Source organism: Schistocerca americana, chromosome 2 (genome assembly GCF_021461395.2).
Source record: "Schistocerca americana isolate TAMUIC-IGC-003095 chromosome 2, iqSchAmer2.1, whole genome shotgun sequence".
Lineage (NCBI taxonomy): Eukaryota > Metazoa > Arthropoda > Insecta > Orthoptera > Acrididae > Schistocerca > Schistocerca americana.
The window spans coordinates 430,080,641-430,224,819 of NC_060120.1; the positions used below are offsets into that span (position 1 = coordinate 430,080,641).

A 144,179-nucleotide genomic window follows, 5' to 3' on the forward strand; every position below is an offset into this window, starting at 1 on the left:
AGAAGAAACTTCTTTCAGAAAAATTGTCTTACAACACTATGAATCCAAATGCATGAGGAGAAGCTGAAGGAAAGGGTGGATGACATTTGGGATCAAAAGATTTTGTGCGAGGGAGACAGATCTTCATTCAATACAAAGTACTAATTCTAACTAAACTTAGAAATACATTAGAAGCAATTTTGCAATACTTTTCACTGTGTCATCATTAAGGCAAAAACAATGTGCTGTGCCCAAAAATTCAAAAATATATGTGCACAAGAAATTGTGATCCAGCTGATCCTGCTCAGCTCTCATTACTCATAATGAACACTGTCCGAATCAACTTATCCACGATGATCAGCAGATTACAATTAAAGAATTGAGTGCAGAGCTGAATGTCAAGGTTTGCAATGCCCTACACATGATGTTATAGAACTTTGCTAAGTCTTCCCTGACCCAGGGTTCTCGGCAACTTTCCTGAACTCTCCCCATTTCATACACCTCCCCAGTCCTTTTCCTTCACCCCTCTTCCTTCCCCTTCAACCGTTCAGTCAGTATACACCTATGAATAAATTTCCTTGTGAATATTAGAAAGAAGTACATCACTTCAAGAGCTATCCTTAAAATAAATACATATGACTCTTGCTGTAGGAACTGACAATGTCAATTTTAGGCCATTGAACAAACAACTGAAATTTTCACAGAAGTAGAAAACACACTTTCTGCCTGTAACATTATTGCATGCAATGTCCATTATGGCTTAAGCTCAAAGAGTGCAAAAATTATAGCATATGAATCTGCTAGCTGGAATAGAAAATCTGTACTAATGAGCTGGGAAAGAAGGAACATGGCAGGACTTGAATTGCTCATGGTGCTGATGAAAGAAAACTGACTTCCAACGAAAATACAAATTTGGATGGCAAAACACACACAAACAGGATGAAGCAGCAGCAACCACTGTGTGCAAGTGTCCACAAGTATTGGCTCAGACTGGGTGCAGAGCAATTGGGCAGGATACATCTTCTGAAACGGATGCACTTATGACAATGGTTGCAATAATTAGTGCTTCAGGAATAGCTGTGCCAACACTACTTGGGTTTCTTAGATTGTGCTTTAAGGATAGCATGTTATACAATGCTCTACCGCTTTAGGGGTGGACAAACAGTTTTACCAGTGCTGCAACATTTGTCATACATAAAAGGCTCATGATACTGGTCACACATTACAGCCACACAAACATAGCTGCCATATCATATATAAAAAAAATTATGTTAATTTGCTTACTCTGCCACCTCACCGTCTTGTTGATTTGGCTTTTTTTTTTGTTTTTTTTTCCAAAAAATTAAGTAATACAGTATGTTGTGAACTTGTGGCAAGTACAAAAAGATCAATCACAATCTATGATGTTGCTGGAATCATTGAAATACCATTCTCCCATCACCTACACCAACCAACTTATGAAGGGGTATTAGTTTATTTATTTATTTATTTATTTTATTTTGATACAACATCAACTGGTTACAAAAAAAGGTTTTTTGTTCCAGTCTTCTGGATACGTCAGAGCCTTACTTACTAGGGTTACATATTATTGGCTGGCACTTTTATTTACACAACTTTTTCTAAATTTAGTTGAGAGAACAGAGTTACATATATGGACTATACAGAAAAAAAAATTGTTATTGCCATTCTTAGATTAAGGAATCTACAGTTTGTAACACAGTATTCATATCTGACATTCAAATATTTACAGTTTGTGACACAGTCTAAGATCTGAGATTACATATATTTTTAGATAGATGGTCTTCCATCATTCAAGTGTACTAAATTTAGAAACTCATCTATTGAATATACAGGATTGGTTAGGAGCCATAATTTTAATTTCATTTTTAGTTTTGTAATGGGCAATTTGGAGACATTAGGATGGAAGCAATTCAGTAGCTTTATGCCTGCATGGTGAGGGCTTTTCTCATAAAGTGTTGTTCTATGAGAGATGATGTGGGGTCTCTCTCTACCTCTAGTGTTGTGATCGTGTATTTCTTTATTAAGTGTTTTGTTACTGTTTACTGCCATAATGATTATCTTCAGCACATACAGGTTATGAACAGTTAGTATTTTAAATTCTTTAAACAAATTTCTGCAAGACTCCCTGGCACATTTATTTCCCATAATTCTAAGTGCCTTCTTTTGTAAGGTAAGTACACTTTTCATATTACCTTTACTGCTGGATCCCCATACCTCTATCCCATAACTTAGATGGGATTCAAATAGTGCAAAACATATTTGCCTCAGAGTGGTGATGTTACAAAAAGGTGTCAGTTTTCTTAGGACATATATGGTAGTACATAGCTTTTTGCAAATATCATTCACATGATCAGACCAGTTTAACTCTGCATCTAGTGTCAGGCCAAGAAATTTGGTCGAGTATTGTTTTTTAATGTATTCGTCACCCATTAAGATTTGGTTTTCATGAGTTTTTTGCCTCCCAAGATCAAATTCAATATAGACAGATTTATTTGTGTTTAATTTTAGTTTGTTTTCATTAAAATACTGCAGAATTAAGCCTGCTGCAGTATTGGATTCCACTTTGAGCTGTGAATAGCTTGGATTGCTGCATATTAACGTGGTATCATCTCATGCCACCAGCTCATCTGAAGGATTTTTTAGCATCAGGTCTAAAGGGAAAGGTGCCACCAAGATAAGTGAAAACAAATGCCTAACAGTGTTTCACCAAAACATTCAAGCCATAAAGAACAAAGCACAACAGCTAGAAGTAAAATTGGAAAAATTTGATAGCCAAATTTTGTGTATCACTGAACACTGGTGCAAAGGGAAGCAAATTGAACACATTTGACCTTGCATGTTACTATAGCAGAATCTCAATGAATGGTAGAGGTTCATGTATCTATGTAAAAAAAGGTATGTCATTTAAAGTAAGATATGATCTTTTAGAGCTAGGTGAGGACAAACATTTCGAACTTTCCGCTGTTGAAATAATAGGACCTGGCATAGCAAAAAAATTAGTCATATTTTGTGTGTACCGCTCTCCTAGTGGAGACATTGATATATTCTTCTCAAAACTGAATCAAAGCTTAGACAAGGTTTCTGGACCAAAAGCAAATGTAATTATCTGTGGTGACTTAAACATTAATATGATGAAGCCTGATAAGGCTAGCAACATATATGTGAATATTCTAAGCTGTTACGGAATATCCTCCCTTGTTAATTGTCCAACTAGAATAACGAAAGAATCCTCCTCATCTATAGATCATGTAGCTACAGATATTGATAGTAAAAAATGTCATATTGTTGTCCAAAACCTGGGCCTAGCAGACCACCTCTGCCAGATCTTAAAAACTAACATTCATGTAGAAACTCCTCCTAAACTTTGTACATACAAAAGAATGTTTTCCAAATCAGCCCTGCATCAGTTTAAATCCCAGCTAGAATATGAAGATTGGGGGGAAGTCTATGCAGAAACCAATGCAAATCAGAAATATATCAAGTTCATGTCAGTTTTTAAACTCAGATTTGAAGAGATGTTTCCCAAAACTCTTTATCAAATTAAAACTACAAAGAGAAATCAGTGGGTGACTACAGGTATCAAAAAATCCTCAGAAACTCTTAGATATCTCATCTCCATAAAAAATAATCAATCTAACCCAGAAGTTCTGCAATCCTACAAAAAGTACAGGAAAATATACAGAAAGGTGTTGCTAGCCGCAAAAAAACTTTCAAACAACAAAATATTACTTGAAGCTGAAAGCAAGAGCAAAGCAGCCTGGAACATCGTCAAACAGGAAACATCTAACTCTGCTAAAAAGGACCCTAATTCACATATTAAAAACAAAGATGTATCAGTAGGTAACCCTAAAAAATTAGCTGATTTTGTAAACTCATATTTCAGTAGTATTGCAAAAAAATTACAGCAGAAATTTCCAGATACGTATGATTTACCTACTCAGAACCAGCCAACAAACTCAATGGTGCTCTTGCCAACTACAGAAAGGGAAGTGGCACTAGTAGTACACCAACTAAAAAATAAAACTTCAGTAGGACTTGATGAAATCCCAGTCTGCATAATTAAAGATTGTATAGACTCCATAAAGGGCCCATTAACAGACATAATTAATGAATCTTTCGAGTCTGGATACTTTACGGAGTACCTAAAACAAGCAAAAGTTATACATATCCTTAAAAACGGAGATGTGGAAAACGTAGAGAACTACAGGCCGATCTCTATGCTGTCTATCATTTCTAAAATAATAGAAATACTAGTCAAAAAGAGACTGCTAAATTACCTGAATAAATATAATCTTCTTTCCAATGACCAATTTGGTTTTAGGCCCGGAAAAGGCACACAATATGCTACAGCACAGTTCACTAAAGTAATTTTAGAAGCACTGGACAAAGGTGAAAATGTAAGTGGTATCTTTTTAGACTTGTCCAAGGCCTTTGATACAGTTGACCACAAAATCTTACTTCATAAATTAGGGCAAATAGGAATAAGAGGTGTGACAAAGAAGTGGTTCAAATCATACTTGGAAAACAGAGTTCAACGAGTTGAGATATCACAAGTTTCAAACAATTCCCTTATAAAACACCTGTCTGACCCAGAAAATGTGAATATAGGCGTCCCACAGGGAAGTGTATTAGGCCCAATATTGTTTCTTATATACATTAACGACTTCCCACAAAGTATCAGACATGGCGAAAAAATACTTTTTGCTGATGATAGCAACATAGTAATAACAGGTGAAAATCCAACACAACTGTCAGAAAGAGCAAACAAGGCTCTCAATGATGTCCACAACTGGTCATTAAAAAATAAAGTAACCCTAAATGTAAAGAAAACTAACTATATTAACTTCCAATTGAACAAAAAACACAATGCCACTAGAATAAAAGTTAATAATAATGAATTAGAATGTGTAACAAGTACCAAATTCTTAGGGATGAATGTAGACAGCCAACTGAAATGGACAAACCATGTCAACATTTTGGCAAAGAAATTATCCACAGCATGCTATGCTCTTAGAATCCTTGCACCGGTATGCAATAATACCTGTCTTAAAATAACATATTACGGATATCTACACTCAGTCCTCAGCTATGGGATCATGTTTTGGGGAACAAGTGCCAGTAACATACAAACTGTGCAAAGTACAAAAAAGAGCCATAAGGATAATAACAAATAGCAACAACAGGGCCCACTGTCTAGAATTATTTAGAAAGCTAGGAATTCTAACTGTTTCTTGTGAGTATATCTTTCAGAACATAATGTTCATTAAGAAAAATCTTAACATGTACAACACAAACAGCCTAATACATGACCATGAAACAAGAGCTTGTCACCACATCCATCTAGATAGAAAGAACAAGGCAAAGACGCAAAAAAGTATATTTTACAATGGGATAAAACTGTACGACAAATTACCACAAGAAATTAAAGAAATAAATGAGCCCCTCACTTTCAGACAAAAGCTTAAAACCTTTTTAGTAAGTAAAAGTTGTTATACTGTAAAATAATATTTAACATAGATGTAGATTATTAGCAACATATGACATTATCACCAAGATATTATGTAATTATAAATATGTGTATGACTAGTTATAAAAACTACACAAAATATGAGAAACCTGTTTAATTGTAAATGTAAATGTGTGCTCATGTATTGTAATCTGACGACATCCATACAATATTTATTGTTCCACAGATGAATAAATAAATAAATAAATAAATAAAATATAAGATAGCTGTTGCATGGTTTGTTATGGACTGAATATGGTTTACATAGATAATAAAAAGAAGTGGTTCTAATATTGACCCCTGTGGAATACCAAAATTTATGCCAGTGGTGTTTGATTTGTTTGTTCCCTCTGTAGTGCTACTAGACACAAACTGCTTCCTATTTGTCAAGTAGGACCTCATCAGATTATGGGCTGTGCCTTGAATGCCATAGTTCCACAGTTTGTCCAGCAATATGGTCATGTCAACACAGTCAAACGCTTTTTGTAAGTCTAGAAAGATGCCACGTACATGTTCCTTATTATCTATTGCCTGAGTGACACCTTCATTTAAGTTGGATGCTGCTGTAATGGTGGATGACGCCTTGACAAACCCATACTGCCCCTTAGAAATCACTTTTTTGCATACCAGGAAGTTCCAGATTCTTATGTATACTACTTTCTCAAAGATTTTGGATATTATTGGAAGAACAGAAATGGGTCGAAAGTTTTCTACTAAATTCCTGTTTCCTTTTTTGAAAATAGGCACAACTCGGGCACGGCAATTTTCAACTCATCTGGAAATAGACCGTCTCCCATATGAGAATTGATAATGTTGATAAAGGTGATGCAATTTTATGTATACATTTCTTAAGTGTGTCCAGACTAAGACCATCATATCCTGCTGCATGGGAATTCTTTAAGCTACTCACTATTTTAATTATTTCTTCTTTACTTGTTGGCATCAAAAATATACTTCCTGACACTGGTGTTCCTCCGAATTTGTATTTATGATTTTTAAGCTGATTGTTTATGCTGGAGCCATCAGAAGCAAAGTAATTGTTAAATAGATCTGCCATCTTATTCTGATCAGTTTCTATTGTGCCGTTTATCAGCAAGTGATTTTCAGTTGTATGGTTCCCAGATTTACCTATTTCTCTATTTACTAGTGACCATGATGTTTTAGAGATATTATTTGAGTTCTGAATGACACTTTCAAAATGTTTCTGTTTTTCTGAAATTAGGAGGTCTACATAGTATTTCTGATATTTTTTGAACTCTTCTTTTAATTTTTTATTGCTCAAGTCATTTAACATAGCATACTCATACCATCTTAGTTTTTCTCTAGCCTCAGTGACTGAACTTGATATCGTTTTGGGTTACAGCATGTGACTGAATTCTCTTTTTTATTAATGGGCAGGCTTGGTTAAGAATGTAGAATAGTTCACTTGAGAATTTGCCATAACTACGAAGTGTCGTTAGAACACTGTTCCAACCCACATTCCTTAGCATATTATTCAACTGAGTTATATTTTGGTCTGTATTCATCCTAATATATCTATAGCAACTGCATGTAGGAACCTTTTTTATGTGCACACTTAGTTCTACTGCATGGTGGTCTGACAAAGCACTTATAATAACAGAAGATGTAAGATCGTAAAGATGAATACCAGTGATTATGTTATCTATTGCAGACTGGCATGTTTCAGTCTCCCTGGTCGCAGTGTTTATCAGGTATCTTACATTATATTCAAGCAGAGTACTCTTGAATATACCGAGCGAGGTGGCGCAGTGGCTAGTACACTGGACTCGCATTCGGGAGGACGACGGTTCAATCCCGCGTCCAGCCATCCTGATTTAGGTTTTCCGTGATTTCCCTGAATCGCTCTAGGCAAATGTTCCTCTGAAAGGGCACGGCCGACTTCCTTCCCCGTCCTTCCCTAATCCAATGAGACCGATGACCTCGCTGTTTGGTCTCTTTCCCCAAACAACCAACCAACCAAACTCTTGAATAGTCTAGTGTGTAACTTATCTGCTAATACATTTATGCTGAAATCTCCTACAATTACTAATTTGTTCAGGTGTGATATAAAAACATTCTCTATCATGTCACAAAACCTTGTTAAGAAAACTTCGAAGTTTTCACCTGGCGGTCTATATAAACATATGACATAAATTTCATCATTTGATATCTTTATACGTGCTGCACATAATTCAATTGTTCCTTCTAATGAATATTTACTTACATTTACAGAATTAAAATCAAATGTGCTCTTTACATACATTGGTGTTGAAGTACTGAACTAATGAACAGAGGCAAATGAAGACTATCTGCCAGATAATCTGAGTGATTGACATTTGTCAACTGAATCAAAGAAAAGATTTTCCATCTACTTTCCTTAGCCCAACGAAGGATCCAAAGGATTAGTTATTCATCTTCAGCAGTACATATTTCTTCACATGATGACTGTATGCTGTATTCTACAATGAAGAAAATTCTAAAACATTACATTGCTAATGTTTTTATAGTCCTAAAAGATGGTGCTCATGTGTCATTTTATGGGAACTTAAATGGAGCAATGAAGTTTATACCAACAGATGAATGAAGCTTTGCACCAAGGACTGATGCTATGTTATAATGACCAAAATCAGTTAAATTAAGATTAGTTTGACAAGAAAATACATTGTCTTTTACACTGTGTTCTGAGTTACTTCGGATTGTATTAGCTATTTATTAGCTTCTTGTACATAGTTTTGATGCTGTTGTTTGTATGTCTGTATAATGTATTGTATCGAGGGCAGCAAAGGCTTCTTTGACACATAGGCTATTAAGTTTCTAAATTAACGAGTCAGTTAATCCCCATTCCTTGGCTCCAATCCGCTGACCTGCTACAAGGGGTTATGTGAACCAATTGAAACTATGTTATATTTTGTTCTCTGCTTTTGTTAAAAATTAGATTATGCTTTTCATAGTTTTTCGAACATTGATTACTTAATACTCGGTAAAATGAGGTGTTCCTTTGCCTTTCACGAAATATATAAATACAAAAACTAAAAGAGGGCTCAGTTAACAAAACTTTATCCTACCCAATACACAAAGTAAGTGTGTAATGTTCGAAATGAAACAATAAATCATTACGATTAGTTCCCTAGCAACTACTTTAAAAAGTCGTAATTTTCATTGATTGAGATCCGTTGAGAATGGCCAAGGCTGTCAAATAAAAGCTAACAGTTTCAAATCGCACAGTCCTTGTAGCAGAATTACGCAAGCACCCAACCTTGGAAAGAACCTTAAATATAGCGAATCTGGTTGCGAAGTTTGTGACCTACAGACAACACCTTCATTTCTACATAGGGAACTGATACGTATGTCGCATTTTGCATGCGCATTTTCCTGTAAAAGATGTTTGCAGTAAAGAGCCAAGAGGTGTAAAATGTATTGATTTTATCAGCAAAACGTTCTGGACACCACATGCATACGAAATGATACTTCTTAAACAGATCTTGTAAGTTTAAGTCATAGAAAGAAACACATTTTCGTAACGCTCAGTGCTGCCAGCTCTCTAGGCAAGCATAAGGTAGTCTGAGCATAGGTACTAAGAAATTACATAAATATAGCTTATTTATTTTAATATTGAAACGTATAGAATAAGATAGTCATGGACAGGAAGATTTTGGTTACGAATTTGCGTCATGTACACAAATAAATAATCAAACTTCGTGTGACGTCATGCTTTGGGCTTTTGACAGTCCGTTTAAAATTTGGCGGTAAAAGACCTGGGAGACGTAAATTAATGTCAACATAAGTGCTAATATCGTGTTGAACTTTTGGAGTGGCGTTTGCAATGTTTCGGTATAAGTTACCTTGAAAAGGAGTCGAAAGCAGTGAGCTGTCAGACTCAGTGCCACCTGACTGCGTTGACAGTGTATCCCAGTTCGGTAATTGCCGTGACCGAAACGATAACACATGTCATTTAGCATTAGATTACTAGTGTGCCAAATATCGTATTTATTAACATAATCATACATGTTACAGGAGAACGTATGTAGCAATAAGTGAAACCAGCCTTTCACTTTTTTCGCGTCGCTGCTTTTTGGCTCTTACAACAAACAAGAAGGTAAGCGCTTAACAATTCTGAACAATGCTAGTACAGAATCGTCTTTCAATATAATCTATATTATCTTCCCATCATGTTTGCTGCGCGTTGTCACCAAAAGATTTACATTTACTAGTTCGATGCCCTTCTCCACGCTAGTCTATCCTGGGTAAGCTTATTCATCTCTGAACATAATATGATAAAATATACATAATCCTCTTGTCATTAGAAATGCGAAATTATATAGAAGAGTACGGTACAGTACGATCTACCACACAGTTATTAAAAATTGCAAAAAGAAGACGTGACCCATGTGGAAAATCTTTAGGCTAGAAACATGAACAAAAGTGTTGGCAAAAAGTATTAACCTAAAACTCGAAAGTTGGTAAGTGTCTGATACCACATCCTATAATTTTAATGAATACTTAATAAAACTAGCAAATGATATTATCCAATATAACTTTCAAAGTCATATTATGCATACACTGAAAACTGCAAAACCTCTAGAGGGTCTGCATTTCTCAAACAGATCATACAAGACGAGATCATATTGGCAACGAGCTTGTTGAAGAAATATTCATGTGGTTTTGATAATGTTGCAGACAGTATTAGAAATCAGACAGGACATTACATTGTAGCATTTCTGAAGCATATTATTAATTACTCCTTTTTTTAATTTTATCTTACAAGTAGATTTTCAAGTTATCTAGAGGTTGTGAAGGTCATCTCTCTCCCCCCATCCCTTTCACTAAATGGGATCCATGGGCAATCTTAACAATTGTGGGCCTGTAGCTCAGCTTAGTAAAGATCTTTTTCAAGCTGCTTTACAATTGGCTACTGGTAGTATAGTTTATAATAAACAAAAACTCATTGCTGTCACCAACATCAGCATGAGTTAGGCAATCACAATCCACAACACAGCAGTCCATGAATACATGCATGCTGTTTTAAAAGCTATAAACGAAAAGGTAATGGCTACTGGAATATTCTTTTGACCTTTCCAAGTGTTTGACTTTGTTCTACTAAGTAAGTTGACAGTAAGGGGAATTAGAGGTATTTCATTAGATCACTTCTTACTAAATGGTAACAAAAAGTTGTTCTTAAACAACATATAACTACCTGAAACATTTCAAGAAAAACAACACTCCTCCTCAAAAAAATTTAATCAAATATAGTGTGCCACAAAGGTAGATATCAGCTCCAGTCCTGTTTCTGTTGTTTATAGACTATTTGAGTAATGTTGTTAATTGCAAATAGAAAACTTTATTTGCAGGTGACACCAGCAATTTGGTTACAGGATTAAACTGCAAAAACCTTCAGTTGCAGTAGACACATCATTGTTGGAGCTAACACACTGGTTTCAAAAAATAAATTAATTAAAATAAACTTATTATAATCATTGAAAAAATAGTATCCATGATTTTTAATATATTCCAAACAACAAAATGACCACACATTGAAAACAAATAACAAAAGTTTAAAATCAGTTGATGTGAAATTCCTAAGATTATATCTGCAGAGCAATCTAAAATCAAGCACACCTCTTCAACTTCTTACAGCAAAACTCTCATTAATCTGTTACATTCCATGGATACTGAATGCAAGCTGTAAACGAGAAGTGGTAGTACAGACGTACTGTGCACACTTCCAGTTGGTAATCAGACTTGAAGTCATGTTCTGTGAGAATACATCCTGTAGTCTAACTGTAATCAAAACCCATAAAAGTACAAGTGGAAATATATCCAACATAAAGAGACAAGATTCATTCCTCTTCTTTTCCGTTCACTTTCCATCGTTTATACAGGGTGTTACAAAAAGGTACGGCCAAACTTTCAGGAAACATTCCTCACACACAAAGAAAGAATATATGTTATGTGGACATGTGTCTGGAAACGCTTACTTTGCATGTTAGAGCTCATTTTATTACTTCTCTTCAAATCACATTAATCATGGAATGGAAACACACAGCAACAGAACGTACCAGCATGACTTCAAACACTTTGTTACAGGAAATGTTCAAAATGTCCTCTGTTAGCGAGGATACATATATCCACCCTCCGTCGTATGGAATCCCTGATGCAGCCCTGTAGAATGGCGTATTGTATCACAGCCGTCCACAATACGAACACGAAGAGTCTCTACATTTGGTACCCGGGTTGCATAGACAAGAGCTTTCAAATGTCCCCATAAATGAAAGTCAAGAGGGTTGAGGTCAAGAGTGTGTGGAGGCCATGGAATTGGTCTGCCTCTACCAATCCATCGGTCACCGAATCTGTTGTTGAGAACGTATGAACATTTCGACTGAAATGTGCAGGAGCTCCATCGTGCATGAACCACATGTTGTGTTGTACTTGTAAAGGTACATGTTCTAGCAGCACAGGTAGAGTATCCTGTATGAAATCGTAACAACGTGCTCCATTGAGCGTAGGTGGAAGAACATGGGGCCCAATCAAGACATCACCAACAATGCCTGCCCAAAAGTTCACAGAAAATCTGTGTTGATGACGTGATTGCACAATTGCGTGCGGATTCTCGTCAGCCCACACATGCTGATTGTGAAAATTTACAATTTGATCACGTTGGAATGAAGCCTCATCCGTAAAGAGAACATTTGCATTGAAATGAGGATTGACACATTGTTGGATGAACCATTCGCAGAAGTGTACCCGTGGAGGCCAATCAGTTCCTGATAGTGCCTGCACAAGCTGTACATGGTGCGGAAACAACTGGTTCTCCCGTAGCACTCTCCATACCGTGACATGGTCAACGTTTCCTTGTACAGAAGCAACTTCTCTGACGCTGACATTAGGGTTATCGTCAACTGCACGAAGAATTGCCACGTCCATTGCAGGTGTCCTCGTCGTTCTAGGTCTTCCCCAGTTGCGAATCATAGGCTGGAATGTTCCGTGCTCCCTAAGACACCGATCAATTGCTTCGAACGTCTTCCTGTCGGGACACTTTCATTCTGGAAATCTGCCTTGATACAAACGTACCGCGCCACGGCTATTGCCCCGTGCTAATCCATACATCAAATGGGCGTCTGCCAACTCCGCATTTGTAAACATTGCACTGACTGCAAAACCACGTTCGTGATAAACACTAACCTGTTGATACTACGTACTGATGTGCTTGATGCTAGTACTGTAGAGCAATGAGTCGCATGTCAACACAAGCACCGAAGTCAACATTACCTTCGTTCAATTGGGCCAACTGGTGGCGAATCGAGGAAGTACAGTGCATACTGACGAAACTAAAATGAGTTCTAACATGGAAATTAAGCGTTTCCGGACGCATGTCCACATAACATCTTTTCTTTATTTGTGTGTGAGGAATGTTTCCTGAAAGTTTGGCCATACCTTTTTGTAACACCCTGTATACTGTGGAGGAAAAAAATTCACAATACCAAAAAATAATTAATGTAGAATAATGAATTTTGGGAGTATATTTATCTAGGTAAAATGTTTAAGTGACTAACTGCAAGATCACAGGTTAATGTAAGCGAAAGATAAGCCATTTCTGATGTGATATGCTGTTACATTAATAACTAGTGTAACAGCTAGAACATTGCATGCAAGTTTGCAAATGTGCATGCCTTATGTTGTACAGGTGTTGGATGTCAGTTTGTGGGATGAAGCTCCACGCCTGTTGCGCTTGGTTGATCGATACAGGGACTCTTTATGCTGTTTGTGGAAGATACTGGATTTGTTGTCCAGTGATGTTTCATGTGTGCTCGACTGAAGACAGATCTTGCAGTCAAGCAGGTCAAGACAATATGTTAACACTCAGTAGAGCATGTTCAGTTACAACAGCGGTATGTGGGTGAATGTTATCCTGTTGGGAAACGCCCCTGGAATGCTCTTCATGAGTGGGATCACAACAGGTTGAATTACCAGAAGGACATGCAATTTTACAGTCAGGGTGTGTGGGATAACCGTGAGAGTGCTCCTGCTGCCATATGAAATAGCACCCCAAACCATAATTCCAGCTGTAGGCCCAGTGTGTTTAGCATGCAGACAGATTGGTTGCATGTCCTTAATGGGCCTCCTCTTAACCAACAATCATCCATCGCTGGCACTGAGGTAGAACCAGCTTTCATCAGAAAACTCAACAGCCTCATACCCTGCCCTCCAATGAGTACTCACTTGACACCACCGAATTCACAAATGGCAATAGTTTGGGGTCAGTGGACTGCATGCCACAGGGTGTCTGGTTCGGAGTTGTCCTTAAAGTAACTGATTTGTAAAAGTTTGTTGTGTCATTGCGGTGCCAACTGCTGCTCAAATTGCTGCTGCAGATGCAGTATGATGCGTCAGAGCGATATATTGAACTCGGTGGTTTTCCGTCTCGGTAGTGCCTAGTCTTCTTGCGCACAAACGTTCTAGTGACCACTGCTGACAGCAATCATGTACATTGGCTACATTCCTGCCAAGTCTTTCTTCAGTATCAAAGAAGGAATATCCAGATTCTCGTAGCTCTATTACATGACCTTGTTCAGGCTCAGTGCGGTGTTGATAATGAGTTTTAGTCATGTTCAAGGGATTCTTGACTAACATCAACTCACCATATCTAACCTTAAACATAACTAACACTCACAACATTTACAGAATGTATTTAAAGCAAACCTGATTTGCATTCTCATAGTGGCTCTACTAGCATTACGCCTATGCAACTGCATCGTGAAATTTTAGTAGACGTAATCTTTCACATGTAACTTTTGTTTGTTGCATAACTCCTCCTTGGTGTTGATAATTTTTTTTCCATCATTGTACAAGAAGCAGTAGTCCTCATAAGAGAATACCTACCAGCCTTCAATGTACATCAGTAAAATTTTAAAATTAAGAACTGCAATAATATTCTCATCTCCCATGTCAGAATGTCAGTCTATCAGAAAAATGTCCTTCACAGTAGAAAGACAATTTAAAAAAAGTGAAGCCATTTTAGGTGAGCTACAGTTCCCATGTTGTAAATGAATTCATCACCAAATGAAGTGGAATTTTATAATGTAAAATTACCAGACATATTATAGCAGGTGTGTGTGTGTGTGTGTGTGTGTGTGTGTGTGTGTGATGAACTGTATTAATTTTATGTATAATAAAGTGAGTTAACATAGTTATTTATACTTATGGTGAACGTTGTCCACAGCAGTCACTAGTGGTAAACTATATTAATGTTGAAGCTTCCTTACAGATTAAAACTGTGTGCCTCATCAAGACTCAAACTCGGGATCTTTGCCTTGCATGGGCAAGTGCTCTCCTGACTGAGCTCCACAAGCATGACTCGTGACCCATCCTTGCAGCGAAGGTCCTGGGTTCATGTCTCAGTCAGGCGCACAGTTTTAATTTGCCAGGAAGTTTCATATTAGTGCACACTCCACTGTAGATTGAAAATCTCATTCTGTATTAATGTTGTTATACATATACGAAATGTTTATTCCCCTGTTTTTTCTGTTGACTTATACTATTTCTGTACAAGCTGTCACAGGACCAAAACAAAATAAATAACTACTGCAAACTACTTTAGAACCTACTTGCTGCATACTCTGTATTCTTGTCTATGTCAACTGCCCCCCCTCCCACACACACACACACACACACACACACACACACACTTATACTCACTCTCGTCCCTCCATCAGGAAATTGTCTATTCCTTGATGTGTCTGGATGTGTGCTGTCAGCTGATCCCTTCTTTTAGTTAAGTTATGCCTTAAATTTCTTTTGCCCTCGAATTTGATTCAGTATCTCCTCATTAGTTATTTGATCTATCCCTATAGTCATCAACAAGCTTATGTAACACTGCATTGCAAAAGCTACCATTTGATCTATCCCTATAGTCATCAACAAGCTTATGTAACACTGCATTGCAAAAGCTACCATTCTCCTTCTGTCTGACATGCTTATCATCCATTTTTCACTTCCATACAAGGGCACACTCCAGACAAATACCTCCAGAAAAGACTTCCTAACATTTAAATTTATGTTCAGTGTTAAGAAATTTCTCTTTATATTTTAGATAAATGAAAGCACTGTGTGGCCATCTTCAGTACTAAAAATACATAATTACCATCAGACATGAAGATCTTCACACAAAGTGGTCCCATTTATAACCACCATAAAAAAGTACAAAACAGAAAATATATACAAAAATACAGACTCTCATACATGTCAAATTATTGGAACATTGTAGGCCTATATCATAACACAACATTTTTCTATGAGGTGTAACATATACTGTGATGATTACTTCCAACAGATATCTTCACTTTTACTGCAAACAGTAATTTTAAATTTACGGAAGAGCCTACCTTGTAACCTTAGCAGTTGCTGATCCATTGTACAGTGAGCTTGTAGCTTACATAGCCAACTAGCTAAGCTCAGTATTGCAAAAACAAGCATCGTAGTGCCCTCTATATTCAAAAGTGTACAACATTCAGATACCTACAACATTCAAACATCAAATACAACAAATACCATCAATAGAAAAAAATAAAGCTTACATAAAAAGTAACCTTTAAAATCACATGACAATTTTTAGCACCAGAAGTCATAAAAAAAACTTTAAAAACACAATACAGGCATAATAAAAGAAATACAATTAAGTTACACCCTCTGACATGAAGTAAAAGATAATTTTTTTATTGGACTATACCTAATGTAAAATCACGCAGTAATTTCTTAAAAACATACAGAAAAGTTAACATTAGAAACAGCCTTTTTACATTTCCAAAAACATAGATTAAATGTACAAATATTAATGCTTTACGGTGGGACATTATACCCTCCCTTATCATACTCGAAAACTTGACATATGTAATGAGTAATGTTATCAGCATAAATTATTACAGGTATTTACAAAATTAAAATATCTTTTTATCACTTTTTATGAAGGTTGTTAAAGTTTTGTTATGATTTCTGATGGTAAAAATTGTCACATGATTCTAGAGGTTTTTTTGTGTAAGCTTTGTTTTTTCTATTGATGATATTTTTTGTATTTGATGTCTGGGTGTTGTATGCTTTGGAATATAGAGGGCACTATGATACTTGTTTCTGCAATACTGAGCTTGGATAGTTGGCTGTGTAAGCTACAAGCTCACTGCATGTTGGATTGGCAACTACTAAGATTACAAGATAGGCTCTTATGTAAATTTAAAATTTTTGTATACAGTAAAAGTGAAGGTATCTGTCAGAAGCAATCACTACAGCACATGTTATACCTCACAGAAAATGCTGTGCTATTATTACATGGGCGTAAAAGGTTCAAAAAATTTGATATGTATGAGAAGATGTATATTATAGAGGGAAACATTCCACGTGGGGAAAATATATCTAAAAACAAAGATGATGAGACTTACCAAACAAAAGCGCTGGCAGGTCAATAGACACACAAACACACACACAAAATTCAAGCTTTTGCAACCAACGGTTGCTTCGTCAGGAAAGAGGGAAGGAGAGGAAAAGACGAAAGGATGTGGGTTTTAAGGGAGAGGGTAAGGAGTCATTCCAATCCCGGGAGCAGAAAGACTCACCTTAGGGGGAAAAAAGGATGGGTATACACTCGCGCGCACACACACACATATCCATCCACACATATACAGACACAAGCTTGTGTCTGTACATGTGTGGATGGATGTGCGCGAGTGCACACCCGTCCTTCCCCCCCCCCCCCCCTCCCCCCCCTCCCCCCCCTCCCCAGGCGAGTCCCCCCGCCCCCGGTACCGGAACGACTCCCTACCCCCCCCCCCCCACCCCCCCCCCCCCCCCCCGACGAAGCAACCGTTGGTTGCGATAGCCTGAACCCCGTGTGTATGCTTGCGCTCGTTTGTGCGTCCATCGACCTGCCAGCGCCTTCTCCCGGTAAGTCACATCATCTTTTTTTTAAGCGCTGGCAGGCTGGGGGGGAGGGTGGGGAGTCGTCCCGGTCCCGGGGGCGGGGGGACTTGCCTTGGGGGGGGGGGGGGGGGGGGAATGACGGGTGTGTACTCGCGCACACCAACCCATCCGAACTCCGGAGATGGGAACTTGCTCTTCAATATATCCTCTCTTCCCGTTATCCACCAGGCCTCAATCTCCGCTAATTTCAAGTTGCCGCCAGTCATACCTCACCTGTCATTCAACATCATCTTTGCCTCTGCACTTCCGCCTCGACTGACATCTCTGCCCAAACTCTTTGTCTTTAAATATGTCTGCTTGTGTCTGTATATGTGTGGATGGATATGTGTGTGTGTGCGCGAGTGTATACCCGTCCTTTTTCCCCCCTAAGGTGAGTCTTTCTGCTCCCGGGATTGGAATGACTCCTTACCCTCGCCCTTAAAACCCACATCCTTTCGTCTTTCCCTCTCCTTCCCTCTTTCCTGACGAAGCAACCATTGGTTGCGAAAGCTTGAATTTTGTGTGTGTGTTTGTGTTTGTTTGTGTGTCTATCAACCTGCCAGCGCTTTTGTTTGGTAAGTCTCATCATCTTTGTTTTTATAATATGTATATTTGTCTATATATTTTTCTGTTTCTGTATTTTTGATGGTGATTATAAGTAGGGCTACATTTGTGTGAAGATCCTCATGTCTGATGGTTCTTTCACATTTTTAGCACTGAAGATGGTCACACAGTGACCAAAATTGATCTGTGAAATAAAGAATTTCAGTATTTACAACCAATGCTGCCATTTATCCAAAACATATTGACAACAAGGCTACAACCCTGTCTCAGTCACTTCTCAACTCCTGTTTCCTTTTGATGTCCTTCAGCTCACACACACACACACACACACACACACACACACACACACACACACACACACGCACATATTTCTTTTGTGATTAGTAATTGTTTTCTAAATTAGTACTGGTATTTGTTTAGCAACTTTTTTTTTTTTTTAATGAGTATATGTTTATACAAAAATGCTCTATTACTTTTGACATAGCTGAGCCGATTGATCTGGGCCTGTGGTTAACTGGTATGTCTCTATCAGTCATTTTATGTACTGGAAGTGTAACTGTTGTTGTAAGGTGTGCCATGAAAATGTTATCCTCAGGAATTATTGTTGCAAGGTAGACTGGGGACATTTTAGTTTCTTGGCTTTTATATTTCAGAGTGTAATTAGTAGTCCTTTGTTCTGGCATTACTCAGCTTATTTATAGCTTTCATAATGTATTAATATGTAAAGTGGACTTGTTGTCATTTCCAGGTGGTCAAGATAATTGATTTGTCTTCACTGAGCACTGTCTTATGTAACCCCCTCCCTCATGATTTCAAGCTTGGGTGCACAGTAACTGTTGGTGGCCCCATGGACTGGGTGGAGGGGCAAGTGTGCGTATGAGACATGAGTTGTAGCCTTCCTTTTTATTGACGCTATTGGGGGGCTTTGGATGCCACTGTCACAGAGGAGGCATGTCTACGTGGTGTGATTAAAGCTCTCCAGTTGGTATGATATGAATAGATCTTCCCAAGTGCTATCATTGTGCTTTGAGAATGGTGAAGGGTAGGTCCCAAGCCTACAAACTGCTGTCTTTCTTTATTAGCTCATCATTTAGTCAGGTCTTGACAAAGTCTTTTAAAACATAATCTCAGAATGTGTTGGTCTCCTTACAATTTGATGCTGTCATTCTAAGTCCATTGGAGATGCAGTGTTCTGTGTCAGCTGACTTAGTAGACCACTCACCAAATAGCGGAAACATTGAGTTGTCAACAGACACATGCAAAAGAGAAATGCTTGATAGCTTTTGGAATCAATCAGCCAGTGTACACATGTGTGTACTTAGACAGGCAGCAGTTAGGCAGCTGTACTGGGTGGGTTGGGGGTTGTGTGAAGTAGTGGTTAGAGGGAGAGAGTGAAGTTTGAGGTGGGAAGAGGGTTTTGAGGTGGGTGGCTGGAGGCTCCACCACCAGCTTTTCTGAACTACACAGATGGGAGTTATCCTTGCAGCACATTCTTTGTTCCCATGATTCTCCTGGCATCAGTGTCCCCATATCCTCCATTCAATAGTTTCCCCCTCCTCTGTCCTATCGCCCCTCCCAGTTCACATCTCCACATCACATTCATTGTGTGCCACTCATCACTGGCTCCTGGCACCAATGCATCACAAGCATAGCTTATACACCAGCCGCCCCTCCCTACTGTATTCGTAACCAGAAAACTAGCTGCTTCTCTCCAAGCCTCTAGTTACCCACACAAATCTCCTCTTTCTGCCTTCAGCTCTGACTGGTAGCAGCTCACATGGTGTGCTTTCATGAAGTGGATAATCGCAGCCTCCTCAAATGGGGTTGTATGACATCAGGAAGACATATGTCTGAAGCATTGGTATTTAAAGCGCTAGACAGTGGGTGGGAAATCTGGCTCCATGTCACAGCAGCAAACCAAGATATTGAGCTTCTCTGAAAGCGAATCCCACTTCAAAGTGAGGATGACTGCTGCAATGTCATCTTTGTTGTCTGGTGGGCCTTGACATATACAACATACCATGTGGATCTCTTGCTTTTAGATCATTTCTAGAGTGCTTGAAAAATGCACAACTTAGTTAATAAAACCAATAGCATATTTAATTAGAAGTTCAGCCAGGCAGAGGACTTTTCTTGACCTTTCAGAATCACTGAGATACAGCCATTGTATAAAAAGGGAGCAACCTCTAACAAAGAATTACAGAGCAGTTTCATTGAGTTCAACACTTGGCAAGTTACTTGAAAAAGGAATTCTAGACCAAATGGAATCTTCATTTCGTAGATACAAACACAGCACAAATTCCAAAACGGGAGATCCACTATGACAGTCTGCATCTACATCTAAATGATTACTCTCCATTTCACTATTAAGTGCCTGGCACAGGGTTCATGGAACCACCATCAAGCTGTTTCTCTAACATTCCATGCTTGAACAGCTCATGGGGAAAAACAAACACTTAAATATTTCTTTGTGAGCTCAGATTTCCCTTACCTTATTATGATGATCATTTCTCCCTATGCAGATGGGCACTGCATCCTCTGCCAGAGTGGGAAAATTTATTTAGGTCAGGCTGTGTCATCTTCATCGTCATCATTCATTCCCATTACGGTCGGAGGAAGGCAGTGGCAAACCACCTCCACTAGGACCTTGCCTAGTTGGCGGCGCAGGTCTCCCGCATCATCCCCTACGCTCCTCGGAGTATGGGACCGCATCATCATCATCATCATCATCATCATCATCATCATTATCATCTGCACAATAAAGGAAAGATGCACACAGCACAAATGTCAGACAGATAGGGAACAGTGAACTAAACATAATAGGAAAGCTCTGGTAGAACATATATTTAAGAGTATAGAAGACCATTCACCAAACAGCATAATCATTCATTTAGTCATCAAAAAGCTACCTTATTAATGCTGACCGGAAGCCCAATGTCATGATTGCAGTTCAGCAGGTGGACAGGGTGGAATAGTGTTTGTGTCAGGGGGATGGGGGGTGGGGGGGAGGATAAAGAAATAATGATTTGGGGGAGGGGGGGGGGGGTTAGGTAGGTGAGTACATTGATGGCAGTACCTCAAATGCTTACTCCCTCAATTTTGACCTCTAGTAGTTTGTAAGTAAAATTGACCATTGGGGGAGACAGGTCCTCTGCTCTTGTAAAAACCTGCAGCATCACCTTCTTGGACCTTGGCTCTCCACACCTGGCCAGAGGAACAGCATCCTCCTCCAGCATCTATCGGCTACAGTGTTCTCTTTTGGGATATTTCTCTTCAGAAATCTATCGACCAGTAACTGAAGGAGACACAGGCTGTTGGTCCCAGCACTGCCTGCTCCTCTTCTGTTCACATGCCCACAGCAGATAAGCCATCATGAGATTCCTGCCTGTCTAAAGTAGATAAAGAGAAAGGGAAGAAATATCAGGAGAAGATTATTCCAGTTACCCCAGAGGTGCTAAATTCCTCCACACCATCGGACTGATGTTGATGTTGTTCCACCAGACAGTGATCCTGGGGTGTGACCTGTTCTTCTGTCCCCTTCACACCTAACTAGTATATCCATAATGTGATGATTCAGTGGACCTGCAGTGGATATTACCATCACTTGCAGGGTAAGGAGTCAGTCCCTTTCTCTCCTTTAGTCACCTTTTTAAGTTTTTATCACCATTTTCAACCTTTTTTGTTCTTTCAGGAAGAAAATAAGTTATTTACTTTTGTTTCCAAATTTCTATATTCATGTTCATCCCTTTACTTTGTAGAATACTCCAGTGATGGTAAATAAAATCTAACCTGAAATTTGAGATAGATTTTTCCTTTTTGATTATTTGAGTATTTTTTTATATGTATTTTGCACAGCTGTTATTATTATCAGACAACAATGAACACTCCGGCATGGATAATAGGTAAAGTAAAGGAAAGATAACCACTCATCTATAGCTGACTGATGCGTGACGAATAGAAATATGCAGCAGAAAACAGTACTTATACTAACTTTTGAGCTCTTGCTCTTTCTCTAATAGACGTACACACATTCCCACACACAACTACAAAGAGACACTTTAGCTGTAGCCACAAGTATTTGGATGTCTGTGTGGTTGTGGATGTGACTCTGTACTTATACTTGAGAAAGAACAAGAACCTGAAAGCTAGTACACAGTTTAATGTTGCATGTTTCTATGCGCCACACATCAGTCAGCTATAGGCGAGTGGCTGCCTTTCCTTTATTTTATGTGTTGTCACGTCAAATATTCCTCTATTATAGTAGCTTCTTTTTTTGTTCCAGAATCTAATTTTGCTGCAGTAACAGCACTACTGTGTGATACTCTGTTCAGTTCTGAAAATAATCTTTTTGAATGAAAATACCAACACCATAGTGACTGCCTTAAAAACAGTTTGTGAAGTAAAGTTTCTCCATGGGTGAAGGCGGATAGTGGTGTTGGTAAAAGTGAACTATTTTGTTCTGTTAATTTTGAGCCCAAAGGTTTTCAGGCAGTTTTTAACCACTGACTTTCAACAAAACGTAAGAATAACTTGGAAACTAAATACAGACCACACCTGTTACATTTAGAATATCCAGATCATACACAAATTTAAAGTGCGGTACATGCACTAGTAATAGGAATTCTGAGTACCAAGTGTAGTTCCACCACCACAGAATTGATTTCGACAACGAAATCAGTGATTCCCAATTACTCTGTGCGTTTGTAAAATAGTTTTTTTTTAAAAAAAAAAAGATGATGTACGTTGATAGTGTTCTTGACCATTTTTCACTTTTGTCTAAGAAAAGTAGATATCTAACACCTGATACACTGGCACCATATTTCTGGGAACACATGTTAGAAGAAGCATGTTCATCATATGACCAGTGTTGAAGATAAAAAAAGAATTACAAACAAGTGTTATAGTTTGATCAGAGAATGTGTGTTGCATAACAACACGTCACATAAGAACTTTCTTTTTCAGCAAAGCAGATGGTGAAACATTACATCATAAATTATGTGAAGCTCTTTCTGAAACCAACTTGTTCCTAAATAAAAGTCTTATGGTGGGATCAGACTCGTGTAATGTCAGTTAAACAAGTGTTTAGGATATTAGATGGTGATGTCCAAGAGACCAGAGGCAGATAACTTGTAAACATTGGAACTTGCAACATTCATACAGTGCAATATGACTTTGCAAAGGCTTTGGGGTGTTAGGTGGAAAAGCATCAGAATTTATGGGCAATATTTATCATTATTTTGATTATTGGCCCATTCGTTGGGAAGAATTTGAAGGAATTCAGTCTGACATTTCACATCACAGGTTTTTGAGGCATAAAACTGCAATGTGGTTTACTTGAGGCCCTTCAACCAACAAAATGTTGCAACAGTGGGATGATATCCAGTATTACTTTATTAAGAATATATGAGGTCTGTTCAAAACATTTTGGAACTTTGTCCACAAAATTTTTCTACGCTTGTCCTTTACTTACTGTGTGGTCTCCTTTGAAATACTCTCCTCCACAATTGATACACCACTCCCAATGCTGTTTCCACTTCCAGAAGCAGTCTTGGTATGTTTCTTACTGGATTGCGCAAACGCTGTCTGTGAATTTTCTTGTACCTCGTCTATTGTTGCAAATCTTCGTCCTTTCAACATCTCAACCTCATAACCATAGACCCATATCTCATCGCCAGTTATGATTCTCTTAAGGAACATCATGTTCTCATTTGCACAATCCTGAAGCTCTTCACAGATTGGTCTTTCTGGGCTTGGTTCATGAGCCATGGGACGAACTTAGCGGCAACATTATGCATTCCAAGATGCTGTGTCAGGATTTCATGACATAATACAACTGAAATGTTACATTCTTCTGCAATCTTTCAGGCATTCAGTCTTTGATTGGCACACACAATTTTCTGATGATCTTAACATGAGTGTTGTCTGTGGATGTCAAAGGGTGTCCTGAGCAATGGTCATATTTAACTTCTGTCTGGCCATTTTTAAACCTTGTGAACCATTCGTAACACTGAGTACAGCTTAAGCACTTCTCACAGTAGGCTTTCTACATCATTTGGTGTGTCTCTGTAAAGGTATTCTTGAGTTTCACACAAAATTTAATGCAGACACGTTGCTCTTCTAACTCTGTCATCTCAAAATTTGCAAACTGTGTGACACAACATTCTACCCAGTACAGCAGTGAATAGTAACTGACATACAACAATGAAACTTCATGCATTCACACATTCAACAGAGGTGTGTGCAGGGATGCCAACGTATTTTGTTCCAACGTGTCATTGGCGCGAAATTTCAAATGTTCCAGAATTTTTTGAACATATCTCGTACCCCTAAAAATGAATATTGCTACTGTTCAGTCCAAATCCAGCAATGCAATTGTGAAATCTCGAAGCAAACCTACAATGAAAGTAGAACTTCATTTCTAATTTCCTCTGCAGAACTATTTAGTCGGTTCACACAATGTTTTTAAAGCCAGTCAGCTTTGATTCGCAAATTGCATACACAAAGAGAAAACATACTTCAAACCATTTAGTCTCCTGTTTTCCAGAGTTCTTCTTTCAGGAAAATTGAGAGTATTTATGAAATTCTTCATAATGAGCTCTTTACATTGAATTATCTGCTTCCTCTTGTTAGCGGGCAAGAAACCAAAGAGCCTAGAAAAGTGGAAGAACATGACAAATTTTGGTCCCTAAAAATCCCCCCTCCCCCTCCTGCCTCCCATGAACCATGGACCTTGCCGTTGGTGGGGAGACTTGCGTGCCTCAGTGATACAGATGGCCGTACCGTAGGTACAACCACAACATAGGGGTATCTGTTGAGAGGCCAGACAAACGTGTGGTTCCTGAAGGGGGCAGCAGCCTTTTCAGTAGTTCCAGGGTCAACAGTCTGGATGGTTGACTGATCTGGCCTTGTAACACTAGAGGACAAATGCAATGATGTAGAGGCTTATCTCACTAGGGGTAAGATAGATACTGCCTACAGGAAAATTAAAGAGACCTTTGGAGAAAAGAGAGCCAGTTGTATGAATATCAAGAGCTCAGATGGAAACCCAGTTCTAAGCAAAGAAGGGAAAGCAGAAAAGTGGAAGGAGTATATAGAGGGTCTATACAAGGGTGATGTACTTGAGGACAATATTATGGAAATGGAAGAGGATGTAGATGAAGTTGAAATGGGAGATATGATACTGCATGAAGAGTTTGACAGAACACTGACAGACCTGAGTCGAAACAAGACCCCCGGATGTAGACAACATTCCATTGGAACTACTGACGGCCTTGGGAGAGCCAGTCCTGACAAAACTCTACCGTCTGGTGAGCAAGATGTATGAGACAGGCGAAATACCCTCAGACTTCAGAATTCCAATCCCAAAGAAAGCATGTGTTGACAGATGGTAAAATTACCGAACTGTCAGTTTAATAAGTCACAGCTGCAAAATACTAATGCGAATTCTTTACAGACGAATGGAAAAACTGGTAGAAGCCGACCTCGGGGAAGATCAGTTTGGATTCCGTAGAAATGTTGGAACACGTGAGGCAATACCAACCCTACGACTTACCTTAGAAGATAGATTAAGGAAAGACAAACCTACGTTTCTAGCATTTGTAGACTTAGAGAAAGCTTTTGACAATGTTGACTGGAATATTCTCTTTCAAATTCTGGTAGTGACAGGGGTAAAATACAGGGAGCAAAAGGCTATTTACAATTTGTACAGAAACCAGATGGCAGTTATAAGAGTCGAGGGGCATCAAAGGGAAGCAGCGGTTGGGAAGGGAGTGAGACAGGGTTGTAGCCTCTCCCCAATGTTGTTCAATTTGTATATTGAGGAAGCAGTAAAGGAAACAAAAGAAAAATTCAGAATAGGAATTAAAATCCACGGAGAAGAAATAAAATTGGAGGTTCGCCGATGACATTGTAATTCTGTCAGAGACAGCAAAGGACTTGGAAGAGCAGTTGAACGGAATGGACAGTGTCTTGAAAGGAGGATATAAGATGAACATCAACAAAAGCTAAACAAGGATAATGGAATGTAGTCGAATTAAGTTGGGTGATGCTGATGGAATTAGATTAGGAAATGAGACACTTAAAGTAGTAAATGAGTTTTGCTATTTGGGGAGCAAAATAACTGATGTAGACTGGTAATGGCAAGGAAAGCATTTCTGAAGAAGAGAAATTTGTTAACATCGAGTATATATTTAAGTGTCTGGAAGTCGTTTCTGAAAGTATTTGTATGGAGTGTAGCCATGTATGGAAGTGAAACATGGACGATAAATAGTTTGGACAAGAAGAGAATACAAGCTTTCGAAATGTAGTGCTACAGAAGAATGCTGAAGATTAGATGGGTAGTTCACATAACTAATGATGAGGTATTGAATAGAATTGGGGAGAAGAGGAGTTTGTGGCACAACTTGACAAGATGAAGGGACCGGTTGGTAGGACATGTTCTGAGGCATCAAGGGATCACAAATCTAGCATTGGAGGGTAAAAATCGTAGAGGGAGACCAAGAGATGAATACACTAAGCAGATTCAGAAGGATGTAGGTTGCATTAGGTACTGGGAGATGAAGCTTGCACAGGATAGAGTAGCATGGAGAGCTGCATCAAACCAGTCTCATGACTGAAGACCACAAAAGGTATCAGTTGTTACTGACAGCAGTACATCTCAAAAAGAAATTAATCATCCATAGATTTAATGTTTCCAAATGCTTCAAAACTTGTTAAGGCTTCTCTTACAGTGTCCCGTGGAAATAGGAGGAGATATTCCATTTAAAGGCACGCATTAGGAGATGACAAGAGAGCGATGACCAAAAGATTTGTAATCATTGTTTTGACTGCTTAGTATGTTTACCTTCCATGCCCATTGACACTCAGCTCATTAGGTATGGACGGCGAGCACATCCAAATTATATTGCTTACGCAGAAGAATGACAAAGGAAAAGATAACTTGAATTAGAAGAGAAGCAAAAAGAAGAGCAGAACTAAAAGCATCTTGAAGAGGAGATTAAAAAGATTAATAATGTGAAAAAATCAATTGACTATGAGACAGCTGCTCTGAAAAGAAAAAGAAAAGAAGAACATCAGCTATCTAAGAAGACTTAAGAACTTCTCTCTTAAGCTGCAGCTAAACTGAAGAAAGCACTTGAAAAATTGATTTAAAGGCAGCAAAACTGGCTCAGGGCGTGGTTGCACAAATCACTGAACTAGAAGAGATGGAAAGAAAGGGAGGTGGAAACCATTTGGAAAAATCTTGAGAAGAGAAAGTGTAGTATAACTACTTTTTTTTTGCTGAAGTTCCTTAGAAACAGGAATCCAAAAATATTTTGTCGAAATTTTTCTGATATTGAAGTGATGTGATGTAGATTTTGTTTGTGAATTACAATTATCAATGTCAAATTACCAATACTGAATTATGAAAGTACCTTAAATATTAATAAAGTTGTATGAAGGGAAAAAAAATGATCATACTCTGTCCAGGAACTTAAAAGAGAAATTTATTAAGGTCTTAAATGGCATGATTGGTAAAGGATTATAAAAAATGAAAACAATTAATTTGTGCTGTATCTGTTTATTGAAATAATTTGCCACCTTTTAGTCAGCTTTCTAAAATATTCTATCACCTTTTAATCTCACCCTTTTCAAGTACTTTGTCACCTTTGTTACCTTTTTCAAGTGCCACATGGCTCTTCCCCGTGCACCTACCAGAACTACAACAACCCATTCCCCCTTCCTCTTCGATCTGTTTTGCTCTTCAAGAAATGCATTTCACTGATGATCATTCTCCAACTCATCAAGATTACAGTGCATTCGTCAGAACTTGAATGGCTGTGAGAGAGCATCTGGAGGGGCCTGTACATTGGTTTGCATAGATGTCATCAGTGAGCGGATTCCCCTCCATACCACATCAAAGCAGTAGCAGTGCAAATGTGAATGACACCAGTGATCACCTTTTGTAACATTTATTTACTTCCAGGCAGTGCACTTAGTTACTTTGAGGAGACAAGCTAAATCCAATAACTCCCCCACCCCCTCCCCTCCCCCTCCTTTTCCTGTACTTGGAAATTTCAATGCACAATGCTGCCCTGTGGGAAAGTACCATGTAGTTTGGCAGTGGAGTTTCGACTGGCAAGCATCTTTCTGGTATCGATCTGTCTCCGCAGTGACTACTCTTACCCACATTAATTCCACCCATGGTACTTTTTCAGTTGTCGACCTTACAGTCTGTTCTGCCAGTCTCATGGCTTTGCTACAATGGTAGCTACATGATGCTCCTTGTGACAGTGACCACCTTCCAGTGATCATGTCATTTCCATCACCACCCAACAGATCAGTTATGATGTTGGACCCTTCAGATAGCTAAAGTGTTTGTGTTACTCTGCTGTCACCTTCATTCACTCTCTGTCAGACTGCATTGATGAATTTGCAGGAGACTTCTACGACGTGATTACCCATGCCACTAGAACCGCTATCTCCCTTTCTACGGGCTCCAGTCAGTGATTAGTGTTGTGGTGGATCAAAAAAATTGCAGCAATTATTAATGATCATTGAAAGACCTTGCAGTGTCTCAAGCAACATTCTTCATAGATTACTCTCATCACCATTAAGCAGCTCCATGCAAAAGTTCACTATCTAATTGCAGTAATGCTGGGAGAACAGCGTCATATGGGAATAAATTCTTTTTCATCCCAGATGTGGGACAAGCTCCATAATTTAATGGGCTGCCAGAACAACAACTGTTGTAGATCTCCTCCAATATTGCAAAATTGGTACTAATGCATTGCTTGTTACTAAACACCTCGTGACCCACTTTGTGACAATGTCGGCATCCTATTCTAATGCAACTATCTTTTGAAAACATAAAAGTCAAGTAGAAAATATCCCCTATCCTTTACCCCCATCACAATGAATGATTTAATGAACCTTATACGAACTGGGAACCAGTTCAGGGTCTTGAGTTATCACACATTACAGCCCAGGCCTCATTTGATCCATAATCATATGATTCAACAGCTGAGTATCAAAGAGTCTATCTAGACAGGGTCTTTTATGATATTTAGCTGTTGTTCCACTTCACAGTGATGAGATAGTATCACTGTCCCAATTATTAAACAAAGGGAAAACCAAAAGTCTACAACAGCTACCAACCGATTAGCCTTACCAAAGTGCTGTGCAAACTGCTTGAAATGGTTGTAGCCCAATGATTGTGCAGCATTTTCAAATTTCGGGCCCTCTTGTCACGTTATCAATGTGGTTTCTGGGAGAGACAATCCATAACCGACCATCTGGTTAGGTTGGAAACAGCAATCCAACTGGCTTTTTCCAAACGCCAGCAATTCATCATAGTCTTATTTGACCTGCAAGAGACATATGACACCGCTTGGCGGCATCACATTTTCCTTACACTTCATGACTGGGACTTTCAAGATCCCTACCAATTTTTATTCATCAGTTTTTATCACACAAGTTGTTTCAGATTAGAGTGGGTACATTGCTCAGCTTGCGATGGGACCAAGAGACTGGCATCCTGCAAGAATCTGTACAGAGTGTTACACTCCTATTCATTGCCATCAGTTGGCTAGTGCCCTATGTTGAACCTGTAGTCACCCCCACACTGTATGTCACTGACCTTTGTATTTGACATAGCTCCCAATCTGTAGCCTTGGCTGATCGTTATCTGCAAGGAGCACTCCAAAAACCATTTGCTTGGACCCTTTCCCATGGCTTCCAAATCTTGTCTGCAAAATTGCGAGATGGGCATCGTTGTTGTCATACTATGGCCCGTCTTGAGCTAGAACTCTACTTGACTACCTAATGCCTGGACATTACTGCACAGCCCTAATTTTGGGACTGCTCTTTGCTAACAAGCAGATATAGCTGCCTTGTATTAACCAACTAAAGACTGATTGCATGCAAAAACTTAACATTCGATCTGTTTCCTCACTCGCACTCGCACCTCTTGAGGTGCAGATTGTGCTACTGTACTCTGTATTTACTAAGTCATGCTCTCATCGTGACTGAACTATGGGTGCCATGTTTATGGCTCAGTAGCTCCTTTACCTTTAAAATTATTGAACCCCAGTCCATCATCATTGAATAAAACTGGCCAATGACACCTCATGGACTAGTTCTGTACGTCATTTGTTTGTCAAAGCAGGTGTCTTTCCTCTCCACTTCCAATGGTACCAACTCTTGCTCACTTAAGCATTCACCATCCAACAATTTCCTAATCATCCAATATGTCAAATACTTTTTGCATGCAAGGGACATCAACCCCTGTACACGTGTCTTCAGGAGACATTAACAGTTGGAATGCACCTCAGGACTCTCTGCTAGATCTCCACCTAGCTCCTTACAATACAAATAGTTCGTCACCCCATGACCTTTCAATATCTGTTTCTACCAGTTCTTCAGTAGAATCAGGATACTACTGTCATACACTCATAGCTCGAAAACCATGGATAGAACGAGATCTGCTTTTACATCTCCTGCATGTCTGGAACATGTGTGTGGGAATGTGTACTATTTGTTGTCGGCTACTGTGGGAGCCAGCATCGACACAAACAAAGGAGGAGAGAAGTTGCTATGGCAAGTGGCAGGAATCCAAAAGGATTTGCACATATCACATTCAAATTAATAAGACACTTTATTTTTAACAAGAAAAGAAACATTACTTAACTTGCTTCCTGTGCCTCCCAAATGCAATTCCTACTACACTCTTGCTATTCACAGTATGCAGACTAAGTTTCGTCTTCCTATTACTCAGTGCTGAGGCTCTCGAACTCTGCGACCGTACTGTGCCCAACCAGTGATGGGTGGCTGGTTAAGTCAGCATTGACAGGGGGCACTGTTTTCCTGGAGGTATGGTGCTGCCCATTCTTTCCATTGGCGCATGGGTCAACACCTTCTTGATGCTGTTTCGTGGTGCTGCGCTGGTCAGTGTGCACTCAATTTTTTAGGACAGCACACAATTTTTACAGTGGAGCTGATAGCTATTGATGGTGCCTGATGTTTTATTAAACTGATTCCTCTCAATGAGGAGACTCTAAGCTACTGAAGATATTGCTCTTGGCAGCTTGTGATATCTGCTACTCACTAGCTTCTCTCTGACCTGTAATTGGGACCGATGACCAAGCAGTTTGGTCCATTCCCCCCCCCCCCCCCCCCCCCCCTCCCCCCTCTTTTAAACGAACGAACGAACGAACCAACCTGTCATTCTAACTTGTCAGTTGTCTTTCTTTGTGTGTCAAGTTATTTTGTATTCCGGAGATGATCTGACAATCATTTGAGCAAAATAAGATCTCTCCTCAGTTGCAGATGGAGTAAAACCCATTCTGCTGCTGCTACCTCTAGTAAACTCTCTACTATCAGGAATACTGCTGCTGCATGCTGCTGTTCCATTCCTCACAGAAGGGATCAAGCATAATATGTTGCCTCTGCATTGGTCACACCAGACTAATCCATTGTTTTCTCTTTTTTATGAACCACTCCCATTGTGGTTGTGGGGCCTTGCAGGCCTCGTGGTGAAATGCCCCTTCCTTCTGGCTCTCCGTGCTAAACATTGTGTGCCACTCATAATGGTGGACAATGTATGGACATTGTCTTTCAGGAGTGCTAGCCCTGCAAGTTATTCATGGGAACTTCTGCGAAGTTTGGAAGGTAGGGGATGAGATACTGATGGAAGTAGAGCTGTGAGGACAGATCTAGGGTTGTGCTTGGGGAGCTCAGTCAGTATAGAGCACTTGCCTGTAAAAGACCAAGTCTCAACCAAGCACTCAGTTGTAATCCACTAGGAAGTTTCAGTGTACGGACATTTGTGCTGATTCTTAATTTTCTCTGAGAAATCAGTTTTTATTCTGAGATATTTCATTTTAAATTACTTTTCAGCCGGGGCAGAGGGATTGAGGATGGGGCTTCTACTGCCATAGGTTGAGACCCTTGACACCACCTACTCTGCCAGCTGCCTTGGCTATTCCTCTCTTTCTCTGTTTTAATTGGTTTTGGGTGCAGTTAGCCCATTTTCTGCCACATGCTCTTTTATGTATTAGGGATACCACTCCAATGAAGGCAAGACCTTAGGGATTCCTTATCCTTTACGCTAGCTAATGGGAAAAGAACAGTTGAATAGCTTTTTATGCTTTCTCCAAGACAGTGGGTCCTGTTCCCAGCATCAACATTTTGACTCTAATGAACCAGGGGAGGGACAGTTGTGGGAGGGATGCTCCCTGTTGCTTGCGGAGCTCCAGTGGCCACTTGCCTGCCCCAACCTACGTACTAACCTGATTATTTCTCACGCCTTATTTTGAAGTTGACTGTCCAATTGAAGTTCATTACATGTTTAGCCTCTTCATTTCTACTATTACAAATGTCTTGGCTAGAAGGAATTCTTTACTCCATAACTGTCTGAGCTCTTAATCGAATTGATGGGGGGTCAGGTGGGGGTGGGAGTTCTCTCACCACATTTAACTCCTGGGATTACCCTTGTCTGCTGTCTGACTTGTATACCAGCTTGACCCAGTTTTCACCACCTTGATTTACACCACTCCTACGTACTTCAATAATTTAGTAAAAGTTGTATCTGGCATCTCTACCTCAGATGACATATCTCTCGACTGAAAGACCCATGACGTTGCTGTTTAATCCCATAACCCACCAACCAACCAAGTAATGAAACTGACCTCTTTAATGTACCACACTTGCCTAAAACGTAATAATAATAATAATAATAATAATAAGCATAAAAGTTTTGATATAATAGCTACTTGCTTATATTAATGTTTAGGACATCACTTCAGCATAACTAACAGAGAATAATAATTTACATGATATAAAATCAAAGAAACTCTGTTTCTTTCAGTTACTTCCACTGGCAGTCAGGGAAGTTGTGACGTTCACTTGCTTTATTTCTTCATTTGTTTTCCTCGGTGTCAACATACTGTGTTGCTACACTGGCTGAAAAATGGGGGTTGGAAGATCAATACTTACTACTTTAAATGGTATAGCCGACAGGTGCACATTTGCGTTTCACAGTTCTTTACTTTCTCTGTTCACAACCTCCCAATAATACACAGTTATATGGCCAGTGCACTATTGGTTAACTTTTGACAAGCCTCATTAATAGCTTGCAGGCAAACATCCACATACTGCTACAATAGTATACTGTTGAAAATCTATGAGCAGTAAAAGCCAAACCACACAGTTCACAGAATAAAAAGCTATGTGTGGAACAGGCACTGTCATTGTTTTAAGACACAGTCTAATTGTGTTACACTTATTTCACAGTTAAGTTGGTGCACTGTTGTTGACCTAACCAATACAGATTCCTCGTCTGAAACTCGATCGTGGACTGACTGTCTTGGGACCAAAATTCGGGCCCTTTATATCCTCACAATAAGAGTTATGGAAACTACACAAAGTTTGATGTTTAATTTACAGAAATTACAATTGAGACTTAACTCATTCAAGTAACTGCATATATCGAAAAATTGGTTCTTTTAAACAGTTTCTTCTACCACAAGAGTTAGGCCAAATTATTTGTTTAAATGATGAAATTACCAGATTTAGTTACACAAGCAATACTTTTGACAAAACTGTTAATCACTTTGGAATTAATAATGGGCTAGTATTTGTATGGAGTGTAGCCATGTATGGAAGTGAAACATGGACGATAACCAGTTTGGACAAGAAGAGAATAGAAGCTTTCGAAATGTGGTGCTACAGAAGAATGCTGAAGATAAGGTGGGTAGATCACGTAACTAATGAGGAGGTATTGAATAGGATTGGGGAGAAGAGAAGTTTGTGGCACAACTTGACTAGAAGAAGGGATCGGTTGGTAGGACATGTTTTGAGGCATCAAGGGGTCACAAATTTAGCATTGGAGGGCAGTGTGGAGGGTAAAAATCGTAGAGGGAGACCAAGAGATGAATACACTAAGCAGATTCAGAAGGATGTAGGTTGCAGTAGGTACTGGGAGATGAAGAAGCTTGCACAGGATAGAGTAGCGTGGAGAGCTGCATCAAACCAGTCTCAGGACTGAAGACCACAACAACAACAAATGGGCTAGCTTTGCTAACATGTTTTCAAATAGAGCCAAATAGATCCTTTAAGAATAGTATTAGTTAAGAATACTATTAGTTGTTCCTTCAAATGTTTATAATTAGTACAGAATTTAAGTTATGAAACAATTACTGATTTCTCCTAGGTACAGTCAAAATAAATTAGAAAATCAATTACATACCTAAAACTAAGAGCAAAATTAGATCTTTTGTTATATCCTTTAAAACTGAGGGCCAACCTCTTTTATGAAAATACAGAATATACTCACGTATGTTAATGGTAATTAGTTAAAAGTGAAAAAATGAATTTTATGGAAGCAGATGGCAAAACAAGAGGTAAGTAAAAATATCCCAGCTTGCTATGTCACAAAGTCAGTAATAACACTCACCTGCCTCCGTAGTGGAGGGTCAGGCCGATGTGGCCAAGCTGTTCTAGGCACTTCAGTCTGGAACCACGTGACCGCTACGGTCGCAGGTTCAAATCCTGCCTTGGGCATGGATGTATGTGATGTCCTTAGGTTAGTTAGGTTTAAGTAGTTCTATGTTTGAGGGGGACTGATGACCTCAGATGTTAAGTCCCATAGTGCTCAGAGCCATTTGAACCATTTCGTAGTGGAGGACCTTCCATTTCTGTTGTGCCATAATTGACTTCTTGTCATTTTCCACTTGTACCTTTGGAGTCAGGAACCATGTTGGATTTGTTTTTAACAGGAGGTATGGCCTGCCTGTGAATGGGCTCCTTCGCCTTACCACAATGCTATCTATTATAGATCTGCCCACAAGCCATTCTGAATGAGCTAGCTCGCAAGAAAACAACGTAACATTGTCCTATGTTAAACATAGCTTGTAATTGTCTAGAATAATTTGCTATTTTTGACCTGTTTTCACGCTGCTCTATTTTTCAGAATCGTCTGAGAAAGTTGGTAATTGATACATGTAAAAATGTAGGATAAACAGTTTTAGTAAAATATTCTTTGTGTGTGTGTGTGTGTGTGTGTGTGTGTGTGCGCGTGTGTGCGTGCGTGCGTGCGTGCGTGCGTGTGTGTGTGTGAGAGAGAGAGAGAGAGAGAGAGAGAGAGAGAAGGGGAGGGACTCTGCACCTGGTACCTGGGATATTCTATAGTTTCACATCCATTGTTTACTATATTCCAGGCTGTTTCACTTAAGTTACTGGATTTGCTTACCTGTTCAGCATAATAATACGCTTTTAGAGTCTTCGTGGATTCTCTATATGTTTTTCTGTAGCATTTGTACTCTGCTAAGAAGTACTGCAATTTAATGTCCCTGAGTAGCATGCAGAGGTTTTTCATATTTTCCTTCAGTTTTGAGTTTTTGGAAGAATTTTGGGACCCAATTACACCTGTGGTTAAGTGTTCCATGGAAATGGCTCCACTTTCCTCTAGTATCATCTAATTTATATACATGTTGCTAGCCCGTGTGTGCAAGCTCCTCTAGTGTATTATGGTCAGTTTTCTTTTATAAGTCAGGAAGTCATTGTACACATTACTGTGTTATCTTTGTTGATATCTATGATATGAGAGTGAGTTTTCAATAATTTTCACGACTAATTCTTCCCTAGTTAAATGCATAATAACTTGGTCAGTGTAAGTCTGTAAGTGTAGTGTTATTCTTGTTGGGGATGAATTCATGTGAATAGAGTAATATCACTAACAATTCAGAATACATCTACATCCATGTTCCCTAAGATACTTGGTGGTGTGTGATAGAGGGTACCTCTGGTACCACTGTTCCATCTTCCCTCTTCCATTCACTGATAGTGCATGGGAAGAATGATCATTGGTAAACCTCCTTATTAGCTCGTATTTGTCAGATTTTTTTGTTGTGGTAATTTTGTGAGACAGAGAGGAGGATCTAATATGTTGCCCGACTCTCCTGGAACATGCTCTTTTGGAATTTCATAATAAACCTGCCTTTGAGGTGCAACACCTTCCATGCAGCATCTGCCACTGGAATGTTGACCATTTCCATAATACTCTTGCATCAGCTGAATGATCTTGTGACGGAACAAACTGCTCTTTGTTGGGCTCCATTGCTGCTATTAATCCAACCTGGTAAGGTACCCAGACTGATGAGCAATACTCAAAAATTGGTTGAACAAGTGTTTTACAAACCATTTCCTTCATGGGTGAATTATATTTCCTTAACATTTTTCCACCTAATTTACCTGCAATTTATTTTATGTGGCTATTGCACCTTAAGTCATTTCTAGGCATTTTACAGTAGTTACTGTTTTTATTGATTTGCCGCCGATAGTGTAATCTTTGCTATTTACGTACACTTTGCTATGTTTATTTAAATTAAGTCAACAGCCAGTCCCTCCTGCACTAATCTTTAATCCTCTGCAAATCTGGTGACAATTTGCTAAAGTCTCCTGGCTTTGCTATCTTTTTATAGACAGTGGCATCATCTATGTACATCCACATGGAACATCTAATGTTATCAACTAGATAATTAGTATTTTTTTTTAACAGTAATGCTCCTATCACACTTTCTTGGGATACACCTGAAATTACCTGGACAGCAGTCAGTTTTGTTTTGTTAAGAGCAATGTGTTGAGTTCTATCTGCAAGGATGTCCTGAATCCAGTCACAAATCTGGTTTGATACTCAGTAAGCTCGTATTTTGTTCACTAAATGATAGTGGAGAACTGTATGAAATGCCTTCCTGAAATCCAGGAACATGGCATCAATCTGAGGGCTGATGTCTACAACACTCTGAATCTTGTGGACGAACAGAGTGAGCAGAGTTTTGCAAGATCTCTCTGTGCAGAATCAATGTCGATTTTTATAGACAGTATTTTTGTTCTCTAATAATATCACAAGATATGAGTGTAAAACATGTTCCATCATTCTTGCACAGACTGACATTGGTAGCACAGGGCTATAATTGTCTAGTTATGACCCTTCTAGAAAATGGCAATAACCTGCACTTTTTCCGGACACTAGGGATGCTTTGTTGCTCCAGCAACCTACGATAAACCACTGCCAGAATGGGAGCATACCCAAGATAATTTGCATTATAGCTTAAAAAGTCTATTTTCACATCTCCTAGCATTATAACCTGTTCCTAGTTTGTTGAGAATTTATCCAGAAGCTTGAAATGACAGAGGAATTCACTACATCACTGTTTGGTGATCTCTACAAGTCAGCTGTTATTAAGTTGTCTTTGCGTATCTATGTTCTCTGCTGGTGATTCAAAGGCCACCTCAGCAGGGAGTTCATCAACCAAATCAATTTTTCACAATGAATTTTATTTCTGTCTTAAGTGATAGCACAACCATCATTGTGTTAACTGCTCTAGAATATAGACTCAAAATTTCATAAAAACTAAGAGTCTCTTATGTCTTGCATCCAAGTTCATTTAAAATATGTGTGTGCCATATTCTCTCCTGTGAATGTCATTTTATTACTGCTGTACTGTACAGTCTGGAACACCATTTTGCTTTTTTAGCTTCTCTGATGCTGTTGAGCGGGTGTCTTTTCTTCATGTGTATACATTGGGTGCAAAATTTACGGGCAAGAAAAACTGTTGTCATAGTTATAAGTCTTTTCAATTCCTCTTTCCTTTAATTTTTTGCATAATCAGATTGGAGCAGGTTGTTAACATCAGGTACAAATGAAGATTCTTTTACATCATCGAAGCGTAAGAAGTTCCATTGACAAAATGAAAGAATATTCATTTCACTCATCTTGGATGTAGTTGAACATCGTGACAGTGTATGCAGTTTAACGTATTATTTTAAAAATGCTGCAGCTACTAAATCTATTTTGGACTTACTTATTTAATGTCTTCATTTTCTTTAGTGTCCATGGTGTGCATTAGTAGATTGCAGTGTATGTTAGCTTTGTCATGTCCTGGTAGTACTGTGAATAAAAGAAACAGAACGTGGGTGCTGCCCTTCATAATGAGGAATAACAATGTTGACAGGAGCTGTAAGTGGTCTCTATGATGGAGTTGGCTTGCTCACTATCTCATTTTAATATAAAATATACATACCTAGCCAATAATTAGTATGGTACAAATATGAATATCACTAATATTCTATAGTACTTCAACACCACAGTTGTACCTGCATGTTCTGGACCTTTTGAGTTACGCAAATTCATTCAAGAGCATTTAGTATTAAGAAAAAATTATGAACCATACAGATGTTAACAAAAATATAATGCAAAATAATTGAAGGCATATTTTCTACTACTGTATCTTTGTTAATTATAGTACTAGTATGAAAAGGATAGTTGCTATTGACCATATAGTGGAGATGCTGAGTCGCAGATAGGCCCAACAAGAAAGACTGTACCTGCGACTCAGCATCTTCACCATGTGGTGAGTAGCAACTATCATTTTCATGTTGTCATTATTCCATCCTAGATTTTCCGTTGTTTAGTTATGATTCTATTGCAGGTACTAAGGCTGTATAGTACAAGAATGGCTGGTGTGGAAACAGTGACAGTCAAAGTTGCCCAAGGCATTTTGAAAGGAAAAGTAGTTGAAGCAAAGTATGGAGGGAAATATTGCAGCTTTCAGGGTATTCGTTATGCAAAGCCACCGGTTGGCCCTCTTAGATTTCAGGTAAGAACTCTAACTTTTTTTTCCCTGTCTGTTCAACATCCCACAGCCAGTTTACTTCTACATCGTTTTCCAATTCAATTTTTTGTTTTGTTTGTAATGGCTTCTGTGACAACAGGGCATTAAACTTAACTTTTTCTTTGTTACTTCTCTTCCCCCAGAAGATACTCACCATTTTTGTTACTTGAGAAAGAAGTGCAACATTACTGTTGTTCACATATCCTTTCAAGATATAGAATTTGTTCAGTTAAAAATGTGGAAAAAATGTTGGCTTCATTTTAAGGAATCAAATCTTACTACTTAGGTATCACAAAAATTTAAAGTTTAACATAGCCTGTACATTTACTAATTATAACTAAAACATTAAGAGCATATCAGATACACACATCTTAATGATAAGTATAGAAGCTGAGTAGATAGGAAGGCAGCAGCTCAATAGAGGGGAAGAAAATGAAAATTTCTTCTCTCCATGCTTTCCACTGCATGTTCAGTGTTGTATGTGAAAGAGTGAAAATGACAACCTGCTCAAATGTAGCGAAGATTTACCTAGAATCCAAAATATAAGCTATATTGTGTTTTCATAATAGGGTCAAGTATCTACCAAGTGACACGATTATCATACAATCAGTAGGAAAATCAAAATCGTTAGTTAATGGCCAATGATTTTCACGTAACAGGATCCGCATTCTGAACAAGGGGAACATGGTCAAAACAATGTAAAAACTTTGAAGGCAGATAATAACCTGTTATTTAGAATTTCATAAAATCTCAAGTCAGGTATTTGAAGGTTCTGAAAATTAATTTTATTTTATTTGCAGTGAACTGAACTGCCTTCAAACCAGAGTGTTAAAAATGTAACAAATGCAACACATAAAAAGTATATAAATTTTCAGGTGAAATATTTTCATTGGTATGAATGATATGAAAGACATAATTATGGTTTAACAAAATGAAAAGTGATTGTGGAGAATATGTAAGTATACAAATGAATATGGGTACATAAAAGAGTGGTAAATGGTCCAAGGAAGTTTTCTGTTGGAATCTAAGTGATAAGAAAAATAATAATAATAATAATAATACTTTTGTGTCGCAGACATCTTTGTAAGTAGAGAGACATCCCGTTTGCACTATGTAATTGCATTTGACTTACAGTACTCTTTGTCGTGTCCACTTCCTCTTGTTGCTGTATTTTAGCCATTAATGATTATATACTTTTTAATGTACAGGACAGGATCAACTGCAATTTTTTAAAGTATAAGACAAATCCAGCTATATTAGATAAGATAGTAACTTTGGCCGAAACATAATTAGATATTTTCTATAGTGAGGCTTCTTTCCATAGTATAATAACAGTATTTGTTACGTAGAGAAGAAGAAGAAGAAGAAGAAGAAGAACAAGAACAAGAAGGGGGGGGGGGGGGGGAGGGAATCTAATTCTGTCATCAGTTTCGAATGATGTGGTAGGTCATTAACATTTGAAGAGCGGAGCAGATGTTTGTACTTTATGGTAAACCCTGTGTAATTTCTCCCCATACAAGTAATGCAGCTTCGCTCCTTGAATTACGAGGGGCATTTGAAAAGTCCATGCAAAGTCCGAGAGGTGGCACCACTGGCACGTATCAAGGTCATGTTTATTTAGTAGCATCTTTGGAAAGAACGCACACCAAGTTTCAGCCATATTGGTCTTTTTCTTTGTGTTTGACATGTGAATCAAGGAAGTCGAGTGATTGTCAAAAAATAGACGAAAAAGAATTTCGTGTGGTGATTAAACATTACTTTATGAAAGGCAAAACGCCTCAGGAGAGTAAAGAAAAGCTTGATAAACAATACGGTGACTCTGCACCTTTCGATTAGAACAGTTTATAAGTGGTTTCAAAATTTTCAGTGTGGCCTTATAGGCAAAAGTGATGCTGAGCGTTCTGGATGCCCTGTGGAGGTTAAGACTCCAGAAATTATTGATAAAATCCATGATATGATGATGACGGAAGTGTTAAGGTGCGTGTGATTGCTAGTGCTGTGGGCATCTTGAATCAACAGGTACATAATATTTGCATAAACATTTGGACATGAGAAAGCTATCCGCAAGATGGGTTCCACGATTGCTCACGCTTGTCCAAAAACGGAATCGTGTGAAGTGTTGCAAGGATTGTTTGCAGCTGTTCAGGAAGAATCTGCAGGACTTTAGGCGTCGTTTCATCACTGTGGATGAAACATGGATACATTACTATACTCCTGAGACCAAACAACAATCTAAACAGTGGGTTACCAAGGGAGAATCTGCACCAAAAAAGATGAAGAGTATTCCTTCGGCCGGAAAGGTTATGGCGGCTGTCTTTCGGGATTCGCAAGGGATAATCCTCATCGACTATCTGGAAAAGGGTAAAACTATTACAGGTGCATATTATTAATCGCTACTGGACCGTTTGAGAACTGAACTGCAAGAAAAACACCGGCAATTCGACATCAAAAAAGTCCTTTTCCATCATGACAGTGCACCGGCACACACCTCAGCAGTTTTGGTCACAAAATTAATGGAAATAGGATTCCAACTCATTTCACATCCCCCCTATTCTCCAGATTTGGCTCCCTCAGACTACTATTTGTTCCCCAATTTGAAGAAATGGCTGGTGGGACAAAGATTTTATTCAAATGAGGAGGTGATTCCAGCAACTAATAGCTGTTTTGCAGACTTGGACAATTCCTATTTTTCGAAAGGGATCAACAAATTAGAACAGCGTTGGATGAAGTGTGTAAGTCTAAAAGGAGATTATGTCGAAAAATAATAAAGGTTTACCCCAAACATGTAAGTAGTTTTTATTTTTGCATGGACTTTTCAAATGTCCCTCGTACTTACACCACATAGCGCAAATACTTACATCACTTGTGCTTAAATAGGAAGTGAATCAAGCAAAAATATTGAGTGTTTATTACCCTAAATAGACAATTTCCATAGCAGGGTAGCATAAGCACACAATTGATTGTCTTAAACAAATCGTGAAAAGTGTTATCTTTATGCAGTTAGTGACCCTGTAAGTAGTTGTCATACTAGAATGGCAGTTAAACAACAGAAAGTCCCGGTTGGAATATAAACAATATTATGAAAAAGATAGAGCATTACTCACCGTAACAATGACACATTGAGTTGCAGATGGACAAGACGAAAAGACTGCTTCATATAATCATAAAAGCTTTTGGCCAATGCCTTCTTCAGGGGGGAAGAGCACACGTTCACACAAACAAGCACATCTCACACACAACTGTAATCTCCAGCCCATCTTGCCAGACTGCAATAGAAATGTGTTGAACATGAGCAACAGTCCAAACATGGTAGTGGAGGCAGAGGCATAGCAGGATACAGTTGGGGGAATTGGAATCGGCACTGCCTGGCGCAGAATTTAAAGTGAGTAGATGGTGGTGGTCCAGGGCTGCCAGGTGCAGTGTCTGGCGGCTGGGGGCTGGGAGGGGTGAGGAACACTGAGTGGAAACGTGAGAAGAAAAAGGGCGAAAAGTGGTGGGTGCACCTGCAGAAAGCAGTGCACAGTGAGGGTTAGGAGAGCAAACCGTGAGGAGCTGAGAGGTGGGGAGGACTGTAGGTTACTATAGGTTGAGGCTGGGATGATTTAGGAGTGGAGAATGTGTTGATGTGGGGGGGCTAGATTTTTGTTAACATCAGCTGCAATGGGACATCTAGGGTTATTGGGTTTGTGGCTTTTGGGAACTTAACAGAAGTGTGTGTGTGTGTGTGTGTGTGTGTGTGTGTGTGTGTGTGTGTGTGTGTAGGTTATTATTTGCTTCTGGAATGGGATTACAGTGGCACAGTTTATAGTTAGAGGTGTCAGACAATTGGTGGAGGCCTTCCACCAGGTAGTCACTGTGGTTCATAACGACAGGGGTGGAACCTTTGTCTGCAGGTAGGATGATAAGGTCAGGATTTGTTTTCAGACTATGTATGGCTGTCCTTGTTTCTGCTACTATGTTGATGTTCTGGGGCCAGGGGAAGGATGGTGAGGCAAAATTTGAAGTAAGGGATGCCTGGAAAGTGACCAGGTGGTAGATAAGTGGGATGAGGGGACGATCACAGTTTGATGGTGATGTGAAATGGTAGAGAAGGGTTAAGTGTTGGGATTAGTTTGGCTTTGGTTGGAAGGATTGGTGGCAAACAAGTGTTTCCATTGCAGGGATCAGGAGAATGAGAGTAGGTCTCTGACAAGTCATACATGGTTAAATTTGGGTGTAGGGCTGAAGGTGAGGCCTGTGGAGAGTACTGACACTTCTGTGGGTTGAAGATTTTGGTGGAAAGGTTAACAACAGTGTTGTGAAATTGTTTCGCCCTTGGATTTAGTGAAGTGTTGGGGGAATGAAGCAAGCTGAAAAGGTCAGCTAGGCATGGTCTGGGTGCTATGAGGGGTTGACAGGGAGGAACAATATGAGTAGGATAGCAGTTGGATATTGGTGCTCCAAGGTGTCAGTTAGCAGGCTGCATAACTTAATGGAGGGGGTGCCTGGAATGCTCTTCTAAGAGCTGGAGTGCAAAGGATTCAGTTTTTGAGATGTGATGTACACTGAGGTGACAAAAGTCATGGGATACGTCCTAATATTGTGTCGGATCTCTTTTTGACCTGCGTATTGCAGGAACTCAACATGGAATGGACTCAACAAGTCATTGGAAGTCCCCTGCAGAAATATTGAACATGCTGTCTCTATAGCTGCCCATAATTGTGAAGGGGTTGCTGGAGCAGGACTTTATGCATGAACTTATCTCCCAATTATGTCCCGTAAATGTTCAATGGGATTCATTTTGGGCAATCTGGGTGGCAAGAATCTTCAATCAGTTGTCCAGAATGTTCTTCAAACTAATTGCAAATGGTTGTGGCAACGTGAAGTGGTACATTGTCATTCATAACAATTCCAATGTTGTTTGGAAACATGAAGTCCATAAATGACTGCAAATGGTCTCCAAGCAGCTGAACATAACCTTTTCTGGTCAATGATCAGTTCAGTTGGACCAGAGGACACAGTTCATTCCACATAAACAGAGCCCACACCATTATGATCCCACTGCCAGCTTGCACAGTGCCTTGTTGTCAACTTTGGCCCATGGCTTCCTGGGATCTGCACCCTACCATCAACTCTTACCAACTGACATTGGTACTTATATGGCCAGGCCACAGTTTTTCAGTCATCTAGGGTCCAACTGATATTATCATGAATCCAGAGAGCCGTTGCAGGTGATGTCACATGAATCAGTTGAATACAGATAACATCTCTGCCAATGCACTGCCCTTTTATACCTTGTGTGCATGATAATACCACTGTCTGTATAAGTGCATGTCCCTATTCAATAACTTTTGTCACCTTAGTATATGGAGTAGGGAGTGCATAGTAGCAGAGTATTGCAGAGGGAACAGAAGTGGTTCTGGGATGCCTGTGACATGGAGATGTGTTGTTGCAGTATGAAGTTTGTGAGGGACAGGGGCTGGTGGAATATGAAAAGGTGAAGGTTGTTGTGAAAGGAGAGGTGGCATCCGGAGAAGGGAATTATTACGATTAGGCCTTTGGGGTAGGGGGGAGGGGTGGGGGGCGGCATGGTTTAGGTAGCATTTCAGGAACAGGAGATAAGACAGGGTTTTAGACTGGGAAAGGGATACTTTTCTGAACTGGTACAGAAAGATGGAGCAGGAATCCATTGTGATAGGGATGGCATTTTGGAAACATGAAGTTACACAGGAAAAGGCAAATGGAGGTGTTAGGTCATTGTGAGGGGAGCTGGATAACAAAAAAGGACGCATAAATTATGTATAATATGCAAAAAATATGCACAAAAATGTGAAAAACGTGGGAGAAAGGACAGATGAGTTATGGGAGAAACAACATGGGATCACGAAAAGAGGGAGTGTGATTGGTTAGGTTCACAAGTTTATGTGGCACAGGCAGGTGCAGAAAATAAAACACAAGAGGATATGAGAGGATGAGGAGGAAATGTGATCAGTAGAATAATTATACCCGTAATTATGAGCAGGAAGAATTTGGGGCATGGTACACGACTGTGCATTGTGAGTGGGCAAGACTGTTGGTACAGTGTGGCTCTGAGGGTCTGCGGTTTGTAAGGCAATGAGAAAACACAGGAAAGAAGAGAAAGAGTGGACACTGAGTAGAGTAGTGTTTTAAAGAAAACTAACAAAGGAAAACATCAATGGGTTGTGGGTCGGAAGATAAGCTGTTACGCAAAATCAAACAGTGGAAAGTCCAGGTTGGAATATAAATAATACAGCATGTTTATAAATGAATATCGGGGTTTTAACGCTTTATAATATTTATTATATTAAACTTACAGTTATAAATGATATGTCAAATGAAAGAACAACTCAAACAGTTTAACAAGAACCTTATAAATGTTCAATGTGAGCACCATTTGTCACACGGCACACATCAAGTCTGTACCGAAGTGCTGGATAGGGCACAAGGGGACCAATGACAGGGCTTGCTTTGCATGGCCTCCACGTTCAACTAATGCCATGCGATTTTTTTCCTTTGGGGCTTCATCAAGGATTGTGTGTACATGCCTCCGCTACCAGCAGACCTCCCTGAATTAAGAAACCGGATTGAAGCAGCTGTTGCTACAATCACTGAAGATACACTGATCAATGTTTGGGAAGAACTTGGCTATAGACTTGATGTGTGCCGCCTGACAAATGGTGCTCACATTGAACTTTTATAAGGTTTTGGTAAAACTGTTTGAGTTGTTCTTTCATTTGACATATCATTTATAACTGTAAGTTTAATATAATAAATATTATAAAGTGTTAAAATGCAGATTATTCATTTATAAACACCCTGTATCATGAAAACAATAGATGGCTATTTACTGTAAAGGTGATATGTTGAGTTGCAGACAGGCATGACAAAAAGATTCTTGCATATAAGCCTTTGGCCAAAGCCTTCTCCAGAATAGAAACATACACACATTCTCACAAGCAAGCACACGTCACTTACACATGAATGCTCTCTCTGGCCAGACTGCAACAGAAATGTGTCAAACAGGAGCAACAGTCTGGAACATGGCCCTTGAGCTTGGGGGGAGGGTGGTAAGGTATAGCAGGGTACAGGTGGGAGAAGAGGAATCGGTGTTGCGTGGCGGAGCGTACAGGGACTGGGTGTGGCAGGACAGGGCTGCCAGGTGCAGTGTAAGGGGGCTGAGGGGGGAGGCAGGGGAGGGGGGAGATGGAGAGTGGAAAGAAGAGGAGGAGATAAGGGGAAAAGACTGCTGAATTCACTAGCAGATAGTGGCACACAATCATGGTGAGAGGAGGCAAATTGTGAGTAGGTGACAGGACTGAAAGTGTGGAAACAGTTGGCTGGACCGTGGTAGAATGATTTTGGGAGCAGAGAATGTGTTGTAAGGATAACTCCCATCTGGTGCTGGTGGAGGGAAGCATCCAGATGGCCCAGGTCATGAAGCAACCATTGAAATGAAGCATGTTATGTACTATAGCATGTTCTGCCACAGTGTGGTCCTCTTCTGACCACAGTTTGGTGGTAGCCATTCATCCTGGTGGTTAGTAATCACACCAATATAAAAAGCTGAGAAATGATTGCAGCAGAGCTGATATGTGGCATGGCTGCTTTTACAGGTGGCCTGGCCTCTAATGGGGTAGGATAAGCCCATGACAGGACTGGAATAGCAAATGCTTGATGGATGGATTATATATATAAACACTCATTTCATCGTACCTGTCTGCAACTCAACGTGTCATCTTTACGGTGAGTAGCAATCTATCCTTTAAATGACATTGTTCATATCCCAAACTGGACTTGCCATTATTTGAGTTTACCTAACAGCTTTTCTTCCATCCCACAACCCATTGATGTTTTCCTTTGTTACTTTTTCCTCTAAAACACTATTCTACTTAGTGTCCTTTCTCTCTCTTCTTCTATGTCTGTTTTCATTGCTTAAAAAGTGTGCACTGTTCCAGTTGTGCTGTATTAATTGTCTCATCCACATAGAGTACATGGCTCCGTAACCATGTGGACTGCTAGTGCAGCATCTCATGCCCCAAATTCTTTCCGCTCATAATTACAAGTATAATCATTCCTATCAATAACATTTCACCCTCATCTGTCATATTTTTGCGTGTTATTTTCCACACGTACCTGTGCCACACGAACCTGTGAATCTAACTGATTCCTCCGCCATCCCCCTCCTTCCTGATCCCAGCATGTGCATTCTCCCATATCTCATCCATTGTTCTTTTTTCCTGGATTTTTGACATATTTTATGTACTTGCGCACACTGTATGTATTTGTATGTATTTTTGCATATCTAGATATATTTTTGTGTGCCTTTCCCTACTATCCAGCGCCCCTCACAACCACTCACTGCCTTCATTTGCCCATTTCCTATGTCATTTTCCACTACCTCAATGCCATTCCTGCCACAGTGGACTCCTTCTCCAACTTTTGAATGCTGGCTAAACCATGGAATGTCCCCTTCCCTCCTCCCCTCCTCTCTCCCCCCCCCCCCCCCCCCCCCCCCCCCCAATGGTGAAATGACAAGGATGCTTCTCTCTGGAGCCCACCCCTCCTTCCCGATCCCTCACAAACCTGGTACTGGAAAAACACATCATCATGGCACAGGCATCAAAGGCCAACTCTGCCACCTCTGCGACATGCTTCTACCGTGCAGGCCCTCCTACGTAGATCACATATCGGAAACTGAATCCCTTGCACTCCAGCATCTAGAAGAGCATTCCAGGTACAAACTGTGTAAGTTATCCAACCTACCGATATCTTACTACTGCCTTGGGGCATCACTATCCAACCACTGTCTTACCCTCAGTATTCCTCCTCATCAACCGCTCATAGCACCCAGACCCTGCCTAGCTGACATTTTCTGCTTGCCACGTTCCACAATACTCCCTTCCAACACTCCACTAAATCCTGAGCCAAAACAATCCCAGAACACTTTGTTCAACCTTTCCACTAAAATCCTCACAGAAGTTTCAGTCCTATTCAGATGCCTCATCTTGAGCCCTACATCCAAATTTAAACATATTGGACTTGTCAAAGACCTACTCTCCATCTCTCAATCCCTGCAATGGAAACACTTGTTTGCCACCAATCCTTCCAGTCAAAGCCAACTTAATCCTAATATTGAACCCTGCCTCTGCCAGTTCACATCATCATCCAACTGTGATTCCCTCTCACCTAAACCAACCCCTGGTCATTTTCCAGGAATTCCTCACCTCCCAACTTACTTGGCCTCACCATTCTTGTCCAGGTCACAGAAAACCAGACTTTTGGCAGAAGAAAGGACAGCCACACACAGCCTTGAAACAGATCCTGACCTTATCATCCTACCTGCAGACGAAGGTTCTACAACTGTTGTTATGAACTGCAGTGACTTCCAGACAGAAGGCCCCTGCCAGTTCTCTCACACCACTAACTATAAACTCTCCACAGTCACCCTATCCCAGAAGTGCAACACGACTTCACATTCTTGGTTAGACTTATGCCATTCCCAGACCCTCTTCCCTGAATCTATTTCTCTCCTCATTCCTATGGCTCCCTGCACATCCACCTTCTATGTGCTCACCAAAATCCACAAACCCAATAACCCTGGTTGCCCAATTTTAGCTGGTTATTTTGGTCCTATTGAAAGAATTTCTGCTCTCATTGACCAACACTTCTAACCTATTGCCCAAAATCTAATCTCCCACAGCAAGTATAAAAACTACTTCCTTAACCAACTCTCCACCATTCCCACTCCTTTACTTCTTGAATCCCTACTCGTCACTGTTGATGCCATTTCCCTGTACACCAGCCTCCGTCATGCCCATGGTCTTGCCACTATTGAACACTACGTCTCCCAGTGTCCTTCAGACTCAAAATACACTACCTCATTCCTCATACACCTTACTAACCACATCCTAACATCCAACTACTTTTCTTTTGAAGGGAAGGTATACAAACAAACCCACGACACAGCCATGGGCACCTTCATTGCATTGTCCTATGCCAATCAATCTGTTTATGGGCTGCCTAGAGGAAATCTTAGCTTCCCAAAACCCTTCTCTGATAGCTCCATCCCCCACCTCTGCCCACATTAAACTCACCAACCACCAACACTACGTACATTTAGACAGTTGACATCCCTTCCACACCAAAAAATCCCTCCCATACAGCTTGGCCACCTGGAGAGTGTATCTGCAGTGATGGAAGCTTCCTTGCTCACATATGTTGACAGTCTCATAAAAACTTCCACATACAGGGACTATCTCCCAGAACTATGCCACAAACTGATTTCCTGTGCCATATACCCATGCTCCCCAATATTCCAACCATCTCCAAGAACCAGCTACAAAGGAGCATCCCTTTCATCACCCAATATCATCCCAGACTGGAACGACTGAACCACATCCTTCATCAGGGCTTTGATTATCTATCATCATACCCTCCAATTAGGGACATTTTACCCATATCCTTCCCACTGGGACTGATGACACTGTAGTTTGGTCCCTTTATTCCCACACCAACCAACGAATCCTTCCCACCCCTCATAAAGTGGTACTCCGTTGCCCACCCAACCTCCACAATATCCTCGTCCATCCCTATGCCACTCCCCATCCCAACCCCTCCCCACAGAGATCATACATCTGTGGAAAACCCAGGTGCAAGACCTGCCCCATCCACCCACCTAGCACTTCCTGTTCCAGTCCTGTCATGTGCTTAGCCCATCCCATCTGATGCTGGCCACCTGTGAAAGCAGCCATGCCATATATCAGCTCTATTGGAATCAAGGTATGACAGCCAACCATCTATCCACCAGGACAAATGTCCACTGCCAAACTGTGGACAAGAGCAAAGTGGATCACCCTGTGGCACATGTTGCTGTACGTAACAAGCTTCATTTCAATGGCTGCTTTGTGGCCCAGGTGATCTGAATCATTTCCTCCAGCACCAGCTTTTCAACACATTCTCCTCTCGAAAAATTATCTTGGCCTCAATCTGTGGTAACCTACTCTCCCCACACTCCCCACTCAACTGTTTCTGCTCCCTCTGTCCTGTCACCTCCTCACAATTCGCTTCCCCTTACTCTCACTGTGTGCTGCTCTCTGCTGGCACACCCATCATCTTTTTTCCTCTTCTCTACTCCTCTACTTTCCACTCTCATTCAACACGTTTCTGTTGCAGTCTTGCCAGAGTGACCAGGTATAGTAGTCATGTGTTTGTGAGGTGGGCTTACTTGTTTGAATGTGTGTGCGTTTTTCTTTGCTGTGGAAGTTTAGCAAAAAGCTTGTATGTAACAGTCTTTTTGTCATGCCTGTCTGCAATTCAGTGTCATCTTTGTGGCAAATAGCAGTCTGTCCTTTTCATAATGTTGTCTCGTAATTAGAATTTGTGAGTTGCTAGGTAACCCATAATTACACAGGCAAGGAAATAACTCCTTGGTACATCAGTTTCCTAGATTGTTTCAAATTATGGTGTGAGATCACACTTATTCTATACTATTTGGGCTATAGCACATTTTAATCTGAATACGAAACCACAAATTTTTTAAAGTTTATGAAGACTGAACAATATGCATACATTGCATAAAATATCTGCTATACATATATACTTTTCGTTTTAATATTCTGATTACCCACACTAGTAAACTTGGCACTTACCCCTCCTCCTCTCCCCCCCCCCCCCCCTCCTCCTCTCTCTCTCTCTCTCTCTCTCTCTCTCTCTCTCTCTCTTTTCTGACAATGTTCCATATTGAATTAATGTGGTGTAATCTATCATATCAGACATGGCAAGTATAATACAACATTTTTATTTAAAAAAAAAAGACAGTATTATGAAAAGGAGAGTTAAAAAAGACCTGTGGGTGCATGGGTAGAAGTGAAAGTGTTTTAGTACTGGGATGGGAGCAGGGAAGGGATCCGGGACTCCGTGTGTGTGCGTGCGTGCGTGCGCGCACGTGTGTGCTCTCTCTCTCTCTCTCTCTCTCTCTCTCTCTCACTCACTCACTGCCCTTAGCCCTGACCCCCATCCCTCGCCTCCCTCATGCTGTAGAAACTCTGGAACAATAAACATTATAATAAGTGAAGTTTCCTCACATTTGTACCATCTACAAGAACTTGAAAGGAGGTGAAAGTCTCCGAATGGAGCCTCCCAATCAACAGTGCCGTATGATCATTTCATTTCATTCCAGTCACGTAAAAAATTTAATAAAATGCTGTTGTATTTACAGCTTTCTGAGCTTCCTTTACCTGGTCTCCTGGCCCAGTGAATTTGACAGCCAACTGGTGGGACCTCAATGACAGTCACCAGATGGCATTACTATGATCTGTGAGCACTGCTATTGCCACTGCAACACTGGCTGTGGAGACACGTTCATCCTGCTGGCCTGTCAGTGCCTGTAGCTGCTTTTTAAAGCCGGCAGCGCAGCTGTTCAATCCATCAGTTATGATTTCACTGTGTTGTTGTATTGATCTCACTGCAAGTTGGGATTCACCACATCTTAGGGTTTTCAATTTTGGTTTAATCATTGCACTTATTATTCCACAGTGCCATCACCATTGTCTGTCTTTCTCTCACTGTTGTCCACTTGTTTACTCTGTGGACACTTGCTGTTGATACCCTCGACCAGTTGGCCAATCTCTGCAGGTTCTTGAGCTGTTCCCAGTCTAACTCAATTCTGGTCACAATACTTGGCTGTGAGGTAAAAGATTAGCAGTGTCCCATGGACACAAAGCTTGTGCAACTTTTGAAACAGCAACAGCAACAGCTGTACCTGCAGCAGCAGTTACATCAGTGATTCCAATAGCAGTTTCAACAACAGCAGCAGCAAACTGACTTGCTCCATCGGGAAATACAGCTTTTATGGATTGCCTTCAGATTGAGGATTCCCAACACAAATAGTCTGTGGGCAGTTTCCAGGCAAAGAACAGCCCACTCATTTACTACCCATGGTTTAACATTGCTAAAGAGGATTGGGACACAGCACTTGGCCACTTTGTGGATTTCAAATGATGCACTCCAATGGTCATTCTTCCTTTCTTGGTCTTCCCCAGAGACATTTTTCTTATTAAAGAAGGTGGTTCTACTCTCAAATCCTGTCACACTTACGTTCAAGGAGATGTGTCTGTTACTATCAAATTATTATTCACAAAGATTCCATGTGGTCGCAGTGTGCCTTGAGTTTTAGCGATACAACAAGCAACCTTGTCAGCCATTCCACTGATGGGTGATGGATTTGCAAGGACTGAATCAACATTGCGACTCCACTTGCAAAAATCCTGCTTGCAAAATTTTGTATGCAAATTCTTTGATTTGAGATGTAGTGGTTCAGTTGGCTTGAGACCCAGAAGTACACACTGCATCTCTTAAACTAGACTACCCTTCCTTGGACAATATTTTGAAAATAGCACATTATTTTGAGATTAAACAAGCAGCAAATGAAAGCCTTGTGGCTGGACCCCAAGTAGCTGCAGTCCAGAGCCACCATCTTGGGGCAGAATTCTCATACGTCTTCTTCCCGACTTCAGTGTTGAGATTCATCGATTTTGGACGTTTTGGTGGCCTTTAAACAGCCCGTCACTCCCAGTCGGCATCAGCTGTGGCGTCTCCCATCATGTCCTGTCTGCTTCTCAGTACACCCACTTGCAGACTGTCTAGATCATTCACCACATGCATCAAGGGACAGTGTGTGAACTGCAGACATTTGTTTTTCTGGGTGATTCTTCCACCACTTAGTTGTTATGAACCTCAGAATTGCAAATCAGGATGTTTGTTTCCAGGTGGACACAGGATCTACTGTCATCTTTGTTCTCCTAATTTTGCCCCATTCTCCTATATATTGGTAGTATATTATGGCACTTTAATTGCTAGCTATTGTTCAATAAGATTATCACTCGATCAGATTCTTCTTCATTGCTCCACAGTTTGTCAAAACACAAGTTTTAATAGTTGTTATTTTGGTTTCTTGCTTACAAGAGTGTCAGCAATAAACTCTCTACAAGTAAAACTATTTGTTACTTCAGTATAAATAAGTTGTTACAAATAATACAAAGGTTCAATCACTGTACAACGGACCTACTTCCTCCTTATACCGCAAAGACAGTAATATATACCACTATTTCGTAGTTTGTAGCAGTGATCATTTAGCCAGATTTTCCTCTTCTCCTTGCTGTCATTGTTCAAGGATGCAAACTGACACAATAATCTCTTCTTTTCAATCATTACTCGCCTTTATCTTCCGATTGTAAAGTTGTAATTTAATGTTTTTGTCCTGTTAATTATGTACTCACTTAAACTTTGGCAACTATGCTGAAAATAATTATTTTACTGAAGTGCTCTTTCTAATATTTGATATAATTATGATATGCACACAATTTCACTCTCTTTGTTCATAACTATTCTGTTTGCATAACATGAAGCCACCACAGCCACCGGAGTTTTGGACAGGCATAAGAGATGCTCTAGAAGAAGGCGCAGTTGCCCCGCATGCAGACTGGGTGCGGCAGAAGTACAGGGGTGAAGAGGATTGTCTTTTCCTTAATGTCTACACTCCAAAGGTCATATACACCTGTATTATGCATAGAATATTGCTATTGTTTTAGTACAGCTAGATCATAGGTTTTAAATAATCTTTGATGCTGGACATACAAACAGTAGCTTCATAAGGTGATCATTCTACTAGCTGAAAATGTGAAGTACTAAGTTCCAATACTCAACTAAGCCATCACATGTAGTGTTCACAGTTCATTACTTTCTGGTAATTAATTTCATGTAAATCATCGCTGTGGGAATATTATATAAACTCAAAATTTGGGATCCCAAGATAGCATATAGTGTGTTTAAAATTAGTTGTGACTTTTGGCAGTTCAGTAAGGAACAAGTGAAGGGAAGTGTAGTTGCCAGTGTGTGCTGAGCATGTTAGAACATGATAATAATGCCAGGCTTACTTCACTTAGAATCTGGCAGGCTCGCTTGACTGCCTGAACAGAAAGTCATGCAAGCCAGCTGATCTTCTGTCTCTCAAATGATTGCAAAGAAACTATTCAGTAATAAGCTCTGATTCTCACATAACTTAATTCAGCAGCTTCATGATGAGCTGCCTACCATTCATTAATGTCATAGTCATTGTCATATTTCAATATTAGTTAAACTACTGTGAGAGATTCTTACAGTTTACAGTGAAAAATAGGGGACACTATAAGTTTTGTGTTTTGTACTTGTTAAGTCATATGTTGCTGCATATTAAATGTAGATAATATACCATATTGAATTAGTCTTTAAACTTGGAGGAATATTGTATGTCTCCACTCTCAAGAAACAATATAAGTAAAAAGTCACACATTTATTCTTGTTCTGAGAATGGACTGGTTCATAAACTATTGATCTGCTTGCTCTCAAGTGCTAGTTCAATAATACACTGTTTCAGAATTCTGTTGCAAATTCAATGGCATTAGAATGTTAGTGAAATGAATATTTGTAAGCTCTGCTGTGTTTCGACAAAAAAAGCAGATTTTAACATGGCAACAAGAGAAGTTATGTATTACTCTAAACGTGTCACAGTCCTTCAAACACCAATGTATCCTCAACTGCTTTCTTGGTATGGCTGACAACTTGAGATCAGTCTTGTGGTGTAACATTTGCAAAAATGGTTCAAATGGCTCTGAGCACTATGGGACTTAACTTCTGAGGTCATCAGTCCCCTAGAACTTAGAACTACTTAAACCTAACTAACCTAAGGACATCACACACATCAATGCCCGAGGCAGGATTTGAACCTGCGACCGTAGCGGTCGCGCGGTTCCAGACTGTAGCACCTAGAACAACTCGGTCACTCCAGCAGGCTAACATTTGCAATTTATACTATTGGCAACATTTCAAACTCACTGAGCGTAAACTTCATGTTGTTTTTTGTCACATTACTTCTCACCTTAGTCTTTATATTCTCTTAGATTTAAATAATTCTGATAGAGAGGAAGCCTCATTAAACTGTGTCCTTTAGCTTCAGCCAGTCTGTCTAAGAGTAAGTTCAGCACTACAAGTTCCGTTTACTCCACCTTGTATGTATGCATGTTCAACTCTACCCTATGGAACATTTCTCTGCACCCAGAGCAAAATATCCGCTTTCCTCTACTGCACTGCTGGAGCTTTATCCATCACAACAGAGTGGTATGGCACATTGTCCATTACTTTATCGAATTCGGACGAAAATTTGTAGCAGATGAGTTCTTGGATGACTTCTTTAATTGCAAATCTTGTGTTTAGATGTGCTGCACTGTTATTACTAATGCTGTACCAACCCAGAACAGTTGTTCACAATACCTGATGACTGCAGAACACTTAAACGGCAGAAAATACCAAGAAAGATGATGAATTTAGATGCATCTGATGTGCAACAGCACATGGTACTGTTCATCCACGGTGTGGAAATAGAGGTGCTTTACTAACCAACTGGATGACGGTGTGATAGGGTTAGTCAGCTCCCTATTGATGTTAACCGGTCAGGGGCGTCACATGCCCACTGGTGAGCCAAACATAAAAAATCACAACTGATATTAAAAAAGCTATCAGTGAAGGAACTCTAGTATCTTGGAAGCAGAATAACATGTTGCCTAAAACAAGGAGGACATGAAGAGCAAACTAGCACAGGCAAAGAAGTCATTCTTGGCCAAAAGAGGTCTACTAGTTTCAGTTACCAGCCTTAATTTAAGGAAGGAATTTATGAGAATGTATGGAGCACAGCTTTCTAAGGAAATTAATTGTGGACTGTGAGTAAACTGCCAAAGAATAATTTGAGATGTGGTGCTGTAGAAGGATGTTGAAAATTACATGAACTTATAAGATAAGAAATGAGGAGGCTCTCCATAGAATTGGCGAAGAAAAGAATATGTAGAAAACACTGACAGGAAGAAAGGACAGGGTGATAGGACAAGTGTTAACACAAAGAAGGATAACTTGCATTCTACTAGAGGGAGCTGTAGAGGATAAGAGCTGTAGGGGAAGGCAGAGACTGGAATATCAGACAACTTACTGAGCATGTTGGGTACAAGTGAGTTGAAGTTGATACTGGAGAGGAGGCATGTTTATCTTTATCTTTGGCAGATGGTTATAACAGTAGCTGAAGCACCAAATGCAATTTGTAACTCAAAGTGCTAACAGAACTAAACAAGAAAAAGTATTCTGCGACCTTGCCAAACCCTTGATTGTGTAGATCGCAAAGTTACAGTAAGCAAACTAAAATGTTATGGCAGTAACGGCATCCCTCGTGCTTGGGTAGAATCTTACCCGCATAACAAAAAGCAGAGGGTCACATTAACAGGGTCTGTCTCACGCATGAAAACAACCTGACAAAGGGAGACCATAACATATGGAGTGCCACGGGTTTCAGTACTAGTCCAATTCTTGTTTTTAACCTACACAGATGATCTTCCAACAAAGTTACAACAGTGAAAAAAATAGAAGGGGTGATGGAGTGTGTTCTCTAGTTGGTTGTTGCTGTGGTAGCTGTTCTATAAGAGGAAGAAAATTATTGTTAGTACAATTCTCCACATTCTAACTCTGGAAAAACTATCAGACTTTTATTGAAGATTCCTTTAAAAATACCTTAATGTGTGGAGATTAAAATATTGGAAGTAGATGAGAAACAAAACAAAAAATTGATTAAGAGGCATTATTACCATATCAAATGAAAGCATCTAGAATAATTCCTATGAAAGTGTCAGGTCAAAGCTACACAATCGCTGATAATATTTTCATCAACTTTGATAGCTGCTATTATGAAGTTAAAATTTTTCCAACTTCAATCTAAGATCATCATGAGTTAAAGAAACAGGAGCTCTAAAATATCGCCAGAGTCAGATAGTGAAAAGAAAGATTGCAAATAACAGAAATGTCATTTAATCAATGAGAACAGAGAACACCTTGTTTACTTACGGAGTAAAAATAATTTCAACAATTTCATAGATTCTGTACAAAATTTGAAGTATGAAAGAAGTCACCAAAGACCTACATACTTAAGGATACTTGAATGACCAGCCATTCGGAATTCTTCAAAGGAAACACTCACAAAAATCATACAATGAGCAATGTCCACAAATTATGAAGAATAAAATTCTCTGATAAAGCATCTGTGAGAGAAGGAATATAACAAATATTGTTGGCTAAGCTCTTCCTATGGAGAGTTTTTCCTCAAAAAATTGCACTAGCATACAAGAAAAGTGGCAAGGAGAACTTAAACAACTACAGGTCTGTTTCTTCAATAGATTACTTAAATTGTGTTTGAGAGAAAACTCTGATCCAGTGCAGAATGATTTCTGGAAATGAAAATCTGCAGAAATTGTTGCTTCCAGTCAAACAAAATCTGTTGTGTATGTGTTAGATAAAAGAGATGTATAAAGGACTATTGATGCAATTACAGATATAGTATAATAAAAGAACTAGAAAGCTGTGCCCCCCTGCAGGTCCAAGGTTAGAAAAGGCCTGAGGTATTCCTGCCTGTCGTAAGAGGCAACTAAAAGGAGTCTCACACTTTTCGTCTCTGAGTACAGGTTCCATTCTATGGTTTGACCTGCCACTTTCAAGGATGAAGGAGTGCCCTTAGATTCGTTCTACTGAATCTCTTTTCGTGGTTTTGCATCTCCACCTACGTTCAACTATTTGGGTGAGGACACTTTCTGGGGTATGTCATCTTCTTGCATTGTGTCCTGTCCTCTTTTGCCCCCATGACAATATTGGATTTCTTTGCATCCAATATCCAGCATGTTAGCCAGTCCAATGTCGTGGGGCCGTCATGTACCCATTTTGTGGTAGCCTTCTGACAACACAGGAATCGCACTGCTGGTGCCTGAGCTGTAAACTCCCCATGTATGCCGAGGAGTAGATGCCTGTCTTCCTGGGGCATCAGGACGCCTGGCAACGGCCATCATGCGAGTTGGCCTTTGCTGTGGCTGGGGGGTGCCCGTGGGGAGAGCCCCTGTCTGGAGCAGGTGGCATCAGGGCAGATGACCCACAATGAAGCGGACTAAGTCATCTCTTGCTGGTGACAGTACGGCACCAGCAGCCTCTAAGAAGGTCAAAGTAGAATACAGTGCCGACAGGTATGACCTTACATCGTTTCCCTTCGTCGCCACACCACGGAAGGAACATAGAGCTACAGAACGGAAAGAGCCATATTCACCACGGATTTTAGTCTGTAGCAGAACTGATGGGGACTCTTTCCTACCAATGAAGCCTCAATTTTTGATTGAACACCTTGAGGATAAGTTTGGAGAAGTGACAGCGTTGTCCAAGATGCGAAATGGCACAGTCTTGATTCAGGCAGCATCCCTAGCCCAACCCCGAGTGTTACTCACCTGTGAGAAGTTGGGTAGTATTCCTGTTTCTGTCACTCCCCATAAAGGCCTCAACATGGTCCAGGGGATTCTGTTCCATCGTGACCTCTTGTTGCAGTCTGATGACGAGCCCCGCACCAATTTAGAATGGCGGGGTGTTCATTTCATCCGGCGTGTTTACAGGAGACCCAAAGACAACAGGGTTGCTACCGGTGCCTTCATCTTGGCCTTTGAGGGTGATTCATTGCCTGAAAAGGTCAAGGTGATGGTTTACCGCTGTGACGTTAAACCATACATCCCTTCCCCTATGCAGTGCTTTAAGTGTCTTCCTGCTGCACTTCCAGTGCCACATGTCAAGACTGTGGACTTCCACTGCACCCAGATACTCCATGTTGGCCACCTCCCACTTGCATCAGCTGTGGAGAGCACCACTCCCAATGCTCTCCAGACTGCCCAGTACTCCAAAAGGAGCAGAAAATCATGGAGTACAAGACCCTGGACTGGTTGACTTACACAGATGCTAAACATAAATTCAAAAGATTACACCCCATTCGGTTGACGTCGACATACGCTGCAGCTACATCACCATCGCCGTTCTAAGTGCCAGTGGTTCCTCACTCTGTGCCACGAACAGTGGGCCCTCCGGGCCACCAGAATACATCTGTCCCCTTGGTGGTCCTCTCTTCAGCCATTGCTCCCAAAGCACCTTTTTTGGGAGCAAGGCCCCTCTCCAAACTCAAGGGACATCAGTTCCCTCCCCCCTTCCAGAGAAGCAACAGCCTCCTTCAGCTCCTCTCGTGCAGAAGGGGTCCTTTGGGGCCCTCTCTCCCAAGGTCTCCACTAATGCCACGGCAGACACTCGCCAGTAGCGCAAGGAGCTAAAATCTGCTGGATGAAGAGCTTCACAGTTTTCGTCTGTGCCTGAAGCTGCTTCGGAGAAATCTTCTCAGAAAGTCCCTAAAGAGAAGCGAGAGAGAAAGCAAACTAAGAAGTCTGCTAAGAAACAAGACCCTCTGGTGGCCCCAACACCACCACTCTCTATCAATTCTGCTTCTGAGGATGCAGTGGAGATCTTAGTGTCCCCTGTGGACCTGGATCTCACTGAGACCTCATCCACCATAGAAATGGCCACAAATACACATTCGGAGGCAGCAGGTGACCCTGAGGCATAGCCGCCTCCTTGCTCACTTCATGCCTTCCCAGCCTCACAATAATGTCATCCTCCAGTGGAATTGCGACAGTTTTTCCAGCACCTGGCTGAGCTACAGCAACTGTTAAGCTTTACACTTGCTTTCTGCATTGCCCTCCAGGAAACCTGGTTCCTGGCAGTGCGGACCCCTGCCCTCCGTGGCTATAGGGATATGTCAGGAACTGTACCAACTATAATAGTGTGTCAGGTGAAGTTTGCGTCTGTTCCCTGAAATCAATATGCAGTGAACCTGTGTCCCTTCAAATGCCTCTTGGAGCTGTGGCTGTCAGGATAAGGACGCAGGAAATAACTGTCTGCAACGTATATCTAGCTCCAGATGGCGCAGTACCCCTGAATGCATTGGCTGCACTGATCGATCAACTCCCTAAACCGTTCCTACTTTTGGGAGATTTTAACGCTCATAACCCCCTTGTGAGGTGGCACACTTCTTACTGGCCGAGGCAGAGAAGTCCAAAATTTCTCAACTCAACCTCTGCCTCTTAAATACTGGGGTTGCCACACATTTTAATGTGGCACATGGCACATATTCAAACATTGATCTATCGGTTTGCAATCTTGGCCTTCTCCCATCTATCCACTGGAGAGCACATGATGACCTGTGGGGTAGTGACCGCTTCCCCATCTTTCTGTCACTGCCTCTGGCGTCAGGCCCATGGACACCTACCCAGATGGGTTTTAAACAAGGGAGACTGGGAAGCCTTCACCTATACTGTCACCGTTGAATCTCCTCCAAATGGTAACATCAATGTGATGGTTGAGCAGGTAACTACAACGATTGTTTCTGATGCAGAAAACGCGATCCCTCGTTCTTTAGGGTGTCCCCAGTGAAAGACAGTCCCTTGATGGTCGCTGGAAGTCGCTGAGGCAATTAAGGAGCATCGGCGAGCTCTACAGCGGCATAAGCAGCAACTTTCTCTGGAGCACCTAATAGCCTTTAAACTGCTCCACGCCCACGTTTGCCAGCTTATCAAAAGGTGGAAACAGGAGTGTTGGGAGAGGTACATGTCGACTATTGGATGCCATACGTCACCTTCCCAAATCTGGGCAAAGATCAAACGAGTTTTTGGGTACCAGACCCAAACAGGCGCTCCCAGTGTTAACACAAATGACGTGTTATCTACCGATGCAAATGCGATTGCCAATCACTTTGCTGAGTACTATGCTCGCTCCTCTGCTTCAGAGGATTACCCCCCCCCCAGCCTTTTGCACTCTTAAACAGGGGATGGAAGGGAAAGTCCTCTCGTTCACTACATGCCACAGTGAACCCTATAACACCCCATTTACAGAGTGGGAGCTCCTCAGTGCCCTTGCACATTGCCCCGACACAGCTCGTGGGCCTGATAGGATCCACAGTCAGATGATTAAACATCTCGTCTGACTACAAGCGACATCCCCGGTAGTTGTGTTGGGTCCTGTAGTCACGTGACCTACTGGCTCCGTGCCAGGGTGGCTTCTGCCTTTGTCACTCTACCACTGATAATCTTCTGTCCCTTGAGTCTGCCATCTGAACGGCCTTTTCCAGATGCCAACACCGTATTGCCATCTTTTTTGATTTACAAAAAGCATATGACACCACCTGGCGACATCATATCCTTGGCACATTATACAAGTGGGGTATCAGAGGCCCACTCCCGGTTTTTATCCAGAAGTTCCTGTTGCTTCATACTTTCCATGTCCAAGTTGGCGCCTCCCATAGTTCCCCCCATACCCAGGAGAATGGGGTCCCACAGGGCTCTGTATTGAGTGTATCTCTATTTTTAGTGGCCATTAACAATCTAGCAGCAGCTGTATAGCTGTCCGTCTCACCCCTTCTGTATGCAGACGACTTCTGCATTTCGTACTGCTCCACCAGTACTGGTGTTGCTGAGCGGCACCTACAGGGAGCCAACCACAAGGCGCAGTCATGGGCTTTTAGTTTTCGGCCGCAAAGTCATGTGTTGTGCACTTCTGTTGGCGTCATACCGTTCATCCAGAACCAGAACTTTACCTTACTGTAGTGGAGACATATCCGATTTTTAGGACTGGTTTTCGATGCCCGATTGACTTGGCTTCCTCACCTTTATCAGCTTAAGCAGAAGTGCTGGCAGCACCTTGATGCCCTCTGCTGCCTGAGTAACACCACCTGGTGTGCAGATCGCTCTACGCTGCTGCGACTATACAGAGCCCTTGTTCAATCCCGCCTTGAGCATGGGAGTCTGGTTTGTGGTTCAGCGATGCCTTCAGCATTGTGTTGCTCATCTGAATTGCTGTCTCCTTTTCCCACTCACAGCGATTCATCTGCCGCACCGATGGCCCAGGTCAGGGCTTACAATTACAGTTCGCACCCAATCCCTTCTGTCTGAACTGGAGTCCTTGCCTTTACCACCTATACTCGAGGTCCAATCGTGTGCACCTCGATGGTGTACACCTAGGCCGCGGCTTCGCCTGGGCCTTTCACATGGCCGTAAGGACTCAGTTAACCCTGCGGCTCTCCACTGCCACTTCCTCTCGATTCTTGACATGTACTGACGCCATGAAGTAGTTTACACCGACAGCCCGATGGCTGATGCTAATGTCGGCTTCGCATATGTCTATGGAGGACATACTGAACAGCATTCGTTGCCCTATGGCTGCAGTGTTTTCATTGCCAAGCTGGTGGCTATATCTCGTGCTCTTGAACACATCCGTTCATGCGCTGGGGAGTTGTTTCTTCTGTGTACTGACTCCTTTGGCAGCATACAAGCTATCAACCAGTGCTACCCTCATCATCCTTTGGTAGCAACCATCCAGGAGTCCTGTGCCGTGGAACAGACCGGTCGTTCAGTGGTGTTTGTGTGGACCCCAGGACACGTCAGAATCCCAGGCAACGAACTTGCTGACAGGCTGGCAAAACAGGCTACACAGAAACCGCTTAGGGAGATCGGCATTCCAATAACTGACCTGCGTTCATTTTTACGTCGCCAGGTTTTTTGGCTTTGGGAGACGGAATGGCATAGTCTCAGTACGCACAACAAACTGCATGCCGTTAAGGAGACTACGAATGTGTGGCAGTCCTCCTTGTGGGCCTCTCGCAGAGACTCTGTGGGTGACCCACAGCTACCTCCTGTGCTCTGGAGACCCGCCTCAGTGTCGATGTGGCACCCGGTTGACAGTGGCCCATATTCTGGTGCACTGCCCCACTTTGACTGCCCTGTGATGAAATCTTCAGTTACCGGACTCGTTGCCACTAATTTTATCTGACAATGCCTCATCAACTGATTTAGTTTTACGTTTTATTTATGAGGGTGGGTTTTATCATTTGATCTAAATTTTAGCGCAAGTCCTTTGTCCCTCTGTGTCCTCCACCCTAGTGCTTTTAGGATGGAGGTTTTAATGTGTTGCGGGGTGACTGGCTTCTCCTTTCTATTCTCATGGTCAGCCAGCCATGGTAATCTTTTTTGTTGTTTTAATCTCTTCTACCTGTTTCTTGCATTTCTGTTGTTTTCTTCTCACCTTTTTGTCCATTTAAGTGTTTGTTGCCCTTCCGTCATTCTTGTGGTTCTTCTTTTCTCTCCATTTTGTGTTGTGAGGCTTGTGGCATTGGTTTATTCGGAACAAGTGACTGCTGATATAGCAGTTTGGTACACCGCCCCCCTCCCCCCTGCGCCACTGCCCCGCCCCACTCTTTTAAACCAATCAACCTAGAAAGCTGTGCCATACATGGATATGCTGCACAATTGGTAAAATCATTGTTTGGCAACAGGAGGCAAAACATGATGGCAAAGAATGGATACAAGTTTATAATCAAATCCATTAAGTATAGTGTGTCACAAGAATTTTTTCTGTTTATAAACAGTATTTAAATCTGTCAGAATGAACAAAATATTCTGTACGCAGATGACCAGACATTGGTATACGAAAAAAATCTGGATTTGTGTTAAAGAGCATTTATTTCTAGCAAATCACAGTGCAGTGGCTTGAAAATTATTAAACTATAGATTTGAATAAGAAAATATTCATAGTATTCAGCAACAAAGCAAATGTAGAGTGTATAGATGTTTATTAAGGGTTCTGGTATAGACAGAGCTATTTACACTTACAGTGAGAAAGTACTTAATTCATTAGATAATAAATTAGAGGCTACTGGCATTTTCTGTGACCTGTCAAAAGCCTTTGATGGTATGAACCACTCTGAAGTAAATTAGAATATTATGGTGTCACCGGCAATGCTGTGAAATGGTTTGAGCAGGGTGTATACGACCCGGGACAACCGGGAAATCCGGGAAAAACCCGGGAATTTTTTCATCCGGGAGAAAACCTGGAAAACTCCGGGAATTTTTCGGAATCCCGGGAATTTTTCATTGTTTTAGCTTTCATTTAAACTTTTGTAATTTTGACTGCAGAATTGATTCTCTAGCAAAGAATGTTACTGTATCCTGCTACTGGAGAATGATACTGCAGCAATAAAATATAAACGAGAGGGAAAAAATAAAACTTTAGTGGCAAAGGAAATGTGCAATTTACAACAAAACACCGTGCACGCACAAGCATCTGCAGATAGCAAAAGTATGTCATAGGCCGTAGGGCGCAAACTGTAATTCTTCGTAACAATAAACTGCTTGCTGTGAGCATGACGTCACAACTGTTCACATTAGGTTCGTTTGACCAGTTGCCAGTGGTCTGTTGCACATGCGCATTTAACTCACGTACAAGCAGTGCCTTCTCCCGCTTCCCGCTACTTGAAGTTTGGCTGTTAGCTGTATCGATAGTAGCAGCAAGCAGTCAGATGCAAACGAGAAAAATTTTTCTCGCGCGCCCTAGCTGCCAGATTCGCGCTTGCACAGAGTTGTCTGAGTTGTAGTAGGGAGGCGGTTTGTCTCCACGTGACCCGTGTTTACGTGATTTCGCTGCTTCTCTTCGTGTACAGCTCCCACGTCAAATGAAAACAAAACGGATTTCTGTGGCCGGGAGCTATCAAGTGAATTAAAATACATTCACATAGTTACTGAGGGCAAAAATATATTATTAATTTCAGTTTTCTGATTTTATTTTCTTTCCAAGTTAGTAGCAGTCAAGCATATTAATCGCCTTGCAGAAGAATGAAATTATTTTTGCAAGTTTGCTAAAGAACTTCCGCTGAGGCAATCATTTTATTTGAAACGAAGTGTTTCATTCTACAGTATTGGCTAGTTCCAACTGTTCAGTGAATTTCAAGAGCACGTTATCATCTTATGCCATGTATGGCATTATGCCACGATAAAGAACCAAACATGAGATCGTAGAGTACTGGTACTTCAAGAAAATTTACATCCCAAAAACCACACTGAAAAGCTTAATATCAGATGGAACCTACTTCATTGTGAATCTGGAAAAAGCCAATTTGCACTTCGAGCCGAATTATGCATTTTAGTATGGTTTACGAAATTTCTATGCTCTTTGGAGTATCCTCTGATGCCCTGTTTCTTTTTTGGTGTAGTGTAAGCTCTCTTAGTGCTTTATACACACGAACATGCCGGCTTCCTACACCACTGCAGTTGCACACACACAATAATGCGTTTTCTGGCGCTCTCTGGCAACTGGTAAATCGAACCTATTTCTAACAGTATTGCGAACGGTGGTTAGAAAAGCGTTGCTTTCAAAGTAAATTTCTTTTTACGCAAGATGAATTATGTTACGTATGAGAAAGTGGGATGGATATCTAGATCACAGAGCGTTCGAAACTGAATACTTTGAGGACCAGCCACTTACAAGATTTTCGAGCCGAGGCATTTATGTAATAATTTTAAATTTACTGGCACATTTGTGTAATGTATCTTAAAGTATAACACACGTAAAAAAAATCAATATTACATGTGAAAGCTTAGCTTCTGTTGTAGCGTGTTAATCTTAGAGACCAATATTATATGTGAAAGATACGGTACTGTGTACATTAATGTAAACCGTTAACTTTTCCTCTTGTGTGTTCGCGCTATGTAACCAGTAATCTTGCTATTGGCTGACTATAACACGTGTCCTGTGCTCTGAATAGCTGCTGTCATCGGCTGGCGAGATTCGTGGCTTGAGATATGACTCGCTTACAAAAGGACATCGCAAACTCGGTTGCAACGCTCCGGAAACTAACGCGCTGTGTTTGGTGCAATTCGAATTTATACTTTCTTAATACGAAATTATGCAGCATATATGTTGCTGCAAATCAAAGGTCTTTCCAAAACTTCTCTCCTTTTTTTATTAAAAGTCTCTCCAAAACTTCTCTGCTCCGTCTTTTTTTTTTTCCGGGAAGTCCTACGCGATTATATAAAACGTTAACCATTCAATGGATTGATAAGTTTTACAGTTCCGAGGGAAAATCTACGGAAAACCTACTGTCACTTAGCATAGAAAAAATGTATTTACGCCCGGGAAAAAGCATATTTTTTAAACAGGATATCCGGGAGAAATCCGGAAATTTGTTTTCCTTGTCCCCGTATACACCCTGTTTGGGTCTTATCTAACCAACAGGAAACAAAGGGTGTCATTGCGAAATACCTGTGCAGTAAGCAGTTTGTTTTGTTTGCAGATGATACAAACATTGCAATAAGTAGCAAGTCAAGTACAGATTTAGAAATAGCTGCTAATCAAATTTCCACTGACACTAAATGGTTTAAAGCTAATTCACTATCATTAAACTTTGAAAAGACACACTATATGCAGTTCAGAACCTGTAAGAGATTTCCTTTCAGCATGTGTATAACCTATGAAGACATGCAGATCGAAGAGGTTGACAGTGTTAAGTTTCTGGGATTACAACTCGATAATAAATTCAGTTGGGAAGGGTATATCACAGAACTGCTTAAGCACTTAAACAAGCCTGTATTTACAGTGAGAATGACATCAGATGTAGGAGGTATAAATATTTTAAAAAAACTTGCAACTTAGCTTACTTTCATTCTATCATTCATACGGGATCATATTCTGGAGTAACAAACTGAGCAAAAGTTTTTAGACGACAAAAGCATGTAATAAGAATCATTTGTGGTGTAAATTCAAGAACATCATGTAGCAACCTGTTCAAGGAACTTTGTATTCTAACCACTGCTTCTCAGTATATTTATTCCTTAATGAACTTTGTTGCAAGTAATATATCTCTATTTCCAACCAATAGCCCAATACATATTATCAATACTAGGAATAAGAACAATGTACATAACCACTTACCTTGGTCCAAAAACAGGTGCAATATTCAGGAACACACATTTTCAATAAATTGCCGGCAACCATTAAAAACATACTTTCAGATAAAGCATGGTTTAAAATGAGTTTAAAACACTTTTTGAGTGGCAGCTCCTCCTACTCTATAGATGCATATCTTAACAGGGACTGTTAGACCAGCTTAAGTAATAATATCTGTTAGATTTCAGTTTTGACAACACCTGGTCACAACAGTCAAGATTAAGTATTTTGTGCCTGATAAATTTATTAAAAGTGCATAACAGTGTTCATTCTGAAAGCGTATTAATTCTGTAAATATTAGTGGTTCCAGTTTACTGCTATGAATTCATCTATTTTACAATCTCCGGAAAAATGACCAGGGTAGTACACATTATATTCAGATGTTTTATGTTTTGTATGTTATACTTTGACATGTTCCACAGCCATGAGAATCATCTCATTTTTTGGGTCTATGGAATGAAAACTGAATCTAATCTAATTGATGCAGTTACATTAGATACTGGACTACAGTTGAGATTACAGGTAGACAATTTTTGGTGTAAACTGAAATTATGGAAGAGCTTGCAAAAGATGGTTGCAGATGACCTCTGTACAGTGTATTATATTCATTTTGAACCTTGTGGAATTACATTGTAATGAAGCTAAAAAAAAGAAAAGAAAAGAGAGAGTGAGGTATTTGGACCATTCTACATATACCTTCGGATTCTTCAAAGCACTGGCATTCCTCACTATGTGCAGACATGAGACAATGGTTTCAGTAATTAAAGATATAATACGAGAAAAAAATACTAGTTGCCATTCACGTGACAAAACAGCTGTGAAACAGACTGAGTATTTTTGAGAAAATCCCTCAATACCTACATGTATGATTAATAAGATATATACTGAAGAGATTACAGAAAATTACAAGTGAAAATGCATGCCCAAGCTGCTGAAGGACTACTTAGTGTAAACAGAATTCTACAATGTAGATTATGAAACAGTTAAATGAAGTAAATGAAATGTAAGTGCCATATGGCACTGTTGGCTGAGACAACCACTGCCCAATCCAACTACTCTCCCGCATCATCAAGATATTCGAATGTATCCTTGATGACAGGCAGTGGAACATAGTCCAGCTCTCAATAAATCAGTGTGGGTTTGTGAAGGGATTCGGCATGATAGATGCATTTTTTTTGCTGCATGCGAAATGAGGGAAGAATTCCACAAAAAAAGAGCATCTTGCCTTTCTTGACCTCAAAAAGGCATTTGATTGAGCACGATATCAGATGATTTGGTATTCTCTTTGCAATCAGTAAGTTTTTGAAATTTTTATAAAGTGGGTAAAAATGCTGTACAAAAACACCAGCAGCCTGGTGCGATGCACTGCATGACTAGTGGACAGCTAATCTGTGATAGTTGGCACTCATCAAGGTTCGGCTGTCCCTGTGCTGCTCTGTTACTCTAGTGGATACCATAATGCAAGACTTACAGAAGTGTGTACCGTGGACAACCCTATAAGCTGATAATATGATGCTTGTGACAGATACGGGGGAAGATGTTGAAACTCAAATCCAGATATGGTATTATCATCCACAAAGATTTGGCCTTCATTTGAATGTCCACAAGTCTCAGTACCTAGAAATGACTCCATCTCTTTGAACTATACAATTTAATGGAGCTCCTATTACTGAAGTGGGCAGATTCTAATGTCTAGGTTCTCGACTACAGAGTGACAGCTATGTGAATGAGGATGCATGAGCAAAATCAAAGCGACCTAAATGCCTATCAGAGATTCTTTGTAATAAGAAGATGTCTGTCTACCTAAAATCAAAGATACATTGTACTGTGGTGATTCCAGTTGCATTATATGGTACCAAATGTTGCCCCACACCTAGAACTGCTGAGCACTTACTGCATGTGTGGAAATGTGGAAAGTGGATACTGAGAAGATCATTAGATATTTCCCTGATACAACGATCTGACAAATTGGGTGACTCCTCTCAAATTGCACGTCCCCATACAACAGATGGGGTCATCATCAACAGTGTCATAAGGTCTCACTTCATGAGAGACTGCAGTGAGGCTGCCGGCCAAAGTGGCCGTGTGGTTCTAGGCGCTGCAGTCTGGAACCGTGAGACCGCTACGGTCGCAGGTTCGAATCCTGCCTCGGGCATGACGGATGTGTGTGATGTCCTTAGATTAGTTAGGTTTAACTAGTTCTAAGTTCTAGGGGACTAGTGACCTCAGAAGTTGAGTCCCATAGTGCTCAGAACTTTTTTTTTTTTTTTTTTTTTGCAGTGAGGCTTGTAATTTAATACAGGATATTGATGGAAAGACTGGTGATCAGGAGCTTTACGCCACCATCCCCTCCTCTTGCCAGCCAAATACTAGCAGTGATAGTTTCACCCATCACCAGGATCTGAACCGATGTACCTCCACCACTGCACAGGCATGTATGAGCGACTTTGCCTGCAGAGGCAAGTGTACCACATGAAGTTGTATGTTGAAGGTTATGTACTTAACTAAAAATAAACCTCCCTCATAGATTATGCCTTAGGCCTGTTCCAACTAGCCAACTGCTAGCTACAAGGCAGTAAGAGGAGTGATCTATGATCATTGGACATGAGGTTAGCCTGTTATTTCCAGCAGATGAATCCTGATGATACCACTGTTTATTTATTCAAGCAACTCCTCATTTGACCTCACAAGGGCTGAGTGGAAACTAACGTTCTCACCCATGTGAACCATTATCTACAAGCAAACATGTGGCTATTATTGGTGGCTTTAACATTTTAATAATAACAGAAAAATCAGATAAATGTATGTAATATTGCTGTAGCCGAGATAGATACGAAGCCCACACCTACCACAGTAGTACAAGTTTATATGCCAACTAGTTTCGCAGATGATAAAGAGATTGATGAAATGTATGATGAGATAAAAGAAATTATTCAGATAGTGAAGCGAGACAAAAATTTAATAGTCATGGGTGACTGGAATTCGGTAGTAGGAAAAGGAAGAGATGGAAATGTAGTAGGTGAATATGGAATGGGCTTAAGGAATGAAAGAGGAAGCCATCTGGTAGAATTTTGCACAGAGCATGACTTAATCATAGCTAACACTTGGTTCAAGAATCATGAAAGAAGGTTGTATACATGGAAGAGGCCTGGAGATACTAGAAGGTTTCAGATAAATTATATAATGGTAAGACAGAGATTTAGGAACCAGGTTTTAAATAGTAAGACATTTCCAGGGGCAGATGTGGACTCGGACCACAATTTATTGGTAATGAACTGTAGACTAAAACTGAAGAAACTGCAAAAAGGTAGGAATGTAAGGAGATGGGACCTGTATAAACTGACAGAACCGGAGGTTGTAGAGTGTTTGAGAGAGCATTTGGGAATGATTGACAGGAACGGGGGAAAGAAGTACAGTAGAAGAAAAATGGGTAGCTTTGAGAGATGAAATAGTGAAGGCAGCAGAGGATCAAGTAGGTAAAAAGACGAGGGCTAGTAGAAATCCTTGGGTAACAGAAGATATATTGACTTTAATTGATGAAAGTAGAAAATATAAAAATGCAGTACATGAAGTAGGCAAAAATGAATACAAACGTCTCAAAAATGAGATCAACAGGAAGTGCTAAATGGCTAAGCAGGGATGGCTAGAGGACAAATGTAAGGATGTAGAGGCTTATCTCAGTAGGGGTAAGATAGATACTGCCTACAGGAAAATTAAAGAGACCTTTGGAGAAAAGAGAGCCACTTGTATGAATATCAAGGGCTCAGTTCTAAGCAGAGAAGGGAAAGCAGAAAGGTGGAAGGAGTATATAGAGGGTCTATACAAGGGTGATGTACTTGAGGACAATATTTTGGAAATGGAAGAGGATGTAGATGAAGATGAAATGGGAGATACGATGCTGCGTGAAGAGTTTGACAGAGCACTGATAGATCTGAGTCGAAACAAGGCCCCGGGATTAGACAACATTCCATTAGAACTACTGACGGTCTTGGGAGAGCCAGTCCTGACAAAACACTACCATCTGGTGAGCAAAATGAATGAGACAGACAAAATACCCTCAGACTTCAAGAAGAATATAATAATTCCAATGCCAAAGAAAGCAGGTGTTGACAGATGTGAAAATTACCAAACTATCAGTTTAATAAGCCATGGCTGCAAAATACCAATACAAATTCTTTACAGACGAATGGAAAAACTTGTAGAAGCTGACCTTGGGGAAGATCAGTTTGAATTCCGTAGAAATGTTGGAACACGTGAGGCAATACCAACCCTACGACTTACCTTAGAAGATAGATTAAGGAAAGACAAACCTACATTTCTAGCATTTGTAGACTTAGAGAAAGCTTTTGACAATGTTGACTGGAATATTCTCTTTCAAATTCTGGCAGTGACAGGGGTAAAATACAGGGAACGAAAGGCTATTTACAATTTGTACTGAAACCGGATGGCAGTTATAAGAGATGAGGGGCACGAAAGGGAAGCAGTGGTTGGGAAGGGAGTGAGACAGGGTTGTAGCCTATCCCCGATGTTATTCAATCTGTATATTTAGTAAGTAGTAAAGGAAACAAAAGAAAAATTCAGATAGGAATTAAAATCCATGGAGAAGAAATAAAAACTTTGAGGTTTGCCGATGCCATTGTAATTCTGTCACAGACAGCAAAGGACCTGGAAGAGCAGCTGAATGGAATGGACAATGTCTTGTAAGGAGGATATAAGATGAACATCATCAAAAGCAAAACGAGGATAATGGAATGTAGTCGAATTAAGTTTGGTGATGCTGAGGGAATTAGATTAGGAAATGAGACACTTAAAGTAGTAAAGGAGTTTTGCTATTTGGGGAGCAAAATAACTAATGATGGTCGAAGTAGAGAGGATATAAAATGTAGACTGGCAATGACAAGGAAAGCGTTTCTGAAGAAGAGAAATTTGTTAACATAGAGTATAGATTTAATTGTGAGGAAGTCGTTTCTGAAAGTATTTGTATATAGTGTATCCATGTATGGAAGTGAAACATGCATGATAAATAGTTTGGACAAGAAGAGAATAGAAGCTTTTGAAATGTGGTGCTACAGAAGAATGCTGAAGATCAGGTGGGTAGATCACATAACTGATGAGGAAGTATTGAATACAATTGGGGAGAAGAGAAGTTTGTGGCACAACTTGACTAGAAGAAGGGATCAGTTGGTAGGACATGTTCTGAGGCATCAAGGGATCACCAATTTAGTATTGCAGGGCAGTGTGGAGGGTAAAAATTATATAGGGAGACCAAGAGATGAATGCACTAAGCAGATTCAGAAGGATGTAGGTTGCAGTAGGTACTGGGAGATGAAGAAGCTTGCACAGGATAGAGTAGTATGGAGAGCTGCATCAAACCAGTCTCCGGACTGAAGACCACAACAACAACATTGCTGATCATTGTACTTGATAAGTATTTGTTTCAAATTGTAGTATGTTGTTGTTATGGTCTTCAGTCCTGAGTGGTTTGATGCAGCTCTCCATGCTAATCTATACTGTGCAAGTTCCTTCATCTCCCAGTACCTACTGCAACCTACATCCTTCTGAATCTGCTTAGTGTATTCATCTCTTGGTCTCCCTCTACGATTTTTACCCTCCACGCTGCCCTCCAATGCTAAATTTGTGATCCCTTGATGCCTCAGGACATGTCCTACCAATTGATCCCTTCTTCTAGTCAGGTTGTGCCACAAACTTCTCTTCTCCCCAATCCTATTCAATACCTCCTCATTAGTTATGTGATCTACCCATCTAATCTACAGCATTCTTCTGTAGCATCACATTTCGAAAGCTTCTATTCTCTTCTTGTCCAAACTATTTATCGTCCATGTTTCACTTCCATACATGCTTACAGTCCATACAAATACTTTCAGAAACGACTTCCAGACACTTAAATCTATACTCGATGTTAACAAATTTCTCTTCTTCAGAAACGATTTCCTTGCCATCTCTAGTCTACATTTTATATCCTCTCTACTTTGACCATCATCAGTTATTTTGCTCCCCAAATAGCAAAACTCCTTGACTACTTTAAGTGTCTCATTTCCTAATCTAATTCCCTCAGCATCACCCAACTTAATTCGACTACATTCCATTATCCTCGTTTTGCTTTTGAGGATGTTCATCTTATATCCTCCTTTCAAGACACTGTACATTCCAGTCAACTGCTCTTCCAAGTCCTTTGCTGTCTCTGACAGAATTACAAAGTTATCGGCAAGCCTCAAGGTTTTTATTTCTTCTCCCTGGATTTTAATACCTACTCCAAATTTTTCTTTTGTTTCCTTTACTGCTTGCTCAATATACAGATTGAATAACATCGGGGATAGGCTACAACCCTGTCTCAATCCCTTCCCAACCACTGCTTCCCTTTCATGCCCCTTGACTCTTATAACTGCCATCTGGTTTCTGTACAAATTGTAAATATCCTTTTGCTCCCCGTATTTTACCCCTGCCACCTTTAGAATTTTCAAAGAGAGTATTCCCGTCAACATTGTCAAAAGCTTTCTCTAAGTCTACAAATGCTAGAAACGTAGGTTTGTCTTTCCTTAATCTTTCTTCTAAGACAAGTCATAAGGTCAGTATTGCCTCACATGTTCCAATATTTCTTCAGAATCCAAACTGATCTTCCCCGAGGTCGGCTTCTACAAGTTTTTCCATTTGTCTGTAAATAATTCGCAATAGTATTTTGCAGCTGTGACTTATTAAACTGATAGTTCGGTAATTTTCACATCTGTCAACACCTGTTTTCTTTGTGAATGGAATTAGTATATTCTTCTTGAAGTCTGAGGGTATTTCGCCTGTCTCGTACATCTTGCTCGCCAGATGGTAGAGTTTTGTCAGGACTGGCTCTCCCAAGGCTGTCAGTAGTGCCAATGGAATGTTGTCTACTCCCGGGGCCTTGTTTCGACTCAGGTCTTTGAGTGCTCTGTCAAATTCTTCACGCAGTATCGTATCGCCCATTTCATCTTCATCTACATCCGCTTCCATTTCCATAATTTTGTCCTCAAGTACATCGCCCTTGTATAGACCCTCTATATACTCCTTCCACCTTTCTGCTCTAAGCAAAGAGGGGACTCTTTGCTTAGAACTGGGTTTCCATCTGAGCTCTTAATATTCATACAACTTACCCCTACTGAGATAAGCCTCTACATCCTTACATTTGTCCTCTAGCCATGCCTGCTTAGCCATTTTACACTTCCTGTCAATCTTATTTTTGAGACGTTTGTATTCCTTCTTGCTTGCTTCATTTACTGCATTTTTATATTTTCTCCTTTTATCAATTAAATTCAATATTTCTTCTGTTACCCAAGGATTTATACTAGCCCTCGTCTTTTTACTTGATCCTCTACTGCCTTCACTACTTCATCCCTCAGAGCTACCCATTCGTCTTCTACTGTATTTCTTTCCCCCATTCCTGTCAATTGTTCCCTTATGCTGTCCCTGAAACTCTGTACAACCTCTGGTTTAGTCAGTTTATCCAGGTCCCATCTCCTTAAATTCCCACATTTTTTTCAGTTTCTTCAGTTTTAATCTACAGTGCATAACCAATAGATTGTGGTCAGAGTCCACATCTGCCCCTGGAAATGTCCTACAATTTAAAACTTGGTTCCTAAATCTCTGTCTTACCATTATAAAACCTATCTGATACCTTTTAGTGTCTCCAGGATTCTTCCATGTATACAACCTTCTTTTATGAGTCTTGAACCAAGTATTAGCTGTGATTAAGTTATGCTCTGTGCAAAATTCTACCAGACGGCTTCCTCTTTCATTTCTTAGCCCCAATCCATATTCTCCTACTATGTTTCCTTCTCCCCCTTTTCCTACTGTCGAATTCCAGTCGCCCATAACTATTAAATTTTCGTCTCCCTTCACTACCTGAATAATTTCTTTTATCTCATCATACATTTCTTCAATTTCTTCGTCATCTGCAGAGCTAGTTGGCATATAAACTTGTACTACTGTAGTAGGCATGGGCTTCTTGTCTATCTTGGCCACTAAAATACGTTCACTATGCTGTTTGTAGTAGCTTACCCGCACTCCTATTTTTTTATTCATTATTAAACCTACTCCTGCATTACCCCTATTTGTTTTTGTATTTATAATGCTGTATTGGCCTGACTAAAAGTCTTGTTCTTCCTGCCACCGAACTACACTAATTCCCACTATATCTAACTCTAACCTATCCATTTCCCTTTTTAAATTTTCTAACCTACTTGCCCGATTAACGGATCTGACATTCCACACGCCGATCCGTAGAATGCCAGTTTTCTTTCTCCTGATAACGACGTCCTCTTGAGTATTCCCCGCCCGGAGATCCGAATGGGGGACTGTTTTACCTCCGGAATATTTTACCCAAGAGGACGCCATCATCATTTAACCATACAGTAAAGCTGCATGCCCTCGGGAAAAATTACGGCTGTAGTTTCCCCTTGCTTTCAGCCATAGTATATAGACTACATATTATGACTGAAAGACAATGTACTGATATGTTGGATATATTGAGTACAGTGTCTGTGCATGATGTAATCAAATAGGAGCTAAAGAGCAGTTAATTGATGTCATCTGTAATCTAGTGATAATGTCTTTGATTAGTAATCAAAATTACCTCGGCCCCAGGCTTAAGACATGCCACCGCTTAAATGTTGATCAATTATTGACATTGGTGGCCGAAGATTTCCAGCATAAGAAGTCACCATCTTTCTACCAACGGCATTGTCAAATATGGTGGCAGGAGGGGAAAGAGGTTCAGGGCACTCTCTCTAAGGGTGGGAAACTGCCCATAAAGGCAGAAGAATCAGCAATGATCAGCGGTATGAGGATGCAGAAGACAATGGATACCACTGCATTAAAGACAGATAATGTGTATCCAAGGGAACTTGGCCTGTAATTGAAAAAGTGTCATGATCATGTCTCCATTGGCAAAAGATTCCGGAGTAGTCCCCCATTCGGATGTCTGGGAGGGGACTGCCATGGGAGAGGTGACTGTGAGAAAAAGAATGAATAACCAACAAAAGGGTAATATTCTGCAAGTCAGGGCATGGAATGTCAGAAGCTTAAATGTGGTAGGGAAGCTATAAAATCTGAAAAGAGAAATGTAAAGGCTCAATCTAGATATAGTAGGGATCAGTGAAGTTAAATGGAAAGAGGAGATGGATTTCTGGTCAGATGAATGTAGGGTGATATCAACGACAGTAGAAAATGACATGACATGACATGACAGGAGTAGGATTCATTATGAATAGGAAGGTAGGCCAAAAAGTTTGTTACTGTGAACAGTTCAGTGATAGGGTTGTTCTTATCAGAATTGGCAGCAAACCAACACCGACAACAATAGTTTAGATATACGTGCAACGTCGCAAACCGAATACAAAGCAATAGGGAAAGTATTTGAGGATATTGGAAGGGTAATACAGTACATAAAGGGAGATGAAAATCTAGTAGTCATGGGGGACTGGAATGTAGTTTTAGGGGAAGGGGTAGAAGACAAGGTTACAGGAGAGCATGGGCTTAGGTAAGGAATGAGAGAGGAGAAACACCAGTTGAGTTCTGTAATAAATTTCAGCTAATAACAGTGAATACTCTGTTTAAGAATCACAAAATGAGGAGGTATAATTGGAAAAGGCTGGGGGTACGGGAGGATTTCAGTTAGATCACATCATGGTCTGACAGAGATTCCGAAATCAGATACTGGATTGTAAGGCGTACCCAGGAGCAGATATAGATTCAGATCACAATGTAGTAATGATGAAGAGTAGGCTGAAGCTTAAGACGTTAGTCAGGGAGAATCAGTACGCAAAGAATTGAAGATATGCTTGAAATTCTCTAAGGCTATTGATACAGCAATAAGGAATAGCTCAGTAGGCAGTACAGTTGGAGAAGAATGGACGTCTCTGAAAAGGACAATCACAGAAGTTGGAAAGAAAAACATAGGTACAAAGAAGGTAACTGCCAAGAAACCATGGGTAACAACAAATACTTCAGTTGATCGATGACAGAAGAAAGCACAAAAATGTTCAGGGAAATTCAGGGAGACAGAAATACGAGTCACTGAGGAATGAAATAAATAGGAAGTGGAGGGTAGCTAAGATGAAAGGTCTGCATAAAAAAGGTGAAGAAATTGAAAAAGAAATGAATGTCGGAAGGACTGACTGAGCATGCAGGGAAGTCAAAACAGCCTTCAGTGACAGTAAAAGCAAGGGTGGTAACGTTGAGAGTGTAATAGCAATTCCACTGTTAAATGCAGAAGAGAGAGCAGATAGGTGGAAAGAGTACATTGGAAGCCTCTATGAAGAGTAAGATTTGTCGGATGTGATAGAAGAGGAAACAGGAGTCGATTTAGAAGAGATAGTGGATCCAGTAGCAGAATCAGAATTTTAAATAGCTTTGGAGGACTTAAGATCAAATAAAGCAGAAAGAATAGATAAAACTTGATCAGAATTTCTAAAATCACTGGGGAAGTGGCAACAAAATAATAATTCATGTTGGTGTGTAGAATGTACGAGTCTGGCGACACCCTCTGATTTACTGAAAAATGTCATCCCCACAGTTCTGAAGACTGCAAGAGGTGACAAGTGTGAGAATTATCACACAGTCAGGTTAACAGTTCATGCCTCCAAGTTGCTGACAAGAATGGTGTACAGAAGAATAGAAAAGAAAATTGAGGATGTACGAGATGACGATCAGTTTGGCTTCAGGAAAGTTAAAGGTACCAGGGGAGTTATTCTGACATTGCAGATGATAATGGAAGCAAAAATCAAGATACATTCGTAGGATATGTTGACCTGAAAAAAACATTTGACAATGTAAAATGGTGCAAGATGTTCAAAATTCTGCGAAAGATAGGGGTGAGTTACAGGGACAGATCGGTAATATACAATATGTTCAAGAGCCAAGAGGGAATAATAAGAGGAGTGACCAAGAATGAAGTGCTCAGATTTAAAAGGCTGTAAGACAGGGATGTAGTCTTTCACACCTACTGTCCAATCTGTACATCGAAGAAGCAATGATGGTTGCCACAGGACTAGAATTCAAGGCAGGCTACATCATACCAGTCAGAAGATTGATGGAGAAAAAAGGAAAAGTCCTTCAACAAAAAGTGTTAATCAAACAATGGAAAGATGACACGTTAAGTTGCAGATGGGCACAGTTCACAGATACTTAAACACAAGCTTTCAGCCATCCTTCATCAGAAAAAGAAAGAGAAACACCCGCCATTTATCCACACAAGCAAGCACTCCTCATGCAAACGTGATTGCCCACTCCAGCAGCTTGGGTCACAATGCAACTTATCACACAGGATGGAAGCAGCAATTTGGAGGGGGTGGGGAGGAGATGGCAGTGTACAGGTGGAGGGAGAGAGGAGCACTGTCTGGTGGAGCGTGTAAAGACTGGAATGACAAGAGGTGCAGCATCAGGAGGATATGGGACAGGAAGGTGGGGAAAACAGAACAAAAAAGGAGAGGAGTGGAGAAAGATGGGCAGGTGTGTTGGCAGAGGGCGGCAAACAAAGAGGGTGGGAGACGGGAATACAGAGGAGGTAATAGGACAGATGAGGTGAAAACTGTTGGGTGGAGGGCGTGAGGACTGTATGTTACCATAGATTGAGACCAGAATAATTACCAGAGAGAAGAATGTGTTGTAAGAATAACTCCCATCTGCGCGGTTCAGAAAAGCTGGTGGTGGAGGCAAGGATCCAGATGGTTTGGATAGTGAAGCAAGGACACCATCAGCTCTTCCTTACAATGCATTCTCCACCCCAAAATTATCGTGCCTCAACCTACAGTAACATACTATCTCCACACCCTCCACCCAACAGTTTCCACCTCCTCTGTCCTGTCACCTACTCCCCATTCTCGTCTCCTGCCCTCTGCTAATGCAACCTTCCATCTTTCCCTCATCCTCTCCTTTCTTGCTCGGTTTTCCCCACATCACTGAAACTGTGTCTGTTGGCATTCTAGTCTCTGCATACTCTGCCCGACAGCACTCCTCTCTCACCCCATCCAAGTGCTGCTATCCCTTCCTCTTCACCGCCCCTCCAGATTGCTACTTCCATCCTACCTGATAGTTGCATTCTGGCCCAAGCTGTCAAAGTTGGCGATCCTGTGTGCGTGAGGTGCGCTTGCTTATTCGAGTGAACAGTGGGTGTTTCTCTTTCTCTTTCTGATGAAGGCTGTGGCTGAGAGCTTATGAGGAAGTGTCTTTTAATTGTGCCTACCTGCAACTTAACATGTCATCTCTATGGTAAGTGGCAATATGTTTTTTCCTTTTTTAATTGATATTTATAAATTCAAAATCAGAAAGCAGTTATCGTATTAATACTGAATTATTTGCTAAAGAGAATTTCGTGCTATACGTGTAGACTTGAAAGTCTGTGGGTAATGTTTTCTATTATCTGGCATTAAGAAATAAACTGTCGAGTTTTAAATTTGGCACATCAGCCTTGTTGAGTATCCAAGATTTTGGAAAGTGTAATGTCTCCAAAAAGTACACGAGATACAGTATATCAGAGTGCAGGAGACATTAATTGTTTCCAATTATCAAATGAAATACTTTGTATTTCAACCTACTTGCAATGGTCTCATTGTATTCCTGAAAAGGATTGTTGTAAATCGGTGAAGACAATGGCTTTTGTTTTGCAGTCTTTATTAAGCTTTACTGCTTGACATGGCATAATATGAAAAAGGGTTTGATGACATTGGCACTGAACACTTATACATTTAAAATATTCATGTCATTTTCACGAGAATACAACAGATGTTGTGTGATTCTTTGTTATTTTGGTTATTGTGGGTAAGACTTCAATTTGCCAACACATCCCAAAACTTAGCTGCCTCCATGGTAGAGGTTGCTAACACACACTTTTGCGGTGCCGCTCAACCTGGGGGGTAAGCTGGTTTGAATCCTGGTGGATAAAAAAATTTTCGCTCCCAGTATTTGGCTGGTAAGGGGAGAAGAGGTGGTGGTGTAGAGTCCCTGATCACCAAACTTTGCACTGGTATCCTGGTTTAATATAAAACCTCTCCACATTATTTCAGGAAATGAGATCATGAGACACTGTTGATGGTGATCCATCCGTCGGATGGCAATGTTAAGCTTGGCGGCCCCACTTGGTGCTATTCACGAGGAGTAGGTTATGTGCCTGCATTAGGTTTCACCCTCTCCCTTCCTGTCCCTTCTATCATCATTGCGTCACCCAACACAAACATCTCTCTCTCTCTCTCTCTCTCTCACACACACACACACACACACACACACACACACACTACAGACATGTATTATTATAAAAAAAGTTGTAATGGAGCATGTTGCAAATAAACAAACAAAAAAATCCGAAAACTTACATACTAGTTGCAATAAGCTGGCTGAAGATGGAAGCACAAAACCAGAGATAATTTCATCGTTAGGAAAAAAAACCCTAACATTACTCTTTTAGGACTGTGCAGGTACACTAGCCAACAAAATTTTACTTTTTTCCAGCAAATCTTTATGTTCCCGTGTGTGCTGGTAATGAAAATGCAAGATTAACTCTGAATTTGAAGTTATGGTAACTTTATGTTATGGCCTCTGTAAGACTTTCTTACCTTGGCTTATCCCTTGGAGGAAGGTCATTGCAGACGCAACAGCTTTCCCTCATGTTTGTACTTTTCTGCTGGTGGATGTCTGGTTAGTGTCCAGCAGTAATCGGCTAATATTGATGCACCCCCACTTTCTCCGGTATCTCACTTCATCATCTGGAGGAAGTATTCTCTGTGCTCATCAGTTACAGCACCACAGTTGTCAGGAAAGAAGTCTAAGTGCGAAACTAGGAGATGTAACTTTAACGACATGTTGCACCATAGTCTATTGTAGCAGTGCACAAGATTTGCCACAAGACCTTTTAAATTTTTCTGCCCTCTTATTTCCTAGAAAGGTTGTTGACACATGAGCAAAGGCATCCCAAGCTAACTTTTCATCCCTTGTCAGGATGGTGTTGAAATGTTCATCTTTGTACAGTGTGCATATCTGGGGACTAACGAAAATCCCCTCTTTTACTTTTGCCTCACTAAAATGTGGAAATTTCTCTCACAAACAGAGAAATGCTTCTTCCGTTTTGTCCAATGCCTTAATTATATTTTTCATTAGCCTCAATTTTAAATGAAGAGCAAAGAGAATTATATTCTTTCACTTGATAAGTGCTTCATGCATAACATTGTGAGAGCTTTGTTCAAGTGATCGAAGGTTAGGCCAAGTATTGTTTTTATAATGAAGTGCTTGGTGCAGCTATCCAGAGGCACAGAAAGCAACAGAATTTCGTGTGGCCGTTTTGTAGCCTATGCAGTAACAATCATTTCATGCTATCATATGTCTCTTTCACGTAATCGGAAACAATGGTAACACATTACCGTTATACAGTAGCACATGCTTGAGACTTACTTTGGAAGGATCTATAAACAACCACCACTGATCACTTTTATAGTCAATGCCCATAGCTGCCATTAGTCACTGTACATCACTATTAAATACCAAGTTCTTTTAACTTTTGGAAAATGGAAGGAATGGCACAAGGTGGTTAAGGAATGCAGTCACATTTACTGTCTTATCAAGACAATTCCACTATTGTCTTGATGGCTGCAGTGTAGCTTTACCTTTCGGAAATTCCAGATCATTCACTAGGTTATTCAGCTCACACTTGGTTATTGTTTGAATCACTGTACGCTCATCATTACACACAAAATCAGGATCTTTTGAAAAACTAGGTTTTGAAGATGATAATGCAGCACTATTTTCACTACTGCTGTCGTCACAATCACAATCAGTTGGGACAGGAACAGACAGTCCATCTCCATGAGACCATGGTCACATAGCCGATGGTATGGAAGGATAATATGTCAAGGGGAATTTTTTCTTCTTGGAAATACCATGTGTTAATGAATTTATTATACAAAAGTAACACTCATTTAGATGATTTGAGGGTTCTCACCAGATGATGGGCATAGCATAGCCCATTTAAGATCTTTTATGATTCAATCACAAATGAAGATGCAAGACACAAGATACGCAACACACGAGAAGCCCCTGATTTCACAGCCAAAGCACACTCTGTAAAAGCCTTCCTAATATATGGCATTATTGACCTCCTTTGCAATTTCAGTGTAGCCTGTCTGCAAATGTAGCAGAAATAGCCAGCACTGGTTGTTCATTTGCAAGGCATATTGAATCACAGGAGTTACCATGACAACAAGCATAACTGCACTTCTCACAGCACACTAATAGAACACAGTTTGTAACAGACTGAAAATATACTTAAATGAAGCATGCTCTGCTCCTCTCTTCCTCTTCCCCATCCCTTGTTGCTACGAGCCTGGACTAAAAATAGTGACAAAATACACACAGCTATTGTTGCCTGAAACTTCATCACCCTGTATACCATCAGCAGGATTTTGCAGCCTATATGGGTAGGGATTGACCGTGAATGCTGGTAAAATGTAGTTATAACTACATGCACCCCCTAAAACTTGGAAATGAGAGATAATTTGTGATTTTCATTGTCGTTTTTATTATCACCGTGGTCAATATACTTACCATACATTTAATTCACCTCAGGTACATTTTCACTGTTGGCTAGTGTTATTTGTAAATTGAGTGCTTGGAAACAAGTAAATAAGAGGGAAATTATTCTTATCTCTTGATCACAATGAATACCAAATTTTGGAATGAGGCATACTCTACATAAAAAGATTATTTTTCATCAAGACATAACTCCTGACCTCAAAAAGAGTTGAGCAGTGGAAAAAAATCAATTTCCCCTCTCATGCACTGGTGCAACATTCAGCCTATTTTGCAGATGTAACCCTTAGTTTTCTCCCTAAACACAAACTCCATGTCACTAATCAAAGTCTTTCTGACTACTGTTACATTTTCTGTTCGTAAACATGTCATTAGAATAAATTAATACAGTCAAAAATTTCCAGTTCATTGATAGCATGCCAAAAGGCTGTGAACAAAACATATTTTCAGTTACTAATTATTAGAACAGGTAATGATGTATGTCTGTTCATTATTTTTATTTATCTGATGTAATTATTTGTTGAGATCGTTGTTATCCATTTCTGATTGTCTCAGATAGCCAGAGTTATTTCTGTAGGAAGATAATGGTATGCAAACTTTCAATTCAGGGACAGTAACTTTTTCTTGTAATAAGTAATTGAACTACATTTTTAGTGACTTGAATTCATAAAGAAAAACACTTTGTGAGCAACTGCTAACACACTATAAAATTCTACCACCACAAAATCCTTACTGTCATATTGACTTCCCAGTAGTAACTAACTCACAGTTACAGCCATGATAACATATAATTCATTATAACAATGTCAATAGTTTTAGAATCTTTGGGCATAATTTGTAATTAATTTACAATGACGAATGACATGTAAAATTATTGAAGTGTAATAATTCACACAGCTTAAAATGTAAATATAGATCTAATGGTTAGTTTCGACAAATACAAACACTTTTTGTTACAAATTCTACATTGTCGGTATTTTTAACAATTAATATTAGAAATTGCTAATTTAAAACAGAATTAAGTGGTATCACAATATGACATTTGTTATTCTTTTATACACTTTAAGTTTTGATGTATTGTGTTCTAGAATACCTCAGTCTCATTACTACAGTACTAAGAGTATTACAATATGAGAGAAATGTGAAACTATGGAGTAATGAGATTCAATTCAGAGTGGGAGAACATTACATATAATGCGCCACTGGATTTGGTGCTTGGCCCACTCCTGTTCTTTGTGTACATAAATGATTTTCCAGGGACAGTGGAGAGCTCTTCAGAAACTATCATGGTTGCTGGTGACACAAGTATATTTGTAAAAAGCCCGAAGATATCCGTACTAGACACAGCCAGGAGACTAATGGAACAGGTTTACAACTGCTTCACAGTCAACACTTTAACCTTTAATTGCGCGAAAACTAATGTTATGGAATTCTAAACAAAGAAAATTGACTTCTAGGTACTGGAAGTAGGCATCAGTGGGGATGCACTGGGTGTGGCACCTTGTATGAAGTTCTTGGGCATCAATGTGGATAATAAACGGAGGTGGCAACAACATGTGGATAAGTTAACCAGAAAGCACAGTTCTGTCTGGTTTAAACTGTGAAGTTTCTCTTACTGTGTTGATATGCAGGCGAGATTGCTAGCATACTTTCACCCAGTTCTGTCCTGTGGCTTAATCTTCTGGGACATTGCAGCTGAGATGAAAAAAGTCATTATTATACATAAATGTGCAATAATAATACTGTGCAAAGTTGATAACCGTACATCTTGCAGAAGCCTTTTCATGGAGATAAGACTTCTTATACTTACATGCCAGTACATATACTCCATTATGGTATTTGTGCAAATAACAAGAGCGAATTTAGGATGAACTTAGCAATTCACAACCACAATATTACAAGCAGAAATAATTTCCATAAAGACTGTGCATCCCTCTCTGGGGTTCAGAATGGAGTTTTATAGTCTGGTGCAAATTCTATAGCAAGTTGCCACTGGACATCAGGCAGGAAATAGCAAATCTCTAAATATTTAAACACAAAGTAAAAGAACACCTCATTAGCCAGTCCTACAATACAGGACATCCCACTTAACTCCATTACTTGATGTATTTCTGAATTGAAACTAAATATGAAAAAATGCAGTTGGCCAGGAATGCGCCCATGTCAAGGCTCACACAGTCGGCTGGAACATACAATCCATAAAAATAAACAAACATAGCGTTCGACACTAAATACAAATTTTTAAATGGCACCTGTATATCTTATCTACTGAAATGAAAATTAGAGGTACAAATAGTGATGACAGGCTTGGTTTCACTGTTCTAAATTTCATACCTTCTGAAAAAGGATGGCAGTGGTTCCAGTTTCTGGTGTAATGCGCAGAGCAAGGGGTTGCCTTCACTGTCCAATTGGTAGAAAAACATACACATCCCATTTAAATAAATGTAACACTGTATTGAAAAGAATTTTGGTTACTTTTGTGGATTGTACATTCCCGCCCATTGTGCGAGCCTCTGACATGTTTCATCCCTGCCAGTTGCAATTTTTTTTTTCCCAGAAATATGTGAGATTGCAGAGTTAGGTGGGACACCCTGTGTACATGAATACTTTTTCTCGGGAATGTAAATTCTACCTCATTCTAATATTTGTATCTGACAGAACTTGATTTTGCCAATATGTATAGAGTGTTTGACTACTGACTATTATGGGTACAAATGAAAGGGGCAAGACAGGACAACAGTTTGCTTGTTTCACTGTCCTAAACTTGCCCCTTTTGTTTGTACCTATAATAGTCAAACTCCATGTAGACAGTTAATATTGGTCTGTGTAGAGTCTATATGCTTTGTTTGAAGTATTATATAGTAACAACAGCAGTTGTTTTCTTCAAAGTAGCCATTTTTCTCCTAACAAACGATACAGGGTGGTCAGAAATGGTCTGAAAAGCTTGTAATTGTGTTGCAGGGTAGGTTGTGCTGACAAATAATTGTCAAGAAAAAAATTCTTTGCATTGCACCATTTCAGAGTTAATTATCATTGAAGTTAGTCAGTCAGGCCATTGTGTGCAACAAATTCAAGTGACCTGCCAGGGACAGTCACCAAATGTGTTCTTGGTTTGCCTTCCTAAAACTGAACAAGAGAATGATGCAAAACTTGGACATGTGATGGTAGTTGGAATTGGACCTGAACCAAGGGCTGAACAGTCTCGTGCAATATCACCTAGGCTATGAGAACAGTTGGCATTAATTTTATCTGGCATGCCACTTGAATTTGTGCACTTAGTGGCCTAATTAACTCTAAAACATGCCAATTTTTTTGTTAAACAATTACTCCTCATCACAGCTTACCCTGCAACTCCTTTACAAGCTTCTCAGACTCTCACTGACCACCCTGTGTAAAGTAATCTAGAAGCAATTACTATAATTATTGGTTTGGGTAGATCAGCACTGGTTATAATTTGTTGTTAATATATTTTGCAGAAGTAGCCAGCAGTGTTTGATTCTGCCTGTTAATGTATAACGACTTGTTTCACATCTGTGAAGGCTCTCCTCCCTGATGGGACTGACAGAGCATGATGTGGGAGTGAATGATTGAATAACCATAGAACCACTTCAAGGGTGTTGTTATGTCATTGGAGCACTAGGAAATGTAAATTATTTTTTAAACTCTATTTTTGTATTTTCATTGTTAGATCAAGTATTTTCCAGATAATCCTCATCAGAAGCACATTTATTTACATTAAGTACAACACTTTGTAATGCGTCCTCATTTGCCTGGCCCCTAATTTTTATACCCATTGTGAAAGCAAAATAAAAAGCGATAAAATCACATTTGATCTCCTAGTGTAACTGTGCAAATGTAAAGCTTTCATAGCTTTGTTACTAAAAAAAAAATTCATATGATGAGTAATTCTGATTTTTGGCATTACTAATAAATATGTTTTAATGTAATACATTACAGATTCCTTCAGAAAATGAGTCACTGAAAGCTGTTATGGTATGGTTTCATGGAGGTGGATTTGGATTTGGATCAGGAAACACTGATCTTTATGGTCCAGATTATTTAGTTGCTGCTGATGTTATTGTAGTCACATTGAATTACCGTCTTGGAGCTCTTGGTAAATACCTTGTGGAAACATTGCTTAAGTTCTCTTGGTCAAATTAGCAGGTAGTCTTGATTACCTTCCTCAAACCAGAAAAACACTGTAATTGCTCTAATAAACATTTCAAGTTTCCCACGTCAGTAACGCTTACAAGCAGTCTTGTATTACTTTACTGTTGAGTGTAAAATGTACCATTCAGCATTGATAACATGACTGTTGTAGGCAGTTTCACGTATTATTCGTCTACAAAACTAATACACTGTTTTCCTTGTGTGTTAATGTTTGTGCATGGATAGGTGGTGTTTTGACACCATATAATGAACAGATAGAAGGGTGAATGAGTCAGATGGCAGTTCAAAAACTAAAAAGCAGTTGTAACAGAAAGGTGGCACAAGTGATTAAAATTCAGGCAGTTGTAAAATGGAATCAACTCTGTAATTCTATTGAATATCAGCATTTTCTCCATGAGAAGATAATCAGTGTGAAATGACGGAACATATCTTTTGTGAAGCATATTTTACAGGCCTATTTCTTTGTAAGCTTTAATTAATTTTAAGACATAATGTAGTAGTTTAAAAAGTGGACAAATGTTTGTTTCTCAACAGGCTTTTTAAGTTTGGAAGATGCAACTATACCAGGCAATAATGGCCTTAAGGACCAAGTAGCTGCCCTCAGATGGATTCAGCAGAACATCATAAACTTTGGTGGTGACCCAAATAATGTTACAATATTTGGTGAAAGTGCTGGTGGTGCCTCTGTACAATACCATTTGATATCTCCAATGTCAAAAGGTAGTAATTGTTTAGAATGCCTTTGGTAGCATATGCATATCTTCTCTCTCTCTCTCTCTCTCTCTCTCTCTCTCTCTCTCTCTCTCTCTCTCTCTCTGTCTGTGTGTGTTTTAACTACATGACACCAAATATGTGATCCATTTTGAGCTTCCCTTACAATGTTGATAGTACAGAACATTGGAGCTCATTTGTAATTGTTATGTTGTTCTCCTTTTGTGATACCTGCTTTGGAAACATCTTATAAAAATGAATCAATTTGCAGTACACCATTTTGCTGCTTACAAAACCCCATAGAAATAAAAAGATCTAGCAAGGGTGTACTGATCAGTCGTCATACTCTATTTACACCAAACTACAATTTTCATTCTCCTGAAGGTACCATGTATTATTCCCAAGATATTGTGGTAAAGCTTCATAGTGTTTGAGAGAAACAGAGAATATCATGTGACAATTGATATCGCCCAACTGTCCGTCCATTGTACACGACGAAGGTCAGCATCTGTTTCATTTCCAATGCCTCCAGACATTGCAACTGAGGGGTCTACAACTAGCATATGAGATTTGTGCAGGGATTTCTGCAGGAATCGATTGCAGACCAGAGCTTCACAGTGAGTCTCCTTTTCACCAATGATACCTCACAATGCAAATTTACCCGTAAAGTGTGGGCTAGCATCGTGGGAGTCTGTTTAATTGGACTGTACATTCCCCCACACCAACTTGATGGTTGCACATATCTTGTATTGCTGCGAGATGTTCTGCCGGTCATGCTGTATGATGTTTCATGCCTATTCACCACAACATTCAATTTCAGCACAATGGAACCCCCATGCATTTCAGCGGACAAGTGATGGTACATCGGTCGGCAACCTTTCCTGCCCACTGGATTGGCATGGAGGCTAGTCACATGGCCACCACAATCACCCAATCTGTCCCAAATACATTTATTCCTGTGGGAATGGGGTATCTAAAGGGCCTTGTGTACAAAACAGCTGTTACATCACTGGAGGACCTAGTGGACAGGACTGTTGTGGCACCAGGATATCTTCAAGTATCTTTAAGAGGAGTTTCCATTCACTGGAGCGTCAATGTCAAGCGTGTCTCAATGCATCTGGACAAAACTTTGAGCATCTCCAGTAGTGGGTGTCCAGTTGTAGCATGTGACTAAATAACTGCAGTGCCATTTAATAGCTCCGGATGGCTTTTACAACCCTCGGTTCCTGTGTAATTACTGATCCTTGCTGTATGCTCGATGTGCTATGTCAGTTTGTAAACTACTTTTTTAATCACCGTCTGTGTGTGTGTGTGTGTGTGTGTGTGTGTGTGTGTGTGTGTGTGTGTACATTATCTGTACGCACTTTGAGTAAGCTGAGAGAGGAATATGCCATACGATAATGTTACGTGTGCAATATCTCTTTGTGAATGTTCTCTGTAGCGTGCACATTTGAAGTTAGATTAGAAATAAATGTAATATAATTTTGTTGCGGTTATTGCTACTCAAGTTATTTTCATTGACGTTTTTTCCTTTACTTTTCCGTATTGTGTTGTCGCACATTTGTTTAAAGAAATGTTGTTTGATATTTTCAGGGAGTTTCAAAGTTTCTTGCAGATTTTTTTTTTTCCCCAAATTGATGATAAAATATACAATGCAAACCTATGAATAGTTTGTGTCATTATAGCTTTTGATTCACTGAATATTTAGACCTATTAATACAGTTACATATTAAATATATTTTCTTATTTAGGACTTTTTCACAAAGCAATTGCACAGAGTGGTTCTATTTTTAATCCTTGGGCAAGCAGAAAAACTTTGAAGGAGAGGTCGTTTGCCTTGGGTGCTGTGCTGGGATGTAAAACAAATGACCCAAAAGTGCTAATTGATTTTCTCAGGACTTGCACTCCAAAACAGATAGTGGACGGCACTGCAAAAATAGTAACTCTTGACGTAAGTTGACTGAAATTATTTTAGACTTACTCAGTTTTGTGCTGTTCATTATAAAATAAGCACACCAGACAGAAAATTAGTCACAAGCAGGAAACATCACACTAATATCATGTAATATCACTTGAAACCTTTGAAATTTCCTTAATTTGGCAAACAAGAGTGTCCACAAGTTTCCTTTGGTACGCCATATCCAGCTGAAGCCATTTGTTGATGTTTAAATCCATATTGTATGTTTGTTGATTACTATATTTCATCTGCTGTTCCAAATAGTCCCAGACATTTTCTATGCGATTAAAAATAAGTTATTTAGCTAGCCAAGCAGGGATCTGTAGGGTACCTTATTGTTTGTCAAACCAGGCATGTATGTGTGTAGCTCTGTGAGCCCAGCTGTTGTCATCTTAGAAGACAGAAGTGTCCACACAATATTCATCATGAAGATGTGCTATAAAGGGCAACACTGGGCCACCGATAATGTTAAAATAAACATCGTGGTTAATGCTCATAGTGACCTGAATGAGTGGGCCCACGTCATGTTAGGAAAAGTGCCTCCAAAACGTCACAGAACTAACTCTGTCCTCAGCTACATCCTCCACACAATGCAGGTTTTCTATCTGTTGGGTTGCCAGTGCTCTTGAGGCCTTACAGGATTTGAAAAAGTGAGAGAATTATGACTTATCAGACCACACTACAGGCCTGCAGTCGGCTACTGTCCAGTTTTTGTGTTATCTAGCCCACTGGGCACTTTATGTACCACTATGACCAATGATCTTTTGTGAAGTACCTGACTCCAAATGACCACAATGTGCAGTTGCCTCTGCAATGTCCACTTGGGAACTGGTTGAGATGGAACTGCATTCACTAACAATAGCAGCTGATTTGAAACCATTTGTCACTGACAAGGTGCGGCACTCATCTCCAGTCCCTGTTGGTTAGAATCTTTTTATGATCACTGTTCTTACTTGCCCACCTTGTAGGGACGTTGGACTGTCTATGGTCGCACACTAACAAATTGGACAACTTCATTCACGGTGCTTTCATGGGTATGTCATAACATGATAGCTCCTCTCTGCCACTCTATTACCTCTCCAGGTTGACCCACCTTACTGCGCTGATTCCATACTACCACCTGGCACATCTACACCATTTCACTTCCACGAGTTACAGTTGAGAGCCATAAAATTGCCAGTTATCATTTGCGCACCACATGCAGCATTCCAAAGTGGCTAATCTGCGTCTTTAATGGGGTTCTTAATATTTTGTCCAGTGAGCTTACTTGGTGCTCAAACTGTTACACTGAACGTATGATGATTTTCTCTGTCTGTTGGAGAGTTTGGAGATAGTGTAAATTAGCTCATTATTATTATTATTGTTGTTGTTGTTGTTGTTGTTGTTGTTACTATTATTTTTTCTATGCTAGGACAAACGGAGAGGAAACAGCATACCATTTTTACCAATACCAGAAAAGGACTCCGGCAGTTCACAAGAAGTCTTCCTACCTGATAACCCACAAAATATTGTAAAATCAGGAAAATTCTGTGATGTGCCTTACCTAACTGGAGTTACTTCTCATGAAGGCTTAATGGAGCTTAGAAGTATGTCATCCTCATAGTTTCCATTGTACAGGTTGTTAAAATTAATAACTTCTGATACTTATTAAATATTTCAGATATTCTAAAAAAGCCAGAGTTACTGAAAGAAATAGACGCAGACTTTGAAAGATTTGTGCCGGAGGATATGGAACTGAGAGAAAGTGAAAGATTGAAGAAAGCCAGTGATATGATAAGACAGTTTTACTTTGATGGTAAAGCACTCACAAAAGATAGCATAATGGATTATGTAAATGTATGTGAAATTAATTTTTCTACATGACTGTTTCAGTATATCATTTGAATTTCGAGATATCGATGAGCTTTTTCTGGCCTTTAGTTGCAGACTGATATAAACTTCGCACACGGAGTGTACCAAACAGCAAATTACCACGTGAAGTATAGTCGCAGCCCATTATATTATTATAATTTTGGGTTTGATAGTGTTCTGGGTGTCTTCAAACGTTTTGTCGGTGCATCTCATCTTCCTGGTAATTACTTTGTTACTATTTCTGTGCACAAATATAAACTTAGTTTTAACACTGTCACAGATGTTCTGAAATTTTTTGTTTATTGCTATTTGATCATTTTATTTCAGGTGTTTGTCATATCGATGATATTGGATACTTATTCCATATGTCAATTGTTGATATCACTGTAGAACATGACTCTATAGAAATGTCAACTATACGAAGGATGGTGAAGTTGTGGACAAATTTTGCAAAGACTGGGTATGCTTAAATATTGTACCAATTATTGCATGTTAATGTTACAAAAAAAAACCTTGATAACTTCTTTGAGTCTTGCACCTCCTTTGTGATGATTAGTTCGCATTTATAAATCTTTGTTTTAGTGCAGCAGTGTAGATCTTATTTTCTCAGAAGTGGGGAAAATACTTCTGCATTCCTTTTGCTGTAAGTCTCAGAATGATTTTTAGTCATATTCACCCAGAAATTATTTCTAAATATAATTAACTTTTTTCATGCTCCACAGAAAAAGACAGGAAATAAAGGGCCATGTAACTACTAAGATTTAAAACTTTTCCTGCTACAGAAACAAGGAAACTTGCAGCAGAGCTGACAGGCAAATGCCCATTTTGTAGGATGAAGGGAAATAAATAGAATGGGGTGAGTGTAAGAGGATTAGGATGTAAGGTACAGGAGTGAAGGAAGTCACTGAAAATTCTGATCAGTGGAGAAACTAGGGGAAAAGCTAAATAGTGCTCTGATTTTGGTGACTCATCAAAATTGTAAAGGTTGCTTGTGTTGCTCCAAGAATCATTGTACGAGTCATCGTATAGCCAGTTTCCAATTTTTCAACATATAATGTAACTTGTTAGATAAAAAATCTACTCACCATGCCACAGCAGGAGAGCATACCCATATAAAGATTAAGGAAATTTGCAGGTTTACGGAGCCAGTGGCTCCCTCTGGCAAAAGGGCCAAAGGAAGAGGAATGAAGTGAAAGGAGAGGTCAGGTTTAGGACATTTGGAAAAGTCACCCAGAAACCAGATCAGGCTAGACTTAGTGGATGGAATGAATAGGAGCAATCAATCTTTCCTTCTCATCCCATCTGGTAAGTCATCCATGACCTGGAATTCTAGGCAATTTTTCCAAACTCCCCATTTCCTAAACTTCAGGAGTCCCTTTTCTTCATCGCTCTTCCTTCCCCTTCAGCCTTCTGCCAGAAGGAGCCACCAGCTCTGAAAGCTTGCAAATTTCCTTAACCTTTGTATATGTATTTTCTCCAACTGCCTCATGGTGAGTAGATTTGTTATCTATCTGTGTATATTATATTTCTATCACATATAGTAACATTTTTGGGATCACTCAAGGTCTTCTGTATTTGAACATGGAAGCATCTACGCCAGAGACTTGCATGTTTCTGTAACTAATTTCTCTGCAAATTTCTTATCCTCTGCCATGGGACTAAGAGATTTAGGTCTCTTCTGTCACTGTAAAGACCATAAGCCAGTAAAACACAGAAAACAACCAAATAGGCAGACAGCATTCGTGGCATCCACATGTTGATTTTATACTTTTCGTACTTACTATTCTTATGTATCACTTCTTTGACAAAATTCAGTTAGTTGAGTGAAACAGTGGGCAAGAAATTATCATTAGACAATAATATGGAACAGAAAGAAATTGTTGATCTGTTGCTATTAAACTGTCACAGTAGTAAGATGCAAAATTGCATCTGTTGTGGCTGATAATACAAAGAGGTGGCTCTAATTCCCATCTGCTGCTAAAGCCCTTCTCGAGGATGTGTGATGACGTGGAATGAGGATTACTTTCTCTCTTGAGGCCATCTATGAAGATACTTACATAAATAAGCATTGTTATTGACATACATATTACTAAAGTGGCATCTAATCAAAACATATGCAACTTGTAACTAAATGTGTCTTTCAAAATGTGCTACTAACTGTGTATCCCCTACACAGTACACAGTAACTGTAGTTACAACTTATGATACATACTAAAAATAAAACAAAAAAACTGTCATGTCTGTCTGTTTGTTTGAATATGTTAATCTCCAAAACCACCAGACAAATTTTCATGGGATTCTCACAGGTAAATTAAGCACAGCTTGGAGCAACATACAGGGTTCATTTAATCAAAATTGGGTAAAAAAAATGTCATGATTTAAAGTTTTATCTAAAATTAGTTTACAAAAGAACCAATAGATACTGTTGTTATTCTTTTTTAACTGTGTGATAGATGTTTTTTTCAGAAGTTTGCATCAGTGACAGATTTCAGTGCTGCAATCTTATCTTCATGAATACAAAAGACATTGAATTTACTTAGTTAAGATATATGGATTTACTGACTGTGCTTTGTGTATTAAAAACTTTATGACATTGCTTTGCTTCTTGCTTCTTTCTTCTTCTTCTTCTTCTTCTTCTTCTGCTGCTGCTGCTGCTGCTGCTGCTGTTTCTTATCCATTAATGGATGTTGGCGACCACATGTTGTGTTTTTCTTCTGTGAACTGCAGTATGAAACAGCTGGTCTACACTTCGCAGTCGAGTCCACTGCTTTATATTGTTCAACCAGGATGTTTTTCTTCGCCCTTGTCTTTTTCCTTCAACCTTCCCTTCTATTATTAACTGCAGAGGCATATATTTGGTATTCCATACTATATGTCGTAGGTATGCAGTTTTTCTTCTTTTAAGCACTGTCAACATTTCTTGCTGCTTGTTCATTTGTTCCAGTACGTCGGTGTTGGTTATTCATGCAGTCCATGGTATTTTAAGCATTCTGCAATAAATACACATTTCAAAGGGCTCTAACTTCTTTATTGTTGTCATATTTAGTGTCCGTCCTTCAGAGCCATATAGAAGCATGGACCGGATGTAGGATTTAACAAATCGGACTCCAAGGTTTAGGTCTAGGCCTGTGCTTGTAAGAATATTCTTAAACTTTATGAAGGTGATTTGGACATTCTCAGTGCGACATTTTATGTCTGTTCGCCAGTCTTCACAAAGCCAGGTTCCGAGGTATTTAAACTTGTTGACTCTTTGTATTACAGACCCTTGCCTCTTTCGCTAGGTATTATTTATGTTATTTTCTAGGAAAACGAATTTATTGAGTCTGTTCTGTGATTTTAATGCCTACTCATTACATTTTGATTTACTTTGTTGTTTACAAACTAAAAAGCCTAGAAAATGATAGTCTTTTTCAATGCACCAGAATGGCTAAAAGATTGAGAACTATGTCTTCTCAAGAATCCAGTGAAGATTGTGAGACGAGAATACAAGTTATCAGGCCTTAGACACTTACAGCTACCCATGCAAAGCCAGGATGGATGGCCAATATTAAATGTATAAAGCTGGCCAAAGTTCCTTATGCAATAAGACTACTGCTAAACCAAAATTGTCAAAACTCAGGAAAAATAACATTTGAAAAATCAAAAGTAGATGCTTGCAGTTTGCAGCAGAGATGAAGATTTTCACAAAGTTGTTCAAAGTTCGTTATGTGCAACTTTCTGTTGGTAGTCTTCTTATGATGATTGATAGAACTGTTTGTTTATAAACTATGGTCACTGTTGTCGAATGGCTCTTATGTTCCTCAATGTCGGGGACTATGGATTCCTATTATGCTTGAAGGCAGTTGGACTTCAGTGGAGATTAATTAATGTTTTACTTCTTGTCTCATTGTTGTCACTTTCTTTTTCGAAAGAAACAACCAGTCAGATTCTGCACTTTCCTGGTGCTGGATCTTTTTTTACACAATCACCTTATTTATCTGAAGGGCAGTTAGTTCTTCACAGTAATAATGTCACCTAGTGCTAGAATATAGAGATGCATTTATCTACTACAGCACCACAATTCCAGTGAATGATTAGTCTGTAAGAATTTCATTTGTTCTAAAAATTGAAAAAAAAGGAAAAAGCTAAGTGAGAAATTTTTAAACATCGTTCACAATTGTTAATATTGCAGCTGAAGGCTGAGTAAGCCTCACAAGGTATTGGCAGAAATAAATCTGTGAGGGCGGGTCTAGAGTCATGCTTGGTTAGCTATATGGTGAGTAGCAACTATCCTTCTCATAATATTGTTACATTCCATCCTGGATTTTCCATTGATTGTGTGTTTATGATAAGAAATGTAGGGAAATAAAGCAGTTTACTGTAACAGATGTGGAGAACACTGAAGAAAGTGTCAAAGACAGTTTGATATTGTCTTGTGTTCTTTACTAACTATGCAATGTGACTGGCTCCATTTTTGTGTGACATTCAACAGCTTTGCCATGATTGACTTTTAGCCACCACTTTTCAAGGAAAAAACACAAGACTTACACTCAATTACAGACTTGTATTGCTGCTATGACACACACTCCCTTGTAAAAATCAGCAAGGCACCGAATTGTCCAGGACTCAACACCTTCCTCTTTCACCTCCATACATGAGACTCTAAAGCTGTATTAAAGGAACTGACTGGTGAATAATTATTTCGTGATATTTTGTAAAGCATCCATGAGTATACTACACTGTTATTTAGTGCAAAATCACTCTTTCATAGCACATACTTCTATGTAGCACACAATTGAAAACTGATTAGAGCTATAATGCTTCTGTAGGTCTAATGACCTCAAGAAATAAGATCAGTTTTCCTCGTGAGAAATGTTGTGAGATTACGTCTTGTACCTTGCAAGTTGCAAGTTACATAAGCAATGTGTTGTACCATGTTTACAGTAAACATCTGTGTACTGTTTAGGAGGCCTGTATGCTACAGGTTGTCCAGATGAAAGATGTAGCATGATGTAATAACAGGGTGTATACAACCCGGGAGATCCGGGAAAAACCCGGGAAGTTTTTCATCCGGAAGAAAACTGGGAAAATCCCAGGAATTTTTTAGAATTCCAGGAATTTTTCGTTGTTTTAGTTTTCAATCAAATTTTTGTAATTTTGACTGGTAAGAATCGATACTCTAACAAAGGATTTTACTGTATCCCGGTACTGCAGAATAATACTGCAACAATAAAACGAGGGGGGGGGGGGGGGGGGGGGAAACGAAAATAAAACATAAATTGGAAAGGAAATGAGCCACATACAACAACAAAACACAGTGCTCATACAAGCATTTGCCAACAGCAAAATGTGTCAAAGGCTTTAGGAAGACTGTGCAATGCTTCATAACAACAAATTGCCTCCGATGAGTATGACGTCACAACTGTTTACATTATATTCGTTTTAGCAGTTACGAGGGGCTCATGCGCATGCGGAGTTGAGTGGCGTATGAGTAATACCTTCTCCCGTTTCTGGCTACAGAAATGTGGCTGTTGGCTGTGTAAGCAGTTGCAGCAAGCAGCTAGATGCAACCGGGAAAAATTTTACTGCCGCGCCCAAACTGCCAGATTCACGCATGCGCAGTGGGCCCTAATATATGAGAGTGTGTTGGGGGGGGGGGGGGGGGGGGGTGCCAAATTCATGTTCTTGAGCAGGAAAAACCTTGTTTCACAAAGCGCCTAGCATCCAGTGCACGTTGGTCTATCATTTACTCATATGATTTTGATGCGCATCTTTTGTTGGTTTTTGAACACACTCTGTAAGTTGATTTCTGAATGAATCATAAGCCGTGCAGGGTAGCCGTGCGGTCCAGGGCGACTTGTCACTGTTCACGCGGCTCCTCCCTCAAGTATGGGTGTGTGTGTTGTCCTTAGCGTAGGCTAGTTTAAGTTAGATTAAGTAGTGTGTAAGCCTAGGGACCAATGACATCAGCAGTTTGGTCCAATAGTAAAAAAAAAAATAATAATAATAATAAGTTGATTTTTGGATGTGTGCATAGTGTACGTGATGTCTCCATCAGTGTAATCCTCATCGCATGTAGAAATAAACTTTCCTGCAGGCAAAAGGGGACTGTCAATCGCTGTCTGATTATGTTGTTGATTGGGTTTGTGAGTGATTAAGGTTGTTATAATTACTAGAGAAATCCATAGATTCAGACTACCATAATGGAAATAAATGACCAACAGGTAAGAAAGATTACGTATTATCTTCTTGGTGTATCAAGGAAAATGAAATTTTGTCAGAAATTTTTTGGCCAGATCGGTACACTAGTAAGGTCCAGTTGTACAGTCCCCGTCTAGCAGCCACTTAATTTCTATTCTGGAAGTAGCGCGGAAAATGGTTTGTACAAACATAACAACGCCTAACTGGAGAATAATCAGGTATAAGTAAACTGGTGATTCTGGCAGGGTTAGTGCAGTTACCCGGCGAATTAGTTTTGACAAAGGCAGGAATAGTTCCAGAATTAGTCATGACAAGATTGCTTGTTAGAGAGAGGAAGGAGAAGAAACGGGGACACTACACAAATTAGGAAAGAATATGAAGATTCCAAATTTATATAAAAATCTCAAACTACTACATTTCTATCTCATACTCGAGAAACTTGAGCATATGAATGAAATGTGAAACTATTTTCTAACATACAGCTTTTTGCTTGTAGTAGGCCTAATAGGCATTTTATGTTGGCCTTCGTGAATTATATTCTGTCGTATTATAAAAATGACCATTTGTGCCAAAAGAGTCACATTTATTTGGTGTGTGTTACAATTTCTGCAGTGTTAGAAAGGCCTATTTTGTTTTAACTGGCAGACAGTGACAAGACAGATCTAGTCAGATCGAGAAACCACCCTAGCCTTGGGTACTATTCGTATTAATGCAGTTGTAAAACCGCTGTATAAGAAGGGGGATGAGACGGATACTGCTAACTATAGGCCAATATCACTACTGACAAGCTTTTCAAAGCTTTTAGAGAAACTAATGCATCCCAGGATAGTTAAGCAACTCAGTGAACACAATATCTTCAGCAAAAGTCAGTTTGAATTTCAGAAAGGTTTGTCAACAGAAGATGCAATATTTGCATTTACTGGCAAACTCTTGGAATCTATCAACAAAAAACTGAAAGTGATTGGCATATTTTGGACCTAACAAAAACATTTGACTGTGTAAATCATCAAATTATTTTACAAAAAGCTGCACATCTCGGTATAAGTGGTACAGCAGGGAAATGGCTTGACTCATATCTGTCAAACAGGAAACAAAAAGTTGTAGTAGATAGTCAAGATAGTGTCTCATTATCTTCAGAATAGGGCACCATCACATGTGGAGTGCCGCAGGGCTCAGTTCTGGGCCCCCTACTTTTTATTATATTTATAAATGATCTCCCTCTCTGTACGGAATATTGTAGATTCACCATTTTTGCTGATGACACTACACTATTTATTGATAATTCAGTAGATAAACTTGAGGTAACAGCAAATAAGGTTTCAAATGAAACGATGAACTGGTTTGACATTAATGGTCTTTCTTTAAATTACTGTAAAACAAACTACATTCATTTCCACACAACATCCAAAGATGAGGAAATAGTAGTAAAAATAGGTGAGCAGACAATAACCGGGGTAGATTCCTCAAAACACCTAGGCTTGCAGATTGATAGCAAACTGAATTGGTCAAACCACATCCTGGACCTATGCAAAAGACTAAGTTCAGCAACATATGCATACAGTGTTTAACATTTCTTGTATTGTAAATTGCAAATGTATGCCCAAATTTGTATCTGTAATACCATCTCTCTTACTATTGCCCTGGTTCGGAAATATCGTAGATCCGAAGCTGATGCGCAGAGCAGTGTGAGTTATGGTGGGGAAGGGTGTAGTCTCCACATGACCCGTGTTTACATTTAGTGATTTTGCTGTTTCCTCTTCGTTTACTGTTCTCATGTCAAATGAAAACAAAATGAATTTCTGTGACCAGGATCTATCAAGCGAATTGAAATATGTTCACATAATTATGGAAGGCTAATATACGTTATTACTTTCAGATTTTATTATATTTCCACTTTTCTGACAGCCATGCCTTGTAGAACAATGAAGTTATTTTTGTCGGTTTGCTAAATAATTTTTTTTTTCACTGAGGCAGTCAATGTGTTTGAAACAAAGTGTTTAGTTCCACACTATTGGCTAATTTCAACTGCTCGCTGCCTTTCAATTGCACATTTTCATCTTCTAGCACATATGGCATTATGCCATAATAAACAATAAAAAATGAGTTAATACAGTACATCCCGAAACCCAACTGAAAAGCTTAATATCAGGTCAAGGCCTACTTCATTGGGAATCTGGACATTCAAATGTGCTCTTGAGGGAAATATTGCGAATGGTGGTTTGAAAAGCATTACTTTCAAAGTAAATTTCCTTTTACGCAAGTTGAACTATGTGCGAGAATGTACCATGAATTTCTTAAATCAAAGAACGTTTGATTTCGAGCCATTTAGAAATATTTCGAGCCCAGAAGATCATTCATGTCGTTATTATGAGCTAATTGGTTTAGTGCTATGGGAAGCTCTCTCTCCTTTGCTGTTATTGTTGTTGTGGTCTTCAGTCCTGAGACTGGTTTGATGCAGCTCTCCATGCTACTCAATCCTGTGCAAGCTTCTTCGTCTCCCAGTACCTACTGCAGCCTACATCCTTCTGAATCTGCTTAGTGTATTCATCTCTTGGTCTCCCTCTACGATTTTTACCCTCCACGCTGCCCTCCAGTACTAAATTGATGATCCGTTGATGCCTCAGAACATGTCCTACCAACCGATCCCTTCTTCTAGTCAAGTTGTGCCACAAACTCCTCTTCTCCTCAATTCTATTCGGTACCTCATCATTAGTTATGTGATCTACCCATCTAATCTTCAGCATTCTTCTGTAGCACCACATTTTGAAAGCTTGTATTCTCTTCTTGTCTAAACTATTTATCGTCCATGTTTCACTTCCATACATGGCTACACTCCATACAAATACTTTCAGAAACGACTTCCTGACAATTAAATCTGTACTCTATGTTAACAAATTTCTCTTCTTCAGAAACGCTTTCCTTGCCATTGCCAGTCTACATTTTATATCCTCTCTACTTCGACCATCATCAGTTATTTTGCTCCCCAAATAGCAAAACTGATTTACTACTTTAAGTGTCTCATTTCCTAATCTAATTCCCTCAAAATCACCCAACTTAATTCAACTACATTCCTTTATCCTCGGTTTGCTTTTGTTGATGTTCATCTTATATCCTCCTTTCAAGACACTGTCCATTCTGTTCAACTGCCCTTCGAAGTCCTTTGCTGTCTCTGACAGAATTACAATGTCCTCTGCTGTAGCTAATTTATTTGTGGAAAACTTTGAGGACAAGTCACATTTTACTGGCACATTGGTTGATTTATTGATTGATTGATTTTAACAGGAGAGCTAAAACAGCTTCGGTCTAACCCGCCACTGCCCGCACCAAAACTAAGTTTATTGTGTGGTATCGCTCCCTGTATATCTAGTAAAGCCAACCAGTGCCCTTAAATAGTGCAAGGAGTCCCTCTACCAGTTTTTTGTTAGACACAATTTCTTCAGGTCTAGTTGTCCTGAAGATTCTGTATCTTTTACTCTCCAGTGCCATGCATTCAAAGATTAGGTGTGATGCAGTTTCTTCACCCTCATCACATATCCTACATTTAGGATCCTCTTCTATTATACCCATTGTGTGTAGGTGTTTTTTGAAGTTCCCATGGCCGTTCATCAGTCCAGTCATGAGTTACTGGCACATTTGTGTGATATATCTTAAAGTGTAACACCCGCAAAAAATATCAACATTATATGTGAAAGCTTAGCTTCTCTTGCGGTTTATTAACCTTAGAGACCAATGTTATATGTGAAAGCTTTGCTTTTCTTGTAGCAACACTATGTACATTAATTTAAAACATTAACTTTTCCTGTTTGTGTATCCGAGCTACTTAACATTGGTGTTGCTATTAGCTGTGACTACATCACGTGTCCTGTGGTCTGAATATCCACTGTCATCTGCTGGCGGGATCTCGTGACATGAGCTATGACTGGCTTACAAAAATGCATCGCAATCTCGATTAGAATGATTCGGAAAGTAACATGCGGTGTTTTGTGGAATTCGAATTTACATTTTCGTAATACGAAAATATGCAGCCTACATGTTGCTGCACATCAAAAATCTTTCCAAAAGGAGTTTTCTTCCCTGAGTTTTGTTTTCTAAAGTGCCGGAAAAACATAGTCATTCAAAGGATTGATAAGTTTTACAGTTCCAAGGGAAAGTATACCATCACTTAATACCACAGAAAAAGTGTGTTTTCATCCGGGAGAAAGTGTATTTTTAACTGGGAATAATCTGGGAATTTTTTTTCCTTGTCTAGGTATACACTCTGAATAAGGCTACTCTAGTGAGCTGGAAGTAGTCCTTTGATTGAGGTGACATACACTGAAACAGAATGTGAAGTAATCAAGTAATACAAGTAACCAATCCAAGAAACACAAATATGGCCATACTTGTAAACCTCTGAACCTCTAGTGATTCCACACGTAACAAGATGCAGGACAACTGACATGAGTGGTACAAACTGGAAGAACATAGAGAGAGTCACACAGCACTCTCCGCACATATATAGGCACGAGTTGCCAGCAGATGGCATGGCAGAGACCATGCCTCGCGCACGCCTCTCACAAGAAGCCTCAGTGGCCAGCCCATGCTGATGCAGTTTGTGGCCAATTCGAGCATGTGTGCTTGGCGACACCTTATTCAGCACACTCATGCTCATACTCACACTCGCACACACTAGTAGCAAGATACAACACACCTCTCCATTGTGCGAAGTGGGTGTCCAGGCAACAAAGGAGACACTGGCAACCCAAAGGGAGAGACATCCATCAGGTGGCAGCAGTGGAGCGATGTGCTTATCAGGCACCAGGGCATAGGGCCGGACCGCACAGGCACGCCTGAGGGTGATAGGCCCACGTGGTGCCTCTAGACAGCACCAGAGAGGAGGGTGTCATCACCATCTCTGCATCGTCATCAGCAAGCAGGTCCCAGTGAGAGGGAGACAGGGCTGGATCCACCGACCATGATGATTGAGATGATGATGGCTATGGGGCTGAAGGAGGTGGCTCGACTGTAACAACAGACTGCAGCGACGGACTCGAGGCCAAAGGTGGACTGATGCCTGGCGCCAGGAAGCTGTAACCCCAGGGCGCCGCGCATGGAGGAGGCAGCCAATGAGATGGGGCCGCCTCCACAGCAGGTGACGATGTTCTCAAGGCACAGGAAGACAGGATAGGCTGTGGAGGGGGGCTGCACCTGCGAACCTCAACTTTGGCAACAAACTGACACGCAACTGACCAGATTGGCACATGATCACCCTGTCAGCCGTATATATGTCACAAAGACGGTGTGCCTGGCAGCAGAAAATAGTGACTGGTATCCACTTGGGCCAGCAACCAAACCCTCATGCCCACACTGATGCGGGATGGTTCCTTTGAAAGGGCAAGGCCGATTTCCTTCCCAATCCTTCCCTAACCCGAGCTTGCGCTCCGTCTCTAACGACCTCGTTGTCGACGGGACGTTAAACACTAACCGCCGCCACCACCACCACCACCACCACCACCACCACCACCACCACCACCACCCACACTGATGATCCTGGTGTGAAGCAGCTTGATGAACCCGACTGCAGAAGGCGTAATGCAGGCTGCAGAAGGTGGAGGACCATGCGTGGCTGCTGGCTGGGAAACAACTCTTCTGGGTTCTGATTCCCCATAGGCGTGAAGTGATAGGTGCTCAGAAAACAAAAACAGGCATAGTCCAGTGAGAAATCCACAGCAAACTTTTTTCATTTGGGACTTGAATGTATGCACTAGTTATTCTACCTTGCCATTTGATTGAGGGTAGAATGGTGGTGACGTGACATGACCAATGCTGTGACGGGAACCAAACAATTGAAAGTTGTGAGAATTGAACTGAGCCCCACAATCGGAAACTAAAGTTCAAGACAACCCCTCAATAGAGGGGGGGGGGGACACTCTCAAAAGTCTACAAATTGTGACCTCAGCCTACATAAACACACACCAGAGAATGTAAGGAAACTGGGAAAATGCATCCACAGCCAAGACACAGTAGGAATTTAATAAGGGACCTGCAAAGTTGACACGAGTATGTTCCCATGGCTGGTACGGAGTGGGCCAGGGGTACAAGGATGCTGCAGGAGCTGCCTGTTGTTGGGCATGCTGCTCACAAGACATGACAAGACAGACAATTTCACCATCATTCCCTGCCCAAAAAACTTGTCTCCTAATTAACAGTTTAGTGTGTAAGACTGCCTAATGCCCAAGGTGGAGAAGGCATAGAATCTCTCGTCGTAATGCAGCAGGAGTGACTACTCTGGAGAGAGGTCTTCCATATACAGCAGCAAAACACTGTCAAAAATAGAGAAGTGATACTGTAAGGAAAAATAGTTGCATAAGGGGTCTGAAGCCTAACATAGTGGTTTATGTGCCAGCGCTGTTGAACAGTCCGAATCACCTTGTGAAGATCAGGTCAGAGGCAACAGCAGCTGCTATGTGCAAGCTCGTAATTGGGAAACCCTTGACTGTGGCCTGCATTTCAGTATGAAGATGGAAGCAACGCAATTCTTCATGATCGGAGTTGGGTTCAGGACCCACAGGAGGACAAGGCAAGGTGCCCACATTGGCACGTTTACACATAGGTTGAAAATGGATTTCATAATTGTAGTGAGACAAGAACAGCACCCAGCGTTGTAGGCAGTGTGCTGCCTTGTCAGGCAAGAAAGTGTCAGGATTAAACAAGAAAATCAAGAGTTTATGGTCAATAATGAGATGAAACCTCCAGCCATACAAAAAAGTGACATTTCCAGAAAACATAGATTATGGTAAGAGCAGGCTTGGCTGGTAATTAAAAGCTCTGAGGCAGAGCCACCCACAATATATGTTAAAACAAATTTCTCAGTAATGCATTACAGAATTTTGCCAATTTCCCACACAGATTTAAATAATGCCAGTCAGTGTGTTGGGTTTTTTTTTTAAACGTGGTGTCACATAATGTTTTTTGAACGGGTAGTAGCTAGTCTTAAGGCTGCACCTTGAAATCCCACTTAGGTGTATGTAGCAGAGGTATGGGGACGTCACTTTCTCAGAGTACAGCCATTATGGGTGTCCCGAAGGCTCTGGTGTATCAGCCTAAGGGTGTCCTACCAACATGCACACAATTTTCATGTTCCAGTGCTTTCATCAAAACAGAATGAACAGAGTTTCTGAAACTTCGCTATCAAATCCCTGTATCTGTAATATTTCTATTATGCTTAGTGTGTCTTTAGTCCATGTTTAGTATTATTGTTTGGATAGTGTTTTATGTAGTTTTCTGTGTCTGTCATTGGCTACTATATCCACTGATGGAATTAGTTTGCAAATGTCTCACCAGAGTACACTACAGTACAGTAACATAAGTTGCACCACCTGGTGAGAGTTTCACGAGTTAGAGGAAAAAGTGTGTGAAATATGCCCCAAACACAAATACATCCTGTTACTTTGTTTCCTTGCTTGCTGAATGCAGGTAACATGTGTTATTAGTAGGTTTATTTTTGTAAGTGTGTTACGCACAAGTTTAGCAAGTTTTGCTTTCTTGCAAATAACAGCAGTACACAACGTGTTCGAAAACAAAACAATATTAATTCAGTATGGTATTTATCAAAACAATATGAATTCAGTGTAGAATTTATCACATAAAATTTTGGAACATACAGTTAGGATGAAAATGAAGGAACTTTGTGCATCCAGACCTGATGTAAACATGAATCAAGAACAAAAATAGTGTAAATGCAGACAAGGATGTACAAGCAAATTTCAAGAGAGAAATGTACAATACAGCGGAGTGGTTGTGTGCGCTATATCACTTAAAATGCATATTTTTATAATACAAAAGTGTAAATACAACAGATATGGTCTGTACATTTCCATGGCGTTTGCTCATGTCAGCCGATCACAGCACAAGATCCATGACGTCATGGAAACATCACTGTTTCATCATGCAAACACATAAACACTGTGGTTTGAGTGCACAAAATATGAAATGTCTGAAGTTTAGAAATGATAATACCAAAAACTATAAGCATGCAGTGATACTAACATACACCAAATTAAAGATCTCGCCAAAACGCGTCTTTCAGTACAATTTGTAGTTGTAAACTGTGAGGAAATGTGAAGTTGGAGGATAAATAAGCTACCAATAGACTTTGTCTTGGAGCTAGCTTTTGATGCTATTTCGAAGTGGATTATGAAACGGAAAGAAGATACAGTACGTAAATGTAACGTACCCTGAGGTCCCAGTATGGGAACCACGGACTTCACCTGGGTAAGAACCTTATTTTCCATCTGAGAGTAACGCTGCTGGGTTGGATTGAGAGATATGGAGATGAAAGCAACAGGTTGTCCAGAGTCATCGGTGCCCAAAGACCACGCCAAGGCCATACTGTGAGGCATCAGTCTCCAAAACTATGTGCTAGTTTCGAGAGAACATAGCTGAACAAGGGGCTGAGAGGAATTTGGACTTCAACATTTGAAAAGCATATTTACAATCTGGGCTCCAGCAAAAAGTTAATTCTTGGGTAACAGGGCATGCAGTAGGTGGGCTAATGGCCCCCCCCCCCCCACCCCCCTCCACCCCACCCCACCCCCCTCAGCGGGAATTTATCATCCCTAGAAAGGCCTGAAGTTTTGTCTTGAACAAAGGGCAAAGATGTCATCTGGCATAGCACAAACTCCATCCTGCAAGACCTCAAACCTCAAATGAACACTATAAAACTGAAAAAAAAAACTGGAGATTTTACAAGGTTACATCGTCTGTCTGTGGACTGTAAGACAGAAAACAAAGTGCACAAATTTTTCAAGAGATTGACTATGGACGAGCCTGTGACAATAATGTCATCCAGATAATTAATGCCACTCAGAACAGACCTAGTCAACTGCTCTAACCAATTTGGAAAATAGCAGGAGCACTACCCAGACCAAAAGGAAGAAGCAAATACTGACAGAGACAAAAAAGGAATATTCAAAACCAGAACTCACCAAGACTCTTCGTCCACAGAAACCTACAGATACACTTCAGACAAATCGTTTTCAGAAAAGTAGTGGCCATTCGATATTTTTGCCAACAGTTCCTCCTAGTGTGGAATAAGATACATATCCACAATAAACTGCACATTAACAGTAGTACTGAAGTCGCCACAGAGGTGAAGTTTCTCCTGATGGCTTCTGAACTACAACTAGCGCAGACGACCATTCACTACCCATAATGGGTTGCACAACCCCTAGAGATTGAAGTCTGTCCAATTGTGCTTTCGCTTGATCTTTCGGGGCGATGTGACTAGGAAGTGCACGACTAAAATTAGCCCAAGCCTTGGATTTCAAAGAAATATGAACAGATAAATTCACAGCACACCCTCTACCTTCCAAAAAGAAGTCCAAACAAAATATTTCCAATTGAGAATCTGGTACCTGAGTGGACACAATGTGAACTGTATTGGTGAAATCCATCACTAACAAGTTCTCAACACTGGTATCAGCAAACGCCAAAAATGTAATGAAACAAACCACTGACATGTCAGAGGCAGGTTCCTTAAATCGTCCCAGCAGCGCAGTGTTCTGTTTGTTATAACTGACCAGCTTCCACGTGAGCAGTGTCAACAGCGGGAGTGTAAACTTGCACAGGTTTGAGAATTTGATAATGTCGCTGCAGCACCTGAATCGTCCTGTAGCCAGAGCACATGGTGAAAAACACTTAACGCAATAAACAACTTGGGAGAAGTCACAAGCATTGGAGTCGCACAGTTTACATCCATGTCCATATCCTGAGCAATCTTCAGCAAATGATGCAAAGGCGATGTGATCTTTCATCTGGCAAGCATTACAAGTAACCAAGCGCTTAGGGCACACCGAACTTTCATGCTGGAAGAGAATGCTGATGCTGTCACTGGCACTCAATCAGTTGCGGTTGCTTGGGCTGGCCTTGGTTTACTCAATGCTTGGCCTGCGTGTTTACCGTCCCCACTGCCACTTCCTGTATGAGCTATCTGTCATCATAGTGGGAAATTTTGTGATACTACTGCCACATTGCCATGTGCTTCAATGTGGTCACCTGCTACCTTAGAGACTTCAAAAGATTGTGCTATTTGCAAAACTTCTGCCAATGGAAGTTTGTCACAGAGTAAAGCCTTCTGGTGCAATCCCTTGTTGTTGTTGTTGTTGTGGTCTTCAGTCCTGAGACTGGTTTGATGCAGCTCTCCATGCTACTCTGTCCTGTGCAAGCTTCTTCATCTCCCAGTACCTACTGCAACCTACATCCTTCTGAATCTGCTTAGTGTATTCATCTCTTGGTCTCCCTCTACGATTTTTACCCTCCACGCTGCCCTCCAATGCTAAATTTGTGATCTCTTGATGCCTCAAAACATGTCCTACCAACCGATCTCTTCTTCTAGTCAAGTTGTGCCACAAAATTCTCTTCTCCCCAATCCTATTCAATACCTCCTCATTAGTTACGTGATCTACCCACCTTATCTTCAGCATTCTTCTGTAGCACCACATTTCGAAAGCTTCTATTCTCTTCTTGTCCAAACTATTTCTCGTCCATGTTTCACTTCCATACATGGCTACACTCCATACAAATACTTTCAGAAACGACTTCCTGACACTTAAATCTGCACTGGATGTTAACAAATTTCTCTTCTTCAGAAACGATTTCCTTTCCATTGCCAGTCTACATTTTATATCCTCTCTACTTCGACCATCATCAGTTATTTTACTCCCTAAATAGCAAAACTCCTTTACTACTTTAAGTGTCTCATTTCCTAATCTAATCCCCTCAGCATCACCCGATTTAATTTGACTACATTCCATTATCCTCGTTTTGCTTTTGTTGATGTTCATCTTATATCCTCCTTTCAAGACACTGTCCATTCCGTTCAACTGCTCTTCCAAGTCCTTTGCTGTCTCCGACAGAATTACAATGTCATCAGCGAACCTCAAAGTTTTTACTTCTTCTCCATGAATTTTAATACCTACTCCGAATTTTTCTTTTGTTTCCTTTACTGCTTGCTGAATATACAGATTGAATAACATCGGGGAGAGGCTACAACCCTGTCTCACTCCTTTCCCAACCACTGCTTCCCTTTCATGCCCCTCGACTCTTATAACTGCCATCTGGTTTCTGTACAAATTGTAAATAGCCTTTCGCTCCCTGTATTTTACCCCTGCCACCTTCAGAATTTGAAAGAGAGTATTCCAGTTAACGTTGTCAAAAGCTTTCTCTAAGTCTACAAATGCTAGGAACATAGGTTTGCCTTTTCTTAATCTTTCTTCTAAGATACGTCGTAAGGTTTGTATTGCCTCATGTGTTCCAACATTTCTACTGAATCCAAACTGATCTTCCCCGAGGTTCGCTTCTACCAGTTTTTCCATTCGTCTGTAAAGAATTCGCGTTAGTATTTTGCAGCTGTGACTTATTAAACTGATAGTTCGGTAATTTTCACATCTGTCAACACCTGTTTTCTTTGGGATTGGAATTATTATATGCAATCCCTTGTCCAGAGCTAAACAGACAATTGTGTTGCACACCGTTGCATCTGTGGATGAATCACTATGGGTATCAATAACGAATTGACACTTATGGCTAAGGCTGTGAAGTTTAGCTGCTTGGGCCCTGTATGAATGGTTTGGTTTCTTGCAGCATTGTATGAATTCAGCCTGTGCTGCTATGACATGTTTTCATTTGCAAAGATAGTTGACAATGAATACCATTAATTTGTGAAGATAGTGGGACAAAGACAGCACATGTGGTTCTTGTAAAGTGGCTAGCTGACATCGTAATTGATATGCTTCAGGTGGAATTCACAAGAGCAAGAAGGCTTTGCAGAAATTAGACTCTGTCACACCAGAAGCCAAAATATGCTGCCCTAGTCATTTTTCAAAAGCTTCCTAATCCTTGGCTGGATCATCATAACGAGGAAAAGTGAGTGGACGGACCAGTGAAAATGTACCCTGTCTTTTAATGGAAGCCAACAAAGTGGTCACTGTTGAAGTTAGCTGTTCAGTCAGGGGGGCTGGTAGCATGGTGTCCATAATGACTAAACCTGATGAAACTGCACACAGAAACCGTTCCAAACTCGTCACCAACTTTGTAGTGACCAACTAACACACACAACCAATCCAAGTAACACATATGGCTTTATTTGTAAACCTCTGAGCAATAATGGAAATAAACCTCTTGTGACCCCACAGATAACAGGACACAGAACAATTGATGTGAGCAATACAAACTGGAAAAACGTAGAGTGAGTCAGTCTGTGCTGCTCCACATTTATATAGGCGTGAGTCACCAGCAGACTGCATGGCGAGATCGCACAGAGTGCACACCTCACACAACAATGTTACATACCACTTTTGATCACAAAATGTCACAGGGTTGTTATACACGTGATCTGCCCGACGTGAGTAGTTTGCTGTGGCAGAAATAGTTGGATACAATGTCTGTAGCATTCAGAACCGTGTACTCCATGCCATCGCAAATCTTATATATCATTGAGGGCTGTGGAGATACTATATGTTATTAAGAAGGTGGTTTTCTTTCTGGTGATCTCATAATTGCAATGATAAACCAGAATAGGATCATCCACTTGTAAGTTCAGATACTTCAAAGTAGGTTATAGAACTTTTAAGTTGAATGGCCTGATGAAGCTGGTAAATGGAAAAGCACAGATAGAGATAGATTGATAGATAGGAGAGGGGGGGGGGGGTGAGAGAGAGAGAGAGAGAGAGAGAGAGAGAGAGAGAGAGAGAACGAACCTGAGCTCATGTTCAAGAATTGGTAACTCTCTTCTTAATTGGTTGTTACAGATTACCATCTGTACTAGATTGGTATGATACTTAAGTATAATTAGTTACTAAGTGTGGTATATAGTTGCAGTTTGTTATTTTATCAACATGTTGATGGTTTGCAAAGTTGTCCAATAAATTCAAAAGCCAATGTGTCAAAAAACCTAAAAAGTTTTGATCCCACATAAAATTAGTCTACAAAACATCCATCTCTCTGGATTCTTGTTGATTATGACAGCATTGAAATGGAGGGTGACGAACTCTGAGCTTAAATACTAAATTCTGACTTCTAAAATTGCTTCACCAAGGAAGCTCAAAATACAGTTTGAAAGTTCAACCATTCTGAATACAAATATGTGAGAGAAGAACTGAAAATCCGCTTGTGGTATCTAGTTTAAGACTACTGGACCTGTTGGCTTACTCAGTGCATTGTTTGTGAAATATGTGGAAGAACTGACCCCATCTCTGTCACTACTTTGACAGATCTCTGGAATAGTGTAGCTTGCTAAGTGACTGGGAAAAATTGTAGGTTGTTCTATCCTTTCAGGATGGTCATAGGACAAATGCACTTAAAAAATATCGACTTATAACTCTGACATCAGAAAATTGTAGAATTATGGAAGACAACTTGTTTTTCCCTCACTTATTATGACTTTACTAGAAACAGAACAACTCTCCTGTAGGAATGAACATGGCTTCCCCAAGTAAAGGCCCTTTGAAACCCAACTTACTTTTTTCATTCATGAGTTCCGAAAGGCTGCTAATAACGAAGTGCCGGTTGATCCATGTTTCTTGTAATCCAAGTAGCCTTTGAGGCAGTCTCGTACCGTCATTTAGTAAATAAACTAAATGCATACAGAATACCCAAAGAGGTATGCAGAATGAAAAGGCATCGTCAGGAATGAAAGTAATGTCCTGTATACATAATGTGATATAACAGGACAATAATATCTGTAGCTCTTGAAACTGTTTACAGATTACAGTTTTTTGCTAGGAGATGCCATCATTAGAAAATTGTTATAAAATCCGTACACACTTTAAGATGACCAAAATGTGCTGTTAAAATTGATGTTTAACTTTTCAAATAAACAAGTATGATGTAATGCGCATTAACAGATGGAAACATCCAATTTCCTTTCGATTACACGATCACTGATCAGCCACTGGAATCAGCTACAACTATCAAGTATCGAGGAATATATGTGTGGAACAGATTAAGGCAAAATGACCACACAAATCTAGCTGTGGGAAGGACAGACTACAATTTATTGATAGGGTCCTTGAAAAACGTAATTCATATACGGAAGAGGTCACTCACAAAACATTTATTCATACAATTATGAAGTATCATTGAATATGCAGGAACTTTTACTAAGTTGAATAAGCACAGAACAGAGAGAACATTCAAAGACGAGCTATGTGCTTTGTCAAAGTTTCAGTTAGTCTTCATGACAGTTCCACAGAAATACTCAAAAAATTGCAGGCAGAGACATTACAAGAAGTGAATTGTGCATTGCAGAGAGCCGTACTCAGAAAATTCTGAAAACCCACATTCCAAAACAAGATGACAAACATTTTACTTCCTCAAATGATACCTTGCATAATAACCATAATGGTAAAATTAGAGAGATTTGGGCTTATACAGAGGAATACTAACAATCTTTCTCCCTACATGCCATTCCTGAGTGAAATATAAAGTGGAAAAAAATGAGTTTGGTGTAGTATTTAGTGTTCTCCACATACTTTATGGCAGCTTGCAGATGATGATGTTTTTCCCATGGGAAACTATACTCATAGTTCTTTACATTTCATATTTTTGGAAAACAAAGTAATTCATTCAGATACATTTTTCAGGGCTGTGCCAGCCTGGGCAAATCAGAAGGTACTGTCTGCTGTGTCCAATGCACTTGTGAACCAGCAGACACAGGTCCTCCAGCAAATCAGTGACTACTCACCTTCACATTTGCAGTTTGCCGTCAAAGCTGACTACATCTTATGCAGCATTTAGAATTACAGTTTTCATGTTAACAATATAATTGCCTCACCATATAGAGGCAATGTTGATTCACAGACAGGCACAACAAGAATGCTGTGTGTTTAACCTTTCAACCTTCTTCTGAAATAAAAACAAACACACACACACACACACAGCTAATGTGTCTGGCCGTTGTGGCCTGAATGCACACAGCAACTGCTTTGCATATCCCCATTTTTATTGTGTTTTCAGGTGAACTTTCATCTTGGGTGACTTTGTGACTTTTGCTTTGCATTAAATCGGTTAGAGCATAGTCATTACAGTTAATCTTCAGTTTTTGTTGATGGATTATTACTATTACATACAAACTTTACTACAAATATTTTCTTCATGAACTGCAACATCCCTGTGATCAGTTAACTGCATCTAATTGTAATCAAATCCTGTACTACAACTAATGTGGCTATTTATAATAGCTGGGAAACACTGATAAAATGTGTATGCTGAAAACATAAGATAATCCAAGGCATAGTGGGCATGGTGGTTGGGGTGGTACCTTGAACTCATAATCAGCTATAAACAGTGGTGTGAGACCAACTATAGTTCAGTCTGGCTGGAGTCAAGGCAGACTCTTGCTTGCCTGCCTCTGTCTTGTGCCACAATGGCTGTCGGGAGCTTGCTGCATCTCCTCCTCCACTTGGTATTCTTGACAACTTCAGTACTATCTAAATGCATCTGGTCTCATATTGTTCTTTGGCTTCTAATTAGTGCAGCGTGAGGTCTTGCAGAGCAGCCAATTTACAACATTTGGCCTACCGTCACTTTGCCCTTGTGCTTTACCATCATGATTGCTAGCACATTTGAGACATGTTGCCTGATTGCAGCAATATTTTGATGCTGCCCCTGTTATTGATAAAAGCACAGGGCTTTGAGTCGAGTTCCACCAGCAGAAGCTCCATTTTCAGTTAGAAGCCCAAGAAATTATTCAGCTCATAGGCTTTCTCTCTGCCATTCTTCCACTAGCTGCACTTTCCTGTATCTATAGGCAAGATAAAGTGTGTCACACTCCTCTTACTAGTTCAGTTATGCCTCTTGACTGCCACGATCCTCTACCCTTCATATAACAACCCTTTTCAAACTGTTCCCTCAATGCCAAGCCAGGGTAGCCTCTGGTTACTGGTGTCTTCTACTTTTGCTGCATCTTCTCAGGCACTGAGGTAGCCTTATAATTGTAATAGTTATTAGCCTTTATGTCCTGCCAAAGTGACATTATATGGAGACTTGATACTGAACTCTAATGAGCTTACTGCTTCTAGTCTTGCTCTGGATTCACAGATGAAGTACATTCAAATGCACTTTGTAGCTGTTCTGTTCAGTGGTCCTTTGGTTATTTGTTACTTGCAGCATTTGATCTTTATAGAAGTATGTGCACTGAGGTGACAGAAGTCATGGGATACCTCCTGATATCATGTCAGACTTCCTTTTTCCCATCATAGTGTAGTAACTTGACGCTATGTGGACTCAACAAGTCATTGGAAGCCGCCTGCAGAAATCCTGAGCCATGCTGCTCTATAGCCATCCACAATTGCGGAATTGTTGCTGGTGCTGGATTTTGTGCACAAACTGACCTGTCAGGTATATCCCATAAATGTTCAATGAGATTCATACCAGATGATTTGGGTAGCCAAATCATTCCCTCGAATTGTCCAGAATGTTCTTCAAACCAATCGTGAACAATTTTGGTCCGGTGAAATGGCACATTATCATCCATCAACATTCCATCAATGTTTTGGAGCATGAAGTCCATAAATGGCTGCAAATGGCCTCCAAGTAGGCAAACATAACCATTTCCAGTCAATGATGGGTTCAGACCAGATGAACCAGTCTGTTCTATATAAACACAACCCACACCATTGTGGAGCTACCACTAGTTTGCACAGCTTGGGTCCATGGCTTGGTGGGATCTGCACCACACTTAAATCCTATCACCAGCTCTTCCCATTTGAAATTGGAACTCATGGGACCAGGCCACAGATTTGCAGTTGGCCAGGGTCCAGCCGATATGGTCATGAACCCATGAGACCCACGGTAGACGATGTTGTGCAGTAAACACAGACGTTTGCGTTGGTCCACTGCTACAATAACCAATTAATGCCAAATTTCACTCTACTGTCCCAATGGGTATTTTGGTTATAAGTCCCACATTGATTTCTGCAGTTATTTCAGTCAGTTTTGCTTGTTTGTTGGCACTGACAATTGTATGCAAATGCTGCTGCTCTCAGTCATTAAGTGAAGACCATCGGCCACTGCATTATCTGTTGTGAGAGGTAATGCCTGAAATTTGGTACTCTCAGTACACTCTTGATGCTGTGGATCTTAGAATATTGGATTCCCTAACGATTTCTGAAATAGAATGTCCCGTGCGTCTGGCTGTAACTATCATTCCACGTTCAGAGTCTGTTAATTCCTGTTGTGCAGCCATAATCACATCAGAAACCTTTTCACATGAATCGCCTGAGTACAGATGACAGCTCCACCAATGCCCTGCTGTATTATACCTTGTGCACATGATGTACTGCCATTTTTTATATGTGCATATTGCTATCCCATGACTTTTGTCATATCAGTGTAATTCATCGTTATTGATGTTCTCGTCAAAGTTCTCCACAGCAGAATTGTCCAATCATCTTCAAAGTTCCGTTGCTTGTTAAGTTGATCAAGAGTCAGTTGGAACATTGTTTAGTTGTTCGATCAATTTGGTGAGTAGATTTGTGAAGGATCGTTTCACTTCTTTCAGCTTCTTTTTATGTCGAAGGTATATATTCTTGACCATATTGTGAGCAAATTATTACAATTGGTTTTCAGTGTTTAACAGCAAACGAAAGAATTTCGCTGAGACTGTATCACACATGTCCATCTGCTTTATTCTGCCTAATGCTGTTTTAATATCTTCTAACTTTATCTTAATCTTTATTTTGCCTCTGTGTTTTTCAGTGACCCTACACCACACCTGGATGCTGATGTAAAGGTCAAGTGGACACCATATAGCCTGACAAACCCATGTTACCTGAACATTGATAAGGATCTCAGCATAAGGCATAGTCTTAACAAAGAACGCATGGAGTTTTGGGATGATCTATACAAATGGAGTACAGCAGCATCAAAACTATGAACTTTTTAAAAGACATTATTTGACACAATAAATGTAATATTTGTGAGCTGTCAAACTGCAGATATTACTTCATTTTTATGTAAATGTGAAAAAATAAACTTAATATATTAATCAGTATGATGTACTCACAGAAAATAACACACTTTCGTGGTGTAGAATGATAGATGTCAGCTGAAAGTTACATTTGTGTTTTGCATGTAGGTCTTCACGCTTCTTACAGCAGAAACAATGAAATTCCATTTTCTATAGCAGCTCAGTAATAGTGAAATACAAGAGAGAAGCCCATTGAGCAAAGATTTCTCAGGAACAAAATGTTGAATTAGTCATATGGGGAAAGATCAGTCTGGTATTAAAAAGGAGAAAGTTTTTGTGAAAATGGAAAGAGCCATATATGACTGTGACACAAAGTTTTGCATAGTAGCTGAAATTCAGACACTAATGGGAATCTTCATATTGTAGAAAGCTTAATAACAGTGTAGTGGTAGTAACTGTTGCCATAAATTAACTTCAATAGAAGCGGGTGGCAAGAATCACTTTGGAAGCAAATGGAAAAAGTACTGGGCTTATATCAAGGAGCTTCACCATGCTAATGAAATCATTTGTGCTAGAGAAGTCTTAACAACCATACATTCCTTTCTCTTTACCATTTAATAACAACTGCAAAAAATGTGTGCATGCATATGCTAGTGGAAAATGTCAATCTACCTTGTTTAGTCAAAACTTGGGTCTCTTTTTTTTGTGACCTCGGAATTACCAGCATATACTGCTGATCAAAAGCACTTGAGTTTCCAGTTGGGTGGCAGGATTGAAATTCCACAGAGCTTTAAACTTATTCAAATGTGCCCAGATATTGCTGAGTTCCTCCTCTACACATGTTGAAGGAGACCTGTCCTTGTCTCTTGTGTGCCAGCTTTGTTATCCCATATCGGCCAGTGCTGGCTGGAGAACTGGATGCTTCATTTGATTCTTCAGATAAGCATTAATATCCTGGCTCATGTGATGTCAAATTCTCATTGTGCTCTCACCATGTATCCACTGGCACAGAGTGCTAAGCTGAGCTAAGAGCCATTGGTCCTTTCAACAAGGTCACAAGTAATAATGATTTGTATGTTTCTGTTATTATCCTCTCCCAGTAACCAGTTTTTTATCTTGCCTGCAAATACCTTATTGCACAAAAGGGTTAGACAGTGTTGTCATAAGCAACACTGGTGCAGTTTTTCAATGATTTGCACAAGTCTGCTGGAAAACACTTACTTGTGTTTTCCTGCCAGTCTCCACAATGTACATTCAAATGGTCAGGACAGCAACACACTTATGGTAATTAACTCAGGCAAAAATCACACACACACAGAAATCAACAGTTAAGCAGCTAATCTGATGTGGTGTTGGCACACAGGCTGACTGAGAAAGAATGTATCCATCAGATGCATATACAATGCTTCCAGTGGCAAGTGTGTCTCCTTCAGAATGGAGCATATATTTAACTGTTCTAATGTGCCCCCAGAAATAGAAATGCCGGCTAGAACGCCAACTGTACACAAGATAAGTGTAATTTTGTTGTGTTCTTTGTTGAGTTAAACAAGTCTTTCACCATTTTCATGGATAGAAGACTGTTTTGTTGTTAAATTTTCCAAGCCAGCTTGCAATCTTGGTTGAGGTTACTCTTCCTTCTGAAGCCACTTCTCGTTCATTCATTCATTTATTCATTCATCATGTTCAGTAAATCCCATCATGAAGGCAAGCTTTCAAGGATGTGCAACAAATAATGGCTTATACTAATATCCTCCCACTGATAATCATGAGAATTACTTCTAAATAACTCTACATAGTCGGAGAAAAAGCACCTACATGAAAAAAAGCCACTGCTCATCTCTTGTACTTCTCTGATGCTGTTTTATGTAACCTTTCAGGTGAAGGATGTATGTAACTTTATGCTGACATCTTTCAGCTGTCTATAAAATTAGAATTATACGGTTTACACCCTGGAGTCACAAATATTGTGATAAACTTTAGGAGTGGCTAATGAGGTGTTCCTTCACTTTGATTTGTAATATCTCAGGTTTTTCAGTTTCCTGTCTGAGGTCCATAGACTTCTGTACCAGAATATATTATACTCTGACCCTAATGAGGGATTCATAGTCTACACTGATAAGCCAAAACATCATGACCACTGCCCACTGCGACATTGTATGCTGTCTGGTTATGTTGCGAGCACATGGCACTGCAACAAAAGTATGTAAGCAGAGCAGATGCGGATGGAGGATTACCCTAATGAAGATATAGGCTGCAAGTGTGGAAATCCAGTGAGATAAAGACTTTGACAAAGGGCAGATCATTATTACACAAAGCCTCTGAACAAGTATCTCGAAAACAGCAAAGCTGGTCAATTCTTCACATGCTACTGCCATGAGCCTCTAGAGAAAGAGTTAGGACAGTGAAACTACCAATAGGCACTAAATGGTTGGATGTACACAAATCTTCACAGAATATGGGGCTCAGAGGCTTGTCTGCTCTGTTAAGTTGGATAGATGGTGATCTGTGGCAACTCTGCTGAAAGAGCACAATGCTGGTGCACACAAAAGTGTTTCAGAGCACATCGTTTGTCATACATTGTTGAACATAGAGCTCTGCAGCAGACCACCCCTGTGTGTTCACATGTTGACCCAATGACATTGTTAATTACAATTGCTGTGAAGGGACCATTGGAATTCGACTGTCAATCAACGGAAACATATTGGCTCTTGTGGTGAGTCACAGTTTTGCTACACTAGGTCGCTGGTCATCTCCATAAATGTAGTGATTGAGGAGAACAGCAGCTCAAAACATCCAGCGCACCATAGGCACAGACTGTGCTTGCCTGGGACCTGTGCCACCTGCATCCCTTTTTTTTTTTTTTCCGTGGGACCAAATTAAGGAGAAGTCTCCATGGTCATGGAACGAGTCAGTACAAGAAATTATAACACGATAGTAGAAACATATAAAATGAAATACAAGAAACGTATTCAGGCGACAATTCGTAAATTTAAATAAAGAAAATCAACAATGGAATTTGCTTAATTTTTCAGCTCTTCCAGGAGCTCCTTGACAGAACAGGAGGAGTGAGCCATGAGGAAACTCTTCAGTTTATACTTAAAAGCGTTTGGGCTACTGCTAAGATTGTTGAGTTCTTGTGGTAGCTTATTGAAAATGGATGCAGGAGAATAGTGCACTCCTTTCTGCACAAGAGTCAAGGAAGTGCATTCCACATGCAGATTTGATTTCTGCCTAGTATTAACTGAGTGAAAGCTGCTAACTCTTGGGAATAAGCTAATATTGCTAACAACAAACGACATTAAAGAAAATACATACTGTGAGGGCAATGTCAGAATTCCCAGACTATTGATTAGGGGTCGACAAGAGGTTCTCGAACTTACACCACATATAGCTCGAACAGCGCGTTTTTGAGCCAAAAATACCCTTTTTGAATCGGAAGAATTGCCCCAAAAAATAATTCCATATGACCTAAGCGTATGAAAATATGCGAAGTAGACTACTCTTCGTGTTGAACTGTCACTTATTTCAGATACTGTTCTAATGGTAAATAAAGCAGCATTTAGTTTCTGAACAATATCCTGAACATGGGCTTTCCACAACAGCTTACTATCTATCCGAATGCCAAGGAACTTGAACTGTTCCGTCTCGCTTATAACATGCCCATTCTGTCTGATCAAAATATCAGTTCTTGTTGAGTTGTGAGTTAGAAACTGTAAAAACTGAGTCTTACTGTGATTTAGCATCAAATTATTTTCCACAAGCCACGAACTTATTTCATGAACTACATTATTTGATAATGTTTCAATATTACACACAAGATCCTTCACTACCAAGCTGGTGTCATCAGCTAACAGAAATATTTTTTAATCACCTCTAATACTACAAGGCATATCATTTATATAAATAACAGGGTGTATACGACCCGGGACAACAGGGAGATCCGAGAAAAACCCGGGAATTTTTTCATCTGGGAGAAAACTGGGAAAAACCCAGGTTATTTTTAGAATTCTGTGAATTTTTCATTGTTTGAGTTTTCATTTAAATTTTTGTAATTTTGTCTGGTAAGAACCGATACTCTAACAAAGGATATTACTGTATCCCACTGCTGCAGAATAACACTTCAACAATAAAACATAAACGAGAGAAAAAGACGAAACTAACTTAAATTGCAAAGGAAATGCGCTGTGAACGACGACACACAGTGCTCACACAAGCATCTGCCAACAGCAAAAGGTGTAAAAGGCTTTAGGAAGACTATGCAATGCTTCATAACAACAAATTGCCTCCAATGAGCGTGAAGTCACAACTGTTTACATTCGATTTGTTTTAGCAGTTACATGCTGGCTCATGCACATGCGCAGTTGATTCGCGTTTGAGTAGTAGATTCTCCCGCTTCTGGCTACAAGAATGTGGCTGTGCAAGCAGTCGCAGCAAGCAGCTAGATGCTACGGGGAAAAAGGGGCACCAAATTCATGTACGTGAGGGGGAAAAAAAAACTTGTTTCACAAAGCGCCTAGCATCCATCGCACATTTATCTATCGATTATTCATATGATTTTGAAACGCTTCCCAGTTGGTTTTTGAACATTTTTGAACACATTTTAAGTTGATTTCTGAATGAATCGTAAGTTGACTTTTGAATGCATGCAAAGTGTACGTGATGTTTCTGTCAGGAGAATCCTCGTCGCATCTAGAAATAAACTTTCCGCAGACAAAAGGGGGCAGGGCAATACGAGCTGAGGGAGTAAAGCCGAATGGATGAATGCCAATCGCTGTCTGATTATGTGGTTGATTGGGTTTGCGAATGATCAGCATTGTTATAATTACTAGCGAAATCCATGGATTCTGACTACCAGAATGGAAATAAATGACTAACAGGTGAGAAAGATTATGTATTATCTTCTCGGTGTATCCAAGAAAATGAAATTTTGACAGAAAATTTTTGGCCAGATCGCTACACTAGTAAGGATGTACAGTCCCTGGCTAGCAGACGCGTAAGTTCTATTCTGGAAGTAACGTGGAAAACATGTTGTTCGAACACGTAATAACGCCTAACCGGAAAATAATCGCGGGATAACTAAACCTGTGATTCTCACAGGGTTAGTGAAGTTAATCGGCGAACAAATTTTGACAATGGCAGCAATAGCTACAGAATTGGTGATGACAAGATTGTTAGAACGAGGAAGGAGAAGAAACGGGGACATCACACTAATTATGGAAGAATAAGATGATTCCAAATTTATATAAAAATTTCGTAATACTACTTTTCGATCTCATGCTTGAGAAGCTGGTGCGTATGAATGAAAGCTGAAACCATTTCCTAACATAATGCTTTTTGCTTGTAGCAGGCCTAATAGGCATTTGATATTGGTACTTCGTGATTTATATTCTGTCGTGTTATAAAAGTGACCATTTGTGCCAAAACAGTCTAGTTTATTTGGTGTGTGTTACAAAATTGCTGCAATATTAGAAAGACCTATTTTGTTTTAGCTAGCAGACAGTGACAAAATAGACGTAATCCGATCGAGAAACCACACCAGTCTTGGGTATTATTTGTATTAACAGATTTTCAGTACTAGATAACGACATTCCGATTTTTCATGTAGCAAAACGTTTGACGAACTTTGATGAGGTAATGGATTCTTTCACAGAAAGGAAAGCACGCCATGTAAATCTGTAGCAAGGTTAGAGAGAAAAAAATGCTAGGAGCTAAGGTTTGAAAAAATGTGTAATTTCTTGCTTATCTCTTGTCAGTATTGGTTTTATATATCCTATATTTAATTTTATGTCACACAAAACAGCAAGTTATTAACTAATAGGCAATAAAGAGTTCAGATTTTCTGAAGAGTTCTTGTTCTCTCAATTACAAATAATCCCATCCGCTATTAACTGCGAGATTTTTTTGAAGAGGGGCCGGCTGTCAAATCGGCTGACTGGGAGCAAGAGAGGCACCACAGGACATTTCAATTTCCACTCGCCTGAATATAGTTTGGATGTGCGGTAGAAAAATGCTTTAGCAAGAGGCGTGGCACTGCACTTTGGCATACTTGAGACCAAATAATATGTCTTACATTTCCTCGGATACATATGTTTTGTGTTTCAGACTTTTCAGAAAGATGTGCGCTACAAGATGAACATATTTTGAAAAGTCGATATTTTTGGTATTGACTCGGTTCGCAAATGTAGATCCGGGGCTGATGCGCAGAGCAGTCTGAGTTATAGTGGGTAGTCTCCACATGACCCGTGTTTATGAAGCCGTCTTTATTCACAAAATACATGTGAATAACACAAGGTATACACTCTTATTACTAGTGCGCCGTACTCCCCGAGAGGAGCTTACAGGGGCGCCGGTTACTGTTGGTCGTGTAAGGGAGTGTCTGCTGGGAGGCAGAACCATCTGCTCACCGCAGCCCGAATGCAGTTGTCCATGGCCTTGAGCACACCAATGCGGGTGCGGCTCAGGCTAGGCCATGGTACAGGCCCGGGAGAAGAACTTCACGAAGTGCATACAGCCGCTGCTGCGGCTTCAGCGGCACCCGCGTGATGATCGACAGCTGCTCCTCTGTGTAGCGCCTTGGATGGAAGAGGCAGCGCCCGGAGGAGGAAAACTGCAGTCCGAGGTAGCGGAAGGTCTCGCCCACCCCTAGTGCCGGCATGGTGGTGTCGCCAGCAGTGAAGGTGACGCTGGCATCAACCTTCACTTTCTTCTCGCAGCCGGATGCCACGAGAGCGAGGGTGAGACACTTTCGTGGGTTCACCCGCAGCCCCAGTTGGTCGAGGGCTGCCACTGCTGCGTTGGTGAGGGACTGCAGGCCCTCCCTTGTAGAGGCGAAGAGCAGGATGTCGTCTGCGAAGGCCGCCGCATTGACCTGGCGGCCGAACAACTTGACACCTATGTGATTTTGCTGTTTCCCCTTCGTTTACTCTCACGTCAAATGAAAACAAAACGGATATCTGTGGCCGGGAGCTATCAAGTGAATTAAAACACATTCACATTATTACGAAAGGCTAAAATATGTCATTAGTTTCAGATTTTATTTTATTTCCACCTTTCTGACAGTCAAGCATTAATCGCCTTGCAGAACAATGAAGTTATTTTTGTCTGTTTGCTAAAGAAATTTGACTTTTATTAACCTTTTCCACAGAGGCAGTTAATGTATTTGAAACGAAATGTTTAATTCCACAGTACTGTTCGCTGCATTTCAAGTGCACGTTTTCATTTTCTAGCACCTATGGCATTATGTCAAAATAAAGAACCAAACATGATATAATACAGTACTGGTTCTCCAAGAAAATTTACATCCCGAAAACCATACTGAAAAGCTTAATATCAGGTCGAGGTCTACTTCATTGGGAATCCGGACATACGAATGAGCACTTTGAGTATGCACTTCAAATGTGCACATTTTAATATTGTTCACGAAATTCCGATTCTATTGCAGTATCCTCTGATGTTTTGTTTCTTTTATGACATCATGTATGATCTTTCAATGTTTTACACGTACGTACATACGAGCTTCCTACGTCATGATAGCTACCTAAGATCGGTGTCGCCTGTTGTCTGCGCTTTCTGGAAACTGTCTATTTCTAACAGGTCGCGGGAAAATATTGCGAATAGTGGTTTGAAAAGTGTTACTTTCAAAATAAATATCCTTTTACATATGTTGAACTATGTGCAAGAATGTACCATGAATTTATTAATTCACAGAGCATTTGACTCTCATTTAAAAATCAACTCTTTGATGACGCGCCATTTAGAAGAATTTCGAACCCTGAAGATCAGACATTTATGTCATTATTAAAAATTTTACAGGCACATTTGTGTGATATATCTTAAAGTGTAACACGCGCAAAAAATATCAACAGTATATGCGAAAGCATAGCTTCACCTGCAGCTTGAGAACAATATTATATGTGAAAATTTTGCTTTTCTTGCAGCAACACTATGTATATTAATTTAAAGCATTAACTTTCCCTGTTTGTATGTTCGTGCTAATTAACAGTGGTGTTGCTGCTGGCTGAGTACATCACGTGTCCTATGCTCTGAATATCCGCTGTCACTGGCTGGCGAGATCAAGTGACATGAACTACGAACGGCCTACAGAAGCCCATCGAAATCTCGATTTCAATGATTCGGAATGTAACATGCGGTGTTTGGTGGAATTCCAGTGTCTACTTTCGTAATACGAAAATATGCAGCGTACATGCAGCTGCACATCAAAGATGTTTCAAAAACGTGTCTTTTTCCCTGAGTTTCATTTTGTAAAGTGCCGGGAAATTGTACGTCCGTGTATAAAATCATAACCATTGAAAGGATTGATAAGGGAAAATATACTCTCACTCGGGAGAAAGTGTATTTTTAACCGGGAAATCCGGGAATTTTTTTTCCTTGTCCACACATACACCCTGAATAAGAAAACCCCAGCACTGACCGTTGGGGAATGCCCCACTTAACAGTGCCCCATTGGGACTGAACATCATTACCACTCTCAATATTGCGGAAAATTACCTTCTGCTTTCTGTTCTTAAAGTAAGAGGCGAACCAATTGTAAGCTACTCCCCTTACTCCATATTGGTCCAACTTCTGCAGTAATATTTTGCGGTCAACACAGTCAAAAGCCTTTGTTAAATCATAGAAAACACCTAGCATTCGCAACCATTTATTTAATCCGTCCAAAACCTCACAGAGAAAAGAGAATATAGCATTTTCAGTTGTTAAACCATTTCTAAAACCAAACTGTACATTTGACAGCAAATTATGTGAATTTAAATGCTTCAGTAACTTTGTATATACAACCTTCTCGATAACTTTAACAAACACCGATGACATAGAAATAGACCTATAATTGTCAACATTATCCCTGTCTCCATTTTTATAAAGTGGCTTCACTACTGAGTACTTCAATCGGTCAGGAAACCGACCACTCCTAAAGGAAAAGTTACAGATATGGCTAAGTACTGGGCTAACGTACATAGAACAATAATTCAGTATTCTGATAGATACCCTGTCATATCCATGAGAGTTCTTGGTCATTAGTGATTTAATTATTAACTCAATCTCCCTCTTGTCAGTATCATGGAGGACGACGGTTCAATCCTGCGTCCAGCCATCCTGATTTAGGTTTTCCGTGATTTTCCTAGATCACTGCAGGCAAATGCCGGGATGGTTCCTCTGAAAGGGCACGGCCGACTTCCTTCCCCATCCTTCCCTAATCCGATGAGACCGATGACCACGCTGTCTGGTCTCCTTCCCCAAAACAACCAACCAGTATCATGGAGGAGCAATTCAGGTAACAGTCTCGGAACACTTTTTTCTACTAGCTCTCTATGATTTCCTGTTGGGACTAGGTTTCTATTTAGTTCACCTGCTATATTCAGAAAGTGATTATTAAATACTGTACACATATGTGACTTATCAGTAACACGGACATTCCCACTACGCACTGATTCTATATCCTCGACCTGTCTCTGCAGACCAGCCACTTCCTTTACGACTGACCATATGGTTTTAATTTTATCCTGAGACTTGGCTATTTTATCTGCATACCACATACTTTTTGCCTTCCTAATAACTTTTTAAGCACCTTACAATACTATTTGTAATGGGCTGCTGCATTTAGATTTTGATTGTTTCTAACATTTTGATATAATTGCCACTTTGTTCTACAGGATATTCTTATCCCTCTAGTAAGCCACCCAGGCTGCCTGTTTGTGCTAGTACCCTGTTTTGAATGTTCTAACGAAAAGCAACTTTCAAAGAGCATGAGAAAAGTCTTGAGGAACGCACTATATTTATCGTCTACTGTATCAGCACTATAAACATCTTGCCACTCTTGTTCCTTGATAAGGTTTACAAAGGTCTCTACAGCAACTGGATCAGCTTTCCTAAAAAGGAGTTAAAACTTGTGCATCATGATCTGAAAGGCCATTCGCTTTTTTGCTAACAGAATGCCCTTCTGGTAATGAGGAATGAACAAAAATGTTGTCTATGGTTGTTCTACTGTTCCCTTGCACCCTCGTTGGAAAGAATACGGTTTGCATAAGATTATATGAATTAAGGAGGTCTATCAGCATCCTTTTCCTTGCACAATCACTTATACAGTTAATATTGAAGTCACCACATATTACTAACTTTTTGTATTTCCTATAAAGTGAACCAAGAACCTCCTCTAGCTGTAGCAAAAATGTTGTGAAATCGGAACCTGGGGATCTATAAATAACAACAGTAAGAAGTTTAACTCCACTAAATTTAACCACACCTGCACAACATTCAAACACCTTTTCAGTGCAGTACTGTGAAACATCAATTGACTCAAATGGGATACCGTTTTTCACATACATGGCTACTCCCCCACACCGCAAAGAGCTCCTAGAAAAGCTGCCAGCCAACCTGTATCCTGGTAAAGGAAGCCTCTAAATTATCTCCTTATTTAAGAAGTGTTCTGATACACCAACAATTTCAAAGTCAACATCTATAAGCAGTTCACTAACTTTATCTCTAATACCTTGTATATTTTGATGAAATATACTAATTCCCTCATTACTCGGATACCTAAGCTTTGTCGAACGTGGTTTCTTTGTTAGAGAGACTTCCCTTAAGCAGGAATACCTATCAGCTGACTTCAATCTAAAAAAGGTGCAGCTCTAACACCCACTAGTACAGGAATTTTCCTATGAGTGATCCCACCACCCCCACCTATGCTGTCACCTATAAGCTTTGCCAACCTCCCCTTTCCATACCTGTTGAGGTGCAGGCCATGCCTAGTGAAATCCATCCTGCTGATAGACTCCACCGACACCACTGAAATGTGACTCGTGCCTTCTGTCATCAGCGCACCCCTAAGTCTCGTGTTATTACGCTTGACAGCTCTATTAAGATGAGGCCGATCGTGATGCTGAAACAGTTCCACGAAATGCACATTCATGTTGCCAGTCTGAGTGGCTATCTTTTCCAGGTCACCATCTATGTCATACTCCCCATCCCTATCAATACTATTACCAGCCCCACCCACAATCACTACCTGATCCTCTTTAGTAAAATCCCTACATAACCCCCCTATGTTAACAGTCACCTGAACCAATCCTGCATGCTTGATGTCTTCCCCAGTGGTGATGTCATCTTTCACCAGTATAATCGTGCATGTCTCAGAGTACAAACTGTGCTACAATGATTTGAGGAGCGTTATAGTGAACTCGCGTCGATGCCTCATCGACCAAATTTGCCTGATGTAAACCATATGGAACCCATCTGGGTCACTGTCAGGCACCATCAAACACATATGTAAATCAGCAGTCTGTTATTTATGCAAATTACATGACCTGTGTGTAGATATCTAATGTCACATACCTCCACAAACCTACCAACAAACTGATGGATCCTGATATGCAGAATCAGTGATGTATTTCATTCAAAAAATGGGCAGACAAGCTATTAAGCAAGTGGTCATAATGTTTTGGCTCATTGGTGTATATGGAAATTATTTTTACATCTAAAATTCTGGTTGTGAATTACATAGTTCATCCTAAATGCACTCTTGTTACGAACCAGAAATAACATTAGGAAATATATGTATTGGCATATAATTGTGAGAATACCTGGGTCTCTGAAGATGTTTGATTACCAAGCTTACACGTTGTTATTACTGCATGCTTCTGTCAAATAAATACTTTTTTGACCTTAGCTGTATTGTCCCAAAAGATTATGCCATATGGCAGTCCCAAAAGATTATGCTATATGGCAGTAATGAGTGAAAGTGTGCTAACAATTCTGCTTGAAAGTCAAGATAGATAGATAGAAATTTCTAAGTGTGAAGTAGGCAGAACAGAGTTTTTTGGGTTAACCCACCCTCACACTAGTGCCACCTCAGTTTATACCTAGGAACTTTACATATGGAGCATCATCAATTGTGTACTCATTAATCTCTACTTGCGGTACCTGTCAGTCATCTCGATTTTTTTGGGATTGCATGCAAATCTTTGAGAGATAAAGAGTTGAAACGCTTGCTGTCAGTCGCTTGTAAGCCTGTTCATTTTTGTCTTGGCTATATCTGGTACAGATGTCTATGAACTCCCATCAGTATACTAGTCATCAGCAGAGATCACAGTCTTTGAAGAGTTCTCTAATATAGGTCATGAATAAGAGTCAGCCAAGGACCCGAAACTTGCGGGATGCTGAACGTAAAGTTTCCCCATTTTGAATATAGCCTTATTCCTGTATCAGTTGTTAATTTGGCCCTCCATTTCAATGTTTTGGATGTGACCCCATTCATTCAAGGGGAATGGCTTTAACACACTACCATTTTAGTTTCTCCAGTAGAATTTTATCTTGTACACAATTGAAGGCCTTGGCAAGATCACAGAATATGTTAACAGGTTAACTTTTCTTCTTTTACTTCTATCAGGAATGTCTTCATGAAATCATATATTGCTTGAAATCATATATTGCTTTCTCAGTATAGAAGCCTTTACAGAAGGCAAACTGAGCTGCTGTTAAGAGGTTGTTCTCTTGGAAGATGGCTGAATATTCTGTTATGACCTCACATCTCAAAAATGCCTTAGAACAGGGGAGGGCAAGTGGCCTACATTTTTCTTCTGTGTACTTCAGCTTTTCATGGAAACTTGTCAACTTATTACAAATTTAGCTCAAGGGAGGCCACTAACAAGATTTTAGGTGAAATACCACCACAGTTGGATGAATTACTTGCTTATCAGTGATGTAACAGCTTTGTGATTGCGATTAAAACTGATTTAGCAAAACTAGGAGTGAATCAACAGATAGTCATCTACATAAATCTCATCTATCTTCTTCCAATAGTTCATTTTGTCAGTGTGTATTCAGATTTTTTTAGGGGGAATTCATTGAATTTAGAGCCAATAATTTGAATTCAATATCATTGGTCATGCTGCTACTGCCGTCAGGGAGTTTTTGTCTTACCAGGTTCATCTCTTTCACACTTAATAATGCCCCAAACTGCATTTGATTTGTTCACTGAATTTTGAATTTTTTGTACATAGTATATGGTTTCTGCCTTTTTATGGCATAGTAAAACATTTTGCAATACTGCATGTAGTGATTCATAGATTCTTGTGTAGAGCCTTCTGTATTAACTTCCTGGCACAGTACTCAGGGTCTACTTAGCTGTGCAAAAATTTCAAAATGATGTGGTTATAATTACTTCAAATTTTTCAGAGAAAAACAAGTCTGTACACACTATAGTGAAGCCGACCTCTTAAAGAAAACTGCCCCAACTCTTCAATCTTGCCAGAGTACTTATCCTGTGCAAATAGAGGCAAGAAATGCTCACCCCTGGAAGCGAAGTATAAGATTTTGCTGCAAAGAGAAAGTGTGAAATGAAAACTGACTGTGGCCAGTAAGCCTCTTGCACTTAGTTTAAGAGATCAATCCAGAATAAACTATGTAGAATATAGAAAGAGATAGTTGTAGGCACTAAAAGAACAAACCTCCTTTGAGATGCCTTTGAAATTGACAGCACACATTAAAGAGATGGGAAAAACAAAATGATCATAATAGAATGAGAACTAATGAAGACAGGGAAGACCAATGGAAAAAAATATTATGTAAATGTGCAGCAGAATGTTTGGCATGCATGCCCAACTGGGGTGCCTTTATACTACGCATCTCTAACCACTATGAACAAAATGAATAACACCAAGCCAAGTGCTGAGCAAACCAAAAACCAAAATGAATATCAGAGATACTGCCAAAAATAGATAGTGTATATTAGTTAGAATTCTAACGATCTTGTAACTCGAGGTGTAAATAAAGATATGGGATACATTTTGTAAAGGGAACTACTCAATTCTGTGAAAACCAGATACATGGTAATGGTAATCAAGGTAAGACAAATAAGGATGATGGAAGGCAAAGGAAACAAATAGTTATACCCTTTCAGAGACTTGAATGGTCCCTCAACCCTTACGTAGTGAGAGCAAGAGTAATGTAATGGGGTAACCAGTACTTGTTATATCTGCTAATCCACAATCTCTCAAGAATCTGAAATAGTCCTCAAATGCCATCACATCAGCTACAGACATGCAACAAAAACTAGAAGACATGCTTTAAAAACTTGAAAATAATCTTTGTTTAATTAGACTAGACAGCATAAACACACTTCTAGTAGACCTGTGCTACATTACTTACATGGCAGACCAAAAGATATCTCAGTGATCTTTCTGACTCCTGAAGTGATTGACCAAATTCATTGGAAAATGAGCAACTTATCAATGAACCCAGAACTTTCCAACCTCTGCAGCAGGTTTTCACTAGGAGTAAGAGGTTCTTGATTTTGAACAAATTCATGAAGACTTTGTCAAAGCGCAGGATTGGATCTATTTTGACTTCACACAGTATTCCCCAAAAAGCTGTGTGTTTATTATACATCCTTGGCGTATTTGGATATTATAAATAAATGCTATGCAATGTGTAAGAGTAAAGACTGAACTAATAAATTAGTATACGATTGGGAGATAAATATTATATATAAAAACAAAGATGAGGTGACTTACCGAACAAAAGCGCTGGCAGGTCGATAGACACACAAACATACACACAAAATTCAAGCTTTCGCAACAAACTGTTGCCTCATCAGGAAAGAGGGAAAGAGAGGGGAAGACGAAAGGAAGTGGGTTTTAAGGGAGAGGGTAAGGAGTCATTCCAATCCCGGGAGCGGAAAGACTTACCTTAGGGGGAAAAAAGGACAGGTATACACTCGCACACACGCACATATCCATCCACACATACAGACGCGTGTGGATGGATATGTGCGTGTGTGCGAGTGTATACCTGTCCTTTTTTCCCCCTAAGGTAAGTCTTTCCGCTCCCGGGATTGGAATGACTCCTTACCCTCTCCCTTAAAACCCACTTCCTTTCGTCTTCCCCTCTCCTTCCCTCTTTCCTGATGAGGCAACAGTTTGTTGCGAAAGCTTGAATTTTGTGTGTATGTTTGTGTTTGTTTGTGTGTCTATCGACCTGCCAGCGCTTTTGTTCGGTAAGTCACCTCATCTTTGTTTTTATATATAATTTTTCCCACGTGGAATGTTTCCTTCCATTATATGGAGATAAATATTACATGTATTAAAGATCCGTATGTTAATTGCAGTAAGATTCCACAGTTTCCAGTTAATGGAATGACAGCTGTAGATGATCCAAATGCAAAAGCAGCAATAGTACTTTTCCAGAAATTAGATCAAGTACCAAACATATCCTAACTTCTGATTTTCTCAGATGGTAAACAAATGCGAACAAACATTTACGTGGAATGCAGTATCCAACCGCATATGAAAACAATGCTTGTGCTGCAATTTGCTTAGACATTACCATGGAAAATCAGTCTCTTAGCTAACAAAATCAACTTCTGGAGAGTCTTTCAGCTTGCTACTGGTCGCAACCTCAAAGTAATTATGATAGATCAGTTGAATTCTGGTTTACAATGAATGAGCAAGGAACAGGAAAACAATCTTAGTCAGTTTCATGTTCTGTGGATCATGGATGGTTGCCATGACTCTTGATGCTGGATCAAAAACGCATGAGAATGGACATATCGGAACAATGTTTGGCCCATTTTAGGAGAAATGAATAAGATTTTTTGTGCCGGTTTGTGACCACAGATGAAACTTGGGTGCACTACTATACCCCAGAGACAAAACAACAGTCAAAGCAGTGGAAACATGCTGATTCTCCTCCACCAAAGAAAGCAAAGACAATTCGTTTGGCGGGAAAGGTCATGGCATCAGTGGGGATTCTGTTTGTAGTTTACCTCCCAACTGGGCAAACAATTATTGGTGTATACTATGCTAACCTCCTGGACAACAGTCAAAGCAAAAAGTCTCCCCCACCAAAGAAAGCAAAGACAGTGTTCTGGGATGTGAAGGGGATTATGTTTGTAGATTCTCTCTCCACTGTGCAGACAATTACTGGAGAATACTATGCTAACCGCCTGGACAAATTGCAACAAAAGATAGTGAAAAAAATTCAAGTTTAGCAAGGACGAAATTCATGCACCCACCTGGAGGAAACTCATTTTTAGAGATGTCAACAAGGCACTGGAACATTGTTGGACCAAGTGTATTAATCTACAAGGAGATTGCATTGAAAAATACTTTTAAAAAAGTTTTTGTGATGTAAGTACTTTTTTTCTATTCCATTCCGAGAACTTTTCAAACCACTCTCGTAATTTACACCTAAAATTTCCAATAAAGATTTTGCCCAATTGAGGGTTCTAATAAACCTGATTTCAGTCCATAGATTCCGAACTTTAACCCAATTGTCACATTTTATCCTCAGTGTGTCACTGACCCACTCTTTCTTGGATTAAACTAACCAGTTTTTGACAGCCTATACGTGAGAACGTCAGACAATTTGACTGAAGAAAACAAACTTAATTGAATTTCTCTGACTGTCATCCAAATTCTATTTGTTCAGGCAATGAATCAGCTACAAAGTGACCATGCTCGTAGTGGCATATTGATGGGAAAGATCGGTTGTTGACGGAAGCCTCCGATATTGGTGTCACTGTGACCACAGTCTTATCGTCATCAGGGTCGGCCATATTTTGTCAACTTTCGAAGTCACACCGCAAAGAGAAACATAAACATGGAAGAAAATTTTTTTGTTGCTGTTTAACACTTACGACTAACACGCATGGGTAATTTATGTCACTGTGATTGTTTTATCATTCTTGTCCTGTCTGTGGACATACATGTAGATGCACGCATGTTACAACGTGGCAAACAGGTGACACTTTTGTCCGCCTATTGACGAATAAGGCCATGACAAAACTGTCTCCGCATTACTAGGATCTGATAGCCATGTGCGCATGGCTAACAAAATTGTCACTTTCTGTTCTCCACTCCCCGTTTGGTTGTCAGCACAGTGGGTCATATAAATATATTTATTTATTTATTCAAGGAATTCTGTATGAATTGAGTGTGCTGGAGAATATGCTTTACTGAGCCTGAGTGAAAGAACATCAGAAAAATTAATAGCTGTTTAATTATAAACCGTGAGACCTGTTTCTCATGATGAAACCACACAGGCAACTGCTTAGTGAGCGAACCGTGGTGGATCATATTTAACTCAAATTATCTCATGTTGGAGAACTCTGACAGTCCTGGTTTGTAGTAGATGAAAATGTGATGCAGTCTTAAGATTTCCTTCGCATTCTGTGTTCACCTAACTTCTGTAACAAAAAGTTTCCCGCACTACAAAATTTCGGTTACATCGTCAGAAAATGTATTTTCATAAACTGTCTGTATATTGTCTTAGTAATTTGTTGCTGCACATAAAACTAAAATCGAAACATAGTGCAACTCTTCCAGAACATAATGATGGCAATTCCATAACTGTACATTGAATAGTTTGCCTTTTTGAGCAGGTTGAATGAATTGTGTGTTAATTATGTTAACATGCTAAGTAATTCATGAAAACTTTCGACACTCATTCGAGAATATTGAAAAAAAATTCCTTTGGATGTTGTCGAGTCGAGAAGTGTATAAAACTTTCCGCTGATTAGTCTGCCACTCCAAAGAGAGTGTACTCTGTATTCTTTTTACGATTTAAAAGTTTGTCTCATGAGCTCGCATTAATAATGACCTCCACTCCTAATCCATATGGTTCTGGTCTCATAGGTAGCTGCCGTTGCCAGTGGTCAGTCCAAAATACATGATTTTTCAGAAGTTGCAACTTGTGTCTACAAATATGTTGTTGGATTTTCATATTTTAGCTTTATTGGACTTCCTGAATTAAATGTACATGTTTTGGTATTGCTAGTGTTAAATCTGATTACACAGCTGTGGGGACGTAGGACCACTGGCTCTACCCACCAAAAATATCGCTGCTCTACCGCAACAAGAACAATAGCAACTTTACCAGATCAGTCCTCTGTAGTATGCGCTCTATGACACATGCATTATGTATACACTATGAGAATAAAAGTTGTCACAGTAAGTGACGGGAGTGTGAGTTGTTATCTACGTCTCAATCACCACGCCTGCTCCCTACTACCCCCTACACAGTAATTATTGCAGAAGAAAAAAACTGAAAAGAAGTTCTGGTATTGAAATATGTACGCAAACAGGCGATCTTCATGTTTAATTTCCTTTACAGCAAATTTATGTCTACAGAAACACACAAGGTAAAGCAAAATCCAGAGATACACAGCCCAACTTTACATCCACTGGACTCATGTGCTCTCATTCAGTTCCAGATGACCTGCTGAGAATCTTTCGGAACAACATAAGACGTGGAAATAATATGATAAACTCATGCAGCAACTCATTTTCAAAATGCCTAGAATTACTGCTGTTTTCAGGTGACGTGTAATCTGAATCATCATCTGCAGACTCGTCAAGCACTTTGTATTACACGCACAAACAAAGTTGACACTTGGCACGGAGGCTGATGGGGGTGACTGTAAAGGCATTTACTATTTACAGTCACTCCCATCAGCCACCACACCGAGTGTCAACTTTGTTTGCGCGAGTAATAAATCATTTGCTCCAAACTTTTCTCCTCACTGCGCATTTTGAAACAAAATCAACGAGAAAACACACTAAACAGAGACAACTTCAGTGTCACAAAGCAAGACACAATAAGACAGGTTACAAAACAAGAATTTTTCCAACAATACCACTGCTGCTATCTAGCCGTTACAGCAGAAGCTACAAAGTGTTAAGATCTTACAGAAGTTTGTGGGAGGTGTAAATAAATGTTCAACACCGTGGAAAATCATAGTAACTGCCTAACATGCGTGATGTAATATAATGGCCACTGGCACATTCCCATCTCCCTCAAGTGCCGTAAAAGTATGTCAAATCAAACAATGGAAATTCCAAATAGAAATATCAACAATGTAAGAAAAGACAGATTACTATTACTAGGGATATTATTATATTTTTTTTGTGTGTGTGTGTGTGTGTGTGTGTGTGTGTGTGTGTGTGTGTGTGAGAGAGAGAGAGAGAGAGAGAGAGAGAGAACAGTTCCTGATCCCGCTGAGAAAGTAGGAACATTTTCTTTCAGTGAGTGGACTTGCAGACTGGAAATTATTTTCTCTATTGCAGTAGGCACCTCATGGCAGCTGTTGTTATACGTTCATAAAACGCTCTACCACAATTTAAGTAGGTTGTGATTTATTATCTTACTGGTCCTGCGTATGACAGACATTAAACCATTTCTAAGTACTGTAAACATTTCTTATACTACGTACAACTTTCTTCAACAAGAAATAAAATTATTTAGCATTGTATTATTAAGAACATTTTATAACATCAGATGATAGCATAATTTTGTTATTCTAGAAAGTGTAAACAGTTCTCAAATAATCATTCACCAGTGATTTGAATTTGTCCATGTACATTATTATTTTTGTGTGATCTGTAGTAGCTTATAAAGTTCATGCAAAATAAGGTTTTCTGGATTAGTGCTCTGTCTCTGTCTGCTGTACATGTACATAGCTGTGTACACATTCTTTTCGGGAGACACAAGTATCCTTACTACTCAAGTTTTCTTTTGTAGTAATTGCATTTCCTAGTATGTACTTACATAGAAGAGGAAGATTTCATTTTCTCCCAAATAGTTGTTGGCATAGTCCATATCAATTCAGGCAGGCCACGAAAAAATCTTACCTTCATAGTCTCGGATGTTATTGAATTTAGCATACGTTAAAATGAAGGACTAAGTAAGGGACTTATATTTTTTTTTGTTTCCTCCAAAAAATTTCTTCTCTGAGTTATATCCCTCCAAAGATGACACTGCGCATACCATTTTGAAGAAGCCAATTTTGGAAAAAAAAATTTGAAATGCTGTATCTCTGGAACAGTTCCAAATATTTTGTTGGTTTTTTAAATTTGAAAGATAATTGCTTTATGATTACAAAGAAATCCTCCATTTGGACTTATCTGTCAAAGTTCTTTTATTATAGCATTCTGAACTTTTTTTAAAATTTAGGGGAAAAAAAATTTCTTTCAAAAATGCCAAGCCATAATTTTTTTCTGTAGATTAGTACCATATAGTTCTACAATCCCTGAAAATGAGAGCTTCCACTTTTAGGTTGAACAGGTTTTATAAACAGGTGAATTTTTTGCCCTACATAAAACCTGTTTTATTACCACATTATAATATAACAGGCTCATAAAAATCAAAACCTAGCCTTATTTAGCATAATTTTAGTTTTGAAAGAAGACTAAGAGACTCATTTTTCAAACATTTTAAATTGTTCCAAAATGTATGTGAATGGTCCAAAGACTTAAATGTTTCAATTTAAACAACTTCTGTGCACTCTGTTTTGTACTGAAATTAGCCAGTCAGTGAACTAAAATTGTGTTCCACTGCTTCAGTATCTTCCTTTGTTATAGAGTGATGCCTTCCCGTTGTACCAATAGGAACTGGAGCACTTACAATCTTCAAAACATTGCGAACAGGAAGTGAGCACTGATGTCATTGTTGCTGTCCTTAACTCGTAACTGGTGTCTGTAATCTCTGCAATCCACCAGTCAGTCAAACACACATGCCACAAACAGCCCCCTTCTCAGGTTGTGAATCTGAATAGTATCCTGCTGTATCTGAGGTGTTGGCCGAACGAATGAAATTTTTCCTTTCTTACTCTTTAAAGTGTGGGCAATATGAGTTTGCCCATTACTTTGAGTCCAAAAATGTGTCTTCGGAGTTCCTTTCAGGAGTAGGTTTTTTATACCATTCTTCTTTTTTCTGCTCACAGAATTCTTTGATTTCCTCTTTGGACAAAAGAATGATGGCTATGGATGCGTAAGATTTCACAACTAATATAAAATCCTAAGCATTCTGAACTGCAGCTGTATTTGGTGTGGAAAGATTATGTTTTGTAGCATGGTGCTTCAGCAGGCCGCCTACACCATCACAAGGCCCCTTCCCGTGACCAGGGGGGCATTTGAGGGGGATACCTTGCCCAAGAAGGTCAAGGTAATGGTGTACAGATGCAACATGAAACCATACATTCCACCTCCCATGTGTTGCTCTCTGGTATGATTTCTTTTTTTTTTTTTCTTAGTAGTTTAATTGAAAGCTTTGTTGCTTTGGTAAAAATAAAATTGGTTCTTTTTGTCGTGACAGAATAAATTACTATTAATCACACCAGATTTGTCGGAGAACAGCAGCAACATGTGTAATTGATCCAGCTTTAAGAAACTCTATTACCTTTTAGCGGAAAATTCGTGCGGTACTCTCCGACGTTAGAAAAGTCGTAGTGTTCCGTTCGGAGCAGGAGGCGGCTGTCTTTTCTCCTTCGCGATATCGAAAATTACTAAAGAAAATGAACAGAAATTTTTTTCGGAGGAAGATCGCGCGGAGAAAACAGACGGAAGTTACATGAAAGAAACCTAAGGGACCAACTGATTGGATTTGTACGAACATATAAACGGAACTGAAAGAACTTGGAATAAATACTATAGCGATGTCGTCACGACAGCCTCCTGTTCCGACAGAACACACGCTGGATCATAAGCTGCATAAATCTTTTAAACAGGAAGGATTATCATAAGTATAATTAATGAAAATAAGGTTGAGAGATTTTCTTTGAAATTAAATAAACTTCAAGGCTTCAAGTATTATAATATGAAACGGAAACTTACATTAACATGGCCACCCATTGTGGCGGTGGAGCGAATTTTTCACGATATACATTCTCGCTTGTTTGTGGCTACATATATTTTTAATCACTTAAACTCTTAACTTTACAATAAAAATGATTATATCAGATGGAGCACAATACTTTTGCGTCCGACTCGCAACACATTCACAGAACAGCTAGACAGCGGCGCGGCTCCCTGCAGAAGTAAAAACTGGCAATTGTTATTTTGAAACATAGGTGCATCGGTTTTTTTTTACTGATCGATAGCAGCGTATAACAGTTTATAGCTATCGTGATAGCTTTTCAGGAGCGCGGCAAAGATATCTGGTTACAACATTCATTGGTATATGTTAGAAGTTCGCACATACTGACGCAAATACAGGAAAAAAAACTTTTACATGTTAAAAATCGCAGTGATAAAGGCTGTAATGTCACAATGCCTCCCATGTGAGGCATGATGATTCCGGAAGGATCATCAGGACTCACATGTAGTTTCAAGACATTACTGTGTCTTATCATCTGTTTACTTTCGTTCTAACATAAAATTGGAATGAGTTTGTCATCTAGTTATTTTATGCTTCCAGTACAGTTATGAAAACAAATAGTCTTTCAGTGTCTTTTGTGCACTTTGGCACTTCTCTCAGTTCATTGTAAGGTGTCCTTGCACTGTTATCTTACTTGCTGTTACTGTGAAACAAAATATGAAAAAAAAAACAATCTTAAGTCTAACACACACAAAGATAAATGAATAATACTCTATATAGAAAACAAAACATGTCAGTAGACAAACATACACAGATACATTGAAATAATTACTTAAACAGTCCTCTAAAATTGTCTGTGACCTGTTTGGTCTCGTAATGTTTTTTTTTTATCCGTTTCATTAGATTCTTTTAGAATGTCGTTGTTAATCAGGACGTTTCACTTGACACTACACTGTACACTTTTATTTGTCACGCGCTCACTTAACCGGAGTCTGCAACGTCTATTCTCGTTCGGTGAGCGGCGTCGTCCGAGAGGTCACGACCCTGGGTAGCGTCCTTTTTTTTTTGTGTTCGCTCGTGTTGCCTCTCTAGTGTCTCGCATCAAGCGTCATGTCGTTTACATGCAAATAAACAGAAAGAAACCTGTGTTAGGTTCATGCTATAATGTAGACTTACAGGTAAAGGTTTTATAGGATTCTGGACAGGATTGATAACCTTCCCCTCCAGTTAACGTTTCAGTGCTCGGTAATGCCTTGTCTTTATTTAACTATCTATTGCAAAATATCCGACGTGACTGAATAAATGGAAATTAATTTGAAGCTAAGACTTCTCTTTTTACAGAATAAATAAAGTTCATAATTAAGTTTCACTGTGATAGCTTTAGCAATGTCTCTTGCGTAGTTGTGAGACGGAAAACATTCTAAGGTCAATGACACGCCTCCACAGCGCGCGCGTCGGTTGTGTTTCAAATGTTAATTGTTGAGTCCAACTGCAAGCAGCTCCGCGCTGTTGCCGGTTACTAGTCCAGTGCAACACGCGCTCGTGTATGCTCGTATGAAGTTTAACGTGTGTCACTCGCGCTCTGCTAAAATGAGAACACGCGGAAAACACACGTCTAGTGTCCTTCCTCCATCGTCGATCGGCGTATCGAAAACTTGGGTAGAAAATACCATTGTCTGTATCGAGAATTTTCACACGACAGTCCCTGCGACCTGCCATGCTGCTTACACACAGGTCAGTGAAGCCAACGTTTTACATATAGTTTGCAAAATGCTTTGCTGTGATCGCTGTCACTACCTGCACTTGCGTGTACACATGTCACTGCACACGTATTTTGTACACTTTATCACTCGCATTTTGTTTAGAACGTCTTAGTGTCTGCAAATTCACATCTCCCATCTCACATTGTGATTTCAAAGTTCACAGTTCAAGTTACTCACAGGTAAATACATTACAAGATTAAACAATGTCCATAAATTACATACATACATACATACATTTCTTAAGTTTGCTTACAGTCACAAAATTCTGTTAACCTTTTCAGTCACGCCACGCCGGATTAGCGTATTGAATACCACTACTTGTGCATCAAGGCACGATTATTTCGGTTATTCTCTCTCCCTTTTACAAAGGTAAGATTTTTTTTTTAAAACGAATCTTTTAAGCAGCTTGTTATTTCGTTTCTCTTCAAAATTTAGTGTCACTGTTTATGTAGAGCACAGATTGAACAAATTCTGTCTCTACTGGTCGAGCATATTCATGCATTTCTCTCCGGAAGATTCATGCTTCATAAAGTTACTGGCTGCAAGTACTACTCGCGGAATGTATTATAATCTCTCAACATTGCTACTCGCGATACGCGATTAGAACAAAACTTTCGCTAACGGATCTCTCCCACAAATTTCGTTTCCACTTCAACCGTCTAAAGAGCACTCAGATGAGCCTGTCAAATTCTAATCCTCACTTTATTTTAATGGGATAGGATGGGGAAGTGGAAGAGGAGAGGATCAAATATGAACATAAATACACTATATACATATACAAATTCTAGCACAACTACACTAGGATATTTTTTTGTGACCTTAGATGCATGACATGCGTCACGTGTGCCTTCAAGTGGTTATTCTTTAATCTAATATCAGATCTTAGTTTTATTATTATAATGCGAGTCATATCTGGTGACAGCTTTCTAGTTTATCACGCTTCCTTCTGGGCGCTTGTCGGGCTTGGCTGTGAAATAACTAATTACTTTAGTGCATCATACATGTTTAAAGAAGAAACGTTTACCATCAGGAATACTTCAGACTTGTCAGTACGACGTATATGTTTCCATGTAGTGGCACTCGCGACTACATGACCTAACAGCTGTTGTAAAACAGAATAAAGGAAATGCTTTGTTGCTTAGCTATTAAATCTTTATGAGGCTTACTGTTCGTAGATGATACTTTGAATCTGAGATTGAATCTCCTGAAAACTATCAAATACTACGTGATACTCTCTCTCTCTGTTATTTACTGCTTTTGACAGTTCAAACACTTGGCTACACAAATCTGTTTAATTCTAAAGATCGCGCTAACAAAAGGTATAGTTCATGGCGGTGTTACAATAACGCACAGTTTACACGCAATAGGCTGTACTCTGTACACTTAAAGACTAACATTCCACCTTGAGGGCTGAAAAAGAAATTGCTTAACCTAATATTTCACCTACATATATATTCATTGGAGTTGGAAGGTGGCAATCTGCTACTTCCTTCCGTATCTCCTTTCACCAATAACGGCATTCCTCAATGCCAACAGCCAACTTGGACTGCTTACACCTATGACTAACTTAAAACTAACTGAGAATCTATCCTCTCAAATGGAATGTGCTTTCTTTTTCGTACGCCATAATAAATCAAATCTTCAATTACCTCCATAGTTTTTCGCCAAAGTGTGAGTACTCGTATTGGTGTGTTTGAATACCGAAGTGTTTCGCAGGTTAAACCTTAGGCTAATGTTCCTTTGCTCGTTACTTTGCCTCGTTATACTTCTTGAGATCCTGGTGGTGATACAATCCTTTAATTCTGCCAGATGCTGGATCCGCCATTAGATAACATCCTGTATGTGGTTTTCTAATTACTACAAATGGTCCGTCGTACAATAGCCTCCATTTCCGATTTCTTTTCAACAACTTCGATGGCTTAAAATGTGTCCGTAAAAGCACCTTTTCATTAATATCATATGTAAGGGCCTTAGATACTTTCTTGTCATAAGACTTCTTGCGTAGATTCGCCTGTACAGCTAAGGATACCAATGCTTGCCTAAGTTTTGCATCTAAATCTAATTCTGGTTCTACAATTTTAGGTATGGGATCTAACCATTCATTTCTTTCCCGATGACTCGTCATTAGTTCCGCAGGTGTAAATCCAGTTGAGAAGTGTGGAAGATTGTTGACAATCTGCTCGAATGAAGATACAAAGTCAATCCAACGGGTTTGTCTATTAGGTATGTAGGTTCGAATGAATCTATTGAACTCTTTGAAGATACGTTCGGTGGGATTAGATTGCGGTCTGAAACGAGATATAAGTATTTGTTTGATGCCATGTCTGGCAAGAAAATTGCGCCATTGTCTGCCAGTGAAATTCGATGCATTATCTGATAGAATGGCCTCCGGCTTGCCAAATCGAGGAAAATAGTCTTGTTCGATTCGACGGATGATCGGAAGTGCACTGGATGATTTCACTGCATAAAGTCTCACATGTTTTGTGAAAAGATCCAACAATGCGACTAGGTATTTCACCCCTCCCCTCCCTTGCAGCATGGGGCCGGCGAGATCAAGGGCCAGAACTTGATTTGGTCTCTCAGTAATAATTGGATTCAGAGGAATTAGGTTCGAATGGTTGAAGGGTTTTGCCTTCTGGCAGATAAGACATGTACTTAACAACTTATGGATTCGATGGTGCAAGTTTGGTACATAGCAATAGGCAGAAATCTTTCGTTTGCATTTTTCAGGTCCATAATGACCCCAGGAAAGATGTGTGTACCAGATAAGGTGTTCAACGTATGCGTGTGGTATACACACACACCATCTACCAGAGAGGAGAGAAGTTCGATGGAATAAAACATCGTTGTGTAGTTTATAAAATTTGGACAAGTGGTGATCGGGTTTTGTTAGAAGAAGTTGTTTGATCTTACGCCATTTGGGATCTGTTTCTTGGAGTATGCGCATCTGCTTGCAGAGCTGAAGGAAATACCTTCTATGTAGTGGGTCTTTCATTAGAAGAATTCGGTAGTTAGACATCTGCTCGATAAGTTCACTGGACTCGGGAAGTCCTTGCGGCATGCGTGACAAAGCATCCGCGATAATGTTGTTTTTACCCTTGATGTATACTATTTCGAAATCATACTCTTGCAAGAAGAGACTCCATCGTGTAAGACGAGGATGAAGAAGTTTACACGAGAGCAAGAAACTAAGAGCTTGGTGATCAGAAAAGACCTTAATTTTCCGACCATGGATGTAGTAATTGAACCTTTTAAAGGACCATACAACGGCCAGAGCCTCCAACTCTGTCACCGAGTATGACCTCTCACATTCTGTGAGAACCCTACTTGCAAAGCTGATAACTCTTATCTCTTCTTTTCCATCAATTACTTCTATTTGAAACAAACAAGAACCAAGCCCCTGAAATGAAGCATCTGACGAAATACAGAATTCTTTATCCATGTCTGGATGGAACAAAATATTGCTGTTAAGAAGTGCTTGTTTAATGCGATCAAAATCTGTCTGACACTCTGGCGTCCAATGCCAGTGAGTATTTTTCTTTAGAAGATCATGCAATGCTTGACTGTTCATCGACTGGTCCGAAATAAACTTTCTGAAAAAAGAAGTCATTCCGAGGAAGCCTTTCAACTGGCGTTTAGAAGAGGGCACAGGAAAGTTTTTAATAGCTGCTAGTTTGTCTGGATCTGGGGTAATTCCCTGTGATGATACAAGATGTCCTAAAAATTTAATCTCGCTTTTACCAAATTTAGACTTATGTAGATTAGCTGTGACTCCAAAGTCAACAAACCTCTGGAAAACTTTGCTTATTATGTCTAAATGTTCTTCCCAAGATTTCGTAGCAATCAGTAAGTCATCAACATACACTGTTACTCGATCCAACAGTTCAGGTCCTAATACATGATCAAGTGCAGCTATGAATACGCCTGAACTCACATTCAAACCAAATGGAACTACTTTGAATTGGTATGATCTACCTGCAAATATAAACGCTGTATATTTTCGAGACTGTGATGTCATCTTGACCTGCCAGTAGCTCGATCTCAAATCTACCGATGTGAGGAATTTTACGCCATGAAACCTTTGTAATTGTTCATCCATAGCCTCAGGTCTAGTTCTTATTGGAATAATTATTTTATTTATGTTTCTTGCATCCAAAACTATACGTACACTACCATCCTGCTTCAAAACTGGCAATAACGGACTACTGTAAGGTGAGTCTGACGGTTCAATGATCTCCCACTTAAGCATTTTACGTATTTCATTTTTCACAGCCTCGCGCCTTGCATACGGGACAGAGTACGTTGTCTTGCAAAAAGTAGAATGGGGAGCGACCTTCATGTCATATTCGTAGTCACGTATTACTCCAGGTTTCGAAGAAAAGACATGAAGATACCTCATAAGTAAGTGCAGTAAATCTTGCCTTTGTATGTAATCAAGTTCACTTGATTCGCTTACTTTATTCAAAATCTCTTCTCTAGTCGGAAGTCCGTCATCAGTATCAAAATCCGTCCAACTGTTACCCTGTCTTGTCATGTGTGCTTGGTTCAAAAACATTCGCTGTACCAGTCTCCGTACCTTAACTTTGTGCTCAGTGTTGACTCTTTTGACCTTGCCGCGCAACAATTGCAGCGTTACCTCCTGTTCACCTACTCGGATTGTACAGATACCCTTTTCTATATCAATCACTGCCTTATTCTTCCTCAGGAACTCCATTCCTAATAAGCATGACACTGACAAATTCTTAACTACTAGAAATACACACATGAAAGAAGTAGAATTAATCCTTATCGGTACCTGAGCTTGCAAATTGACTCGCTGTGATAAAGATCCTACCGCTCCTGTTACTGAACAACCTTGTACTGGTAACGTTAAAATTTTCATCCCTGCAGAAACTTTCTTAAACATACATAGTGATAAAGCATTTACATTTGCACCAGTATCAATAATAGCATCTATTGGTGTATTGGCTATGTAAATTTTAGTCATTGCTTGTACTTCGTCTTCCCATACGTCATTCAAGTCTGTCTCAATATTTTCCTGCAACAAATCGTCTCTCAAGTCAGTGTCGCGATCATAACGTATTACGTTCAGTCGTTCAAGGTCGAGTTTGCCCCCATTATGTCCCGCAGCATCCCCAAGGAGGCGAAAAGGTGCTGCCTTTAGTTTTCCGCTTTCTTGTGATGCGACTGATTTGATTCTTCTGTCACATCACTTGACCATTCTCGCTGGTTTTTTACCCATTGTGTTTGTTGATTTGTATCAAACCCTTGTTGGTAATGCACTTGATTACCAGGCTGAAAAATCGGTACATTACTTGCCTGCGTAAAATATACCGGTGGATTGTATTGTTTTCTTGGTTTATTGTTATTGTATCTAAAGTCCTGTTGTGGTGCCGTGTACTGTTGTTGTCGCATGAATGGTTGTTGCTGAGGCGTGTATTGCTGTTGTTGCTGGTGTTGTGGCTGCCCATAGGGTTGTGGTGGAGGTAGCTGACCTCCGCAATTTTGATTGTTGCAACGTTTACCCTTGTATTTGTTCCCATTCTCGTAGAAGTTACTACCGTTATTGTTTGATTGGTATGGGGCATTCCCGTAGTACTGTTGTTGCGTGTTGTATATTGGATTGTACCGTTGGTTGCCGTAATGCTTGTTTTTGTGTTTACCATTACGGTAACCATTGTTTCGGCCTCTATTGCGGTTATTGTACTGTTTGTTTCCGTATTGTGTTTCGTGTGAACCATTTCCATTACTACCGTTTCCATTCGAATACGTGCCTGCGTTGTTGTTCTTACGGTTAGCATTCGCACGCGCGTCTTCGTGTATAAGATCGAGCGAATCAAGGACGGATAAAAATGCGTCCTGATCTTCCTCTGACACGTTCACTAATTTCTCGCGTATGGAAATGGGTAGTTTTGACTTAAGGATCATAATAACATCTTTTGTTGTTATGGGAGTGTCCCAATATTGTATCTTTCTCAAGTACTTCTCAAAGTACCGGCGAAGTCCGCCACTGTTCGAATGGAAAGGTTCGGCGTTATAGACCTCTTTGCGTAGGCGTTGCTGAACACCTGCGCTCCAAAATTTG

General features: G+C 39.9%; 1 protein-coding gene across 2 annotated transcripts; it reads left to right on the forward strand.

Annotated features, from left to right (window-relative positions):
- The first annotated feature begins 8,801 nt into the window (after window positions 1-8,801).
- LOC124592299 (juvenile hormone esterase-like) lies at window positions 8,802-114,809 on the forward strand. Of its 2 annotated transcripts, none has more exons than XM_047131822.1 (12): window positions 8,802-8,990; window positions 9,521-9,602; window positions 38,482-38,649; window positions 53,070-53,207; window positions 85,870-86,026; window positions 86,617-86,802; window positions 88,545-88,744; window positions 90,162-90,336; window positions 90,411-90,586; window positions 90,671-90,821; window positions 90,929-91,061; window positions 114,518-114,809. In XM_047131822.1, exons 1-12 carry the CDS (start codon window positions 8,968-8,970, stop codon window positions 114,693-114,695), a joined length of 1,767 nt encoding a protein of 588 aa, XP_046987778.1. In that variant the 5' UTR covers window positions 8,802-8,967; the 3' UTR covers window positions 114,696-114,809. The 2 variants fall into 2 exon arrangements, with proteins under 2 accessions (XP_046987778.1, XP_046987779.1); XM_047131823.1 differs by lacking the exon at window positions 8,802-8,990 and adding an exon at window positions 9,243-9,423.
- Window positions 114,810-144,179: the final 29,370 nt, after the last annotated feature.

What these genes read in the sequence shown, in the direction of transcription:
- LOC124592299 (XM_047131822.1), top strand. Translation starts at nt 8,968, where the DNA reads ATGATACTTCTTAAACAGATCTT. An exon ending in TTAATGTCTACACTCCAAAG is followed by an intron (nt 53,208 to 85,869) that starts GTCATATACACC and finishes AATACATTACAG; the next exon opens with ATTCCTTCAGAAAATGAGTC. An exon ending in CGGTGCATCTCATCTTCCTG is followed by an intron (nt 90,822 to 90,928) that starts GTAATTACTTTG and finishes ATTTTATTTCAG; the next exon opens with GTGTTTGTCATATCGATGAT.